General features: G+C 40.6%; 8 protein-coding genes and 1 long non-coding RNA gene across 13 annotated transcripts; 6 read left to right on the top strand and 3 right to left on the bottom strand.

The window, feature by feature from the left end:
- Window positions 1-12807: 12807 nt before the first annotated feature.
- tmem208 (transmembrane protein 208) lies at window positions 12808-15021 on the bottom strand. Its single transcript, XM_086025733.1, has 6 exons — window positions 14846-15021; window positions 14320-14415; window positions 14116-14175; window positions 13894-14030; window positions 13526-13610; window positions 12808-13397 (listed from the first exon to the last, which is right to left on the bottom strand). Exons 1-6 carry the CDS (start codon window positions 14849-14851, stop codon window positions 13260-13262), a joined length of 522 nt encoding a protein of 173 aa, XP_085881859.1. The 5' UTR covers window positions 14852-15021; the 3' UTR covers window positions 12808-13259.
- Window positions 15022-16448: 1427 nt separating this feature from the next.
- slc39a1 (solute carrier family 39 member 1) lies at window positions 16449-26669 on the top strand. The gene is made up of 4 exons (XM_086025610.1): window positions 16449-16724; window positions 18876-19006; window positions 20902-21210; window positions 25337-26669. Exons 1-4 carry the CDS (start codon window positions 16610-16612, stop codon window positions 25688-25690), a joined length of 909 nt encoding a protein of 302 aa, XP_085881736.1. The 5' UTR covers window positions 16449-16609; the 3' UTR covers window positions 25691-26669.
- Window positions 26670-30607: 3938 nt separating this feature from the next.
- Window positions 30608-37719, top strand: LOC147150397 (retinaldehyde-binding protein 1-like). Its single transcript, XM_086026916.1, has 8 exons — window positions 30608-30707; window positions 30861-30898; window positions 32332-32460; window positions 32532-32736; window positions 35617-35795; window positions 36537-36695; window positions 36789-36899; window positions 36982-37719. The coding sequence occupies exons 2-8, from the start codon at window positions 30890-30892 to the stop codon at window positions 37126-37128; spliced, it is 939 nt and encodes a 312-aa protein (XP_085883042.1). The 5' UTR covers window positions 30608-30707; window positions 30861-30889; the 3' UTR covers window positions 37129-37719.
- Window positions 37720-39885: 2166 nt separating this feature from the next.
- LOC147150398 (retinaldehyde-binding protein 1-like) lies at window positions 39886-42050 on the top strand. The gene is made up of 4 exons (XM_086025340.1): window positions 39886-40123; window positions 40869-41027; window positions 41121-41231; window positions 41314-42050. Exons 1-4 carry the CDS (start codon window positions 39923-39925, stop codon window positions 41458-41460), a joined length of 618 nt encoding a protein of 205 aa, XP_085881466.1. The 5' UTR covers window positions 39886-39922; the 3' UTR covers window positions 41461-42050.
- A 42-nt stretch (window positions 42051-42092) lies between these two features.
- On the bottom strand, window positions 42093-59005 carry LOC147150399 (monoacylglycerol lipase ABHD2-like). Its single transcript, XM_086025339.1, is given in 12 exon segments — window positions 42093-45003; window positions 50474-50558; window positions 50644-50713; window positions 51787-51888; window positions 52332-52424; window positions 52795-52912; window positions 52915-52977; window positions 53057-53224; window positions 54032-54207; window positions 56732-56947; window positions 57879-57957; window positions 58824-59005. Coding segments are annotated over 10 exon segments (1293 nt in total). The 5' UTR covers window positions 56941-56947; window positions 57879-57957; window positions 58824-59005; the 3' UTR covers window positions 42093-44794.
- Window positions 54860-57418, top strand: LOC147150400 (uncharacterized). The gene is made up of 3 exons (XR_015086093.1): window positions 54860-54906; window positions 56376-56475; window positions 56594-57418. It is a non-coding gene; the product is annotated as an uncharacterized LOC147150400 (long non-coding RNA).
- A 3332-nt stretch (window positions 59006-62337) lies between the features above and the next one.
- On the top strand, window positions 62338-73723 carry LOC147150401 (lactadherin-like). 2 transcript variants are annotated; one of them, XM_086025337.1, is made up of 10 exons: window positions 62338-62495; window positions 65119-65244; window positions 65324-65455; window positions 67933-68046; window positions 69693-69874; window positions 69966-70121; window positions 70217-70361; window positions 72022-72224; window positions 72296-72451; window positions 72907-73723. In XM_086025337.1, exons 1-10 carry the CDS (start codon window positions 62420-62422, stop codon window positions 73048-73050), a joined length of 1434 nt encoding a protein of 477 aa, XP_085881463.1. In that variant the 5' UTR covers window positions 62338-62419; the 3' UTR covers window positions 73051-73723. The 2 variants fall into 2 exon arrangements, with proteins under 2 accessions (XP_085881463.1, XP_085881464.1); XM_086025338.1 differs by having other exon boundaries at window positions 72040-72224.
- Window positions 73724-75540: 1817 nt separating this feature from the next.
- Window positions 75541-82106, top strand: LOC147150402 (nucleobindin-2-like). The gene is made up of 13 exons (XM_086025306.1): window positions 75541-75706; window positions 76012-76152; window positions 77791-77898; window positions 78276-78408; window positions 78490-78593; window positions 78895-79080; window positions 79203-79293; window positions 79395-79453; window positions 79521-79613; window positions 79786-79875; window positions 79963-80133; window positions 80560-80620; window positions 80702-82106. The coding sequence occupies exons 2-13, from the start codon at window positions 76012-76014 to the stop codon at window positions 80917-80919; spliced, it is 1455 nt and encodes a 484-aa protein (XP_085881432.1). The 5' UTR covers window positions 75541-75706; the 3' UTR covers window positions 80920-82106.
- A 106-nt stretch (window positions 82107-82212) lies between these two features.
- Window positions 82213-95254, bottom strand: LOC147150403 (caprin-1-like). 4 transcript variants are annotated; one of them, XM_086025303.1, is made up of 18 exons: window positions 95086-95254; window positions 94766-94996; window positions 93871-94005; window positions 93075-93137; window positions 92900-92986; window positions 88245-88486; window positions 88034-88116; window positions 87410-87580; window positions 87278-87327; window positions 87099-87182; window positions 86867-87019; window positions 86458-86566; window positions 84693-84754; window positions 83938-84069; window positions 83541-83694; window positions 83254-83445; window positions 82913-83022; window positions 82213-82779 (listed from the first exon to the last, which is right to left on the bottom strand). In XM_086025303.1, the coding sequence occupies exons 3-18, from the start codon at window positions 94003-94005 to the stop codon at window positions 82690-82692; spliced, it is 1917 nt and encodes a 638-aa protein (XP_085881429.1). In that variant the 5' UTR covers window positions 94766-94996; window positions 95086-95254; the 3' UTR covers window positions 82213-82689. The 4 variants fall into 4 exon arrangements, with proteins under 4 accessions (XP_085881429.1, XP_085881428.1, XP_085881431.1 ...); XM_086025302.1 differs by having other exon boundaries at window positions 87278-87330; window positions 95086-95249; XM_086025305.1 differs by lacking the exon at window positions 82913-83022 and having other exon boundaries at window positions 87278-87330; window positions 95086-95253.
- Between the last annotated feature and the right edge of the window lie 16712 nt (window positions 95255-111966).

The raw sequence follows: 111966 nt of genomic DNA on the forward strand, positions 1-111966 counted from the left end.
TCAGCACTAAAAAAAAAAAAAACACTCTTGTATATTAGAGCACAAGTGTACGATTGTACAGGGGCACCTATATTGGACTGATTGAAGTGTATGTATTTTTAAATGAATCATGAATATACTCCAAATTGTCGAAGTACCACCTAAAAAAAAACCCATAATGACCAACATTAAAGTGATGGTAGCAACTTGCAGCAGTAAAAAGTTGATATTTTGTTTAATTGGATAAAAAAAAAATTAAATGACTCTCCCTGCTCTAAAGGTGGAAAGATACAACAGCGCTCCCGTCTCTAGTGGTAGAATCCTGGTTATGCGCTCCCGGCCTTAATGGGTTAGTTAGATAAGTAACCGTAATTACTTACATAATTGTAATTAGTAACCTTAGTTAAATGTTAAAAAATAAACAGTATCAAAGTTAAGATACACATGTATTGTGAGGCACTTAAAAGTTGAATACAAGTTTACGATTAATCGCAATCAATTATGGAAAATTTTGTTTAATTACTTTTGAAAATGTAATCGCTTGACGCACTATGATGACGATCTGTCTGCCCGATCGATCTGATTAAAATCGCCAATATCACGTTACACTACCTGCGCCAGTAGTTCAACGTGGTTCAGACATAAAGTTTAGTCTACTTTCAGCCGCCAAATTGTCCGGTGCACTAGGCGTATGTCAAAGGAAGTGCCTTTGGTACAACACAATGACCAGGAATGGTGCAGAGAGATGAACCAAATTCCCAAACAAGCGCATCAAGGCTTGCATGAAAATCAGGAGACCCCCATTTTTACGCTATAGTGTATAGTGTCTACGAATACTGAGCCCTTAATGTTACTGTTCAGCAGCCTCGTCATATAGCAGTGGCATGTTGGGTAGTTTGTGCGTGTGTCCTGTCACCAGCAGACTCCAAATCGGCCTGAAGATGTGGGAGTCGTGTTGCAGTGACTGTTAGACCGTATCAATGAAGGAGCAAAGCAAGGGCAGTAGTGGACTTCACTTGGCACCTGTCCAAAATGTGTTTCCTTCTGTAACTCAATCATATGTAGGGTTAGGGAGTGGTAAGGAAGGAACTTCATATGTCAATACTTTGAGTCTAGTATCCAGAGGTATATGGACAGTAAGTTACAGTCGTTATGCACATTATGTATATGTCATGTACAATTTCCTTTATACACTTCCACAAAGAATTTGAAATAAAACGATCAAGGTGTGACGGTAGTGTGGACTTCCAAGTGTGTGAATTGTAAAGTGTAACTGATTTTACTTAAAGCTCAGACTCAGCCTACTTGCAAACAACATCTTAGGTAGTTGGATTTACTGTGTCTTGTGAGTTTGGAAACTTAGCAACAGAAAGAGCTGAAGTCTTCAATCTTTGAGTAGCACCTTTGGCAAGTGGAATAAAGTAAATGTTCTCTGTGTTACACTTTTCTGTTTTTCCCAGATCTTGTTCATTTGTGCTAGTTTTCACAGTATTTGATTACATCGGGCTGTAAATAAAGTGAAGCACCTGTCTGAAAACGTCTAGTGTGGTCATTGAGATGAGGAACAGCACCACTATTGTTAACTCAAATATCTTAAATGTAAAACAATGGTGTTATGAGGTGGGAAAATCGATGGACTGATGACATGTTAGTTTTTTACTAAATGAAAACAGATGAAAAAGATCCACAGTGCCATCATTATTTAAATGTTCCAAAAAAAAAAGTGCTGTTATTTTTCTAGTATGCTCCACCAATTTACTTCTTACAAAACTGCTGCTGCCATAAACAACGCACCTCCTCTGCATGTACTATGGCCGAGCTGCATGATTTGATTTGTGTCCACTTTTAGTGAACCGACCCTTTAACAGAATCTGTCATTCCAGTCGCCCAACGAAAACATTGTTGCGTGAGTGGTAGTGATAAGGTGTGTGTGTGTTTTGAGTGTGGGAAGAGATGGGTGGGGTGTATAGAGGCTAGCAGGAGTGTAGACAGTGTGTCCAGCACCAAACCGCCTCCCAAAATAAACGCCGTCCTTGCGTCTCCATGTCTGTCCGAGGGCAGACCTGCAGGCTCCCCAGCGCCCCGGCGGCAGCAGCGAGGAGTCTGGGGGCCACAGGAACAGCATGTCATCACCTTCATCACTCTCTAATGGCCCTCCTCAAGACCAGAGACATGACAGACTGTGTTGCCCCACCGAGGCGGCAGTTGACCCGCACACATACACATGCACACACAAATACTCCAAGTCACTTATAGGCTGGAATGGAAAGGCTCAGAGGCCCTCTTATGAAAACATGGAGGGGTGCTGGAGATAATGTCTTGCTACTCTGGACCCATGCCAGTCCGCTCTCTACAAAGGTTTGAAACAATGGGCAGGTAAAATAGTCAATTGCATGGGATACGATTTTTACCAATTTTAATATGTTGCATTAAACAATAAAATATCCACCTCGCAATGAATGGTTTCTCGAATTGACACACATTCACATAGTATTTTATGGATTTAGCATTACGCTTTGAAACACTTCCCGGTTTGGGTTTAGGTTTAGATGGTTAGGTAGGGTAAGATGGATAAATGGAGGAAAACACCAGTTAGGGGCTGTTTTTGCTGGGGGGAAAGCACTTTAACATGGCCAAAAGCTTAAAAAAAAAAAGTTGATTCGGCATGATAAATCTAAAATCTTCTTTAATGTTTAAAAGTCAGTCTTATTTTCCAAAATGAGTGAAAGTCAGCAATTCCTTCTCTTCTGACCTAAACAATCAGAAGTACAGACCTACATTTACAGCCTAATATTTCCATCCATCCATAATCTACACCGCTTATCCTCACAAGTGTCGCGGGCGTGCTGGAGCCTATCCCAGCTGTCTTCGGGCAGTAGGCGGGGGACACCCCGAATTGGTTGCCAGCCAATCGCAGAGACTAATATTTGTTCCATGACATTTAATGACTACAATTTTTCCCAAAAGTCTGTTGTCATTTTGTGGAATTTTTTTTCAAAATTTTTGGAGACCAGAGCACACGCACAATTATTTAGGCAGACCCCAGAAAGAATGTTTCTGAAATATCAAATTGAACCACCACAGATGATGGATGGATGGTATTTATTGAAGTCAAGAAGGAGGGTAAGGTAGTTGTTGAAGCGTTTGTGTTTTTTTTGTCGCCCCCTTGCGGCAGAACCATTTCAAACGTCAGATAGTCGCACTGCCAGAGAGAGCTTTTCATTTTAAAAGAATACTGTAGAGAGAGAGAAATGACTCCAAATAATACAAATATGCATATAATGCAATGCTCATTTCGTTTTCGAGGTATCCTGAGTTGATGTAATGTGAGTATAATTTTTAGTGCGGCCGATAGCACAAGTGCTAAAATAACAACAACAATGTACACACTATTGATTGATTTATTTTCACTTGAGAAGTCTTGCTGGTCAAGAAGTCGAAAGCTGTCAAGAGGCCTTGAATCCAAACTTTCCTTGTCAGCAGGACTCAGTTGAGCACGCACACGCCCATCCTCGTCCGCTGGACTTGTGGCACCAGACAGCATTTAATCTTGAGACTCACTCTGCACTCTCGCAGTTCAGAACTAATGCTCTGCCAACACTTTCAACCTTCACTCAGACACCCTTTCAATGAATTTCCATGCACAGTTTTTCAAAGGCGACATATTTATTTGTCTTCCTCCATCTTTGTGGACCTGACTCTCACGCTCACGGCAGGGGCAAGGCGAGACGCTGGCTGCAACAGTTTATTATTCCTTTCCTGGAAATTAAGTATGGATGGAAGACTTCCATTACCGTATTTGTTTAGTGCACGGTGGAAACTATACTGAAGATGTGAGACAACATGTGACGACGTGTCAAATAAAGATACTGATGGACTAAATATAGATTACTGCGCTGTTGAAAAAATAATATGTACAGAGTATACTTGGACATGTTGGGTTTTGTCTGGAATCGGAACACAAATAAACCGTTTTTTCGTTGTTGTTGTTGTTGTTTTTTGCCAAAGACCTCCAATTATGGTATAATTACATGGTGCAATGCCTAGTATAATTACTATGGTGCTTACAGTATATAGGCACTTCATGTACTGATGACTTGATGTTAATACATCATTCAAGGAAAAAAGGTGATTCCCTTTTTCTAAGAACATGATGTATTTTTTCTCCTTTTTTAACAGAATGGATATGAGAGGAAGCATTTTGCGTTTAGCATGAGGTTTTATGGTTTTTGTTTTTGTTTGTTTTTTGATACGGGCATTAGAATTTGCTACCAGTTTCTGGATTTCACCAACAACTCTTGTGAGATGGACATTGTATTATAATAGCCCTTCAAGTACTCCTAAAGTCTTTGGTTTGGTAAAGTATAACTGTTCCTTTAAACAACTCCAAAGAAAACAATTCAAAGGGTGGTAAGTCGAGACTCCTGGTTGGCCACTCAGATGGACCACGGCGTCTCATTCATCTCCGTGGAAGTGGGCATTTAGAAATTCATGAACAACAGTAATAAATAGTGGAAGGGAGGGACTCCATCTTGAATGCAAATCAAATCTAACAACTGGCCATAATTCATGTTGACCAGATAAATGTAGTGTACCTTTCTGCATTTATGGTATCACAGAGAATGAACATCTCTACCTGTCAATTACGCACCGATGTGGAACACACTCAAATCTGCAGATGTACATACAAAGATGCCAGATTTGAGACAGGAATTGGTATTTCAACCCTTGTGAACAGTGTTCGTGGCTGGCTGCTTCAAAATAATGAAAGAAGTTTGAATTTCAATCGCCTGTCAATCATTGTGATCCTCCTAAATACTGAACCAGCAGGTCCGGAGCGTAAAGGTCATCCTATTTGTATATGAGGTATGTTAACGTTCACAGTATTGTTATTTGTTGAGACTTCCACGTGGGAGAACAGTATCTAAGAAAACGAGGAAGGAAACAGGATGAAAACAAAGGAAGAGGAAGGGAACCATGGTGTGATGGAGCCGTTCCCTTTCACAGATCAGGCTGGAGTCATGTGGACAGTGGCGCCACTGCCACGAGTAATGGCTGTGGTCGCTCACCAGTGACCTTTTATTTATTTATTTGACTAAAAGACCAACAGCCAAGGGAATTGAAATCCTTTACAGTTGCGGCGGGGTGGGCAGTCGGGGGTTGTTGGGGGGGGGGGTGCTGATGGGTCCTACCCTAAAACAGTTGCTATGGCAACTTAACATCAGTACGTCAACATCACAAATGTGTTGAGCAGGTGCAAGTCCCACAAGTTGCCTCTTCATTAGTCAACTATAATACAATATTTTGTGTGTTAATCTGTCCTTGAATATATGGACAACCATTCCCTAAAGGCAATTAAAAAACGTAATATGCATTTGTCTGCAATGTAAGATGCACCGTTAGTCGCTTCTTCCGTCTTTCTGAAATCGTATTTTTTGCGCAGCGTTGATGTATTCTTTGATAAATGCTTATCTTACATGAAGTTGCCTACACACACAAATTCAGCCCGGGTTGTTCACAGCTTCCTTTTAAGGCGACGACGAGCAAGCTATGTGTGCTGCCAAAGCCGGACACTCTGAAGCTGGAGGAAGATTTTTACATCAGAAGCAAGATTATCCGATTAAACTGGGAAGTAAATTGTGGCTTGATATTTTTCTTTTTTTTTTTTTCCCCGAGTATTATTCCAATCATTCTGTGAAGAGTGTCTGAGTCAGTGTGCTCCAGTGTGAAAAAAACAAGGTTAACCTTAAAATGGAGTCGGGCTTGATGAACTTGAAGGAGCCAACACCCACACATTGCCAAACATACTCTCAGCTCTGATTCTGTTTACATAGAGGGGACGAAATGTGGAAGGGAACTCACTTTGCACAGCTTGTAATTGCTTGTGATTCTCTCCCCAGACTTCAAAGACAAGGCCCGCTGCAGTTCAAAGGTCAAAGGCTCCAGCGGTGCCCAAATGCCCCCCAATTTCCTGTTATGTCTGGTGTAACAGGTCTAAAGGGATCTCAAATGTGAAGGTCATGTTCTTTTAGGTTCAACAATACAAAAGGCTCAGTTTGTTCACGTCCAGCTTTATTCCACATTACACACCGAAGACCAATTGCAATAATAAACATATCGTTTGATTAACTGACCGTGTCAATCAAAATGAACCTTTGTGAGGGCAGAATATGCGATGCAGCTCTTGTATTGTTGTGGCTGATCATTTTATGTGTTTTGTTCATCTTGAATCAACTACAACATTTGAGGCCATTTTGAGAAGGTTGCATGTGAAGAATCTGAGAGGCGAGCTTTGTAAATGGAATGCACGTTCAACTCCCTTATTTCATCTTGTCAGGAGAAACCCTTTTTTACTGCCATCCATGGTGCATGAGACGCTCTCCCTTTGCTCTTCTCTCCAGCTTCAAGCAGACAGCCAAGGAGGACTCTCACATGTTGTAAATTATCCCAGAATCCGTCTCACTCAGTGTTGCTCTCCAACAGCACGAAATGGAAAGTGGGTGGAAGAGCATAAATTTGCGTGTACGTTTCATTGCAAGTATTACTTATGATATTGACCAAAGTAAGGCCTTCATTTTGGAAAATAAAGTAACTTTTAAAGCTCCGTGCACAATCAGGGTTGAAATATTAAATAAGGATCAATGTCATACACACACACACACACACACTCGCACGCACCAGGGCTGTAGTACTCGAGTCCGTACTCGACACTGTTGACTCGGACTCCTTGGCATTTGATTCGGACTTGTCTCACACTTGGCCATTGGACTCGCAAAATATTTGTATGAAGTCGACCGAGTCCAACTATGTTTTCATTCCTGGAATGAACGTCCTTTAAAATAAACTTTTATTAAGTTTTACAGATGATCAAAATAGCCATTTGATTGCTTAATCAACCTGATCGCAAGCGCCAAAACTAATAATGTCTTAAAAAAACCCTAACATGAAGCAACCTGCGGATTCTCTGAGAAGACAATTTCTGACATACACATTCGGCATCATGTCGAACTTTGTTCGACACTTGCAGAGGCACCACAAAAAGAGGTAAGCCGGGTACCCTTCCGGTCTCGACCCCATGCCCTTATTCATAAAAAATTAAGCATCAACATCTGCCTTGCCAACATCAATCCACAGCGTCTTCGCCACGTCCTCGGCCCTCCGCACTCAATCATATTTGAATCATTTAGTAATATATCAAACAGTACTGCACTCACTTCTAGCAAAGGTGGCGATGGATTTTTAGTAACCCACTAGATGCTGAAATTTTACTGTACCCCGAATTTACCACCGGGCTACACCCTCCCCCTTCTAAACGTTTTGATGTCCCCATCAAAATTGGTTTAGATTACCGAAACATTCTCAATGTTAAGGGAAGCGATTGTATTGGAACAAGTTAAGCACAATGTCAGGGGGTGACACCAAAGGGTCTGGCAGGAAATGAGTAAACAACGCACAAAATGAGGAGAGAAGACACTCAACACTATATTGTCATTTTACTTACGCAAGGAGAGCAAAGGGAACTACCGAAACAGTTCCTAGCAACCCTCTGATAAGCACCTCCGCCTCCTCGCTTTTATTTTCTTAGGAGTCCCTGATTACAAAGGTGTCCCAACTCTAAGGGAGAGGGGGGCGAAAGCAGTTGGGACATTCTGAGTTTGGTATGTCTACGTGCGTGCGTGTGTGTGTGTGTGAGTCATCACTATGCATGTCTGAAAGCAATAAGGCACCCAAAGCAAACTGGTTCTAGATCAGAACAAGGCTAAAGATGAACATCTATTCCTACAAGGCTAGATTAGAACGATGCTAACGTCTAGACTACAACGAGGCTAAGGCCAGTCATCAAACTTCTATTCTGCATAATTCAAATGTGGGACAGCGAGCATCATAACATACTAATTATTATACATTATTCGTACATATATTCTTTTTATATTTGTATATAGTGCTAAATTATACTGAAACCTGGTCCCTCTCACGGGCCACATGTGGGATTGGCCCTGACAACTGCATTCAGTGCTGCTTTCATTTTGGTTACTTTGTTTACAACCCTATAATAGAGACAATATAGGACCACAGGGCAGGATACAGACAAAGCAAAAGCAGGCATCCTGGAAAAGTTTCTGGGGAAGAATAACCTTCGCTAAAATTAGCTTATTCGAATGACTGTATGGAATGGATTAACTCAAGTGTAGTTTTTTGCTGGCATTTTTATTTTCATGCAGCAACTACTTTGTAACCAAGCGGAAGGACTGCAACAGTAGGTAGTAGTTTGTTGAGTTAAGCGGCTACATATGTAATTACAAGAGAGATCTGTAATTAAATTGCGGATGGATTCGAGTTTCACCAGTCCACTCCCTCCGTTTGCATTAAGAGTGCATTCTTGGACACACTTTGTTTACACTTAGAACACAATTGATACATTGAACGGGCTCTCAATTTAGAAATGTAGCACCTCCATTCAAATACCCAGACGTGCACGAGCAAGTGGGTACACAGACAGTGCCGCGCCTCGAGCTGTTGGGGGTTCGCTTTCCTTGCTCAACATCCACTCAGGGGCGGATGGAGTCACTTTGGTTCTGTCTTTGTCTTTCTTCTTAGGTTCAAAGCAGGTCTGGAACAGACTAAACTATTGCCATTACTCAAATGACTGCGTTGTGTTGTCTTTAATTAGTCAAAGGAAAAAAATGATCAAACAAAGTCAAATATATTTCTACATGTATACACTATACTGTATATACAATTGAGACATACATGATTCATACACTGGCCAGATTTTGATAGATACAAGAAAAGTAGTCAAACATATTGGGGGGAAAAGCTCGCTATGTTCTTGATATTTTGACCAAAAGTGTTGTAGTTCATGTGCAAAATGGTTCACATCTTCTCTCAATACACACACGTGGAAAAAATTGTTGGTACCCCTCTGTTAATGAAAGAAAGACCCACAGTGGTCACAGACATAACTTGAATCTATGCAATGTAAAAAAAAAAATGGAGTGGTTTGCTCATGAAGAGTGGGCCAAAATGCCCAGTGAGAAGTGCAGAAGTCCCAATGAAAGTCACAAAAACTGTTGAATTGCAGTAATTGCCCCAAAAGATTGCGCAACAAAGTGTTAAGCTAAGGGTAACATCATATTTGTCCAGGCCTGTTTCATGAGCTTCTTGTTGTTGTTGTTTTGTTTTTTAAAAAATCTGCTGAACCACAATTCAAAATAAATGCCTGATATTTATTAGTTAATGGATCAATTAGTGGAGCCCAGTGTTCAAAGTAAATATGGTGAAGCTGCTTTTAGTTGTTATGCTGCACACAAATGCAATATGCTGCCAACAGAAGTGAAGTCAGACTCGAGTGAAAATGCTTTTAAACAGAGCAGGGGCATTTTACAAAAAATTGAGCGTACGTTATTCGTCATCTGTCTGCAAATTAGTACCCGTCTATAGGCCGGTCCGCCTCTAATTTATAACGGCCATCCATTAAACTTTCACTTGCACCCCCCGGGGATTAGTATATTTAGGCCTTTAACTGTTGTGTTTGTAAATACTTGAAGGTATAATGTCTTTGCTTTTGTAAAGCGCATTGAGTTGCTTTGAGTATGAAACATGCTATATAAATAAAACTGCCTAGCCTTAATTTTCATCAAATATTATATAGTAGTCCGCTGATAGCGTAGTGGTACACACGCCTGAGTTGTGTGCGGGCAGCGTGGGATCGATTCCCGCTCAGTGACAGTGTCTATGTGTGCCCTGCGACTGGCTGGCGACCAGTTCGGGGTGTAGTCTGCCTTCGCCCATTAACGGCTGGGATAGGCTCCAGCAACTCCCCGCGACCCTATATAGGATAAGCGGTTTGGAAGATGACATGACATATTATATAGTACTTTTGTCCAATTAAAGTGACAGTGTGAAGAATGTTTTGATTATTCAATGTTCATTCATTTAAAAAATCACTATTAATTTCAATTATATGCAAAAAAAATATGTTCTACCACATCACCGTACATTTCATAAAAAATATATAATCGTAGGTCTAGTAATCGATAATTACATCGGTTGCGTCTCACCGTACAGGACGCTGACATGTTATCTTTCTGTTACAGGTACCCGAAGGAGACGATCACCCGATCTCCAATTTTCTGAATCAGTGACTATAGCATATGTAACAAATGCAATACACTTACTTCATCATCACTTGAGGGGATACTAGAAGTCATTTGTAATGACATTTAGCTTGCACCTCTGTTCACAAAATTGGTGGAAGGCTTGCGACATGTGGTCTCTCCATGGAACCGTAGTGCTTGTGCTTCAAAATGCACGCGAGATCTTTGCATTCATTACATTAGTTCACCACTAGATGGCCAAAAAATATACACACTGTCCTTTTAAAGTTATTTATGTGACCAATGTGGGGTTTTCTTTAATAAACAGTGGGGTGCAAACATTTTTTGTCCACATATGTAGAATTAAATGTTACACCAAGAACATATTTATTTGTCTTTTCACAGACCAGCCATTCAATCGCAGGAACTTATTTATATTTTTTTCCACTTTTTTCAAACGATAGTGTAAAAGAGGGTCTGAAAATGCCCGGCAGTGAATTAGTTCATGTACACTCAGCATGCTGTCTTGACAGAGAAAAAAACTAAAATTTTTGCAAATGTCTGAAAATAAAAACTGAAATATCATATAGCCATAAGTATTCAGACCCTTTACAGTGACCTTCATATTTAACTCACATGCTGGCCATTTCGTCTGATCCTCCTTGGGATGGTTCTGCTCCTTTATTGGAGTCCAGCTGTGTTTAATTAAACTGATTGGACTTGATTAGGAAAGGTACACACCTGTCTATATAAGACCTTACAGCTCACAGTGCATGTCAGAGAAAATGAGAATCATGAGATCGAAGGAACTGTCCAAGGTGATCAGAGGATTGTGGCAAGGCATAGATCTGGCCAAGGTTACAAAACAATTTCTGCAGCACTCAAGGTTCCAAAGAGCACAGTGGCCTCCATAATCCTCAAATGGAAGAAGTTTGGGACGCCCATAACTTTTCCTAGATCTGGCCGTCCAGCCAAACTGAGCAATCGTGGGAGAAGAGCCTTGGTGAGAGAGGTAAAGAAGAGACCAAATATCACTGTGGCTGAGCTCCAGTGATGCAACAGGGAGATGGGAGAAAATTCCACAAAGTCAACTATCACTGCAGCCCTCCACCAGTCTGGGTTTTATGGCAGAGTGACCCGAAAGAAGCCTCGCCCACATAGTTTGCCCCCTACCTGTCACCTGCAGAAGTTATCTGACGACTGCAATTGTCGGACTCATCACAGACGAAGACGACTGGGAGTATAGAGAACTTACTTAGGGTTTTTTGGACTGGTGCCAGCAGAACCGCCTCCAGATCAATGCTGGGAAATCCAAAGAGCTGGTGGTGGATTTCTGCAGGCGCCTGCACTCTCCACCTGCACCAGTGAATATCCGGGGAACAGATGTTGAGAGAGTCTCAACTTACAAGTACCTGGGTGTTCATCTGAACAATAAACTGGACTGGAGCGACAACACAGATGGGGTCAGAGCAGACTCTTCCTACTCAGGAGCCTGAGATCCTTTAGGGGCCTGGGGACACTCCTCAGGAACTTTTATGACTCGGTGGTTGCATCGGTCATTTTCCAGGGAGTGGTCTCCTGGGTAGGTGGCGTCTCGGCCCGGGACAAGAAGCGGCTGGACAAACTGGTCAAGAGAGCCGGCTCTGTCCTGAGCTGCTCCCTGGACTCGGTGGACTCAGTGGGGGACAGTAGGATGATGGCTAAGCTGTCATCAATGCTGGACAACCCGGACCACCCCCTCCAGGGCACTCTAACAGCACTCCACAGCTCCTTCAGCGATAGACTGTCACACCCTCGCTGTGCAAAGGTGAGATTCCACCGCTCCTTCTTGCCTGCTGCTGTCAGACTGTTTAACAAGAATATTGGCTAGTCTCTACAAATTGGTGGGCATTAGTGCAAAAGTCCGGCACCTGGTCTTATATTGTGCAATACTCAACATACCCCACTACTGTATTTTTATCCAAAGCTGTACTTTGTATTTCACTGCAGCACTGTTACTTATTTTTCCTCTGTACTATGTACATGCTATAGGAGCGTCTCCTCATACTGTATATGCAGATGTATGTAAGTGTGTGTATATACATGGTTATAAGTGTACATACATAGATACTGCGTATATTTACATACTTTTGTTTCCGTTATGCCGCCGTCTCTGTGTGACCTATATCTTTGCTGCTGTAGCACTGAAAATGTCCCCATTGTGGAATCAATGAAGACCTTCTTCTTCAACTAGTAGGCCTGCATAGACCATATTCTTGAAGAAAAAAATGTTTGGGTTGACCTCTCCTTTAAACTCAAAATATGGACAGTGTAAAAATAGCTATGAGCCTTGGTGTATGAATAGTTAGTACTTACTACTTACTTTGTAGTATAATTTAAAGTGATGAGTAAATGAGAAGCTGAAACAAAATAGAATACTATGGCTGTCAGTGATGGAATTTTTTTCTTTTATACTATGATCTATCGTTCCGGTAACTTGGATTGATGCTTGAACTTCACCAGCTAAGCGAGAGGCAGGTACACCCTGGACTGAAAACACGCACAGACAAACAACCACTCACAGCTATGAACAATATTTTGAGTCTTCTCAACTTGAAGGTTTTTGGAAAATAAGAGGAAGCCGGAGTGCCCTGAAAAAGGCCACACACATAGATGCAGGACAAAGACAAGACTTGAACCCTGACACATTGGAACTATGGGGCTGATGTGCCACTTAAAAAAAAAGCATGACTATTGTGACATTTTTATTTTCATTAAAAAGAAAAATCATCCCTGCAGCACAATATGATTTTGAACTCAAGTTTCATCTGTATGGGTAGCATGTTTGACTCATTCACTGCCATTGACAAATGTATTTGTCTTTTTACAGTCCAGACATTGAATCCCAGGATTTTTTTTTTCAAACGTAAAACAGGGTCTGAAAATGTCTGGCAGTGAATGAGTTAAGTGCAGCACATCATCAAAATGTGCAGGTGCCACCAGGCCACTGACACCTTTACATGAGGTCAAAGCAGGTGTCACTTAAGGAGTTAACTCGATTGCATGCAGGAAGAAAACAAACATGGAAATAACATGATGACAAGATCAGATTGGTGTTTAACATCAAAACGTCTTCCATGTAATAATTTAGGATTACAATAGATCCTGTGTATAAAAAAATACTGCTTTGCTTGCTCTGCAGCATCAGAATCTCTTCATCTGTCGACGATCTTGTCTTCTCTGCCTTTTCTCGTTCACTTCCTCCGGTGCTGATGGGCTCTCAGCGGAAAACCAGGGGCCCAGAATGTTCACCCAAAGTAGGTGAGCGGCACGAGCCGGCGCCTAGCAAACAGCACACCGTTATGTCCATTTAAAAGAAGGGATTTAATAAATGTGCATGGGTTGAGAGCAAAAATGAGAGTGAAAAAAAAATATTTATCTGAAGCAATTCTTAGTACATAGACTCTTACCAGCAGCCATAGATACCAAAAATATGAAGAGATGCAGCTGAGGACTTGGACGAACACTGTGAGCAGGATGACATCCTTCAGATGCCTGGTCAACAACAAAAAAACATTTTTGATTGTCAATGATAAACTAAAATAATATTTTTTATACTTGTGTGACAATTTAAAATGTAGTAAACATGAATCACCTTTGCTGTGTGCTGTCATGTCAACACAAGTGTTTTGTTTTTACATCTTCATCTTATTAACAGTGGATGACTTATTTTATTAATGTTATGTAGAATAGAATGTTAACATGTTACGTAAGACATTGCCCTGGCAGTTCACAAAAGTTTTATGATGAGACAGTTTAATGTGGTGTGATCACTTACTCTGCCATTCCCTGCTCCATGTTTAAGTCTATGCCTCCATCAAGGAGACTCCCGTCGTCAGCAATCACTGGTTTGGCCATTGTGGACATGGAGCGGTAACTCCCAACATACACAGCTAGCGCAAATCCTAGTAACAGCTGTATGAAGACGGAAACATAAACAAATTCACTTAAGAGAATAGTTTGTCCACAAATCCACCCAGCACTTGAATATGATACTCACCCATGTCCAAAAAGTAGATGAACTGTAGAAGATCAAAAGATTTACAGCAACATATATGGCCTGTGCAAGATTATTATTATTTACAGTTATAGATGGAAGTTACACAACAGACAAATAAAACGGCTTGAAAAAGCTCATCCTGGCATTTATTACTAATGGACATCTTCCCACTTAATGGCACACAAATACAAGATTCATGCTTACATTAGCTCCCAGAATGACTCTTGTATAGAACCTGAGAGTTGACTCGTTCTCCTCGAAAATCTGCTTCTTTCCCTTAGTACCAACTTTGCCTTTGGGCTGCAACAAGGGGGGGCGGGGGGGGGTGTCAATATAGGTTTCATTAATAACTTCATATAAGCATTTAATGTCATTAAATGAAATCACCAGTTTTAAGTGAAATCAATTTTGCACTTGACGTTTACTATGTTTAATTTAATTTATGTAGGGCTTTGCAGCAATTGTAGAGATATTGCAAACAACATCGTTCTCATTTTCTATAGAATATCAAGTTTAGGTACACTGTAATGTAACATTTTATTCCTTGACAAGAATTGTTTAAATTATATTACCTACAATTGTGAATATTATTTGTGGATTAAATTCCAAAGTAAATTAATAAAAAATGATTTGTGATATTTCACCCCATGCTCCAAATGTGCACAGCTAAATCTACAGTCAGACAGTTGAGTCGGTGAAAAAGAAAACATGCATGCGTGTGAAACCTCACCGCCATTAGCTCTCAGAGAAATACTTGTGGTCGTTTCTACTATGTCCTTTATAACACCTTGTCCTCGAACCCACCTTCGCTACGTTTATGTTACCGCATCGAAAACTTGGAGACAAAATCGCTTCGGTGTTAAGTCTTGTAACACATCAGCGTTCGATGCATCTGAGAGGAGCATTTCCGGCGCCTGAAATAGACGTCATTCCGGTCTGTGATACCTGAAATTTGGTGCTAGTGTGCTCTCTGGTGGCCGTTTTACAATTGTTGTATTTTACAGTAGCGCCAACGGGAACTTTTAAAAGTAACTTTAATTTTAATTTGACGCATTATACATTATTACAAACCTACGTGTGTTTTAAAAGTATTTCCACCACTTTACAAATTTGGTAAATTGACATACACAGGTGACGTATTAACCACGGAAACGTACGTCGAAATCACCGCCAAATTGAATGTGGCATTGTGGGTCTATCCGAGAAGATGCCTTGTGTATGTACTATAGCGGTCAAAGGCCCACATTCACCACGAAGAGTAAAAAATATACACGAATAACGATTAAATTACATTGCTTTAGAAATTTGGTTCTCTTGGCTGTGCTTCATATTTTTTTTTAGGGGGGGGGGGGTCCTACAATGACTTCGCAGGGAAAAGAAATCCAATAAATTGCACGAGTGAGACGCAGAGGCGGTAGCGAGTAGCTTCATCTCACTCCCTCACTTAACAGTGACAGCTCAAAGCCTTTTCTGTCTTTCTAATGTTCTCAGACACTTTTAATATGCACTCATATTTTATTACCATAGCAAGGCTGGTGTATTTAATATTTCTGTGTAACAGAGTTTAGTTTTGCCGATATTTAGATAGCATAAACCGCACATAAGAGACAAGATGTAATAATTTAAAGCAATCATACATATGGGTTCACCGTCATAATGGCCCTCCAAGGCAGGGGTGGGCAATTCCGATCCTTGAGGGCCGGTATACTGGATGTTTTATGTCTCCCTGTTCCAACACACTTGATTCAAATGACCAGGATCGTTACCCATCTTGTGCAGAGCTTGCTGATAAGCAGACCATTTAAATCAGGTGTGTTGGAGCAGGGAGACATATAAAACATCCATGATAACACCCCTCGAGGACCGGAATTTCCCACCCCTGATCCATGGGAACCATAACGACGATGTGACCCATGACAAAAATAAGTTTGACACCCCTGCTGTATATGCTAACTAACCAGTAACCACATGCAGGAGTAAACATTTCTAAACAACAGCTTAAAAGTTACTCATGCTGCATTTGGTACCTATCTATCTTTTCCAATGCTTTTAGTGTTTGTGTGCGTGCGTGCGTGCGTGCGTGCGTGCGTACGTGAGCGCGTGTCTGTGCGCGCGCGCGTGTGAGAGAGCGTTCGTACCGGTAAATGCGAGGCTTTAACTTTGTGCATGATGTTTGTAAAAATGTGCTTATAAAATATAAGCTTCGCTCTATTTACTTAAAGGTAGTCTTACCACATCCAAAATGGCGGATGAGTGGACGTATCTCAGCTCGGGGTCAAAGGGCTCAATGCGATATCAATGAACCGTGTACCTATCTGTATTTTGTGAGTGTTCTCTATCAGCTGTATTTTGACCTTTGGCGGCCACCGTAGAAGTAGCGAGTACCCACAGCCCGACTGTGTTTGTGTTGTTGAACAAGCCTTATGTAGGGTCACAATTAACTTCATACTAGGTCCGGTAGGCAGCGAGCCTCTGTCCGACACGTACAAACATTATGGAGTTTTTGCTTCAAGTAAAAATAGGCGCTCTCGTCGGTTTGCTGCTACTAACTCTTTTATTCGGTTTCATCCCCGCACGAGTCACATGGTTCAGAAACACAAACGGGACAGGTAAGTGCCTTCATATAGTTAGTCATTAAACGGCGTCTTAATCTTTTGCTTTTAAATAGAGAATTATACTTGACTGAATTAAAGGGAAACAAGCGCTTAATAACTGTTTTTGAAAGGCAGACTCTAATGAACTGGGCGGGATTGCATGAATGATTTTTGCTCAGTGAAGGGTCATGTGTTCACGTCAGATTAATCGTTAGTGATCAACTGTGAATTATTTAGCATACACGTGCTGTCATTTTGACGAGATTACGCCTAACACGATGATTAACAGCAAGGAATATACAACTATAAAACTCATTTTTACCTAATTGCAATATTGAATGTAATGCAATGATAGTGAATAAAAATTTACTGCGTATTTTCCCTAAGGCATACTAAAAGGTCCACACATATACATAATGCAACGCAAGGTGGTCACTGGTTATCATAGTGAATTTGTCCAAAAGTGGAACTAGAGCCACTTCCACACTTAAAGTCTAGAATCCAGATTTTTCAATCTAGACTTTTAGTGTCGAAGTGAAAATATTACTTCTCTATCAGCATTGGGAACTTTCTGTAAAGTCATCTAGTATCAGATCCCTGGACCTTTTCTTATTCTGATAAAGCACATATTTACCATCAGTTATTCTAGTGAGGAAGTCATTTTAAAATAGAACTGGGTATCGATTCAGAATTCCAAAATCGATTCGATTCATAAGGGCCCGATTGAATATGATTCATGATTCACTTCGATTTTAGATTCAGTTAAGGATTTCATGCGGTAACAATTTTACTTTCATATGGAAGACATTTTCAGGAGAACCAGTGCTGCAAAATAGTAGAAACATCTTGATCTAACTTGGTGGATCAGAAAAAAATAAATATTTACATTAAGAATTGAACATGTATGTATTGAATATGTCCTGATCAAAACAAGAATAATTTAATCATTTCCAACCACAGAACAGTCTGTGTAAAAAAAAAAAAAAAAAAAAAAAAAAACGGTGTCAAAAGCACTCATGACGTAAAATGATCTGGAACACTCATAGCGGTATTCCAAATCCAAAGCTAATGACACTTAAACTCATCTAGGTTCAAAGAGATGGGTACACTTAATTATCAATAGGACTTACAAGAGCAGTGTCGGAAGTTAAACAGTATTGCCTTCACAACACAATGTTGCAAACAACAAAATATATGCAAAGGAAACTTAAATAGAACTCTTCTATGAAGAGCTAAAAAACTGAAAAACCAGTGTTGTATAAATGTGTGTGTGCACTGCTCTGCCACTAACAAGGTAGTTTTTTTTTGTGTTCTTATCTGCGTCAATAAGAAGAATAAATTTGAAGTTTGGCAGTTTGAAGATGCCATGGCTGGCCACGCCACAGTCGTGTCCTGTCCGCTGTCTCTGTCCTGAGTTTTGGCTCGCCACTGAACCACTTAAGGTTCAGAATCCAAGATCAATTGTAATCCAAAGAAAAAAACAACCTACGCGGTGTAGAAAATATATAATAAATTCATCTATTATGTGCGTCATATATCCTCAAATCAAATTTCTACTATTACTCACAGTATCTTTCTATTACTTAATGTACAGTACAACCATCACAGGCAATATAATATATAAATCGTTACAAAATGATTTGGTAGACCTACACAAAATTGTAGTTTAGCATTTCACATTCTGTAGTTTAATAATTGAAATAAATCACTTTCAATGAACTGTCAACATTTTTAGATTTTATTTAAAACAAACGAATGAACTAACATCAATAATAGCACTTTAGTTTATCTACCTTCACAATTGCCATCCAACAAAATACCTAACAATTACGGTATGTGCTAACGTAGCGGTTAGCCACCCGCTATTATTGTTAGCGTCTAATTGCCAATTATACTGTAACAAGCAAGCGACTCATCAGATACTGATATGTGAGTTAATCACTGTTTTATATGATTTTGACGAGAGATTGCTTCGTTTGATCATGATGCTGAACAGACGTTTCTAATTGTCCTTGACCATGTCCACCACCTTGTGGCAGAATGCGGTATTACCTCTAAATAGCACACACAGGTCTTTGAAAAAAATACGATTCTGGGATCTATTTAAATGCGTGACCATGTGCAACTTCAGAATTGACATGTTTCTTTACATCTTTGCATTTACAGAGACTCATCGCACAGTTTTGAGTCTGATAAGCTGCTTTGCCGGTGGAGTCTTCCTGGCAGCATGTTTGCTGGATATCATCCCAGATTACCTGGCAGACATCAATGCTGTTTTGGAATCCAACATGATTGAGGTAAATCCATCTGGTGAGGCGAATCTTCTGTATTGTGATCAGTTAAAAAAATTATATATTTGAGGGAGATTGGACCGTATGCTGTAAAAATAATGTGGTTGCGCATAACATTATTCTCATAGCAGAATTATTTATTTCGTATTACCAATAAAATGCATAGAAGATGTTAAATTAGTCGAGTAATTAAATAGACCATGCATATGGTATGAGTGTGATACAAAATGGGTACATTTTAACAGCAGTAATTTGCACAGGTGAGAATTTTACAAAATGTTGCCGTTATTTGTCATTATTTGTTATTCGTCATCGTTCAGCGCTCTGGGTACCCGTCCGTCATTCGTCAGTCCATCATTTTTTCAAGCCAAACCAACCTGTAGTCGTCGATTTTTCAGTCTGTCGGCCAGGTAGCTTGTCAGATATTATTATAATAATAATTATTATTAGCAGCGTAGTCCGTCAGAAATCCGTTGGGCCGTCAATCGGTCCGTTTCACCTGCGCTTATTTGCCTATTGAGCTGGTGGCTGCCTACAACTTTTTTAACCCCTAAAATGACAAAAAGTTTTAATTTAAAGTTTAAAATGTCTTATCTTAACAGTTATAACAGAATACAGTTCCGCATTGTGGCCAAGGTAATAAAATCCAATCCAATGAGCACACTTTAACTACTGTTTATAAATACTACACTGCTTCGTGCTTCTTCTTCTTTTTCTGCTTCTTCTTCTACTATTCTTTCTTCTTCTTGGTTCACGGAGGGATTATGGCTGTTTGGTGCATACTGCCACCTACTGTACAGGAAGTCACAAAGCGTTTCCATAGATAGTCAATGGAAGCAACCAGGCTGGCGATGAAACACACGAGACAGTCTTTCATTTAGAGCTTTCAATTAAACAATCAAGATTTAACAGAAAACCACAACCATAAAGGTTTATATGTACATAAATACACATGCATAAACTATTAGACTCAAACAAATGTAGATTTGTCATTGTCATCGCAAGTGAAGTGACGTCTTCTGGGTCCGCCTCCTTAGCCAGTTACAGCCAGCCATCACACTACCCGCAAAGATCCTACTCTCACAATGCAGTCCTAGTAATTAATATATGAGTGGGGCGTGTTTCTGTCAGTCGTCAGTAGGGATAGACCGATTATAGGCCGGGCCGATTATCGGTGCCGATATTTGCCGTTTTGACGAATATTGGCATCGGCCTTTTTTTAAAAATCTGAAGGCCGATAATAAATCTATTTAAAACTGTGTTGAAATTAAAACAAAGACATGTGAAAGTTTAACATTTGTCAATGTGAAATTTTTGGAGAACTTCATTTACTGTAGAAAACTACATGGAGCTAGCTCCCTGAACCTTTTGTTCGAATTTTATAATAAAGATGTACATTGTCAAAAGATTATTGTAAGAATAATTTAAGAAATCAACATTATGCAAATTTGAAAAATGGTTCAATAAACATATGCTTAAAGATGTTTCAACAAAGTTAAGAGTTTTCTTTTTTTTTTTGTATTTTGATGCCAACATTTTCCTTTTTACTAAAACATAATTTTGGCTCCTAATATCGGTTATCGGCCTCCTTGACTACTAATAATCGTTATCGATATCGGCCCTGAAAAAGAACATATCGGTCCATATAGCGTCCGTCAATAATGGCCTGTAAAGTCCGTCGGGACTTGACCCGGTTAGTGATGATTACATCGACGGACGAAAACCCTCTTTCGTCCGTGCTTCGTCCGTCTTTTTTTTTTTTTTTTTTTTTTTTTTTTTTTTTGAGTTTCGCATCCATCGTCTAACGTCAGCAAAACGGGCGTCGATCAGTCTGACAGAATACCCACCTCTGGTAATTTATGATATACCTGTGATTAATCTCATTTGTTTGTGTCACATAGACCAGCTTCCCCCTTCCTGAGTTCATCATGGCTGCCGGCTTCTTCATGGTCCTCATATTGGAGAGGATCGTTCTGAACTGTCGTGAGATGAGTGGGACTGTGGATGAGAGGGCCCCACTTATACAGGACAACAGGAATGGCCACGCCCACGGCTCCACCGTGAGTCCAGATCTGGAGAGCAGCGGCCACCACGTCCATGTCGACTTTCAGGCCCACTCGCCTTTTCGCTCATTCATGCTCTTCCTCTCGTTGTCGCTCCACTCAGTTTTCGAGGGGCTCGCTATCGGCCTGCAGGACACTGATTCAAAGGTAAGAAAAAAGGAACGTCATTATCCGACACTGGATTATCTCGACGTTACAGATAATGCTGAATATCGAGCAATGCTTTCTCAATGTTCCACTTTTGCAGGATCTTGACTCACACTTATACTGTCCATTGTACTGTACAGTAGCGATAGACCGATATGCTTTTTTCACTGCCGATGCCGATTATTAGTAGTCAAGGAGGCAGATGACCGATATTTGGAGCCGATATTCATTTTTAGTGAAAAGGAAAATATTGGCATCAAAATCTAATGGAAAATAACTTTGTTGTAATATCTTTAAGCATGTTTATTGAACAATGTTTCAGGTTTGCATAATGGCAATTTAAAAAATATATATTATTATAAGATATTTTTGACAGTATACATCTCTGTTGTAAAATTCTAACAAAAAGTTCAGGGAGCACCCAGGATTGTCAGCATGTCTTAAAAAGGATAAAGTAAAACCGACACAATAGCTCCATGTAGTTTTCTACAGTAAATGAAAATTTCAAAATGACAGAAATGTTAAACTTTCACGTATTTGTTTTGATTTCCACAGTTTTAAATTGATTTATTTACATACAGCAGAGTTTTAAAAAAGGCAGATGCCGATATTTGTCAAAAAGCCAAATGTCGTGCTGATAATCGGCCCGGCCGATAATTGGTCTATCCCTACTGTACAGTTCATTAGGAGTGCCATTGCTGTATTACAATTTATAGTCGTACTCATAACAAAGACATTAATATAGTCACAGTAGGGATAGACCGATATGCTTTTTTCAGGACCGATACCGATTATTAGTAGTCAAGGCGGCCAATAACCCATATTTGAAGCCGATATTTATTTGTAGAAAAAAGGGGTAAAATGGTGTCAAATTTATAAAAAATAAAAACTCCAACACTTGACTTAGTTTAAATGCCTTTAAGCCCATGTTTATTAAGCAACTTTAGTGATTTACAAGATGTTAAAGCTTTTCTAGATCTTAAAAAAGACAACTTTGTTTTAAGTCTAACAAAAAAGTGAAGGGAGCTCCCAGGCTCAGCTGCATGTCTAACAAACATCTCCTTACAGTAAATAGTTTTCTAAAAATCTACCATAACTGAAATGTTTATCTTTCACACATCTTTGTTTTAAGTTCAAAAACATAAAAGTGCATCCTCAACGCAGCTTCTAGCCAGAAAAATTAAGCATGTTTCCAAGACCGGCAGTACTTTGCCGTCAATTTTTGCACCATGTACAGCACCTGGAGCGGTGGTTGTTTTAAAGTGCTCTTAGCTTTTCATGACGTGGCTTCCACTCAGACACACTGGCGCTCACTCACGTCTTACTTTTATCACCATTTCCCGATTATTGTCAGCAACTTCTCTCAGGAGCCGTGTCATTCACAAAGCAAATAAACTGTTGTGACATTGGGGGAGTGGTTAGCTTGAGCCGCAAGGCACCTTACTGTGGCGAGCAGAACTGCCGCTTGTGTTTATATGACATAGTAATTGCTCATAGTAATTGTACAAGTGAGTTATAGCAGACTGACATTTACTAAAATTTCGGCGAAGTCTATCGCATTACCTTCTCGCTCGCCGACTCCCGCCGTGTATGTGCCTGGCAGCTTTACGCTGATTGGCTGTTACGCACTGCCCAATCAGATGGTGCTTTGGGCGTGCCAATCTGCCCGTGCAGGGCCAGTAGTGCAGCAAACAGAGAGAGAGAAGCACGCTGCAGCAAGCACGAATAAAACAGTTTTTCATTTATCGGCCTTAAAATGAAAAAAAAAAAGGCAGATGCCGATAATCGCCAAATATCGGGCCCGACAATCGGCCCGGTCGATAATCGGTCCATCTCTAATTGACAGTATGCAAATTTGATACAGCTGCCGTGTCTCATAAATTGGGGCTAGTGAGTACATATACAGTTTACATTCAAAAGGGAAGTCAAGCTTCTGGTCGGAAGCTTTGACAAGAAAGGAATCTTGTGGTCATAAGACTTAAACCTTGCCATGTGATCATGGGACCCTCAGTGCAGCCTCAACATTCTTTGGGCGTCAGTGCTTTTTGCCGACAGGCTTCATTGAAGGTGTCATATGCTCATAAGCAGAAATACATGTTTAGGGGAGATGGCTTGTCTGTGTTCTTCACATTTTAAAACACTTCCAAGGTGTCATAATAACTGGTCTGTGACCTGCCCACGGATGATGCATTTTAGCACACTCCTTTGCTTGTCTTGCTGATATCAGCGCATTTTGAGGGGAAAGCCATGTTTCACGCAAATGGGCGACTGCATAACACTATACTCCTGGGTAGGGACTTTTTTTTTCATACCAATACCAGTACAAGTCCTCAACTCTTGATTAATCACTGATACTGATACAAAGTAAGCGATACTACGATTACTTTTGAAAAAAAAAAAAAACTATGACAAATCATTTTAAAGAACTACATTATGTTTATTTCTGACAAAATGGAGAACAGTCATTCTGTGATAGAGAATTAAAGTCCAAAATGTAACACTAACAACGGTCTGAGTTCAGGGTTCATTTTAATGAATAAACAAAAGTGGCAAATAAAGCAACTCCCTGACTTTTACTGCTTGTTCAAAATCAATTGAATGCAAAATAATACAGGTTCAACTATTAATTGTGAAGAATAACACGATGAAGAAAGTAGGGCTGGTCGATAGGGCTGAAAGTTGTATCAAACTATTTCATATCAGCTTGTATTGATAAATTCTGTTTTTTTTTTTTTTTTAAACCTATTCAAATAAATATATATTACATGGATTAAATCGGACACTTATCATTTATTTTCCCCGAGCCACGCAGACCCGCAACATAAGGATGAAAGAGCCCCCCAAATCCTGTATTTCTACCTCCTACCGAATCGCTTCACTGCAGAAATGCCCCGACACGCTGCGCCACATTTACTTCTGCAAACACGTCGTCGTGAGTGACGTCATCTCTTCTTCTGCGCAGGCGGGTCACTTTCGGGATGCACACACACATACACACCAAAGAGAGCGACGTCGCCATTTAGAAATTAATTTAATATGGGACGCTGACATAAAAAAAATAGTAGTCTTTTTTTGCTAAAGACGTGCTGCATAAAAACGAAAGTGACTTCCCAGCCCTGATTTGCAGAGGCGGCATTTTCGCAAAGGTTCAGGAGCAGAAGTCCCATTAACCAGGTCAAATAAAGTGTCAGGCAGTTATTCTGCAAACATTTATTTTCATTGTTCCGTGAAATAGTGCTCTTTTTTTTTTCCATTGTATTTTTAAATTAAGCAGAGCCCAGAATGTGTGGGGAAAAACAAAAAAAAGCAAGCACCCGTAAATACAATAGGCGCCTTTGCACATGTGGAAGCAGCACTACATACACTACACTGCAGGGGCGGAGCCAGAACGTGGCTAAGGGGGTGGGCCTGGAAAAATCAGGGTGGGCCCGAATATTTCTCTCACTGAGCACAATTCTCCTGTCCTGACACATCGTATATTCAAATAAAATGACAAATAAACTGAATGATATGAAATTCAGGTCTCGCTTCGACAATCACAATTATGCCATTCTTAATATTCAGTCAAATAAAAAACACAACGAAACACAATTTAAAAAATAATTTCATAATTTATTAAAAATTTAAAAGTATATATTTTTTCATGAATCTGACTGGGTGGGCAGTCTGTCAATCTGGGTGGGCCTGTGCCCACACCCACACCCACACCCAACCATGGCTCCGCCCCTGCTACACTGTGTGCACGTGGCACATAGACACATCACCAAACACAACCGCCGTGACAACAACGTCACTGCTGCTTATTAGAAGCGTAAACTATTTGGGGTCATTTGTTCATTTCGCGTCACCATGATGATGTCACTTCTAAAGATTAGATGCAAATGTATTAAACCTAAATGTTAAATACAAATGAACTGTTCTTGGGTAGTGATTCTTTTGTATACGACTCGAGGGATTGTGCGTACCATTTGTGGTATCACTGTTGGGTTTTTTTTTTAAGTAGGGTTTTCTTTTTTATCTTGATGACTATGATAATAAATATGGGCTTCTTTCGTTTTAAGTGACGGAGGGTGGGAAAAACACGATCAGTTGAAATCAATGAAAATCAAATATTTCACCCACCCAGGTGTTGGAAATCTGCATCGCCATACTGGTCCACAAGAGCATCATCGTGTTCAGCCTGTCAGTGAAGCTGGTCCAGAGCGCAATTCGTCCGGCGTGGGTGGCCGCTTACGTCGGCGCCTTCGCCGTCATGTCGCCTCTGGGCATCGCCATCGGCATCAGCGTGATTGAGGCCCAGCTGGCGGCCGGAGCGCTCATCCAGCCCGTCCTGGAGGGCCTGGCGGCGGGGACCTTCATCTACATCACCTTCCTCGAGATCCTCCCACATGAGCTCAACTCTCCCGGCAAGCAGCTGCTCAAGGTGCTCTTCATCCTGCTGGGCTTCGCCATCATGGCCTCGCTCACGTTTTTGGGCTGAGAGGACGAGACGTTGAAGCCGGCCTGGGTGCCCGTCAAGATTTTTGGCTTTGTGATTTGATTCATCGTCTCTTCCAAGTGTGCATATGACATTTTTCACCGCTGCAGGTCGCTGACTTTTCATATCCACCACTGGTGCATTTTAAGGGAACACATTAACAATGCTTGATGTTTTAGACCATTCAGTATGTGTTTTAAGATGTTTCAGGAGTGATTTTTAAATATACACTAAGTTATTTTAGTTAGTTAGCAGTTTTATGTGAACAGGGCCTGTTTAATCATCAAGTAAGTCAAGAGTAAACAGAGTGTATCCAAACTGTCGCGTATCACAGGCAAACATTTTGAACCTGACTGAAGAAATCACTGGAGACGGGTGTTTGTTTTATCCAATCATGTCAAATTATTATTAACTAGCGTGCGTTTGTTTCCGTTTGCTTCAAATGAGAAGTTTGTTCCTCTACAAGTGCCTCCGCGTTTGCATTCTTACTGTACGCCATTTTAGAGGAATTATTTTTCTTTCCCTTTTTTTGTCTTTGCTTCTCGTAGGCTATCACTGACCTCATGACATTTGATTTGCACAGATTTTTTTTTTATTACAGTGCCTTTAGCCCATTTGTGGTCTTAGTAGTATTTTGTTGCTCAGATTTATGTGAGCTTGCGTAAATGCACACACTCTTCCTGATGCCTTAAATATTGTAAGCCAAAAAACAAAACACGAGAGAAAACATGGGATTTTTTTTTTTTTTTGCACTTTTTTTTTCAATAAAGCATCAGTGAGCATCGAAGGAAGACTCATGTACGAAACTAAATTGAACACATTTATGTTCATATTGATTGAACTGTCATTTAATATCAATATATGATTTTTACCATTGTATGACAGGAAACAATGAGAACGTACAATCTGATCAATCGTTTATTGTAATTTGTAGAACAATTTTCTGCTTTGTAAGATCAAATAAATTGTGACAAAGATGGATTATTGTTTGGCTTTTGTGATAGGAAATGTTCTATTTGGCGTTCAACCAAAGAGCATTCTTTGTGTGTTAAGTTCAACTCATTTTGCAATTGAGGAGCTATAATTTTCCATCAACTGGCTGTTTGTTCCCTCACCCTGTGACTCGTGACCAAGAACTGTGCCTGTCTAAGATTGTGAAATACAACAAATACATCGTGCTGTAGCCTCCAGTAAGTTCCCTATCCAGCCTTAAAGTCCTATTGCCTATCATAACTGACGTGAAATGTTATACAGTACACTATGGTTTAAAGGGAAAAATCAACCCAAACATATTTTTTTCAGGAATATATTCCCAGCAGGCCCACTAGTTGAAACAGGGCATTCTGATTAATATTGTGTTTGTGGTATATGAGTTAAGCAGCAAAATCCACCCATTTTTAGCCATCTCTGGGGCGGCCATTTTGTCACTTCTGTCGACTGAAAATGACATCACAACTACTCAGGTAACGACCAATCACAGCTCAGCTTCAGAAAACAGGTCAGCCGTGATTAGTCGTTACCTGAGCCCGAGTAGTTGTGATGTCATTTTCAGTCGACAGAAGTGACAAAATGGCCGCCCCCGGCGATTGCTAAACACAAGTGGATTAACTCTTATTCCACAAATGCTTTATCTATCAGAATGCCTTGTTTCATCTAGTGGGCTTGCACAGAACATATTCTTGAAAAAAATATGTTTGGGTTGACTTCCGCTTTAAAGGCCGTTTATAGTAGCTGTTTATTTTTATAGTAATATCAATGGATAAATGTTTGTAACGATATTAGTCATTGTGTCTTCACTTTGACATCACTTGATATCCAATCAGAGAAAAATGTTGGTTACTATAATGTAATTGTGCATGTAAAATAAAAAAAAAACGTTTATCGTGAATGAAATCAATGTAACGACAAATGCGTGATCGTTGATGACCACAATGTACCGCCATTTTGTGGAGGTTCTAATTTACTACCATGCCTATGGATAAAAGCACAATTACAGTGTTATTTGGTTGGCAACGTTTATAAAATATAGTTACAAACATATGTCGAATATTAAATGTGTTTTTAATGCTGCATGTAAAAAAAGTCTAGTTTTACGGACACTGGCTGGTATGTTCTCTATCTGTCCATTCCAATCTTGTTATGTTGCCAGAGGCATGGTATTGAACCACACACTCTTAACGTATTGTTTCTTTTCGGTATGTGTGTGCGTGTGTGTAGGCGTGTGTGTGTTGTGTATACGTGTACTGGATACATATACACACAAACACACACATATATGTATATATATATATATTCTTGAATATATATATACACACACACGGGGAGATCATGTAAACTCCACACAGGAAGGCCGGAGCCGGAATCGAACACACGACTGGCCTGCCACCAGTCCAGACCTGACTTCCATTGCATATTTGTGGCCACATTATGAAGCGCAAAACAACAGGGATGCAGACTGTTGAGCAACTTAAGTTGTACATCAAGCAAGAATGGGAAAGAATCGCACCTTCAAAGCTTTAACAATTTGTGTCCACCAGTTCCCAAATGCTTAAGAAAAGGTGATGTAATACAGTGGTAAACTGTCCCAGCATTTTTGGAACGTTTTGCAGGCATCAAATTCAAAATCTGTGAATATTTGAAAAATAACTTGTATAACATGAAATAGGATTTTCAAGATTAAATAGCTTGTCTTTGCAGTGTATTCAATTGAATATAATAGTATGAAAAGCATTTGAAAATCATTGTATTCTGTTTTTTTTTTACATTCACGCAACATCCCAAATTTATTGGAACTGGGGTTTGTATACTCATCATGAAGACTTTGTAACAGCCCGCAAAAGGACATAACCTCAATACTCTTGCCTGATGTTCTAAAGGCAATGTTAACCCATTTTTCTTTTGCGGGGAAAAGGGGCTCATTCATTAGGATCTGCTGATGAGACGGTCTGTTGATGAACAATAGCACAGAGTACAGTAAGTCGGCCAGCACAGAGGCCTCAGTGTGTGTAGAGGAGCCAGTGAAGCATCAAGCTCCGGTGCGAGATGGTGGACTCTTCAAACACCTCATTAAGCTGCTCTCTCACATCTCAGGGCAGTCACGTTGTTTCCATGAAAGCAACACTCAACATGCCTGGAACACCACGGAACCATTTTGCCTCTAACTAATGTGTACGTACATGAAAGCATGTAAAAAAGCTTCCAAATGTTCGAAATTAGTGGACTGATGATCACTGATCTATTTCTATCACATTAAACGATTTTCTGCTGAAAGATGGACACAAGACAATTACGTAAGTTTATTGCAAGCATTTACATACAATGACCTATTTTTTATTTTTTTTTCACATGGAGTGCTCTCCGTTTTGAAATGAATTGTTGTGATCAATTTTGAAATAGTTAAATAGCCATAGTTGATCGGGCATGACTAATATGTGGTGGGCGGAAAAAAAAAAGTGGTCGCCTCCAAAGGAATGCACAGAGAGGAATGTGCAATATGAAGTCGAGTGTGGTCATTTCTCATATGTCACAGCCACACAAATATGAGCTCAAACTCCACCTTTCATGTCATGTGATGTGTCACACAACACTTTAATATGACCTAGGCCGAATGGATCAATTAGGATAAAAGACTTTGTAGAATGTACATCATGTTTTAAAGACGGAAATCAACACAAATATATTTTTTTCAAGAATATATTCCCAGCAGGCCCACAAATTGAAACACGGCATTCTGATTAATATTGGAATATGAATTAAGCAGCAAAATCCACCCATTTTTAGCCATCTCAAGGGGGCGGCCATTTTGTAATTTCTGCTGCCTGAAAATGTCATCACAACTACTCAGTGTGACCCTTCGGAACATGTTTTTTTTTTTTTTTGCCGTACTAGAATAATGTTTAATTGCACAACCACTACAGTAGGTGGCAGTGGCGATCAAATTTTAGTTTTATTTTTTCAGGCAAATTGATGCACTTCAAATCTGTTAGACTAAAAAAAAACAACAAAAAAAACAATAGCAATAAAGCTAGTCCTTCTTGTAAATTGATTGTTTTCTTAATATTAATAAGGAGTGCAGAGGTGTATTTCTAATGATCCATCCATTATCCATACCGCTTATCCTCACAAGGGTCGCGGGCGTGCTGGAGCCTATCCCAGCAGCCTTCGGGCAGTGGGCGGGGGACACCCTGAATTGGTTGCCAGCCAATCGCAGGGCACACAGAGAAAAAACAAACAACCACACTCACAATCACACCTAGGGGCAATTTAGAGAGTCCAATCAACTTACCTTGCATGTTTTTGGAATGTGGGAGGAAACTGGAGTACCCGGAGAAAACCCACGCAGGCACGCGGAGAACATGCATACTCCACACAGGGAGGCCGGGGCCGCGATCGAACCCATGACCTCTGAACTGTGAGGCGGACGTGCTAACCAGTCGACCACCCATCTATAATGATTTTATAGATAAATTATTTATAGTTGCGACAGAGGGTTGGAGTTGGGGGATGTGCCAAATGTTTTCTTCTTCTTAGGAGGGCATAACAGAGAAGCACTGCTTTAAACGTAGATTCGATATGGACCTTACAAGCCTCACCATAAGGCAGTAGAACCCTATGATTATTCCCCGCCAATCACTGCAGAAATGTATTGATTGGGGAAAAAAAAATCTACTTCAGTACTGTGCAATGAAAGTGCACTACACTGGTATAGCATTATTCAAAACTATTTATAATTATGTTGTATAAATGTATAGGACGGCGGCAATCATCTCATTGTTGTACTGTACAGTATATGATATGCTATAGTATATGTTAAAATGTTAATTTGATTGTTTTTCTGCCTCCCACAGAGTGACACTTGTCATCCAAGCTCCACCTTCATTTTGCATTATGCAAACGAGCCAATTGGCTGGTGCCAAGTGAGCGATGCCTCCTCCCCCTCTGGTCCACTTTCCTCCTGTGGTCATCCCTTCGTCCTCCACAGTGCCCTCATACTCACCACACCACACTCCACCTGCTGAAGGTAAGACTGGCGTTGCTCGTTAATGACTAGATCTTAGCGCACACCTGCGAGATGAAGAATAAATAATAAATCAAATAAATATTCTGATCTATTTCAATAGTATGTGAGACTTCAACAGAACATAGCTAAAACATCTGTCATCTTTCTCCACAGTGACGCTGCTGTGAGATACTGCGAGCAACATGGCCGCTGTAAGTGGGATAAAATACTGTGAGATGTTTAACTCGCTGTTATTGTGTCAGTAGATGCCAGCTCTGGGATGGACCCTTAAGCTGTTTTTAAGACATGGCTTTGCAGGTCCTTTTTCTATAATCATGTGAAGCAGCTTAACCATGCAGTCACTCAGTGTGTGCATCGCTTGGGGTCCCCGCCTGCTCACAAGCAAGTCTGACACTTAAAGAGGGAAGTCAAGCCAAACATATTTTATTCAAGAATAAGCTCTATGCAGGCCCACTAGTTGAAACACGGCATCCTGATTAATATTGTGTTTGTGGAATATGAGTTAAGCAGCAAAATCCACCCGTTTTCAGCCATCTCAGGGAGCTGCTATTTTGTCACTTCTGTCGACCGAAAATGACATCACAACTGCTCAGGGCTCAGGTAACGACCAACCACGGCTCAGCTTCAGAAAACAGGTCAGCCGTGATTGTTCGTTACCCGAGCCCCGAGCAACTGAAATGTCATTATCAGTTGACAGCAATTGGCAAAATGCCCGCCGCCTGAGTTGAATAAAAACGGGTGGATTTTTCCTCTTAATTCATATTCCACAAATGCAATATTACATAATCAAAATGCCTTGTTTAGACTTGTGGACTAGTAGAACATATCACTGGAAAGAATATTTTTTATTTGACTTCCACTTTAAGCTTATTGTCTGAAGCTGAAATCCATGCATTAATAATGTAAGATGTGTAGAAAGCCATTATGTGCAAGTCAGGGTCAATTCAGGTCAATTCTGGACCTTCACTTCGCAAGTCCAAACTACCGTGGCAAAAATCAAGCAAGTCAAGTCTCAATTCAATTTCAAGCAAATCGTGTCAAGTTATCATTTGGTTTAAGCAAGTTCATCAAATTGTGAAATCTTTCTCGGTATGTATTCACATATAAGACACTTTGCACTCAGAACTTTAGCTTCGCCAATGGTCCCAAACCAGTTTTCGTATTGTCTATTACTTTATCGTCTTCTCAATTAAATGCAGAACAGACGAGTTTTTTAATTCATGTTTGTCCAGTCATTGGCTCGCCAAAGTGGGAAGCTAATGTCATTTACATGTCGTTGGTTTCATAGTAGATTAAGTTGGACGTCACAGCAGCTGTGCGTCTTATTTGCAAACCTTTTTCTAGATTTTATCCAAAAGAAAATTCCTTGAATCTAAATTGAATAATCTTGGTTGTAATCCACTTAATCATGAGGTAGTCTCATAGCATACTGGCGGGGTTGCCAGGTTAACAAAAAAAAAATATATATAGCATTTCTTTCCAAAGCCAAAACAAACATCACATTATCTTTCAATTGCAGATTTTCAAATGTAAACTGGCAAGACTTTTCAAGTCACATAGTTCAAGTCTCATAAAGTATTGGAAGTCATCATTCATCAATAGAACTGTTCCGTCCGTCACGCAGACTGGATCCTTCCGTGTGGTGTCAGAGGACGAGCAGGCCATGAGATCCAAGCTGGAGCATTTGACAGTGAAGGACCACGGGCCCGTTTTTGGGCCGTGTCACAAAATGCCAGGCCACACCGTTCAAAAGGTAATCTTCTTACGGATGAGGACGTCTGACGTTGACCGCGTGAATGCCAACGTTGTGCTACCGCCGTGCAGGCTAAGGACGAGCTGAACGAGACTGAGGAGAGGCGAGCGTTGTCCCTCAAGCACCTGCGGGCCGCGATGAAGGAGAGGGCAGCCGAAGGAGATGACTTGGCCAATCTGGTGCTGGAGCGTTTCGGGGACAAGCCCGACGCTCTGCTCCTGCGCTTCCTCCGAGCCCGCAAGTTCGATGTTGTCAGGGCCCACGAGCTCATGAAGGGTAACCGTCTTCAGCCTTGTCACGTATTATCGTTTTAGCATTTGTTCACATTCCGATGATATTTACTGATAGCTTCAGTAATTGAGGGGGATGACTCTTTTGTGCTCCAGTTTAGCATGAATACTGTCCATCACAGAGAACGGGAGCCATGTGTTTGTTAATTGGAGGCTCTGACAAAGACCTTCTTTGTGTCCAACTGGGACACCGAGTTTATTTTACTTGTGAACTCAGCGTGCACCGCTGGGAACCTCACAGCAGAGCACCATCGGGATGTATCGGTCGGTGTGATGTTATGATATGTAATTGATTGGTTGATGTGAGCTATACGGTGGATATAATAAGTGGACACACACCTGTTAAAAATGATGAATAACTTTAGAACCTTTTGCCCTTTCTTGTACATTTTTATTGAAGAAATGGGCTGAAAACATTTTCGGGAAACAGTAAAACTAAAAATCCACAAATTTATGGCAAGCACTGACTGTGTGACGAATATCTTCTCGATAGCCAAGAAGCCCTCCCGCAAATGAAGTAAAAACGCAAGTACTTGATACCACCCCCTGAAAATATTTATAATTCCCTGGATTGTGTTTATATCTTAAAATATAAATATACCACCAACTATGATCCCAAGACAATTTAATAGCATTTCAAACACATCTTACAATATTACTCTTAACCCTTTATAGGGCACTCATTGAAATACTATGACATAAAAAAAAAACAAAAAGAAAAGAACTTTAGAGTGTTATTGGAGGCCATAACTAGAGTTAGAATAAATCTAAAAAATAATAATAATTAATAATTCATCATGTTAATAATTAATTTATTTATAATTCAGATCACAGCCATGTGATCGGTGAGGATCTCTTCTGAATGGTTGAGTGAGGACCACATTGTTCTTGACCTCACTGAGGTACAAGAGAGTGACCATTTGCAAAGGGTGCGGAAATGACCAAAAATAGTCACTTGCCCTAAAAGGGTTCAAATGAAATGTCTTACAGATTATTTAGTTTTTGAAAAAATTGCACCCAAAGTGTATAGCGTACATGCAGCAAAGACTCTCAGTAACAACCCAGACTAATTTAGCCTTATCACTTCAACAATCTTTCCTATTTTAGACAAGGCTTTGGTGCCAACTAGTGGCCTCTCAGAATGAGCACCAACAAATGCAAATAGCTGAATTTGTTCGTGGTGAACCCCAAATGTGTGTTCTGTTCTTTATATGTCTGGACTATGAGGACAGTGTGGAAAGACACACACCGTAGCAGTAACAATCTCGTATAGTAATGTAACCATAAAATTATTATTGTTAGTTCAGCAATCGCATTCTATTCATTGGGGGTAGAGCTAGAGGCCTGCAAAAGTGGACAGCAAAACCCCCAAACAAAACAAAACAAAGCCTTGCCTGTGTCGTCTGGTGCTTGATCATGAGAGTTTCAGCTGGTTTCTTCATACATGAGGAGCGTGGTACGAGGCCATATAGGTCATGAGAGGATATTTCATCATAGTTCAGTTTTATTTTGTTTGGACTTTTGCTTTTTAAATTCATTTAGTTTCAGAGCGGGTCTGTTAGGTTTTATATATTCAAAAATGCTTTGTTTTAGTTGACTTTTTATTCGTTTTAGTGTTAGTTTGAAGGGTTTTATTAGAGCTCAACCCGTCTCAACTCAACTCATCTTTATTTATATTCACAACCGGGAGTATTTGTCAAGATGAAAAAGAAGTTCACTAAGTATTGTGTAATAAAGTAAAGCACATCCAATTCCCAAATGACTGTTTGAGCTTCCTTCTTCTGTACAGCCGTATAGTCATACCAAAATTAATACATTTAAACCCCAAAATCGCAGTATTAAATTAATTAAGATGAACTTAAAGGACATATCTGCTACAATCATAGTTTGTTTTATAAATGAAAAATGTAGTTTGTGGTAGTTGGCGTTTCGCTGCCAGCCGTTTTAGAGCGTTTTGACATTGACCCACAAGATATTGTTGTAAATGATTATATATTGACCAAACTACCAAATGAACCAATAGACTCTCTCCTCTCATCAGGAAAATGATTCTGCCTTTTTCATTTTTTTTTTTTCGTAATCAGCAGTAGAGAAAAAGGTAGAGTGCCCAAAATGCAGCCATTTCTCCCAATGGACTCACAAAGTCTGCTGATGTCATGTCGAAAATCGGGCTTCGGTGCCATCTACTGGTGGCTGTGCATCAGTAAAGTTGTTTACAAATTTGACATTTTCAGTGAAGAAGCATCAGACGCTCCCCCACTCGTCCACGTTGAAGGAAAAAAACGTTAATGTGACTTTTTTAAATTGTATTTTTAGCTATTTCGTTAATTTTCATGAACTATAGTAACCTTGTTGTTCTAGACCTGCTCCATAAGAGTATGCTGAGTGAGATGTGTGTTGAGAATTGCCGTTACATGTGACAACTGGCTTGACTTTTCTCAAAAACAAAGTTTTGAGAAAACATTGTCTTCCAAAAAGCAGGAATTTCCCTTTTGAGCATGACAATAACCCAAAGCCCATCAACATAAAAGCAGATAACCTTTTCTGTCCCTCACATATGTATACAATGAAACAGAAAGGTAGACATAGTTCCATTTCTCGTACATTCAGTAAATGAGGAAGGAAAGCGTTTGTGTGCAAAATGAAATGTGAACTTTTTCAGAGGGCTTAGTTGAGGGTTGTGAGTGAAAAACAAATAAGCGCACGCTCATGCGCACGCGCAACCTTAATTGGGGTCTCGGTGTGAAAAGGGCATTGGGTGTACATGCTATGATGAAACAGTGGTGTCATTGTGTGTGATGCGCTCCCTCATACACACACAGCAATGGCAGTTTATGACCCACAATGTCGTGGCTGTCTTTTGTAGGTTACGTGCGCTTCAGGAAGGAGTACCCTGAGTTGTTTGAGAACCTGACGCCCGAGGCGGTCCGCAGCACCATCGAGGCAGGCTACCCCGTGGTTCTGCCCAGCAGGGACAAATACGGCCACGTCGTCCTGCTCTTCAACATCGAGAACTGGGACCTGGAGGAGATCACCTTTGATGAGGTTGGCAAAACATCTTTGAAGTATTAACTATATTAATTATATGATAACCAATTAAAGGGGAAATCAACCTGTTGGAATATTTTGTAGGTCTGGAGTCCATCAGCCCAATTAGCAATTTACATAACAACTCAACGTGTGTTCGTTTTATCTTTCAAGAAGGTATCCAATATAAAGACTCATACAAATCGATTGAATTTTCTCGTCAGTTTTCTTTACCATCTCTGAAGTTCAGGAATCATACAATAAGCAGATCTGGGTAGCTTTTCCATCCTCACGTCTGACCCGAGACGGGCGGGGGCAGAAAAGGGGCGCGGTCTAACATGCAGCCTTCACATTTATACTGTCTTCAAAATGTAAACATAATGTGGGTCTCCTTCCTGGCTGGCGCTGGCTATGGGGTCTCCAATCACGGCTGACCTGTTTTCTGAAGCTGGGCCATGATTGGTCGTTACCTGAGCCCTGAGCAGTTGTGATGTCATTTTCAGTCGACAGAAGTGACAAAATGGCTGCCCCCTAAAATGGCTAAACACTGGTGTATTTTGCTGCTTAACTCATTCCACAAACGCAGTATTAATCAGAATGCCGTGTTTCATTTAATGGGCCTGCTGGGAACATATTGTTGCAAAAAATATGTTTGGGTTGATTTCCACTTTAAGAAGATATAGCATTACACATTATACTGTAGTTGGGGTCTCCTTATGCTACGGCTCCACTGTGTGTGTGTGTGTGTGTGTGTGTTAGATTCTAAGGGCGTACTGTGTGATCCTGGAGAAGTTGCTTGAAAATGAAGAGACCCAGATCAACGGCTTTGTCCTGATCGAGAATTTCAAGGGCTTCACCATGCAGCACGCTTCCGGGATTAAGCCGGCTGAGCTCAAGAAGATGGTGGACATGCTGCAGGTCGGCCAGATAGCCGATGACACAAATAGCTGAACACACTCAACAAGCACATGAGCAGAGCATTTTTCAATAGTCGTTTTGCTGGCTGTACAGGATTCGTTCCCCGCCCGGTTCAAAGCGGTCCACGTCACCCACCAGCCATGGTACTTCACCACAACGTACAATATTGTCAAGCCTTTCATGAAGAGCAAGCTGCTGGAGAGGGTATGGAGAGAGGGGCGGAGCTTAAGCACTTGTCTTTCCGCATCACTTCGAGTCTGATTGCCATGAATCCCTTTCACCTCAGGTGTTCGTTCACGGGGACGAGCTGGACAACTACTTGAAAGAATTTGATGCCGACATCCTGCCTGCAGATTTTGATGGGAAAGCTTGTGTGGCCGACTGCCAGGCTATCGCCACCAGGCTCTTTGGCTCCGAGGACACGGCTCTCTGATCCAGGACTTCCTTCATCCCAGATGATGGCCAGATAGGCACTCTGATTTGAAGCTATAGCGCAAACTTCAGTTTTTTTTTTGTTTTTTGTTTTTAATCTGTAAGGCAGTGCTGAGCAGAAAAGTATTTAGATTTAGCATAAGGTGACTTAAGGTGATAATTGAAATGGATGTTTAGATATTGAAGAAAAAGTTGTTCGGGATGTGCAGCTGATCATTTCAAGTTATCGTTCAAATAGGGATGGTGCCTTTGGGGTCTGCCTTTACAATTTGCAGAATTCGTGCCTACAAAGCTGCCAGATACAGCAAACAAAGTGGTTATAATGCAAGATAACCTCAGAGTGACATGAGAAGGGTTATAAAGTGATTATAAGTAAACCTACATGGTATTAAACAATAGCTTCTGTCCCCATGACCTTGTTACTCTTCTGATAATTTGTAACAATTAATTGCCTGAAGCACTACAAATGCTCTTTGTAATTTGCAATGGATTTATAACTATATATTTTTTAATGTTTACCTGTCTGTAATATCATTTGTCAGGAAATTACAAACACATTCATGATGATATTAAAATCATAAAGTCCTGCACAGTTTCTGAAAGTTTTTTGGGGGAGGAAAAACAACAGGAAATATGTTTTTGTTGGACACATTTTATTTTAACCATAAATCCTTATATAATGATTCTTGAAAAAGAGAACAAGGAAATAAAAAATACCCAGTGTTGAAAATGATAAGCGAACGTGTGCACCTTTCTTGTCATCTTCACATCCCTTAATGGCATTTCATCATAAACAAGAAAACAACACCATTAAAGCTGCATTTTTACTGTGGCTTGTTGTTACTGTGGGCTCTCAACCACATGCTGAAAAATGTTGACTCCGACCTAATGAGTATCTAGGGATACTAGTTCCCCGCCCCAAAAAAATAACAACAACAAAAAAACATGAGCCCACCCAAAGTATTGAAAAGGATAGAAAAAACAGATTTTAGATGCACTGGGCATAGTAATAATTTTTCTTTTACAACATAGTACTGTACATAACGTTAAAGGTCACCCACCATGGTGTCATATTTACACTGATTTTCATGAATCTCTTCTGATTGCTTATTGCCTTCAGTCCCTTTATTTTTGCCACATCCCTGGGCTCTTAAATATTTCAAAATAAAAACATTTTCAAATATTTCTTAAACTACACACCGTAGCAGTAACAATCTCGTATAGTAATGTAACTATAAAATTATTATTGTTAGTTCAGCAATCGCATTCTATTCATTGGGGGTAGAGCTAGAGGCCTGCAAAAGTGGACAGCAAAACCCCCAAACAAAACAAAACAAAGCCTTGCCTGTGTCGTCTGGTGCTTGATCATGAGAGTTTCAGCTGGTTTCTTCATACATGAGGAGCGTGGTACGAGGCCATATAGGTCATGAGAGGATATTTCATCATAGTTCAGTTTTATTTTGTTTGGACTTTTGCTTTTTAAATTCATTTAGTTTCGGAGCGGGTCTGTTAGGTTTTATATATTCAAAAATGCTTTGTTTTAGTTGAGTTTTTATTCGTTTTAGTGTTAGTTTGAAGGGTTTTATTAGAGCTCAACCCGTCTCAACTCAACTCATCTTTATTTATATTCACAACCGGGAGTATTTGTCAAGATGAAAAAGAAGTTCACTAAGTATTGTGTAATAAAGTAAAGCACATCCAATTCCCAAATGACTGTTTGAGCTTCCTTCTTCTGTACAGCCGTATAGTCATACCAAAATTAATACATTTAAACCCCAAAATCGCAGTATTAAATTAATTAAGATGAACTTAAAGGACATATCTGCTACAATCATAGTTTGTTTTATAAATGAAAAATGTAGTTTGTGGTAGTTGGCGTTTCGCTGCCAGCCGTTTTAGAGCGTTTTGACATTGACCCACAAGATATTGTTGTAAATGATTATATATTGACCAAACTACCAAATGAACCAATAGACTCTCTCCTCTCATCAGGAAAATGATTCTGCCTTTTTCATTTTTTTTTTTTCGTAATCAGCAGTAGAGAAAAAGGTAGAGTGCCCAAAATGCAGCCATTTCTCCCAATGGACTCACAAAGTCTGCTGATGTCATGTCGAAAATCGGGCTTCGGTGCCATCTACTGGTGGCTGTGCATCAGTAAAGTTGTTTACAAATTTGACATTTTCAGTGAAGAAGCATCAGACGCTCCCCCACTCGTCCACGTTGAAGGAAAAAAACGTTAATGTGACTTTTTTAAATTGTATTTTTAGCTATTTCGTTAATTTTCATGAACTATAGTAACCTTGTTGTTCTAGACCTGCTCCATAAGAGTATGCTGAGTGAGATGTGTGTTGAGAATTGCCGTTACATGTGACAACTGGCTTGACTTTTCTCAAAAACAAAGTTTTGAGAAAACATTGTCTTCCAAAAAGCAGGAATTTCCCTTTTGAGCATGACAATAACCCAAAGCCCATCAACATAAAAGCAGATAACCTTTTCTGTCCCTCACATATGTATACGATGAAACAGAAAGGTGGACATAGTTCCATTTCTCGTACATTCAGTAAATGAGGAAGGAAAGCGTTTGTGTGCAAAATGAAATGTGAACTTTTTCAGAGGGCTTAGTTGAGGGTTGTGAGTGAAAAACAAATAAGCGCACGCTCATGCGCACGCGCAACCTTAATTGGGGTCTCGGTGTGAAAAGGGCATTGGGTGTACATGCTATGATGAAACAGTGGTGTCATTGTGTGTGATGCGCTCCCTCACACACACACAGCAATGGCAGTTTATGACCCACAATGTCGTGGCTGTCTTTTGTAGGTTACGTGCGCTTCAGGAAGGAGTACCCTGAGTTGTTTGAGAACCTGACGCCCGAGGCGGTCCGCAGCACCATCGAGGCAGGCTACCCCGTGGTTCTGCCCAGCAGGGACAAATACGGCCACGTCGTCCTGCTCTTCAACATCGAGAACTGGGACCTGGAGGAGATCACCTTTGATGAGGTTGGCAAAACATCTTTGAAGTATTAACTATATTAATTATATGATAACCAATTAAAGGGGAAATCAACCTGTTGGAATATTTTGTAGGTCTGGAGTCCATCAGCCCAATTAGCAATTTACATAACAACTCAACGTGTGTTCGTTTTATCTTTCAAGAAGGTATCCAATATAAAGACTCATACAAATCGATTGAATTTTCTCGTCAGTTTTCTTTACCATCTCTGAAGTTCAGGAATCATACAATAAGCAGATCTGGGTAGCTTTTCCATCCTCACGTCTGACCCGAGACGGGCGGGGGCAGAAAAGGGGCGCGGTCTAACATGCAGCCTTCACATTTATACTGTCTTCAAAATGTAAACATAATGTGGGTCTCCTTCCTGGCTGGCGCTGGCTATGGGGTCTCCAATCACGGCTGACCTGTTTTCTGAAGCTGGGCCATGATTGGTCGTTACCTGAGCCCTGAGCAGTTGTGATGTCATTTTCAGTCGACAGAAGTGACAAAATGGCTGCCCCCTAAAATGGCTAAACACTGGTGTATTTTGCTGCTTAACTCATTCCACAAACGCAGTATTAATCAGAATGCCGTGTTTCATTTAATGGGCCTGCTGGGAACATATTGTTGCAAAAAATATGTTTGGGTTGATTTCCACTTTAAGAAGATATAGCATTACACATTATACTGTAGTTGGGGTCTCCTTATGCTACGGCTCCACTGTGTGTGTGTGTGTGTGTGTGTGTGTGTTAGATTCTAAGAGCGTACTGTGTGATCCTGGAGAAGTTGCTTGAAAATGAAGAGACCCAGATCAACGGCTTTGTCCTGATCGAGAATTTCAAGGGCTTCACCATGCAGCACGCTTCCGGGATTAAGCCGGCTGAGCTCAAGAAGATGGTGGACATGCTGCAGGTCGGCCAGATAGCCGATGACACAAATAGCTGAACACACTCAACAAGCACATGAGCAGAGCATTTTTCAATAGTCGTTTTGCTGGCTGTACAGGATTCGTTCCCCGCCCGGTTCAAAGCGGTCCACGTCACCCACCAGCCATGGTACTTCACCACAACGTACAATATTGTCAAGCCTTTCATGAAGAGCAAGCTGCTGGAGAGGGTATGGAGAGAGGGGCGGAGCTTAAGCACTTGTCTTTCCGCATCACTTCGAGTCTGATTGCCATGAATCCCTTTCACCTCAGGTGTTCGTTCACGGGGACGAGCTGGACAACTACTTGAAAGAATTTGATGCCGACATCCTGCCTGCAGATTTTGATGGGAAAGCTTGTGTGGCCGACTGCCAGGCTATCGCCACCAGGCTCTTTGGCTCCGAGGACACGGCTCTCTGATCCAGGACTTCCTTCATCCCAGATGATGGCCAGATAGGCACTCTGATTTGAAGCTATAGCGCAAACTTCAGTTTTTTTTTGTTTTTTGTTTTTAATCTGTAAGGCAGTGCTGAGCAGAAAAGTATTTAGATTTAGCAGAAGGTGACTTAAGGTGATAATTGAAATGGATGTTTAGATATTGAAGAAAAAGTTGTTCGGGATGTGCAGCTGATCATTTCAAGTTATCGTTCAAATAGGGATGGTGCCTTTGGGGTCTGCCTTTACAATTTGCAGAATTCGTGCCTACAAAGCTGCCAGATACAGCAAACAAAGTGGTTATAATGCAAGATAACCTCAGAGTGACATGAGAAGGGTTATAAAGTGATTATAAGTAAACCTACATGGTATTAAACAATAGCTTCTGTCCCCATGACCTTGTTACTCTTCTGATAATTTGTAACAATTAATTGCCTGAAGCACTACAAATGCTCTTTGTAATTTGCAATGGATTTATAACTATATATTTTTTAATGTTTACCTGTCTGTAATATCATTTGTCAGGAAATTACAAACACATTCATGATGATATTAAAATCATAAAGTCCTGCACAGTTTCTGAAAGTTTTTTGGGGGAGGAAAAACAACAGGAAATATGTTTTTGTTGGACACATTTTATTTTAACCATAAATCCTTATATAATGATTCTTGAAAAAGAGAACAAGGAAATAAAAAATACCCAGTGTTGAAAATGATAAGCGAACGTGTGCACCTTTCTTGTCATCTTCACATCCCTTAATGGCATTTCATCATAAACAAGAAAACAACACCATTAAAGCTGCATTTTTACTGTGGCTTGTTGTTACTGTGGGCTCTCAACCACATGCTGAAAAATGTTGACTCCGACCTAATGAGTATCTAGGGATACTAGTTCCCCGCCCCAAAAAAATAACAACAACAAAAAAACATGAGCCCACCCAAAGTATTGAAAAGGATAGAAAAAACAGATTTTAGATGCACTGGGCATAGTAATAATTTTTCTTTTACAACATAGTACTGTACATAACGTTAAAGGTCACCCACCATGGTGTCATATTTACACTGATTTTCATGAATCTCTTCTGATTGCTTATTGCCTTCAGTCCCTTTATTTTTGCCACATCCCTGGGCTCTTAAATATTTCAAAATAAAAACATTTTCAAATATTTCTTAAACTCTTTCTCATTTGATAAAGTCGATCATTTTGGTTGTTGACAGATGATGTGATGATATGGCAAGGTACGCATGTCTCACTTACCAACACACAAAGACGTACAGGTATTTGGAAAACAAGAATTATTCGCACACAAAAAAAAAGTCTGTAAAGTTGGATGAGGCAAAAAAAAACAAAAAACAAAACAACAACAAATAACCCTCATTCATGAAGGTTGAATTGGGAACAAATCAACCAAGGCGCCACGCTGGATGAGACTATTGGCGTTTCTGACAGTAGGTGGTAGCAGTGATTTTTGTATTAAGGCTATGCTGGCAAGAATTAATACATCGGTTATTGGCCATGGTTAGATTGAATGTAGTGCGGTTTTTAATCTTACCACCAAATTCGGCAAATAAGATAGCGCCACTTGGTATCATATTGAACCGTGTGGTCAAACGTGAATGAAATGGAACTGGAAAGAGGAGAAAGAGGAATTTGGGAGTGGTTTCATTATTGCCTGCTTGACTGAGAAATGGAATCTGGGGTAAAGAGCAACTAGTAGTTTGTTGGTGAAGAAGCTGGACACTATCAGCGTCCCTAAATTAATAAACGAAGTATTTGGAGGACATATTATTCCTCACTTCTATGACAAGCAATTGTGTATGTTGTGCCTTCTATCGTGTACTCTTTTTTTTTTTTTTACAAAATGACTTGTGTGACATCTAAATCAAGTTTCATATGAGATAGGCGCTGGCTCTTTCAACATACACAGTTGTTCCTGCTTTTTTTTTTGCACTGCATTTTAAAGAAAAACTCATCTGTCTTGTCACAATGTTTGTATTAAAGGTTGCCTTAGAGTAAAATTCCTGAACTTTGCAATTAGATCACTAATAATTGTAGTTCTAAGTTGCATTTGAGCACTTTACTGCATTTTGTTTGTTCAAGTAACTGCACTCCAGCGCTGGACACCCAAAACTTTGACACTCAGTCACAAGAAGAAAAAAAAACAGGGAGAAAAATACCCAACATACAGTATCTGCCACTCATACATGCACTGTTCACTGGCTGATAACATCACATTACAATGACCAGCACGGTTCAAAACAGTCCACAAAAACAAACATTTGGTTTATCATTTAGTAACTTGGCCCTTCAACTAGTCATACCTCACAGCTGAGATCGTTTTAACCAAGCCAATGCCGAACCGTCCCTTCAAGGGAACAGGGAACGAGGGCTCGGCTACGGCCTCCGAACACCGGCAGTAGGTTAGCGTCTCGACTGATGCTGCAGCCGGTCAAAGGTGAACGCGAGAGAAATAGGTCGCGATGACACCAACAAGAGAAAACACGAGGGACATCCCAATTACCTCACACATGATCATACACCCAACGGTGTCCTCTCACTAGCAGAGAGCAAAAAAAAAAAAAAAACCATGATGGGATGGGTCGAGCTATAAAGTGCAAGGAATCAGACTAATATAATGTGAGCGGGGGAATGTGCATGGATCCCATTTGGGGTTGATCCCAAATATGCTTTCTTCTTCTTCAAGTGCCATGCATACAGTAGTGGCAGGGGAAAGGGGGGGGCGGGGAGGCGGTGGCGGATGATCTGCCGCGAACACACAAATCCTACCAAGACGTTACATTTTTTTTAAATAGCTAATTTTCTATGACGTGGATCGGGCCTAGCAATCACGATGTTACACACGGAACCCAGCCTTTACCTCTCCACACACACACACACACAGTCCCTATAGTTAAGAATGAGCAAAAGGACGCTGCGTGGAGGCAGACAGCATAATGAGGCTATAATGGTGGCGACAAGCAGTGATCAGTAATGGGCACCAAGCTCAGCTCTAATCTACTCTGATGGCCTCAATTTTATGGTCCGCATCTTCTCATATTTGGTCAATGCTTTCATTATCAAAGGTCACCATTGAGAACACGTCAAAAAACAATGCGTTCCTGCTCTGAACTTCACAGAAGCAGATGGTTGTTCCTGTGACTGTGCCGAAGGCATGGGAAGGTGTGGCGGGGGCAGCACCGAAGAAGAAGGCAGAAGGAGAGAGGGGGCACTTCCACGTGTCTCCTCAATGCCGGGACAGTGGAGTCTTGTGTGGTTTACGGTCAGGGAGTGAGAAAAAAAAGACAAGAGGGGAAGGTTTTAGGCTTCTTCCTTTGTGCAGGAACTCTCACTCAGGTGGTCACTTTGGCACGGCGGTTTCTGCTTCTGCCACTGGCATATGGCGTTGGCGTAGCCCACAATCACTTTGTCCATCCAGGTGAGGGGTTTGGGGAAGAGCACGGCGCCCTTGAAGAAGCCGAGGTGGCCGCCGTGTAGCGTCAAGGCAAAGATGACGTTGGGCTTCTTCTCTACGGAGTGACAAAGCGGAGAGCCATTAGACCTTTGGACTGTGAACATGAGAACTGAGAGTTGCCTGCAATATGATCCTGACAGTAGGTTTGTACAGATAAAAAAGCATGACTCGCTGGTTCAATATCATATAATAATTTAGCTGATTTCAAAGACACACACTAGTCACACTTGTCCTGGTTGTCAAATTAGCCAGACAACAACAGTTACGTTGCCATGGCGGCGGCGTAATTATAAGTTGTAAACCAGTCAGAACACGGCATTCTGCATCATTGACTTATGCTAATACAGTAGTAAAATCAATATTAATATCAATATTACAGTCAATATTTGCATTTTAAAAAAACACAAAGGCCACAAATACCGTAATCCCTCGTTTACCACGGTTATTTTGGGGACCAGCACTCCCCGCGATATGTGAAAAATCGTCAAGGTTGTTTTTTCTACTGTGTTGTTAGCATGATTGCTAATGCTAGCGAAGATATGCTTTGCCCAAAGGCGGTTCTTGAGGCTGGCTGTGCTTCGATGGAACGACGGTTCATCACAGCAATATGTACACACAACTTTGGTTTTATGACATTAGGCAGCTTTTTAAAAAGGAATTTGCCATGAAGCAGAGCTGGGCCATTCTCCTCACTCACTCGCTGGCAGCATTTTGCCCTGCATTCCAGCTTGGGGACATAAACATCCACATAGGAGAAGTGCGGGATCAAGTTGTGGTCAAACTCAGCTTTGGGGTTAAGTAGCCTAAACATTTTTATAAGCACATCAATATTTGCAGATTAATCACAGCCGTGAATGCACTACAGTATTGTTAACGGACCTCAAATAAAAGAATGTATCATTCCTGTTCATATCATATTGGATGGATATCGGTATTGTACAGTACTCTAGCCGTATCGTACAGTACTCTAGCCGTATCGTAATGGAAGTAAAAAAGTTGTATCGTAACACCCCGGAAGTTATTATTAACAATTTATGATATTCATTTATGTGAAGACACTAATCAAACTAATGATTTCTCCCTCACGCTACTTGTGTGGAGGTTGGGGCCCGGCAGGCACCACATTGGTGCCCCCCTTGACGTACTGTATTCTTCTTACGCTGCTGTGCAAACTAGTTGATGATGTGCCATTTGGAACTCTGTTCGAGTCCCCCGATGGGCATCAGACTCCCAACTGGCACTACTGTATTTCCCCGGTGCTAGAAAGCTGCCCACTACTATTCATCCATTTTCTACACCACTACTTACACTGTGGCTCACTAATCGAGTGTGCTTTCCGTCGGCAAAACTGCGACAGGTTAAAAGCAGTGAAAAACATTCATGTACCGTATGCATGTCCACGACCCGTAATGAAACACAAGTATCCTGAGATGAAAATGAAGGAAAATATGGAGTCCCTCCCCCACCCCTTTGCAGCTATTAGCAACATTCATTGTTCTAGGAAGACATTTTTCCAATACGGTGGAGTATGTTTGTGGGATTTATTGATTGATTGATTGATTTAGTATTTGGGATGTGAGGACAAGAGGTTGAGGCTGTCGGATTTCATTTGCACAAAATGTCCATCTTTAAGCCGTCGTGCCTTTGTGGGCCTTGCTTGGTGTGTTTTGGCCTGACTGTTTGATGAACTGCTTTTGTGGACTGACAGGTTTTAAAGGCTGCTCCACCTTCACTCACTCGTTTGCACGGTTGCTGCATTACAGTCTAAAGCAGCATACAACTTTGACTTCTGCTTTTTTTTTTTTTTTTTTGGTGTTGCTTTGTGAAAACGATGGCAATTTGTGTCATAAATGTCAACGTCTATAATTCACTGTACTAGATTTTATTTGATGTGTGTGTGTTTGTGTATGAGTGAGAGAGAGCGAGTGTTTGCAGGTGCATGTGTGTGTTGGGGGGGGGCTTCAAGAGAGGAGCAGGGGTACAGTACATGGCTAGGGTCGAATGTCTAAATGAGTATGACTTTGAAATAGTAAACATGGTAAATGTGAAAATGATAATTCTAATCGTATAAAATGTGGCAGCACTGACCATTACACAATCACCAGTCGATGAAATGTGGCTAGCTACATGAGTTCCCCTCAGTGTTATTCAAAAAAGGAGAACACCGCGTTGTGGGGACGTGATTGTGGATTCAACTGGGCAGTGTCAGCAGATCTGACTTTATAAAAAGAAAAAAGTGCAAAACTAGGGCAACCTCTGCGAAGCCGATAAATCATTCATCTTTATCCGATGGCGCCGTGAACTTGCTTGCAGCTGTGCCCAAGCGGGGCGGCGTGGACGGCTATAAAGGATTGGCCTGGATCTTTTTATTTCGTCCCTCTTATCTGGGTTAGTGGGAGACATTGATTTAGTTCAGTAGTGATTAAGATCCCACAGGGTTCTCAAATGCGTGCACCATTCATGAAAGCCGCCTTGAGTGCTTGTCCACATCCTACAACGCTGTTTCGCCAAGCAGAGTGATGGCAATGAAGGCCATCTTAAATTAGCACTAAAATCATAAAAATAGGAATAGCGCTAGTATGGGTGTACTTTGTGTTAACGTTTGGAGCACAAGAATAGCAGCATGTGCAGTGCGTGCCCGTCGTGCCCTTTCCTGGTATGTCTGCGCGACTGCATTGTATTTTAAAACCAACAGCTAGTCGAGGTGTTTTTTAAAAGACACATGACTGAAAGTCAGTAACAGAACATGCATGCACGCATGCAAAGTCTCACCCATGGGGGACTTTTCCTTTCCCAAATAGCCTCTGAGTTTGTATGTGGGGGAGTATGAAAAAGGAGTGTCACAGGCTGGATTACACTCATTGGGTCAGTTGACACAATCTGGATTATTTGCTGTCAAATGGCACAATTATTATGAATTACAGCAGCGCAAAGAAAACAACACCCAATCGGATCCAATAGCCTTAGATCAAACGTTGCATATTTGTGTTATTTATGCATGCATTTTTCTATTGTGTTGTCGCTGCCTAGTGTTGACAGTTGTGGAGTTATTTTCGTGCAATTTAGCCATGCGGGTTGTGTTCTGTGACCACAAACACAGCCAGAGTATAGGCATTTAATTGGAATTGGCAGTGCCAATCCAGCTATGAATCAAAGCGGGATTTTTGCTCACTCTTCCTTGCAGAACACAGCCAATTGAGAGAAACCCTGTGGGCGTCTGGCATGAACTGCCCGCTTTAGGTCCCGCCACAGTGTTTCTATGGGATTTAAATCAGGACCTTTACTGAGGCAATCCAGAACACGAATCTTTTTCTTTTTCAGCCATTACATGGTCGCATTGCTGGAATACTTTGGATTATCATCTTGCACGATCCATCCCTGCCTAGCTTTAACTTCACAACAGATGGCATCATGTTGTGATCCCGGATATTAGAATATTCCTCAGAATTCATGATTTCCTGGACTACGTGGAGTTGTCCAGGTTCTGAGGGTGAAAAGCAAGCCCGGATCTTCACATTCCCACCACCATGCTTGACTGTAGGGACAAGGTGCTTTTGCCGGTATGCAGTGTTGACTTTTCGCCAAACATGACGGTTTTGGTTGTGTCAAACCAGTTCAATTTTGGACTCATCTATCCACAGAATGGTCCTCCAAAAAGCTTCAGGTTTGTCCAGCTACTCTCTGGCAAAGTTGCGACAGGCAGTTTTCTTCTTTTTTTTGTGAGCAGGGGCTTCTTCTGAGCAACCATTCCATGAAATCCTTGTCGATTGAATTTTCTTCTTATTGTTGAAGCATGCACGTGCATAGTTTTGGTCTATTTTTGAAGAAAACACTTTGGATTTTTCTCCTCACCTGTCAGAATCTTTTTAAGTGCTACTGGCACTGAATTATGGAAGTTTGAATACATAAAAGAAGGCGGATTTTATGTACGCCTATTTTTTTTTTCTTTTCCAAAAATCTGCCTGGAAAATTTTGTATTAGGTGATGGACTAAAATAACACAACAGGATTACAGCTCAAAGTCTCCTCCAATTCCATTTCAAATTTGACAATAATACGACATAAAATGAGCATTTTAACACAAGTTTTACTAAGGGGATGTCCAGGCGAACCAAAAGTGTGCCATTTGAATCCCATTACAATCATACTTCAACCACGTTCACATACGTAGGTGAAAAGGCTGCTATTGTGGAATGCTTCAACAATCATGAGTTCTAATGAAAAGTAAGACTTGGCGCTATCATATCCTACATCCAGATTAAAAAAAAAAAAAACGCAAAAAAAAAAATCAAAAAAGGTGACGCGATATGACACGCGCTCTGGCGCGCGGCTTGACCTCGCTGCTAGCGGCTTTGAAAGTGTGTGTTACGCACGATGTTTGTTTTTGTTCAAAAGGTTCCCATGTTTTTTTTTTTAAGAATTTCATTGGCCCTTGAATGCGTCAATCACCATCTTAGCAAGTTTGGTTGTGACTGCAAACATAACTGATGAATCATCCATATGCAGGGGTGGTACTATTTACGCATGGAATCTCTGACATGGGAAACAGTTTATTGGATCAAGTAAGCAATCAATCAAACTAAGGTCCAGCCTACGTTTGAAAACTCGTGTTGCTAAATCCGAAGGTAACTCAATCTACGATGGAAAATATGTACATATGCAATATGTATATGTATGTGATAGCAACCTGTAACGGTTGCAGCAGCTAATAACGTGGCTTTATGGATGTCAGGCTTGTTGTGGACTAACTATATTACTGGAATACTTTTACTGGACCCTCGTCGACGTAATATGATCATTGATGATTGATTATGACATTTAGTCGGACATTTGAGGATGAAATGGTGAGTTGCATATTTTTTGTGTGTTAGCGATTGTTTTGACTAAAATGTTCGCTTTTTCTTTTCAATTTACTTTTTTTGGGGGGATGCTTCAGTTGCCAAACATGCTTCGACTTCAATAAGCCCGTTAACATAGTTGCATTGCATCTGTAAGGCACGTTGGATTAGACAGAAAGAGTTGGCAAAATTAATTAGAAAGCAGCCATTGCCACTGCTTAACACCCCACTGCCAAATCTGTGAAGGGTGTGCAACTGAACAAAATACTCGACCAGTGAGACACTCCTACAAAGCAGTCTATTTACCTTGAGCAGCCACAATGACTTTGACATTTGGCCATCTAGAAGGGAAGATTCTTCTTACCGGTCTCAACTATTTCTGACAATTAGTCAATCACTACTTAGTCAAGTTGTCTAGCTTGTTTAACATTCTTCCTGATAGCTCCTCGAGATGTGTCTGCAGTTTAGCAAGAAGCATCTGCAAACTGCCTTTATTGAAGCGATATGACCATATAAACGCACTTTTGGGATTTTGTCTGCAAGCAACACCAGCCTAGTCTTTGCACTATTCTTCTATTGGGGTTTGTGGTTCAAAACACGCACGGATGAAACCAATCCAAAAATAATTTGTGGAATCATAGTTTAACATGTGTCACTGAGGCGGTTGTCAAGACAAACTGTTGCTTACCTGCTAATGTGCGGGGGATTTTGAGCAGAGAATCATGAACCAGAGGATCATCCGCGGCGTTCACAAGCAGCAGCGGTACATTTACCTACAAAATAATTACAGTTCAGCCGACAAACAGCACAGAAACAATGCAAATTGGCGTTATATAAAGTTATATATAGTTGTCTTACATTGTGAATATAATGTACACAGCTTTCTTTCTCATAATACTCTTTGAGAGAGTTGTGGCCATGGAATTTCCTGTTGAAAGACAGTCGATTCATTTTAAGGCATTTCCCGTATAATCATTTTTACAAGAACATCTCATGTTCGCAATCAGACTGCAAGACATAAACTGGGCAAGGAAACAAAAAAAAGTGACAAGTGGCAGGTAAAACAAGATCATTTCAATTGCATCACATGAAATGAGCTGTGCGATATAATAAAACATAACGTAGTGCGATACAAAAATGTCTACAATACGACATGACCGTCTATTATTTATATTGTTATACTGATATGTAGACTATTCAGTTAGCTCTTTTACTAATGTAGTACCTGAGAGGGTAACACAACATCAGTCGCCTTTCTTTTACATCATCTTTGTCTCTCATTCTCCAGGCATTACAAATCAATTTAAAATCAATCCAGCTGTTAGTCTAACGTAACAATTAGACTAAGTGTGATCCGACTGGTTATGCCTGGAGAGTGGTTGACTTTCAATGCCAAATCAATATTTTACAAACAATGAACAATGAAGGGTTCCAGGACCTGTGATTACTTGTTTACGGCACTGCTGGAGGAGCACGGATGTAAACAGCCTTGTACAGTGTTGTATTGCATTGTATTACACTACGTTACAACGTACACAGCAACAGTATACATTCCATGAAAAGTGAGTACTACTAGATATTTTGAATAGTGTTTTTTCCACTGGATAATTGTGATTTATTGGATTTAATTCATCTTTTATCCATTTAATTGTTGTTCAACATAAAATGTATTTTATATAAAATATAAAATTGTGTCCATATGGCACAATGCAACATTTTTTTTGTATTATGATTTCATATAATGATGTATGACAATAATGATATCAATATCAAATATACCATTTGTATCATTTCATTCTCCCACCCAATGAAAATTGATAAGAGAATCGATAAGGAATCGAATCGATAAGGACTATCGATAATTAGAATTGGTAAATTCTCATCAATTGCCATCCCTACCCGTGACGCATACATTCATTTTTCTTTTAATTACAACACCATGCTACTTTTCTTTCTGAAATGTGTGTGATTTGAAGATCAGAACCGGCAACCTTCATGTACCTCATGATGGTGTCATCGATCTGCATGAGGGACGTTGCCGTGTATAGCCGACCAAGATCTCCAGCTATCACTTTAACAGAGTTTCCCAGAAATAGACTGTGCCTGGAGCATGCAAAAAGGAGAGGGTACACATGAATACAGAGCAGTTACCTTTTTGTAACTTTCTGAACAATAAACATCTATTCATAATAAAACGTTCTCTGGCAATGCGATGAAAAATAGATTCATCTTAACCCATTCACTGCCATTGATGAACGTATTTGTCTTTTCACAGTCCAGCCATTCAGTCCCAGGAATTGATTTATATTTTCATCAACTTTTTTCAAACGCTAGGGGAAAAGAGGGTCTGAAAATGTCTGGCAGTGAATGAGTTAAGTAGTGCATTTAAAATCCTATGAACCTAAAAGAACATGCAGGACACATAAAAGAAAAGTTCAACATCATAAACTAGTTATTCCTGATGGATTACTATTAGTGATAAATTAATTTTCCTATCCAAATCAAACCAACATGAAAGCCACTAAGCTCCGGTCCACAAGTGTTACCTGTGTGAGAGGATTATTTTCTTCATGTTGTCAGCCATGAGGAAATTATAGAAACGTCTGAACTGATCCCACTGTAGGAATGTTTCCTGGGCCCTGAGAGACAGACAGACAGGAAGTTAGTTTAGTGCTCACAGTGCTACTCAGCATTCCTAACAACGCAATGTCATGTAATCCATTGGACAAAGAGTCACGCCGATGAACTGAGTCAGACATGAACAAACAGCTCACAGGCCGAGACGTTGACACCCAAACCTAAGGATGTAATCCAATTGATTTGTGAACAGAGGAAATAATCTCATCTTTTTTAAGGATACCACGAAATGGTCGCAACAGCCACGGATCGAACCCCCAACCTCTGGGTTGGGAAACGACTACTCTACCGCTGAGCTATGCCGCCCCCAATAAGAAGCAAATGCGACAAGTCATTCAATGATTGAGAAGAAGTGATGAGACATCCACCCACCTGAGAGCACTGTAACCTTGACAGATGCTGACACAGCACAGCACTCGCTCCTGGTTGGACATGTTCTCACCCAGAAACTTGCAGACAATGTTTCCACCCAGACTGAAGCCCACCACATCAACTGGGTCTGAAGATACGCCCGCTTAATGTACCCAACCATGGCGGCAAACTCCCACGTGCACCCTGTGTGGAGCAATTTAGTGAGTGACCGATTAATATAGAATGCATTTCTCTAGTTGTAGATAAACATTTGATGACTAACCGTAAGTAAACATGCGCGGCGACGTGAGCTCGATGTTGGGTAGCGCTCCGAGGTGGTTCAGCACAGCACAGCGGTAGCCGTCCTTCTGGGCGTAATCCACAAAGGTCCTGATATAATGCTTCTCACTGTGGTTACCGATACCGGGGCATATCACCATGGTGATGTCATCTGCTCAAACAGGCATACATAGTTCACCAGTCAGAGATTATTATGGATTATGTTGTTGCTTTATATCAGATCAAAGCAAATCAAATTGCGGGTCCAAAAGGATTACACTGTTAAGATAAGATAAAGCAAAAAAGTGAACCTAGTTCTGTGAAAACCAAACAAACAGATTTTTATGTAAAATGAATTCTGATCATCTCAAAATGTCAACGTTTTAGTTGTTTGATGGAATACTTTTGCTTTCAATTAGAGGATTGCAAATTTCAACATGAACATGATTCTAAAAGATAGTCTACAGATTTCCAACTGGATTTAGACCTGGGCTCTAATAGGCTTCTCCATAACTTTAATTTTCTCATGGTAAGATATTATTTATTCTGAATAGATGCAAGTTTGGGGGCACTTTTAAAGTGAGAGGTGCAAATTCTCATCAAATTAGGCTTTTTATCAGACAGCGAAGGATTATGGGAGTGTCAGTCTTGTCCTGTAACGTTTAGGACTGGATAAATTGGGAATGGGGGAAAAAAAATGTGTCAGGTCTCTCACATGTATCGGTAAATGGAATTTCCCCAAAGATTAAAAAAAAAAAAGAGTTTCATGGAGAAATTGTGTTGTGGTCTGACTAAACCAATATTTTAAGTTTTGGGCATTATCCCTCAAATAATTCAAGTATGAGTTTACATTTTAAAACAGGGAGAAAAAAAACAAGTGCTCCCTTTCTATATCGAAACCTACACAGGTAGTAATAAAATATCTCAGGATGCTGCTTTTTTATATACTTTTCATCCTCATGTCAATGAGTTGCATCACCTCCTGTTCGATGGTCCCCCACTGGTTCAAAGAGGTCAAAGGTCGCAGTGGCCCCGTCAGGCATGGGCAAGTACTTCCTGATGCCACTAGGATGCGGTGCGCTCACCCGACCGAGTTTCCCATACAAGGCCGTCTGGAGGTGACCACTCTTGCCCCACAGTAATGGCGGAATGTACCTGTGGGGGCAAACGTTTCATCAACAACTTCCTCTCAAAACAGAAATCACGTGTTTCACCGTTTGAGATAAGAGCATGAGGCTGAGTTTGGATAATAAGTAACAGTACATAAAGGACACTGATTTGGTTTGAGTACATCATTTGCATACAAGCCCATACAGTAGCCTTTTTGGTGTTGCCCTTGAAAGATTACACAATGGCGAGTGAAGTGTCATCAATGCTGAGCAGTGTTGTTCCAGCTTGCGGTGCAAGTTCCTCAAAGGGCGTGCTTGCATTCCAGCGACACTTTTGATGAACCAAAGTCTTTCGTTATGAAATATGCTGCTGAGACCGCGGCATATCACTCAATACCACAAAAAGGTCGATTTACTATCATATTACCACACAGGTTTACACAAACATTGTTGGCCAGTTCGGGTTTTAGGTGGAAACACAAGCGCAAAACAATACAACTGACACATTAGCCACGTTTTCTTAGATTACAATGAAGGAAGGCCATGAAACACTTGTGACACAATGATTACATGTTCCGCATGGCTTCAAGCGGACACCATTCTGTGTACACAGTTCAAAGTGACGTCACATGTTACGCAAGGCCTTTAAACTTGTCCCTGTGTTTTCTCATCTCTGGCTTCAACATTTACTGCACCTTGAAAACACAGTTACATAAGCGTGAGCACAGGGAGCGACTTCAATTCGGTAATGTGATCACTACTCTGACTTTTGTTGTAAGCAGACTGTAAGTGGAGCTTCACAGCACGTTTCTGGAAGAGGCGCAGCAGCTTTAATCCAATAGAAGAGCTGGCTCATTTCATTGCTGTAATGTGGATGAGAAGATGCACACTAGCTTCGCACTTGACATTATTCGGTGATCGTGCAACATTCCAAATTGTGTGCACATTTCCAAACAGTCGTCGTGTTGTTGACCCTGATATGCTATGCGGAATATGATGCATTAGAAGAATGTTACATTTGCCTTACACGACACATTCTAGGCTGCTTCCATTGTTAAAGGCTACACGTAGTGCTTTCCAGCAGATATACCGCCGTTATATGACCTTGATTCAAATTCAATGCAAATGTAAAGGTTCAACATTTAACTACAAGACTCACTTTTGCTGGGTATTGAAACGCAGCTTGGTTGTCAAAAATCATGTGTACTTACCTTAACCAAAACTAAGCTCAAAAATATATTTTTTAGACAATATGACTCAAATATACAAAGTGCTGGTCAAATAAGTTATTAACAAATTAAGGATGGGAGTGCATAACCGTCTTTCTACCCTTAAAGCCTGGAGAGCATATATATCATTTTCTTTTTTTTTTAATCCCATTTTTGTTCTCTTAACCAATGAAATGCATCAGAATCTACACATGACGGTGTCGTGAGCCCGCAGAGGATGTTCTGGAATTCTTTCGAGTCATAATGGCGGACGCCATCGATCGCGGGAGCTTTGAAATGAGTAACGGCAGTGATATAGACGATGCGCTTGTGGACTTAGAACCAGTAGAACTAGTCGAACGTGATATATGGTTAAGATATATGTTTGTAGACAATGACAATATCGACGTTTTTGTAACAGAATAGATGATGGTGATTACAACTCGATTTTTAAAAATCAAAAATAGTGCGTCTCTTACACTGACACTTTATTTTTACATCTTCAATTGAAACAGTAAAGATTAATAAACTCGGGCCTGTGTGCAAGCCACATGTCAAAGGTCTCAAAATCTTTTGGAATTATGCTTCTGTCTGCTACAGGGTCTGATATATTAATTATTTTGTAGGTGTTGAATTTCTGGGAAAACTTCAGGTTTTCAAGGGTAATTCCAAAGACGACCTTAGGTTTTGGGGAGCTGTTGAGCCAGGCGCTTTAGGCTGTAATGAGACTTATACTTGAAGGTAAAGTTGATATTGTTGGGTTTGATACTGATGACATTTTATATCGACATAAACTTTTATGTATTCAAAGTATTGTTTGTGGGTTTGTTTTATAGTATTGAATATAATCTGCCAGCCCTTCAGCGCATCCAGCTGTGTAATTGAACTATTGCAGAAAATCACAGGGTGCCATTCGGGGTAACAAATATGACTCCTTAAAAAACGGGTTAAGTGAAGCTGACTCACAAACTCACACAATAAATGAACTCTGACGAACATTCAACAGGGTGAAAGGTGAAGGGCTCCATATGAACTGGGTGCATAAGCAAACCTGCTAAAGATCTACGTTTTCCTCTGGAACAATAGAGGAGGGTGTTGGCTATCAGGTAAGAAATGCTTTTCACAAATATAGGCCATGAACAAAACCTTTAGGAGTACACACCTATTTCAACGTCCTTTGCCGCCACTTCGCATTTGTAAATTATGTGTAATTCTACTATACAGCTTGGTTTGTGGCACACAAAGGAGCCCTGACGACAGATGGGATCATCACCAGACCTAGTGCTACATTCGCCGCAGTCCCAAATAGCTGGCCAGCATCTACATTTCCATGGCAACACCATGAAATGATAGAAAACTCACTCTTTGGTCAGCTGAGAACAGGACTTGAGCAGGAAGTGGTTGAGGGGTGTGTCTTGATAGGTGAGGTCTGGGGGCGCGGTGGGGCTCTTGAGGTTCAGGCAGCGTACAATGATGTAGAGGACCGTCGCCACTGCCGCCAGCTTCATGCCATCAAACATCGCTGGCAGCTCCGGAGAGATGGTGTGCACATCTGATTCATGTGTGTTCATGGTTGCTCTAGAATAGTCATGGGGAAAAAAGTTTATAGTCAAACAACATTAAAAGGCATAGTCATTAAGCAATTTGGTAGATCAAGGGAAATTTCTGAGCTAATGATTAGGAAAATACAGAAGATTCTGATCAATTATCACTTGGACTTTGACATTACTGCAAAAACAGGAACTGCACAGTGCACAGAAAAAAACACACTTATCATAATCAAGGGGAAGTACAGTGCATGAGATCACACAGCATTGTGCCACCACTTTCTTTCATGACCCTTTTTACAACACAAACAGTACCATAGATGGGAGGGAAGATACAGGCTTTAGGAATGACGCTAATTAAAGACCCATTCTATTTACGTTTGTGTTTTTGACACATTGTTGTGAAAATGTTTTTCAAAATTGTTTGTTGCCGTAACTTATGTATATTCTTACCCAACAGTTAACTTTGTCATGTACATTCAGAAGAATGGTTCTTAAGCCCGTACCCGACTGCGGGGCGAACGTTTGCAAGTGTTCGCGAAGTTAGAAAATGTTGCGTTCTCGTCAGTTTCATCAAGGTTCCTTCAAGGTCACACGTCTGGAGAACGTTTGGAGAACGTCTGGAGAACGTTTGGCAAACGTTCGCCCCTCAGCGGTATATGAGCTTAAGGTGCAAGTGTGTGTAAACACGCAGCAAATGATTTTTCGTCAGCGTTCATTAAAGGTTACAAAGGATTGCAAAGATGTTCCTAAACCTTGAAACCTATCAGATTAGAAACTTTGACGAAAAACCCACATTCAATATGTGCTGTTGTGGGTATTGTTACCACTTGTGTCTAATGTGTGAGATATGACCTCTAAGGTAAAATATACTGAACACAAAGTGTTGTGCAATACAAAGACACTGAATAATAAAAACACTTTTATAGTTTTTTGTGTACTTAAAAAAAAAGATTACTTACTTATTTCGTGGTGGCTGCAATAAACTATTTTCCAAACTGAGAAAATGCGATGGGTGGAGTCACAGTGATGTGGTCAGACCTAAAGAGCAAAGTAACAAGGCACATTAAAAATAAACATACTTAGTAAGAGAAAAGACAGAACACACCAAGTTGGGTTGTAACCAACAAACAATTAAATAGATAATCACTTAGTTTTGCAAAACGTTAGGTCTGAAACTCATAGCCTAATTGTGATACTTTCTTTTTTCACCTTTAGTGACATCCGAAGCAAATTATGATTCGCAAATACTACAGCTGTATTCACTGACGAACAACATGTGAACACAAGTGGTAGCGTCTGTCTGAATCTCCACCCACGTTTAATAAGATCGTCCAAAATCTGCATGCTAGCATCGAAACACGTAAACAAAGACATTGACAGCGGTGTCTACACATTTGCCACAAGAAAACATTTCATTTTGGACGACACCTGGTCAGTGAAAGAACGTTGAGATTCGACAAGGGAGTCTGCTAATGTTGCCTCTGCTAGCGTTCTTTGTCACGACTTGCTGGCACAGAGGCGCTCACTAACACACGGACACACACTGAGCTTTACAGCTAGTGCTCACATTACTGCATGATGGAAAAGCTAAACGGAAACACAATCCAAGTTAATGTATGTCTGGTGGTCGTATAAAATATCGACAACCCACCATTTGCATTTCGCTGTCTCCACTGTGCTCGAAAATGAGGAGCAATCGTTTTTTGTTTTTTTAAGATTCAGGAAACGCTAATCGACCCGGTTTTTGTTTGGGGTAGAGTAAATCCCTACATTTAATTTCATTGAATCTAGTATAGTCATATTTCACACTATCTTCAGGCTCGTACGTAAAATTATCTTATATAGAGCAAAGGAAGAACTAGCCCAGAAGTCGCAGCAGAGCATCTTAGCATAGCGTTACGTACCACAGTCGAGGGAAAGAATCTGCCGCTGATGGCCTCCAAAGGTCCAAACCTTATTAATACCAGCGAGAGTTAAGTCATAACTGTCTGCTGTGGAACGCTGTCACATTGTAAGCGGAGAACATGCAAAACACACCAGTTACTTTACTGTAAGCAGCCGCCACACTGACAGCTCGATTCCGCTTCCGAGGAGAGTCTGCAATTTGCATACGGGCGCTGTCATTGGTTGAGAATTCAGTGACGTCACAATACACTGACTCATATCCTGACATCTTTATCCTGGTGCAGACTGCAGACTCCAGCAGTCTTTCAGTAGCACTTTATTTGAATTTTATTCAAACGAATTTACATATGCATTCATGCAACTTCTCATTAGAAATAGCAGGACTGTACTTTACTTGATTGGCCTCAAATTAAAGCAAGGACCGCCTGTCCACTACTTAAACTAACAACAACTGAATGCTGTCCTACTCCCTGCTCAAACCTTTCTGAGGTGAAAAAGTATTTCTAGTCTTTCTGTGACAACCCTATGTATTTTTGCCAAGATTGACAAATATTGTGAAAGGTCAAAGGATGTTGAAGTAGACTACAGTAGGCTATACTGTACATATGCATCTCCCAAAGAGGTTACATAATTTGCCCCTGGTGCCAAGATTCTGGACTTTGTCTTTCCTCTAATCAATGAATGTCATCATGATTATAAACTAAGATATTCTTAATGTCAATCATAAATAATCTGATTATATGTGTTTTTGCATTTAGAGTAGATATGCAGACCTGACGAAGTAGTGCTTGAATGCCTTAACATGCTACGTAACTTAAGAACTTGGACTCCCTCTACACACCCACACCATTCCACATTCTACATATCGTCGCTGTCATGTGAAAAACACTCATCTCCATTTTTTAAATTTTGTTATTTTTACATGAATCGTGTTTCCGCGTTACAGACATCACATTAAAGTGAAAATTAAAAAAGTTTCCAAAATTGGAGATAAGTGTTTTTCACAGGACAGAGACGATATGCTGAATGTTTATTAGTGTTTTGGGAAGAATTATTGGGGTTTAATTGCTATAATTTTTTCTCCATTTCTTTGGGCATCAATTATATGCAAATTTTGGCTATTTGTGGGCCGGGTTGGTCCCAGCCAGAGCTGGGCATCGCCTAACCGCCACCAAGTTCCCGTCTGCATATTTAATCGACCCACGTGGTCACAGTCAGTCCTAGTCAGCCAAACTGCGTTGAGAACGGGCTTAACCTGTACCACGTCAGACGCAGGTGCCGCACCCCTGACGCGTGGCCGAGTAAGAAAAATATAAAACCTAAAACAGTGTTGTGTACATTGCGGTCCCACAGATGCAATGACATGTGCCCCATATTGTTTTTATTTCACCGATCACCACTCTGTGCGTTTGTGTGTGTCAGTAGTTTTTGTTTGATATTTTTTCTTTGTTTGGCGGCGTGTCTGCTCATGCGGCACCTGCGTGTGACGTGAAGATTACTTTCTCGATGCCGATTGGCTGTCGCAAACAAGAGATGGCCTGAAACCACGCGGGTCGTTTAAATATGCAGACGGGAGCTCAGTGCCGGTTAGGCGATGCCCAGCTCTGGTCCCAATCCCTCGCAAATAGCGGGGGCGACTGTAGGGTAAATAAACAAGTTGTTTTAGTAGATTGGATAGATTGGTCCATCTTCTAATCGGATTGGTGATCGGTTATCAGTTTTTTTTTATTCATTGGTCATTGGGACATTGTGATTTTGTAAGAATGTTTTGGAAATGATCAGAACTGGGCATTCTGTCAAAACCCCGTTTTGTGGAGGACAAAGGTCGAGAACTCTTTTAAAAAGATGGACTAAGCAAGGACGGAGGTAGGTTTTCGCCCGTCCCTCTACTCGTCCCTAACATTGTCCCACGTCCAAGCTGACATGTTGTGTTGGGTTATTTAAAAAAGCAAGACTGCCTTGCTAACCATGCACAACACAAAGTGCTCTTTTTCATGTGCGTTCCCTCCCTGCAGTATTGTTCTCTCAGGCATAGTCTGCCCTCTAGTGGACGCCCATTTCACGGACCCGGAAGTAGAAGACGTTCATTCTCCTCCTAAAATAACATTGCTTTATTTTGCAATAATTATTTTTATTGTGAAATAATGCAATAAAAAGTGAAAATATGCAACAAAACCCAATCGTATTGTGTTATTACGCAATCTTAAATATTCTTGTGATGTTCCCTGGCTTGCTCTGCGTCAACATCATTATCATCGTCATCATCACATCCAACGGTGATTGCTGGCAGCTAAAAAGCTGTCTTAGTTAGACAGTTGTAAACAATTCAATCCACTCACGATACTATCAGCCGGTAAGTGGATGCGCATAGGAAATTATGCAGCTAAAGAACTTGAAATAATGTAATGCACTGACGCTTTTTTCCATTTTTTTGGGGTTGGGGGGGGGGCGACCAACAGAATGTAAGGACGGAGGCACTTTAAAAGGATGAGGACGGATGATCATTGTTATGAATGAGGACGGAGGGACGAGGACAGAAGGGTACCCATGTCGCGGACAGAGGACAGTGGACGGCAAATAAAGGGTCGGGCCCAGCTCTGGAAAATGATGATTTGAAATTTGTAAACACTTGCACATTATTTATCAATAAATACATGTCAAAGTTTTGCATATTGATATTTATCTGTTTCCTACATTGTAAAATCATTAATTATTGTGAGAAATGATTAACATGCTCATTGTCTTCACATAGATTAATATCAATAATTATTAATGATAATATAATTAAAGGTAGTTTGAGCAAATGTTTTATTTCAGAACTATATAGCAAACTGGTAGCCCTTCACATAAACGAGGACCCAAGAAGCAGCTGTCAGTTTCAGAAAGGTTGGTGAGCCCTGGCCTAGTCTACATTATTTTGACTGTGAATACGAGGGTGAATGGTTGCCATGGTGTACTCTGTACACCACCACATAGGATCCATCTCCTTGCTGTTGACCAGTTTTATCATTTATTGGTATTGTATATAGAATAGATCATGAATGGCCTCATGGACACGGCTTTTTGTATGTTTTTCATGATAAGGTCCAAATGTTGAGATGACGTTGTTTCAAAGATTGTCCACCTGAGGGCGACAGAGTTTGCCAAACTATTTCTTATTCCTCCAACAAACATTTTTGTTGTTTTGTTATACTGTATACACAGTACTGTACATGTTCCCTAAGTAATTCGGTTCCAGACGGCAGGGAACGGATAATATAGAATTTGAATTATGAAGACCAATTGGTGTTACCAATACCATATCAACTTCTGTCAGCGAAGTTCTAATTTCACGTTTTGTGGGACAGAGTGTCTAACATATAATATATTTTAAAAAGTACCTTTGATGATTAAGGTTCACTTTTTAATGATACCTTAAACCCAGAAGCAAAGGTCTCCGCCCCTCAATGACGTCACGCTCTTTGGGTTTTACCGCTTCGTCTTCCTCTCTCTCTCTACCCAGAATTCCTACTTTTCACGGTGTACTTGAATGTAGCCACAACCAGAATTTCTGCTCCATTCCGAATCACTTTGGCTTAATAAAGAGTAAACAAATATGACATCTTCCAGAAATGCAAGAGAAGTAAACTTGGCAGCGATTACACTTCTTCTTTGCCTGTCGTCGGTGATAGGTAAGTTTATTTGTCTCGCTAGATGGATACATGTGAATACATGCTTTGTTGACGACTGTAAATTCAAATTGTTGCAGTGATTATATGTCTGTTATCCACGAAATAGGGAATCTGAACCATGCAACACAATTTTATACATACGCATGTCTATTTCCATTCCTTCTCAGAAATAACGAAACAAGTTTATTGGCCTTTTGTTTTATGGCAGTGTCCTTTGAGTCAATGGTGACAGTCAGATTTTGAAAGTATAAAATTTGAATGATGTCAGGATGGGGTTGGTCCTATGTGCACAATTCTCTAACGATATTCCTATTCCAGTTATTTATGAGCTTCACCTGTTCTCAGGAAATGCGTAATTGTTTTTTAAGGGCAATATAACTTGTAATTCCAGAGTGACTGTAGTTAACAAACTGTTATTAGGCTACTTGTGAGACTGTCATTGCAACTTTCTTAAAACGCTAGTGATACCATATTATATTGTAAGAAGTCTGTTTGGAGAACAACTGTCGCAGGCAAGTTTTTTTCTCTGATTATATTACATTAAGACATAATTATGAGACTTCTTTTAAACTTTCCTCGGAAACATACTGCAGGAATGTGTGATCATGTTTGTTTATTCACTTTCATTTGTATCAGTGGACATCCTTACGGGTTAAACAGTAGGCCTATGAGGTGGTACAGATGGAGAGAAAAATAGCGCCATATGTGCTTGTGTCTGGAGCCAACATGAAGCAGCTGGTTGTTCACCTAACCTAAGATCAACCTGGAAATGCCCTGCCGACTTCCTGCACCTGCACACACATCGTCTGCCTAAAATAGTAACCAAACATGTCTGGGCTGTTCAGAGTGCCATTGGCTGCTGAGCGTCCACTGTCATGACGTTATGACGTGTATACATCCAGCACCTGTTGCACTCAAAGATCACCTGTCAGTCTGCATGGTAGGTCATTGGCAGCAAGCATCTTGAGCGTTTTCCCAGTGCACTGTCATGTTGTATAACTCATTCCCGGCAGACCAAGAGCTGCATGCTTCTCTTCCACCTGGCTAATCCTACAATCTCTTAATCCCAGCCACACACAGACACGTTTTGTTGTCAGCGCTGTTGGACTAAACTGCTTGCAGTTGTAAAGTCTCCAATACTCTAAGCTTTTTTTGTGGGAAAAATAATCTGATACACTGTTGTAATATTCTTGAACTAGTCTTGAACTAATTCAACAAGGTATAGGAAATGGGAAAGGGTATTGTCACTTGTGTGGTGCTGTATGGTACTGTGGGGTATCACAGTCATAGTTTGAAAGGGGCCTGGGTCAGAACATGTGTCCCATCTGGGCCCCTCTTTTGCTGACTGCACGTGCCAGGCCCGAGCTATTTGAACTTGAGCTGTGAGCTATAAAAAAAAAAAGCATCTACTTTTGAAATCATGCAGAGGGTAGTTTGCAAAACCAGGGAAACTGTTGGTTTACTAAACAGTGTGCCCAAGAAGGCCCAGACAGAAGCTACACAATGACTGTACTAAAACATTTTCAATCCCTCCATGTGATGGTGTGGATTGACCGTACAAATTGATGTCAAACTCGTTCACCTACTATTCAACACATTGATGTCAAAGCTGCCAAATGCTGCTGAGGGGACGAATAACAACCCTGAATAGCATCAGAAGAGTAAACAAACACCCAGATTATGACTCATAAATCTGTGCTCTGCCACTCCCACTGGGCTTTTCTGCTTGGTTTGCTGGAGCCGTCCAAGAAATATGACTCAGTTTTTTAGCCCTCTATATTTCCTTCCAAAACAAAACTTCCAACATATTGCACATTTTCTGTCTTCTCTGTTACATGCTTTTGAATGTTGTAACCCTATACATATATTATTCATCAAATTAAGAGCTAAAAATAAGAAGTGATCATTTGTTGTGTTTTTTCCCAAAATGTATTGTGTATTTCATTTCTCTGTTGATGTCCTACATTTTTTCTGAAACAAATTGCAGAAAATGTTCAGATTAGCTATGTTGTAAACTTGTAAACAGCGAGAGCCCACAGACACAACAACACTCATAAAATATATAGATCCAAAGTAACCCGAATTGTGTGAAATAGCTAACCCAGTGTTGGGTTCAAAAGGGACTGAGACAATGCTGGATTTTTTTTTTTTCATACCCAACGCATTGGGTTGAGGATTTGACCTTGCTTGTTGGGTCAACATTTTGATCCAACAAGGATTAAAAACTAATTTAAAAATAAAAAAATACTACTTTTTTTTTTTTTTTTTAATCAATATTAAAGAAAAGAAAAGAAAAGCAAATTTGCCACTGTCTGTGTTTGCCACACCTTGATATGTTTGGCACGGTTTTTGCACAAGATACCCTTACCAATCTGCTGGGTCAAAATCAACCCAATTTGGGCTAAAGATAACCCAATCTGATCAAAATCCACAGCTACTCAGTGAGTGGGTTAGGAAAACAATCCAGCATCTTTTAGCGAGAAGGTCAAAATAAACAGCCACTGAAGCAAAGTCCAATCTAGTGACAATTGCACAACGGATGGCCCTTCAAATGAGGGTAAAATTGATCGACATGTAATTATTATTCATTTCAGCACTGTTTTTCCTCTCTATCATTTCCTAGGCGACTACTGCGAAGTGAATAATTGCCATAATGGAGCAACGTGCGTGACAGGGGTAGGAGAGGAACCCTTCATCTGCATCTGTGCAGATGGATTTGCTGGAGACACGTGCAACCTTACAGAGACAGGTAGGGCCAAACAAGGCAAACTTTTGAGTACAGGTGGTAGCAACACTTGTATTGACATGACCCACCTTGTTTCACTCAGGACCTTGCAGTCCCAACCCCTGTAAGAATGATGCGTCTTGCCAGGTAATCGCTCCCACCAGAAGGGGAGATGTTTTCAACGAGTACATCTGCAACTGCAGGGCAGGCTTTGAGGGTGCTCATTGCCAGACCAGTAAGTTGCTCCAAAATTTTCATCATCAAAACCCTGCACAATGCCTCTGATGTTCACTAAGCAAGGTAGTGACCTGTCTGAAAAAATGTGGCACTACTGTTTCACAAACATAGTAAATATACTGTATATGATTGAGGTCAACGCTGCCGTGGCATCCCAGTAGATGGGATGTGTACTAGGCCCTGCAGTGGTCTCATGAAAGAGCCTCTTTCACAGAGTGGTTAGTCTGTTTGGCTAATTAGTAAGAAAAACCCTCTCCAAGTCTCTTAGCATGCAGATGCCACCCACACAGGTTCTCACAAACTTGAGTTTGATCAAAAGAGCTCACATATTTTATTGAATGCCCTTAAATACTCTTAATGTAATGATCAAGGTAACCTGCAGCCTCCCTGCGACTGGCTGGCGACCAGTTCAGGGTGTAGTCTGCCTTCGCCCATTGACGGCTGGGATAGGCTCCAGCAACTCCCCGCGACCCTGTATAGGATAAGCGGTTTGGAAGATGATGATGACCTGCAGCCTTTGTAGAGGTTGTTAAAATGAATGAAATGCCCACATTTTTCCCCTCAATTATTTGTGATTCATTTCATGTAAATCCCATGCGTTTGAAAATGTGAAAGGTGAAAAGGTCGTAATGTAGAGTTAAAGAAACTTTACGCTCACTCCTTGATGATATTACTAAAGTGGCACTTATATTCTATGAAGAAACTCATCGTCTCCTACAGTCCACAGGCTGACCACCAATTGTAGCGTTTGCGGAGTCTACTCCCTGCCTCGGTTCTATTTCTGTGTCAGACGTCATCGACAGAAATGGTCCCGTGGTTTGGGGTGGAACCAATTCATATAGTTACAGTTAGAGAGGTTTAGTGATAATACCTTAATCTAATAAGGTGGTCATTTATGACAAAAATGCACTTAAAAAAGAAAAAGCTCTTTTGAGTTAATGTTGAACGTATAATGTGTGAAAATTATATATTTTTTTTTTACAAAATAGAATGTTTAGTTTAGTCCACATACTGCCGTGCGACATTAGGATAAAATCAGTCAGACTATTTGGCATCCTTTCTGAGTAGGATCAAGTGTTTCTCAGCTGTTTTATTTGTGTCGTCACAGCCATACTGGCATTTGTTTCTAAGTTTTGACCAATCCTCTTAGCGGAGCAAGAATTGCACGGATCCATGTGGCATTACGTCAACCTGTCGTCTGCTTGAGCAGAGTCTTTTAGGCCATGTGATGATTAAAGGTAGCACAACGCATTGTTTATTGGAGAGGAATTGTTTCATTGACACTTAAAGTGAGCAACAAAATCAAGTTAGTTACCTTCAATTAATTGGGTACGGTACTTGTTTATTATATCACTACTGAATAACGATTAACAACATGAACCCAAAGCTAAAGATGTGTTTCTCAATAATGCATTTGTACAAATAGTACAGTAATAGGTAGTAGGCTGGTTGGCATCAACTCAAAAAAAAGGGTGAGACTTTTCTTGGGGGGGAAAAAGCAGTTTGATGAGGCAATTATGGATTTGGAAATCACAGATTAATGTGGGAAATGCTTAGGTAATAAGTAATGAATCGATATAGAATACGCAAAAATGCTATTCCCTCATATTTGGTTACTTAGGATTTCAGTTATTTCTGTTTAGAATGCATTTAAGTTGTCTGGTTTTGTGAAAATCCAGAGACAGGCATTAATAAAATAATTGGCCTCATGCCTTGTTTTGTTCTTGCATAAATTCAAGTCAACGTCAACAAAAAAAAGTAAGTTACTATGATACCCTGGTTGCTGACATTTTAAAATATTCTTGTTTGAAAATGGCATATTTGTCATTGTCAATTACTGAAGTGAATTTGGAATGAAAGTACTAGACATCCTCAATGAAAGTTAGTCAGTAAAATGTATCCCACTTCATATCAATGTAATCTTGAATAAAACAGTCAATATTATTATTCATATTCAGACTCAGACTTTGTGATATATTTAGAAGGTATACTTGGCATTAAAATTTTTGATGCAAGTATCTTATTTTTTGATTCAATAATCTGTAATGCGCTTGCTCATTCAGGCATAGTAGGAGGGACAAAAAGAGAATTTCAGGACAATGAAGGATATAGATTTGGTAGACACAGACAAGTCATGAACATTTTTTTTTAATTCACCTAGATTAAACAACCGACATTCCCCTAAAACATCTTAGCTGCCTGTTTCCAAAGAATTGGCCATGTGAGGTTTAGAATTTGGCCTTTGTGTGCCACCCTGTGGCAGTTTGACTCCACAACACAGACCTTGTTTAAAGGGACGAAAGTGCTTTGTTTTCCACGGGTACTGAAAAAAATATTAAGAGGACGAAACAGAATCCATACGTGGCCATACAGTTAGAGACAATGAGTATATCATTGTCAAAGCCACGTCTTTTTTACTCTGGGCTATGGTGATTTTAAATGTGCACAAAATAATAACGTTGTCTTTACTTCCAGATGTGAATGACTGTGCCAACCGACCATGTAAAAACGGAGGCTTGTGCAAAGATCTCGATGGCGATTACTCCTGCCAGTGCCCGTCACCATATGTTGGGAAACAGTGCCATCTACGTACGTACCACTCAGTAAAACATTGACACATTCATTCTCCATTTCTTTCTTTCACTCTTCAAGCGTTAGATATGTATATTTGTTGTACTGTATATTAAGGCTGGGACGATACACTTTTGTCCCAATCCGATGCGGATCCAGATACTTGGGTTACGATCCGATACGTATTGCGATACTTAAATATTCTAAAAAGTATGTATTAAAAAAAACTGTGGCATGTGTTTCCAAAGTTTTAACTTAAATGCCATTTAACATTTATTCAAGTGTCACGTTTGAAAAGTGCATAAACTGTTCCAGTAACTGTTCCTAATACATAGGAGTGCAATAAATAAAACACAAAGCTCAACTTTAAGGACTTCAAATGTTCCAAAAGTATGTTATAGAATGTGCAGAACATAACATGACATAATTATATCGAACGTATCGATACTTCATCAATGTATCAGTACTTGGTATTGGCATAAAAACTATCACGATACATCGCGATGTATTCTTTCCCAGTCCTAATTTAAATCATATAGTATTTCAAGTAAACAGAGTCTGTTGGGAAGTCCAACCTCAGATTCAGGGAAGACATTTTGCAATGTCCCTCAGGGAGTCTGTGGGTGGTGCTCCGGGAGTGTAGTGTGCCAATTTTCAGCACATCCAAATCTGAGGCCGTGGTCCTCTGTCGAAAAATAGTGGAGTGCCCTCTCTTTGTCCAGGATGAGATCAAGCCCCAAGTGAAGGACTCAGATTATCTTGAGGTCTTGTTTACGAGTAGGCAAAAAAAAAAAAAAAGGAGTTGGAGATGGACGGGCAGATCGGTGCGGCGTCTGCGGTGATGCAGACTCTGCATTGATCTGTCGTGAGGAAGAAGGAGCTGACCCAAAAGACCAATCTCTCGATTTAACAGTCGCCTCCCAGCTGAGGTGTTCCAGGCACGTCCCACTGGGAGAAAGCCCCGGGGAAGACCCAAGATACTCTGCAGAGACTATAGGCTGACGTGGGAGATCCCGAGGTTGGGAACGCCTCGGGATCTCCCAGGTCAGCCGATCTTCCTGGAAGAGCTGAACTAAGTGGCTGGGGAGAAATAAGTCTGGCCTTTCCTGCTTAATGCCTAATTCTTAATTATCTGTGACCCAAACCTAGATAAGCAAAACAAGATGGATGGATGGGTGGATGGCATTCTTCAACTTTGTATTATATTCAACGTTGATTCCTCTGATTATTATACTTCTCTGGTGCTTTGCCAGATTCATCAGATGCATTTTTTTTTTCAAATTTGTGTTTTATATTCAATACAGAGTAGTGATTCAGCTACAAAGTAAATGTGTTTACATTAGCTTCTCCGCTTGCGCAGTAGTTCTCTTTTGGTTGGTTTTCTGTCTAAGGACATTCAACCAATCTAGTGGCTGTGACTTTTCATTGCCCTTGGACAGTTACGATTAAGACATAAAATTATACCTGTGACTAATTTAATGTGCATCGCGATTTAATTTGTAAAGTACCATTATGAAATGCCGTTGAAATACAGTTTTATTAAAAGCGCATCAAACTCTTGGAGAGAGTGCAGTTCTACAGTTTTCATAATATGCAGCCAATGTGAGTTATTGGTGCGCTGCTATTTTTTTAAATGTAAAAATATGTACATTTTTGTGTCTCAGGCTGTATTTCTCTACTGGGAATGGAGGGAGGAGCAATTGCAGAGTCCCAGATTTCAGCTTCTTCTGTGCACTATGGTATTCTGGGTCTTCAGCGTTGGGGCCCGGAGTTGGCTCGGCTCAATAATCAAGGTATCGTCAATGCCTGGACATCAGCTGCCCATGACAAGAATCCTTGGATTGAGGTGAGCGAAGTCATTGTTCACCCTCAGTGATACAGTAGCGAGTTGAAAAATGCTTCAACAATGACAACCCATCACCACTTCTTGACACCAGATCAACATGCAGAAGAAGATGCGCCTTACAGGAATAATAACTCAAGGCGCCAGTCGCATGGGGTCGGCAGAATACATAAAGGCCTTCAAGGTGTCCAGCAGCTTTGATGGAAAGACTTATATCACATACAGAATGGATGGACAGCGGAGAGACAAGGTTAGGCCTTATCGTGCATGTTTAAAAGCCCTACACACAAGAACTTAGCGCTACACGTACAGTCCATACATATTATTATGACACTTTGCATTCAGGTTTTGGTGGGCAACACAGATAACGACAGCACAAAGACCAATCTTTTTGACCCACCCATCGTGGCCCAGTACATCCGCATAATTCCTGTGGTTTGCCGAAAGGCATGCACGCTGCGCATGGAGTTGGTGGGATGCGAACTCAATGGTAATTACACCAAAAACATCCAGTTGCAACTTACGGTTTGTCCGTATTTTGTTACCTGTTGTTCAGATGAAAGTTGAAAATGTTCCAGCGACGACGCAACGACTAGTACGATGGTTTAAAGTTGGATGATGGATGCAAGTGAGTCTGTAAATACCATGGCTTGTGATTGGCTTCCGCAATATCCGGAGTACACCAGCCAAGCAATCGCGATCACGTTTGTTGACGCCATTACATCTTCCCCCGCATACAAATGTAGCCTTGCAGCTCTGTGGCTGCAGCTGGCTAGGCTAGCATGGCGTCTAGACAGCAGACGCTTCTCTAAAAGTCTCCAATTGTCAATTCCATGGTGATTAAAAAAGCAACAATGGTGATAAGTATCATTAACATGAAAAGAAGACAAGCAGTACCTAAGCGGAGAGGAAATACCAAGGCTAACACATGCTAAACCGGCTGATGCTACAGTGTTGCAAGAGTAACCAATACTAGCAAATAAATACGTTGTCTCATGAAACTATTCAAAGAAAGAACATATGCAAAAAAATATTAAGAAAATATTAATGTTGTTCAGAGTCTTTCCAGTGGCGTGTGTTTGTTGTTTTGGCTGAGACGCAAATGTTCCTATGAAAATCAAATTGTTCCCATTAACAATATCTAGAATGGTTCTGACAGGTTGTGTCATCTCTGCATTATACTATTATGCATTACACTCGGAAATATCATTTTTGTTGAGTTTGGTCTGACAGCTGTTTTTAACTAATTGTTGGGTGCAGAATCCAAAACTGATCTCACATTAAGTTTTTGAGCTAACGCTAACAGAAGCCCGTTTAAAATGATAGCCGGACCGGCCTATGATTACTATTTGCCAGACTAAATGGCAGATAAACGGACGGCGGAAGAGTACCGTGGCTGTATGCGGAAGGCGATAAACAAATTTTCAAAGCAAATTTTTAGTAAAATGCCCAGCTCTGGGTATGCCCATGGTTACCAGGTTATGAGAAAAGACAACACTAATCGGCTTAATGCCTACTATGATAGCTTTCTGTTTGCAGATATTAGTAATACTGACCTATTGAGAGCTGCACACACCTCTCATCGCACTGTCCCAATTGTGACTGCACAAACAAGTTGCCATGTAGCTGTAGATAAATCCAATCGTAATCAGATCTTCTTACTAAAGATAATTCAGAGAATCTTGTTAATCTGGAGGGTAGACTGTGGAGAAAAAAACTCATGCTGGAATTTAAAAAAAACAACAGCAAATTTGGAATCACAACGCCAATTTTAGTTTTAATCAGCAGTCAAAGCCTGCTCATTCCAAAAAAAAATTCAAATTGTTCCCCAGTGTTGCACCATTTACTTGAAAAATATTCATACATAAATTCAGGCAGACATAATTTTTGCTTTTTAAAAATATGACTCCATGTGAAAATGTCAGCAAAAATGTTTGCATACTACATGGCATTTTGTTGCATGCACGCCACAATTCCTTCTGCCTTATTCCTCACTCTGGCATTGGTTTGAATTGGAAATTATTTTTCTTACTGATTTTTTGGGTGGAGGACATTGATCAATTTCTTCTTGGGGATTATTTATTCTTCTTTTCTGCTTTTCTTCTCTTGCTTTTTCCATTCCTCCCTTCTGTCTGCTTCTTTATTCACAGTTTATTCCAACACAACAGGATGCTCAGAGCCGATGGGAATGAAGTCTCGGCTGATCTCAGATGGCCAACTTTCAGCCTCCAGTTCCTTTCGCACATGGGGCATTGATTCCTTCACTTGGCTTCCTCAGTTTGCCCGCCTGGATAAGCAGGGGAAGACTAATGCATGGTCTCCTTCCCAAAACAACCGATCAGAGTGGATCCAGGTGACGTTTAATTATTACATTGTCATGATACAAACTTTCAAAAGCATGAATTGCAAATGTTTCTTGCTTAGGTGGATCTCGAGAAGACAAAGCGCCTGACGGGTATCATCACTCAGGGTGCCAAGGACTTTGGGGTGGTGCAATTTGTGTCTGTGTTCAAAGTGGCTTACAGCAATGATGAAGAGTCTTGGAGTATGGTTGAAGACATTAACACACGCAGCGATAAGGTCAGTAATATACACTCAAACAGTCAACTATTTAACGTTTATGCAACTGATCGTCCTGAATTTTCTCGTTAAAGGGACACTTGGGTGAGCTTAACACTTATATAATAGGTTTGCATGTAAAAATGACATCAGTACTAAAGTGCCCCAGTCAAGATTTAGGAGGAACTAATGGATCTCGCCCAACTCCTGATTAAATAAGTACTAACTGATGGAACTGTATTACTAGGTGCTTTTGTCCATATGACCCACATTGCCCATATATATTTTATTGTCACTGTTAAGTATTGGGCGGTTGTTTCAACTATTTGACCATGATTGACTATAGCAGAAAGTTACAGTACATTATAACATTGTTCTCTCTTATGATAGTATAGAATGAATGAATTGAAAAGAGAATATTGTTTGTGTTCCATTCCTGTCACTAATAATTCATACATGTAATACCTTACTCGCAGCTTTTCCAAGGCAACATTGACAACAACAGTCATATGAAGAATGTATTTGAGCCACCGTTCTATGCCCGATTTGTCCGAGTGCTTCCCTGGGAGTGGCACGAGCGCATCACTCTACGCATGGAGTTGCTGGGCTGCGATGACTAGAGAGCCAACTTCCTTTTGCAGATCTACCACATCGACATTTCACTTCGTCATCTTCTCCTCTGACAGAGTTTACATCGTACTGTGTGACTCTCTGAATGAAGATCATGTTGGCAGAATAGCTGGGACTTAAGCATTCTTTGTGTGTGTGTGTGTGTGTTTTTTTTCTTAAAATGATTTGACATTGCACATTTCTACTGTGTATCCATGCTCTAAGTTGTATCGTGTTCTTACAATTAATCCACTGTCTTTGCTTGACATGTACAAGCCTCCATGCTCTAAGTTGTATCGTGTTCTTACAATTAATCCACTGTCTTTGCTTGACATGTACAAGCCTCCATGCTAAATACTGCTGCTGTTGGGTTCAAACATTTTTCTGTCCTAGTAATGGTCTTTAACAAGCAAAGCATCCCTCTCAAGGCCAACTTTTATTTTACAAGTGGAACACCAAGTAGCATGATGAAGCATGGTTAGTGCAATATGGATTTTGGTACGCTGTGAGTCCTGTAGAAATAGTACTTTTTTTGTTTACATATTCAGATGTATTTTTATTCATGTTTAAAAAATGTGATTTTGATGTAACTGTTGTACAGCACTTAACATGTGTAGAAAGATAAAGATGAAACAATTTTTAAAATGTATTAATGAAGGTCATTAATTAAAGATGAATACATAATCTTGTTTCTTGTATGCATTATAGGGTTTAATGTTGCATTACATACAGAAACGTAATTTACAGTTAGTTTGTTTTCCCACAGTTTCCCCACTGGTCAGTGGATCTTGGTGGGTTTTTTTCATGCATGCGCAGACTTGTCAAGGAAGTCTTGTGCAGAAGAAGTCATCTGTGACCGGAGATGCATAAGAGCCAATCTAAAGGAACGACTCATGATAAAGGGGTCTCATCACTGTCACTGGCCAACTCAGGGACACTTGGGCGTACAAACGCCGGTATGATAGAGAGATTGATATTAAATGGACAGAGAGGCATACAATTTAGCCTGGTGATATTCAAAATCATTACAAAATCATGCAGAAGCTACAAGACGTGTTTAGTTCCCCTTTTGGATGCTGGTATCTGTTATTTGGCCTTATATTTACAACAATAATTGCACCCTATAAGCCTTTCTTGTAAGGTCTTGGTATGTTTGACCACTGACAAGACCTTTAGTCTCTGAAATGAATATGCTGGACACACAGGACACTGCTCACCACAAAATACAGTTGGTTTCCCTATAATACAAGCACTATAGTATTTCCATGAAGCAAATGCCTGGTGGTTTGCTGGTGGGAGGTGAACTAAACATAACTACATTAGGGTTCTAGCTGTTAGCCTTTAATTTTTTTTTAATTAGCCTCAGTGACCTGGAATCGAATCATGTTTATACCATATATTTTTCTCATTGGGGGGGGGAAACAACGCAGGGAAAATATTGGTTTGACAAAAACATGCAAATCAAGATCAGTCGAATAATGTTGAATCGCTGAGTATCTGTGCATGGAAGAGTGGAAGTGTGCTGCTGTTACTCAGCGGTTACACGCACTCACACACAAACTCCCAAGCAAAAGACAGTTTGGGCTGGGACTTACCGCTTCAGCAGAGCAGTGACAGTCACCTGGCTAAACTTGTGGGTTGTGTGATTCTATTGGTATATTGTTCTCGAAAGGAAAACTCTTGTGTGTGTAGGTTGTCAGAAAACTGTCACTGGGTGCAAAGCAACATTTTTCTTGCAGTTTGAAGTTAGGACATTTCAGCTAGCAAGGTTTGTCTCCTGCCCTGGGGGTTAGACTGCATATACCGGTAGCCTACCATGACTCGCCTCCAGGTGCTGGTGCTCTGGTGTCTTCAGTTGGTGCTTAGAAGTGGATTCTGGCTGCACCCAAAATACTTTGGGGCATCTCAACGTAAAACTTGATTGTAATGTTCTTAAATGCGGTGACAAACATAGCCATGGTGGGCAAGAAACAATGGGTTGATTTGATCAAAATGGACTATGTGATCAACTAATCAACAATAACTGCTGATTTATAATGAAAATGTTACAATTATATACAGTTACTGTACAAACACTATACTGTCAATATAATACTAATGATTAAAATCTTGTAGTTTGCTACAGTAGTTTTGTAGGGGTTTGTACTTTTTTAAAATTATTTTTTTTTAATTTCAATGAGTGCCCTGTAAAGGGTTGGTTCATGGTTAATGTTCATTTAAAGTTTACTTGCATCTCTGATGAAAAAAAATCTATAAAAAATTGTTGACCGGTGACCATGGATTATTTGTTATGCTCCCCAAAAAGAAGTGATACAACTAAAACATGAAATATATATATATATATATATATATATATATAGAGAGAGAGAGACTGTTCTAACCTTAACCAATCCGCAGTGTCAATTGATGATCAGTTTGACTGCTGTTTGCACATGCGCAGTGTCGATTGACGATGAACTGTTTCGTCATCCCGCCACGTACTATTCGATGCAACCAAACTTCTCATTGCTTAGACAGACGTGTAAACTGACCAATGAAAAAGAAAGGCTACGACTCGGCCCTCCCATTAGCCGACTGAAACAGGCTACTTGCCGACAGAGGTCCTGCTCGAGAGGAGGCAGAAGAGAATTATTCAAGAAATTATTATTTTTTTACAGCCACATTAACGTGAGTATACAATAAAGTCACATTGAATCTCTTTTGTGATGGATGTTACATTATCGCGTTAACAAAATCCGATCAGAATTAGGTTATTTTTGTTGCTTGGGGGTTCAACAACTAGAAGTGTCAGTGCCAATTCCAGTGCCAGTGCTAAGGCTAACGTCAACAGTTCCCTTTGGAACCCAGTTAGACGAGGTTTGATGACGTGACTGAAACATCACAGGCGACATTATCGTTCCGGGCCATGTGACATTAACGGTCCTAAAAGTTTGATATTAGTTGATGTTGAAACTATTCTTATATCTTAAAAGATGTGGTGGAGTCGTGTCCTGCTAATCAGCTGGGTTCTGGTGCTGATCCAGCTGCTCACTTTGGAGGCAGTTCCCATCAGTAAGGACAGGACCAAAATTAAAGAGCCAGAGGTCAGAATTGAAGATGCTCCTGCTAGTGTGGTAAGTTTTTCCCAACCCTTTTATCATTCAGATTTGAATCATTTTGTCTCGACACACCAGTAAAACGGATTTACAAATATAAACTTTAATTTATAATTGAAATGTAGACCAGGGGTGTCAAACATATTTCAATTGTGGGTTACATGTTATTTAGGGTTTCCCTAAGAGAGCTGTTATGCTACTGAAAATCAAGAGAATATTGACGTGTATTGTTATGTCCGTGGAATTAAGGAAAGGCATAAATAAAAGCCTTACTTAATAAACTGCTTAGTGCTTTATAGAAGGACTTAAAAGACAATCTACATCTTTGAATCGTTTCAACAAGTCCTGTAAACAAATCATGTAGAATATGTTTCTCAAAAAGAAACGATCCTAGACATGCGGGATATAATGTGCAAAGAGGCCATATATCAGCATATGCAGCAACACACATTTCCTGACCGTTATTTGGCTCAAAAAATGAGTCAACTAGGGCTACAATCACACTGCAGGGCGTGATGACCAATTTGAGATTTTTTGCTGAATCTGATCTTTTTATGTTACTCATTCACAGTCCAAAAACGAATGTGACTTTCGAATGTGAAATCAAATGTGTCGGTTATGTGATCCGTATGCGCACAAAGCACATGCACCCAAAAAAAAGACGTCACATGGCACAGTGTTTATGGAAGTAAATTTCGTCCCATGTGTAGGGGCTTGTTTTATCATCTCATATCGCCAGAGTAGCCAGGTGGGATGAAGTACAAATATTTTGGGGATATGAGGCGATGCTCCTCGATCATAGTGACGTCTACCAAAGATGACATCAGATGACCAACACCACAAATGTCAATTTTAATTAAATGAATGTCAAATTTAAAGACAACAACTGTTTCTCAGAAGAACTTTGCAGATTCAGGGATGATGTCGGTAGTCTCCTGAGCGGTCTTTCCACCCGCCCGCCTCGAGGAAATGTTGGGCTTTTGTTGACGTATAGGTCAGATGTGTGCGGGTGAGCGTACCCCACCTGCAAACTTTAACCACTCTAACTTATTAAGACACTCAAACTTATTAAAATGCTCTTCATGTGTTACTTGGCACCTGTTTTCAATCTCAGAACAGGTTTTCAGTTCTGCCAACAAAAGACTTCATGCTTATTATTTCTCACCTGACTTGAAGTGTACTGTAAAAGTACTTAGTAAATTCTACTGGTCCGTCATTTGTCAGCGGCCTGGGTACCCGTCCGTCACTCGTCACTCGTCAATTTTTGCGACGAACCGAACTGTAATCGTCACTCCGCCAGTTAATTCGGACGTGGTTAGTGATGATTACATTTATCCGTCCATCATTTAAAAAAAAAAAGTCCCATCCCATCATTCGTCAATTGTCAGCAAACTGGGCATCCGTCAATGACGGACTGACGGACCAAGTCGCCAGTCTGACGGAATGCCCACCTCTGAAAACTGACATAAAGGACAAAAGATGATTAAACATTGTATATTTACACACCACACTGATGTATTCGGCCAAATTTTTGTGTCCAGTTGTTTAGGTTCCTAATGACTATGTATTGTTTAATACCGCTGTATATGATTTCAGTCACGTGGCATGATTTTTTTTTTTTTTTTTTTGAACATTTGATTGTTTCTTCTGCTAAAGGACACTGGGCTCCACTATGACCGCTACCTCAGAGAAGTCATCGATTTTCTCGAAAAAGATGAACATTTCAGAGAAAAACTCCATAATACAGACATGGAAGATATCAAGGTAAAAGCTTTGCTTTACGACTCGGAGTATGTATGTGATGTAGGATGAGGAAAACTGATCAGTCACTCGCTTCTCCTCCTTCAACAAACAGAATTTCATGTGCAAACTCAAAAGTAGTGAGTTACAGTATGTCACTCCGATGCTACGGCGTCTTAATCTTCAACGCTGAAAGCTGCATTTCAAGCCTCTTTCAGACACTTTTATGGATTTTTACCATTCCCGTATGAAGGGAATAGCAGAAGCAGCATTTAGATGGTGCCCAAAATGAAACCCTTTCCATCCAAATGGAATGTATTGAAATAATTAGAATCATTGGTATGTTTGTGTTTGCTACATTTTTGTTCCAACAACTAATGTTGAATAATGTATACCTCCAGCAAGGTAAACTTGCCAAAGAGCTGGACTTTGTCAGCCACCACGTCAGAACCAAACTGGACGAGTTGAAGAGGCAGGAGGTAAATCGACTCAGGACCCTCATCAAGGCTCGGCATGACCTTGAAGGTGGAAATGGTAAGTTAAGTGTGTGTGTGGGGGGGGGGGGACATTTATGTAACCTAAAATGCTGTAACAGTACATGTGTCACCTCATTAGATATTGCAGTGGACCACCAGGCGCTGCTGCAACAGTTTGAATACTTGAATCATATGAACCCACACACCTTTGAAGTGGATGACCTGGATCGCCTGATAAAATCGGTAATACGGATGGCCAGCAGAAATATTTGCACGCTCGCTCCTTGATTTGGAAGACTTTGCTTTGCGAAGGATTTGTAGTCATACTGTTCAGACAACTATGAGGAAGATCTGGAGAGAGCAGTGCCTGTCAACAGCCAACAACGTAGGCATCGGTAGTTAGAGGTTGACTAAAGTAGCTCACCTGGGATCGATGACAATTGTTTCAGACATGCTTTCCTCCTTGCTAAAGGAAAATGATTTCCAGGCTGTCATATTATTGCTGACCTAATTGGGCAAATTAGCATCTTGTTTGTGCGTCAAGGCCACTAACGATCTGGAGAACTTCGACAAAGAGAGACACGAGGAGTTCAAGCGCTACGAAATGATGAAGGAGCACGACAGGCAGGAGCACCTGAAGACGCTGGATGAAGACGAGCGAAAGCGAGAGGAGGAGCACTACGAGGAGCTGAGGAAAAAACACGCCGACCACCCCAAAGTCAACCACCCGGTAAGTCTGCACTCACACTCACTTGTTATGCTTGGTTCGAGGGATAAAGGGATATTATTTTGAGAAATGTAGCATCATGTCGACTACATTGAAAATGTTGAAATGAGGCGTTACTCTTGCAGGGTAGCCAGAATCAACTCAAGGAAGTGTGGGAAGATACTGATGGCTTAGACCCGGAGGATTTTGATCCCAAAACGTTCTTCAATTTGCACGGTAAGGCATTCTTTCAGTGTGCCACGTTCTCTGCTTCCAAGAACAAGACACACCCACGCACACTTCAGGCAATCGCGTCTTTGTCTTTCTGCCTGATGCAGACACCAATGGAGATGGCTTCTTTGATGAACAGGAACTGGAGTCGCTGTTCACCAAGGAGGTGAGAAGTCATGTCAGGTTGATGTTTTGGCAAAATAGTGGCTGACTGTTGCTCGCTGACATTTCAGCTGGAAAAACTCTACGATCCCACCAATGAGGAGGATGATATGGTGGAAATGGAGGAGGAGAGATTACGCATGAGGGAGCACGTCATGAACGAGGTATAGCACAACTGTTGAAATCTGAACTTCACCAGCAACAATGTAATCTTTTAATTCGCCTTCCACCGCTATGCGGTGCCGTTGTTTGTAACCTGTCGTCACGCATTAAAAAGTTCATCGTACACTATTAGTTATTTCGTGCGCCCCGTTTATTGACCCGGAACGCTTGCAGGTGGATTCGAACAAAGACAGGCTGGTCTCTTTAGATGAGTTTCTGACTGCTACAAATAAAAAAGAATTCTTGGAGCCGGATAGCTGGGAGGTAAGACACAAAAGACGACAAACATTGTCATCGTGTCAACAAATTCAAGGACTATAAAATGGAACTGGGCTCATGTGTTGCTTGTAGACTTTGGAGCAGAACCAGGCTTACACGGATGAGGAGATGAGGGAGTTTGAGGAGCACCTCATTCGCCAAGAGCAGGAGCTCCACCAGAAATCGGCTGACCTTCAGAAACAGAGAGATGAGCTGCAGAGGCAACAGGAGCAGCTCAATGCGCAGCAAGTTGAGTTGCAACAGGTGAGGACACCGGCGTTTGAATATATACACACACACACACGCGCGCGCGGAAAAAATTGTTGGTAGCCCTCTGCTAATGGAAGGAAAAACTCCACGGTCGACAACGCTGATTGTGGTTCATTTCAAAAAGTGGAACTCATCAAGTCACGGCACACGGACTAATGATTTTATTTGTTTCAATTTTGATGTTTATGGATTACAGCTAATAAAAAGTCCAAATTCACCATCTTAACAAATTTGAATGTTAACATTAGTAACCATGGAAATGATTTTTTAATTCATATAAAAATTTGTTAGAATTGGTCTTCTGAAAAGTGTTTTTCAGTTTAAGTAGTCTCCAGTATGTAATATATAAATTTCACCTTTTGAATCAAATGACTGAAATAAAATAACTTTTCACACGCGGATTGCATTTGTTCTTTCCAGGCTGTCGATCACATGGAACGACTCAAGGCTGACAAACTAGAGAACCCTCCTGAGGTCCACGGTAGGTTCGGGTTCATTTTCTCTTCATGGTTTTAGCGCATAGGCCGTTGTCTGACAATTCTGATTGGCGTCTTGGGCGCAGTCGAAGGAAACGCCATCCCAGAGAGCCACGCGGTCGACAATCAACAGCAATACCACCAGGAGGCCCTGGTCCAAGAGCACCAACCTGCAGATCAGGTTCCTCAGGATGTGTCTCAGGACCAGAGTCAACACCAGAATCAGCAGGTGGGCGAGCAGGCGCACCAGGATCTGCCTCCAGGTCACCAAGAAAGCCCGCAAATTGAGAACCACCTGCCATAAGGTCTTCAACAGCTGGACTTTTGCAATTTCGTCTAATCTAAGTGTGTCTAGCCTTTTCCACCATGATGACTGGTCGGTGCTTTGGGACACACTCAGGATGGACAAGCACACCAGATGAACAATACCGGTTTTGGGTGCCCGATTTAAGAAATACAAAATGGAATTTCAGGAGCAATTTGTCAACATACGGTAATGACAGCAAAAGGGACATTTGAGGAGTAACAATACATTAACTTTCTAGGCCTGTGGAAAAAGTCACTTTAAATGGAACACCAGAGTACTTTTATGTAAATTTTTGATTTATTTTTCTTTTAAGACTAGACCTCTCATTAATACTTTGACTGAAATGCATCTTTTATTTTGTATCCTATCAATGATGACCTAAATTGCCATAAAGAACACAAGTGTTTTGTGGCATCTTCGTCTATGCATTAAGCTAATGCAAGCAATCATTCTCTGTTAAAGTGATAAATTAGAGCACTGATCTGCCAATACTGAAAAAGGTGATCATGATTTTTGGAATTTGAATTAGGCTCAGGACTTCTTTTAGCAAACTGGAACACCCCAGTCATTTGATTGGTGTTAAACGTCAGAGTTGGAGGTCGTTTACATTTTAGTGGACATTTTATTCGATCATATTTAATTGAACTCCTTCAGTACTAGACTTTTTCAGACCTTCTGTGAAAAGACAAATATGGCATTGGGATAGAATGAGTTTTAAAAGACAGCTATTGGTAAAAACACATTTTTTAAAAATTGAACTGCAAAATATTAGCATTTGGTGTTTTTGTTGCATTTAATCTTTTTGACTACTGAATTTAAAAAAAGGGCAAAAAGAGGCCATACAAGTGCAGTCTCGTCTTAATGCAGGAACACTATGTATTCAGCGCACATCTGTGATATGATGTATCTGAAGGATTGAAATCTTTGGTCAGTTGTAGTGTCCGTTGACATGCCATGCAGTGTTGTGGTTTCAATTCATCTTTTCTTTTCATCTGCAAAACAGCATGTTGTATTTTTTTTTCCCCCGGCTATTATTTCTCTGTGCCAAGAGGTTTTCTTTGTGAAAATACTGCATAATGGTTTGCACAATACGTACAAGTGGTTCTGTTATTGCTTGCTGCTGGATTTGTCAGTGTATGTTGCTACTGTATGCCTCAGTTCAAGACATTAAATGATTACATCCATTCAGTTGGCGCAAGTGATCTTACTTGTAACTAGCCAACTGAGGTTCTCATATTTACAGAACTGCACAGCCATACTATTGTCTTCCTTCAGAGTAACACAAGAAAATGCCTTGTCATAGAGCACAGCTTTATTGAACAGCCTTGACTGATACCATATAAAGAGGTGATGGTGATAGATTAAAAAATAATTTGTCATGTCTACAAGATGAAAAGGGAACCAACAAGCACATGCCAGCGGAAAAATCTCCTGTGAATCTTTTTTGACAGTGGCAGGGTATTTTTTGCATTCATTTTGTACAAAAAATAAATTAATGAAATCTTTCAAGTTTACAGGAATACTGTATGTAGTTGTTTATATCGCACATAACTTGCTGATAATCCTACACGCAGTTGGGAAACTCCTCATTTTATGTTAAAACATTTCGAGAAAACGGGCAGACAAAGGCAGACTGAATCAGATAAACAGGCCGGGAATTAAACAACAAAAAAGATTGTTAATGAGAAATGAAACATTACAAAAGTGAGTTTGAGTGAGCACATTCCAAAAATCCTGAATGTTCAATGTTGAGCAACGAGCCGGTCATTAGGATCGCATTGCCTGAGCGTTACCCCGAGACAATCCTCGAGGACCCTGGGCAGCTCCCCGTTTGTTGTAACCTTGTTGGTAGCCCTCCTGCAACACACACCAGGAACACACACACCTTTTCACATATCAAGTTCAGTAAATGCTCCCCCCCCCCCCCCCCCCCACATTGAAAAGAATTTGACATTTTTTGGGGGGCATTTAGAAATGATCAAATAATCACCCTCTGGTAGTTGTTACTCGAGTAGTCCCGTGTCCCAGTGTTAAATTGGCTTTGACCATAACCACCGCTGGGAGGGTTAGAAAAGGGAGGACGGTAAACTTCATATGCCCCTGATGACAAAAAGAAGAACAATTGTCCTACCCTTGTGTGTGTTTGTTCGTTTTAGGTTCAGCATCAATCTCATATGATATCTTAAAACACGGGTGGGTCCACCTCATTGTATATCACACATCACTAATTCGCGGCACGGCTCGGTTTCTATCCCCCCTCGCCCTCCCCCAAGGGAATCTATAACTACAATGTGGCCCAATGATAGATGAGTTCCAATTAGAAGAACGTACCTCTAAATCCATTCGAGGAGCCTCGGTAGCCATTCACGGCACCTCTGCTGTTCCTTGCTCCGCCCCGGGACATGGTGGCCCTGCTGTTGTACAAGGCCTGGCCCGGCTGTCCGAAACCTGCGCTGGGCGACGAGTCTTCATGCACCACTGTTGAAGGCATGACCTGGGCTTGGGGCTGGAACCCGGCAACGACTGGAGGGCCACGCATGACTTAATACATTTCAATTACACACGGCATTTGCAGTATTGGGGGGAAAAAAAAAAGTCAATCGCCATTGCTCGCTCACCAGATTGCAATGTCTCCTGTGGTATGTCAGGCTGGTCCGCAGCAGGCTCTGATCGACCACTAAAACTCTGCCCATAGCCCCCAGGAAACTGGGACGGCTTTCGAGTGTCTGCTTGACCGCCCGCTGGTGGCGCAGGTCCGCTCATACTAAATGCCTAAAAAAAGAGAATCAACATTTCTAAATGACAGACCAAATAAAAAGAATATAACCCACTCAAAGTGCCCATAGATGATCAAAAATTGAAGGAGTGAGAATGGAGAGAGAGCAACATATCACTACTCAGAAGAAAGGAAATGAAATGACAGGTAGCACTGAGAAAAAAAAAAAGAGAAGACATGCACACGTTGGCTGTACTTCATTCGGGTGAAGTGGTTCAGGATTGGACACGAAGCATTACCGCTTGCACTGACTGGAAGGGCGCAGCATTGACATTGATGCCCCCAGTGTGGCTCGGTTTGGAGGCAGGTGGGAAGGCAGAAGACAGGGAACAAGAGGCAGACGACTGCTCAGGTGACAGAGACATTGCAGACTGGAGGGTTCGGAAAGGGGGCGCAGGAGGTGCGAAAAAAAAAAAAAAACAGGATTGTGGAGAGGTGAATGGAAAAGAAACTCGAGTTAGGCGCCCTTGAAGCGACAATATGTAGTCATTTGAGTAATTGACATTCCTTTCATTAACATTGCAAAAAAGTATGAACATCTATTTTCAAGGCAAAACCGAGTCTCTAGCAGGGGTCACCAACATGGTGCTCCAGTGCATTAAGTAGCCCCCAACGACCACATGAGTAGCCCACTGGCCTGTTCTAAAAATAACTAACCAGTTGATGGCACATTGTGATTTCCTAAGAATGTTGTCGAAAGTGTATGTTGCTACTTTGCGCTTTATGTGCAGCAAAATATGAATTGTTTTACACGAGACTGTACGAGTACGTACAGGTGCTGTCCATCGTGTACTTAGCTGTAAGCCAATCCAACTCACTATAGAGGGCGCTATATAGAGGAAAGGGAGTGATTGCGAAGACACGCAAAGAGTCATTGGTTTGACTTCTTCAATTCTATCCGCGTTGATCATCATATTAATGACTACGAAGTGTTAGCTATGGAAAGGGCCACTGTTATTATTGTTATTGTTGTTATTCTCTTTCTGCTACTTACTTGTGAGGGCTCCTTTGGTCCTGTCACCACACTCATCAGAGGAAGTCTGGACTCCGAGTGAGCTATGCAAGGGGAGAATATTTCAGTCTCAGTTTGCGATTCGGTTTGGAGAGGATCGAGCATTTTATTTTCCAGCTTGAAACTTTACATGGGAACTTTATCCGATGAATATTTGAAAGATGCAGAAAGTTGCACTCATCCCTGGGAATCTATTACATTTGACTGAATATTTACATTTTACACACACTGTACCATATACGTTTGGCTTTGCCGTAAGACAAGCAATACATTATAGATTGCAGGAAGCGTGTTGGGCACAGTGGTTAGCCTTCCTAATATTCAAGCTCCAATGTGGGTTATACTACAGCATAGGGGTGGGCGATATGGGCTAAAAAAAAAAACTTGATAACGATAATTTGATGATAGTCAACAAATATTATTTTAAATCTGCACTTGCTTCACAGAACAATTATAGATAGATAGCGTTTGTGAACAATAACTCTTGTTTGTATTTTAAACTGCTTCATACAGCTTCTGCAAAACATAACGTCTACGGCAATATTTAACAATGAAGAACTAAAAATTATGACTAGACTTACATTGATTTTTGGGAATATTCATGTCATTTAAATGTCTCCTATTATTCCATAATGATGAGACATATATAATGACATATTGAGCTGCAGTAAGTACTGATGCACCACTGCCAACGAGAAATCAGAATGAGAAAAAGGTGTTTACTACAACAATCAGAATGGGGAAAAAAAACAACCTTATTTGATATGTGATTTGTGTGACGGTGTATTAGTTTCACTAAAAAAAAAAAAAAAAAAAGACGTCACGACAATACCCATTTTCATACATTGGTCATCGTATTCGGAATAAAGTTGAAGAACAAAACTGCAATTTACCGAAAAGTGCATTTTCCCACTCATTCATCGCTGTGATATGTAGACTTGTGACTTGTTTGGGTGTATCCTGGCATCACACTAATAAGCCGTCGTAGTTTGTGCAACAACATGCCTCGGGAATACAGGCTAGTTATGAATGACGCGGACTACAAGCGTGTCAACTGAATGTTAACCGAACATCCAGGCTGTCACGTTTGACTTGCTCGCTAAAGTATCGCGTGCGTGCGTTTGTTGGCTCAACTCGGCGACTGTTTTCTGAGTGTGTGTGTTTACTAAGCTTTTCTTTAGCGTGCTTGGGCGGTCGCCAAGTTTTCCTCGTAATCCATATGGCCCGTTGCTCTTCTCGGTGACCGTTTTGGCACATCTAACAATGTTATTCCCACCGACGCCAGTCTTGTCAACTCCAAACCATTTACAGACTACGGACGACGTGGACTCGCGCCTTGCTTTGAATCCCCGCTGGACACTCCTCCATATTTCAAACATAGCTTGGCTGCAGTGCGAACAGAGTCACGTGACCGGGTCCTGCCCACTGATTCGGCGAATGACTATCACTTCCTCCTCCTCTGCCGTCCATGCACACTGATTTGCCGAATGAGGATTTCAGAATTTTCTCATATTTTGCAGCCATCGACTGACTCGTTTTGCTTTTCGAGGCAGTATTGGTGCTCGATAATGTAAAATTGCACTTCGTGAAAGCAAGATTGACGATGATATCGATGACGATATATATCGCCCAACACCTACTACAGCATACCATTGTAGTGGGCAAAAAGTCATACAAACTTAATTATCTGTCACTGTATGACCACTCTAACGAAGAAGCCAGTGAGGGTATAAGGCAGCGTACTCACATGAGGCACAGGCTAACTGTTGGAGGTCCACAGTCTGTACAGGCTTCATAGGTTGGGCTGACACAATGGCCGGGTCGAGGGCCTGGCCATCAAAATCCAACACGGAGTCCTTGTGGGACCAAACAGTGGTAAATCATGGTGTAAACATACAGGCAAGGAGATGTGATGTCAAGATGTGGATGCACTGGGCTTTCGCGGGGGATCATGGTTTTTTTTTGCTGCTGAGACGTAGAGGTATGACATTATTTATGAGAGACTAACACAGACCACAATGGCGTTTTAGCCTTCTTGGGTTTCCATATATTGCTTTACCGGAGCAACCGCTATTTCAATTCTTTGCTGGATTGCTGCAAATCGTAGAGTACTCCGACATTACGCTCGCACCAACCCAAACCGTGGTTCCTGTCACCTGCATGAAGTTATATGTCCCTTGCATCTGGGCCATGAGGTCTTGCAGCGCCTGCTTTCTGATCACCGGGTCAGTCGACGGAGATGGACTGACGGCGACGCTCGGTTCTGGTGGCAGCTGGGCACGGGGTTGGTGCTGGAGGGAATTCACCATCTTGGGGTGTACAAAAGAATACATGTTAGCAAAACTATTTGGACAGAGGGTGCGCACATTGTGGACAAACGCAGCATACCTGCATGTCCATTGACCACTCCTCCACGTGTTCCGCGTCCGTACTGCTGTAAGTGCTCTCCGGGACAAACTGTCTATTTACAAACTGCAACAAACAACAGACAATAGAAGTTGGCCGCAAAAGAGACGTCATTTCAGTGCTATTTTTCTGAAGCAGTACAATGGGTACGGCGATCTCACCTCTGTGGTTTCCAATTGCACCGGCTGCGGAGGATTTTCAGTAACTGCTGCTTCTTAAACAGAAATTTAAAAAGCTTTGAGCTTCCTGCTGCACATTTTATACAAGCATCTTCTTATTGTGTTGAAACCTACCAGGTTCATATGTTTGCTCCGCCACGTTAGAATCAGCCACCACTGTTGGCTTTTCCTGCTTTTCCTCTTCCACCTCCTCTTCCTCCTCGCATGTTCCATTTCGACCACTTTGTGCTCTGTCAAAGTAGCCGCTCTGGAGCAACTTGTCCATGATGTCCTTCAGAGATTTGTCTGGAACAAGATCATCATCAAGTGAGATCATTCAAGGGCGAGCGGAATTCAGTCACATCATATCACCATAACAAGCATCAAAATGAGAGGGAAAGTGTCATTTAAATTGCAGAGTGCAGTTCAGCGTCGTGTCGAGCTGCAGACTTAAGAGACAAGGTCGTGCACAAACTTTATTAGATACATCAGCAAAATAAGATTCAATATATATAAGTCCGGTGTCCAAAAAAATATCTGCGTCACTAAGCTTTTGACTAGTGAAGTGTCAACTGACGCAAAAAAGGAAAAAGGGTGGAGGAAACAGAACATTAACATTGATAGAAATCCAGTTTAACGTGGTTTTCTGCTATTCTAATTTCTGGTTAAAACAGATGTCAGTAAACAATGAAGTAAGAGAACCCGTTTCATATTCTTGACACATCTCAAAACGGTTGCAGGAGCATTGGAAATGCTTACATGACGTTCCTGCCACGGCCTTGTCCCTGCCCTCCAGCAGTTCCCACAAGTGCAGTGAGGCCTCTTCATATTGTTCACTCAACCTGGAAGTTAATGAGGAAACACGCTACACCATTCATTCGGCGTATTGTAGCGTGCCGTTACATTTTCCCAACACATGAATACGTCTTATGTTTCATGAGGCACGGATAAACGAGCAGGACCAACACACCTGACGTCGCAGTTGCGATCGGGTCCCACGAGTTTGTAGAACTCGTCGAGGGATGCGAGATCAGCATCCGTGAGCAGGGAGGAGCCCGAAGCGTCGGGCCGCGCCAGATCTTGTCTGACGTTGTCGTCCCCCAACTGGTCCAATAAAAACTGCAGCTCCAAAACCGTCTTCAGTCGCCGTTGCTCCATTTCCTCTCGCTGCAGCTGTTGGCGCCGTGCCGTTTTCTTCAAGGTCTTCTGAATCTAAACACACACCGTGGCTCTTTTATATTAAATCATGAAAAAAAAAAAACACAGCACCAACCATGTGGAAACATGGTGTAGACACGTTTTAGGCCACAGTCGACAACGGGATGGACGCGAGACAACGCAGGGTGAAGGGATGGCAAACGTGACAGGCCGTGATTGCCCGGAAATATTTTTAAAGTGTCAAAAATATTCGCTATGGCAGTAAGATGACAAAGGGCCATAGCAAAACAGGGTAAATGTAACCAAATCTGACAGTACGTAATATGGAATATCAAAAACTTGGTGGTAGAGGAAGGAGAAGCCTATGTGTTCTCCAGCATCTCATAATCGCCACCAACAAGTTACAACTCTTCTAAAGCAAAGGCATGTGTTTAACTACAAAGCCCGGACTGGCCCGTCAGCTCAAGATGTCAGAGTATTGTTTTGCTTGCTTCCTGTCATACCTCTTGTTCCCTGGCCTTCTGTGTTCAAGTACTGTGATTTTATGTTTGTTTTTTTCCTTTGCTCGGTGTACAAGAAGTGCTTCAGTTCTTTGACCTTCGGTACTTTTTTCTTTTTCGTTTTGTGTAGAGAGCATTTTGTTTCGCTCCGTTGGTTCCTTTGTTTCATTTGTGGCTCCATCCACCACTTTTTGTTGGTGTAGTATCACAGGTTTTTGTCCTCGTGACAACACTTTGTCATTGTTGTTTTTTTAACATCACACTTGATTTGTGCCACTTTGATGGAATAAAGCTTGTGCAACTGCTCCCAAACACTTATGTCTATGTGGTGGTCCATTCTCTGGCCGTTGGCCAGACCTTGACAGTTCATTTTGTGGAAAGCCTCGACAAAATATGAGCTCAAAGAAGGATCCCATCAGAACATGACAGGCCCAAATGGAACGTAGTGGCAACCATGACAGACGGTGGGCCGAACCGTAGTGTGCCTCTGGGAAACAGCAGCTTTGTCCCCCAAGGCAAGTCACAGGTACTGTGATGGACCATAAAAAAACTGAGCAAGATTTGAATTTTGAGGGAAAAAATTGTCAATATCCCACAGTATACTTCGTTTTGAGCTCACATAGCTCCTGGGAACACAGTGTAAACATAGCTTAAATATACTGTACACTGCGTGGATATTCCCGACCAGAAGTTGTTTTTACAATCCCGACCAGAGGTTGGTTTTACAACTGGCCACTTTGTAGTTATGGTTGCCCTCATGGGGATGTAATGTATAAATCAATAGAGGTGTATTCATACACAAAAATCACAATTTGGTTCATATTTTGAATTTTAAGTTAGTGTTCAATAGAGTACAGTACGGGAATAAAATGCTGAATACACTGCTTTTGTTTCATGTAAAAAATAAGTGTTTAAACATTTTCTTTCTGGGAGTGTGCCAAATGCAAACAAAAGCAACAGCAACAGTTGGAACAGTGTGAATTTATTATACTATAAAAACACTCATACAGGAAGTCCTCAATTTACGAACGAGTTCCGTTCCTACACTGGCGATGTAACCTGAATTTCCGCGTATTTCGGAGTTCATCGTTAAAGTCGAAATTTATGTCAAAATGTAAAATTTAAAAGGCCTCAAGCGGACCACCGGAACACCACTCAAAACTAGAGATAGACCGATTATCGGCTGGGCCGATTATCGGGTCCGGTATTTGGCATTGTGGCGCTTGTCGGCATCGGCCTTTTTTTTTTTTTCCATTTCAAGGCCGATAAATTAAAAGATGTTTATTGCAGCTTGCTGCGGCATGGTTCTCTCTCTCTCTCTCTCTCTCTGTGCTGCTCAGCTGGCCCTACCTCCAAAGCAGATTGGCCCGCCCACAGCACCATCTGATTGGTTATTGTGCAGTGTGTAACAGCCAATCAGCGGAAAGCTGCCTGTGTCTCTCTCGCTAGAGCAGCACAGCACACCGAGCACAGCACTCGCTACGTGAGCAGCACGGCACAGGGGAAATTCAAGCTATTACACAGACTTTGAGGAAATGTTGTTAAATGTCAGTCTACGACAACTGTCAACCACTTCTAACATTACTATGAGCCCTTCTGTGTCTTATAAACACAAGGGGCAGTTCTGCTTGCCACGGTAAGATTTCTAATTGACTTGAAGCAAAGTGCGTGTAACGCACGTTATGAAAAGCTAAACTGGACTCAACTTTATTCATAGAGCATTTTGAAACAACCACCGCTCCATACAAAGTAGTGCTGTACATTGACGGCAAAGTACTGTAAGTGAAAGTCCGGTCACATGCATTTAGAGCAAAAAGTGTCACTTTTTTTGCTTCCACAGAAAGTCAGTATGGTGGAGACGGCAGCTGAATGTGCGACACACGAGAATGACAGAACACCCACAAAAAGCAATGGAGAGAAGACACAGCCGTGTTGATGAGATTATTTTTCTGGCTAGTAGCTGCGTTGAGGATGCACTTTTCTGTTTTTGAACTTTAAAACAAAGATGTGTGAAAGATAAACATTTCAGTTATAGTGGATTTTTAGAAAACGATTTACTGTAGTAAACGTTAAGGAGATGTTTGTTTTCATTGAACTATAAGACATGCATCTGAGCCTGGGAGCTCCCGACACTTTTTGTTAGACTTGTAAAACAAAGTTGTCAATTTTCTAAGGTTTAAAATGTTGTAAATCACAAAGGTTTTTTAATATACAGGTGCTTAAAGGCCTTTAAACTAAGTCAAGTGCTGGAGTTTTTATTTTTCTAAATTTTGACACCATTTTAACCCTTTTTTTCCACAAATGAATATCGGCTTTCGGCATCCTAGATCACTAATAATCGGCTTCGGCCCTGAAAAAAGCAGATCGGTCTATCTCCATTCAAAACACCCACGGTGATATATATATAGTCAGGTATATATTCTTTGTATACATTCCACATACAAACGAAAATACATTAAAATAAAAAGCATAAGATGCTGTACTTAGCATTATTGGTGAGAAGTGGATGGAGAAAGAGGATTGGAGGGCGAAAAAGGCAAAAATACTGCCGGCGCGCACGATAAAGACACTCTGCGCATGCTCATCCGCAAGAAATGCTGGTCTTTGTAGTACAGGAAGTGCTTGTATGTGGAAGTGCGTTGTTCCCATTGCAAATACACAAGCAGAGGCAAACATGGTCAGAGACGCAGCACAAAAGCGCACTTTTGGAGCAAGGAGGAAAGCGGCTGCTTCATTCATGTGGTGAGTGACAAAATATAATATTAATAAGCGTTTTATTGACAGTTGAAAGTAACAAGCGGAAATGACATCCATTTGAGTCATGACGCCATGTGTTGCCATACACAGTGGGTTCTACAAACCCAACTCTATCTGCTCAATCATGTAAACGGGATATTCAGAACGTTTCAGATATCTGAATTTTGACTTTAACCCGAATATTGACTGCATGTAAACAAAGTCACTATGGTGATGGGACAAAATGGAGGAGGAGGCACGGGCGTCGTGAAGTCGAAACGTCGTAGGTCGCGTACGCCGTAATTCGAGGACTTCCTGAAACAATGGCAATCATTGCCATTTGTACTACACTACTTTTGCTTGCACTGCACTGATATTCACGGTGGCGTGATGCCATTTCAAATGCACTAACTAGGTTGACATTCTGCTCATGTCGCCGACCATGACATCTGTTCGCCAGAAGATGAGCTGCACTGTGTTTGTTTACAGACTAGGCGTGTGGCGAGAGCACGAGGCCGTTACACCTCTTGTCCCAGACCTAATATGTTCTGCGTTGCAACACTAAATATCACCCCATCATATTTACATCATTGCACAAACAATTGATTTTTATCATTATTATGGTAAGTTTTCAACAGAATTCTCTGGAAATTTTGACTTTGGCTGGCCACATAACAAAAGAAAAAGGTGTGGAGGGTCAGATCCAGCCTGCAAGCTTCAAGTTTGACATCTATGATCTAATTTCTCTATTAAAACTGCTGTTTTGATCAACGAGCATTGTTTCCACCAAGCACTAGTTTAGTTTTTGCATTTTATGCCGCATTTCTATTGTCAAAAATTAATGAATAAGTTAATTGCTCCACCAAGTGATGCCCATTTTTGGGGCGGAGGGGTGGGGGGTGACAAATTTTAAAAAATGGCCAGACTAAGCATGGCTTTAATGATTAATATAATTTTATCTATAAGATAGATAATAGGTTGTCTTCTATCAATGATGCGTGTTTAATGTCACATTTATTCTCTTTCTTCCACTAATGCGCTGGTATGATATCAAACAGATCATGACACTGCTTTCACCATCCAACCTACACACTTTGTAAAAGAAATTCAAACCAGATCCTGCTTTACTCACAAAAGATGGTGAGCCGAACTGACGTGGACATTACCTACTGAAAACTTAGAAAGTTAATGCGCAACAAATTTGGAACAAAAGCAATTTATTTGGACTCACCTCTTGGCCAAGCGTTAGGAAGTTCTTCTGCAGCTCTCGAGCAAACTCAATGTTGGTGATGATCTCCTGGTACTTTGACAAGGCCTCCTTCAGGCACATAATGGAAAAGTGAATTGGACTTCGGTGTATGAAACAGGCGGTATATAAAGTATAAAACCAGACACCATGTACATACCAGCTGATCCTGATTCAGGCTTTCACCTTTGTTCTTCTTTGCTTGATAGTCATCCAATTTCGACTGAAAGAAGGGGGTGGTGTTAAAACATTAGTGTAGATGAGCTAAAACTTAAAATGAGAGATAATCTGAGAAAAATGAACACATCCTTAACACAGACTGATGAATCAAAGAGACACTTTTATTCCAAAAATGGGTTCAAATATGAAAATAGATGCAGTGAGAAAGATTTACAATTGAAATGTCCACCCACAAAGCTTACGAAGTAGCTAACAAAAACATTTCCAGCACACATACACTTGAGATAATCATCTAGTAGCGGAAAGGCAATATAGAAGTTGTGTTGGATTCAAAGTTAATCACAAGGAGGCCTTTAAATCTGTTTTCCACTGTGAAAATAAGAAAAAACGGCATGCTAAGAAACCAAAGGCATTTTCCCTAAATAGTCTTTAGTGATCTTATTTAACTACCGGGAAGATATTACAACAGCTCTCAATATAATCCTGTGCAGTGCCACACCACTGACAGTGTTAATCAAAACTGAGAAATACAGCGTGACCAAAAAAAAAACAGGCCAACTTCAAATAGACATTTCTTATTGTTTTTACGAAATCAAATGCAACTTGAGTTATAAGTAGTTTATTGTGTTTAGAACATCACATTAAAATATTATATTCATTGGCCTTTTCTTGTTCAGAAATCCATTCCAAATTTCCAAATCTTCTTTCGGGGCCCGTTTTTTTTGTGGTCTGTACTCTGTGCTGTGTTGTGGATATGATGATGGTGCTGTTGATACCTTTTTTTTCTCCATGTTGCGAACTTTCTTGTCGAGCACACCAAGAACCTGTTTCATGGCCTCAGACTTACTCCCGTTTCCAACCTCTGGAATGGCAGACTGGACAGCATTGTTGCCAACCATCGCTGAAGGCATCTAAATTGAGTTGAGAGGGAATGCGTGGGTTACTGGTGAATTTGTTCAAACTATTTAATAGATTTTGCAGGGAAACAAGTCAGTGTACGCTAGCAGTTTCTAATGTCCAACTATCACTGTTAGAACGTGAGAAACCCTTCCATTGTTTGGGAGTGGAACATTACTGACTTTTAGGGTACACCTCTACACTTGTCGTGCGCTTCAAAAATAGGATGCTCAGGACAGGAAAAGACACTAGATGCAACAACTGGGCAATATCTTTTTTTTTTATATATATATACTGTAAAACTGAAAATACTGTTGTGAGTCGACAGCGGTTACTTTTAAGAGGCTCAAAATGTTACGTAACGATAGCTAATTGAACAAGACGAACACTTTGACCTTACTCTTAGCATTCGTGACTTGCTGCAGTCTACGGGTGAAACGAAACCAACCTCATTCACGTTCAACTCAATATTGTGTTATTTAATTAGAGATCAACGTTGCTCTCGGTCTCCATGTCCCATTGTTAGCCTGCAAGCTAACCGCTCATTGATGCTATGCGTCTATTTACCCTGTTTCTCCGCTGTCATTTGCGACTACATCGAAAATGACATTTTTGATGTTTCCAAACGGGTTTTCAGGGACTATAAATTTGATTAAACAAACAGAATACGTGAATGCTGCAACAGCTCGTCGTGTGTAGTCGTCTCGGCTGAACATGACAAAAGAGGATTTTGTACTTACTGCCGTTCCAGTGATAGTTGTACAAATTTCATACCTTTATACTCTTTGTCTTCAAAGAGATTTACGTCGACTGGATTAACAACAATTGTAGGTGTGAACTCGGAGGCTTTCTCTTTCTGTGTGGTGTTTGCCCCAGAAAAGATGCTCGGGGTGACACACAACCGGGTGAGGGAGGAACTGCTGCTCTATATGGCTGCTGTTTGGCTGCTCCTGATGCTCAGAGAGGCAAAGCTACAAGGACCCCACAAGGTGCCCAAGACGTTGCCTGAATGAAAGCAGGGCATATCGTACCTACGTTTTACTACGATTCAACTCGAATACATTTTCAAATTGAGATACAGAGCCGACCCAAACCTCCAAAGGCCTGGTGTAAGCAAAACTGGATTTTGAGGCACTGTCTTTCTGCCGGGGTGGCACGGTGGTCGACTGGTTAGCACGTCAGAGGTCGTGGATTCGATCCCGGCTCCGGCCTCCCTGTGTGGAGTATGCATGTTCTCCCCGTGCTTGCGTGGGTTTTCTCCGGGTACTTCAGTTTCCTCCCACATTCCAAAAACATGCTTGGTAGGTTAATTGGACACTCTAAATTGCCCCTAGGTGTGATTGTGAGTGCGGATGTTTGTTTGTCTCTGTGTGCCCTGCGATTGGCTGGCAAGAAGCCCGAAGACTGCTGGGATAGGCTCCAGCATTCCCCGCGACCCTTGTGAGGACAAGCGGTATAGATAATGGTTGGATGGATGTCTTTCTGCCAATACACACATACTAGTATAATAGCAGTATTACACTACAAGGGAACTGGGGTAGATGTACACAATATTCCGAAAAGTACTGATTGGGATACTGAATATAATTTCAATTTACTAAAAGTAACATAAATAAACCGGGTAATACTATAGATTTACTGTATTGTAGATATAAGTATTTTATTTTTTAAGTGTATTTGTTTATTTATTTATTTATCTTGTAAATAAACCTGATGCAAAAACAAAACAAACAAATACAACAAATAAAATCACTTAAATATATTGACCCTATACAGAGAATACAAAATACTTTCATAAAATGTCAAGGAAATATCAAAATAATGATTAAACCGAGGTATCTGACGCAAGTGTCACAAAAAAAGAACTGTGAAGTTTATATAAGTACACTTTTTTTTTAACGAAAACTAATTGAAAACTAAATCTTACATTTACAAACGTAACGAAAACTAACTTTAATTATAGTGGAAATGGCCTTAGTTTTCATCTTTGTCAATTATACATGAGCTTTGGGGTACATCTGTCGCTACAGAAGAAGGAAAGTCAGTTGTTTAGTCATAATGACCAAATATTTAGTGACCTTTTTTTTATTTTGCCCTCAACAAATACTATATGTAAAATAAATAAATAAAACTAATACGAAAACTAATAAAAACGCAACTAAAACAAAGCATTTTCAAAGAATGTGATAACAGAATTTGAACAATTAGGCCTACACAGAAGATATGTAAACAAAATCATATCAAAAGATGATTTACAGTATCTGATAAGTGTCGTATCCAATTATAAATTTGTCATTAAAAAAGGCAAGGATAAGAAAAAGTTAATTGGTATTTTGAATGACAATTCTGCTACAGCTACAGTTCTTACACTTACATTTTGTCTCAGGCCAACTATCATTTACCCAACAAATGTATGATTCTGTATTTATGCATTGTTTCACATTTTGTGGACAGAAATTTTCCTCCAATTCCTATATACCTTTTGGGATATTTTTGTGTGGTGATGTGCCATGATAACTATAATGTGCCTTGATTCAATAACGGGCGCAGTACTGTATACTTTTAATGAAATTGAAATGCCATAGTTGATGTAATTGCAAAAAGCTAACAGAGGAGGGCATTAAAGTCAAATATATTGGAATCGGCTGAAGGATAAGCATCACAACGTCTTTTGCGTCAAAAAAGGATAGCAGAGTTTTTATCACGTCCGTTATGGTACCACAAATAATTATCTTGTAGCAGATGAGCCCCCCATGAGTTCCACTGGTTGTTAAAACGTCGACTTTATTTTAGTAATTTTGAAATCAAACGCATTAAATCATAAGAAAGAATAGCCAGTTTTGACAGTGCATTGATGGATTCTATTCATTCTCGGTGACAAATAGCACTTTAAAATGCCCAAATAACGTCACTTGCAAGTTTCAATACTAACACACAGAATCAATTGATCAATCTGATGTGATTATCATACTCATAACATGTTTGTGCAATAAGTCTCTCATTGCTATCATCACTTTAACAGTTCAATAATCCTGCAATTGTGTTTTAAATATAATGTGAATGAGGATAACTACACAGTAATTTCCCTTTTTTTTTATATTTAAAATCCAAAACAGACTATATTTAAATGATCATAAGTTAACTTTGATGCACAAATGTTTTCCTCTTTATCAAAAATTGAAATTGGAATTGAAAGTATAGCACATCACTGAAGGTGACAATGTATGTCCTAAACTTTTTGTTGTTGTCATTTCATCTTTCCACTTCCATTGTTTTTCAAGATTCTAATTGTAAAATTAGTTGTGCTATGACACATATTATGATTCATAATACTATTTATTGATAACTTTAAAAAACATACAGAGAAGACAAGATGTCGGACTTCAGGTATTTAGTATTTCGATTACTGTACATATCATCAAATAGAGTTTCCAATTTTTTCAATAGAGCAAAGAGTTGAGAGTGTTTGTACAAGGTCTGTAGCTGCTCACTGTGATGTAGGTTTTTTGGGGGGGGAATAATGGCCATACATCCCTGACTTCTTTGAGACTGCACCGCATTGGAATGGATTAAATATGTGCTGCTGATTTATTGGCAAAAACCCACAAGAGCACCACAAACACTTGAACCTCAGACCATTTGTTGTGTGGCGCAGTCAAGCTGAAGAATCCATCTGCAACCCCTTTGGTGCCCCCTCCTTTTCCCACTCTCCCTTTCACACTCTGTAGCTTTACATTCTGTTATCCACCAGCTTTTCCTTATAGTCGTCAGAGTCCCAAGTCAAACACGCAAATGAAACCAAGTTTCCCAATTTGGTCCTATGTCTGGGCATTTTTAGTTGGAAACATTGATCATTCATGGAACACGTGTGTGACAGACAGACTGCAAGCATCTCCATTTGAAATACTATTGTTGTCCTAATTGCAGTTTTATTCAGTGTCGTGCAAAGACTGAGGTTTATTTATGGAAGGTGATCTAAGGCCTTTTTGTAAACTATGATAATTGCCATCTCATTCCCGTAATACTAAATAGAGAATGCGCAATTTTTCACAGCAGTGCATTTCCACACATTCTGACAATCCCCCCGATGGCACGTTCAAAGACTCTGATTTATTATGTGTTATACCACAAAGTGGCTGGAAAACTGCACCACATTCATTACCACATTCACTGAGGGTATGGACATAGTGAAAGTGGTTGTGCGATGATGCCTGATGTTTGGTAAGACCTGGCTTGTGCATACAATATTTTGTCTTTACACTAAACACTAAGATGATCAAGATGGTCCTGAAGGTATTGACAAGCGATACAAATCCAACCATGTGCGCTGGCATGCGTTCTCTTGTTAGTTGGCCTCTCAGTCACTCCAAGAAAGCTTTGCACTATCATTTTCGGCTTGCACTTTTCCATCATTATTGCAGTCTATATTTCTTGTTTGCAGTAACTGACATTTGTTTTTTATTTCATTTCTTTTTTTTTTTGCTGAGCTTTTTAAAATTCTGTCATTTGACATGTAATTGGGTTGCAAATTTACATTTACACACACCACACATAATTGTGGCCAGAAAGGAAACTGACATTTGCCAACAGCCAGTCACAGAATAAAGGCTGAGTTAGATATGAATGAACCAGTTCAGAACAGTACCTCCATCCATCCATCCATCCATCCATCCATTTTGGACTTTATACCGCTAATCCTCATTCGAGTCAAAGGTGAGCTGAAGCCTATCCCAGCGGACTTTGTGCGAGAGGCGGGTTCCACCCTGGACCGAAACAACAATTCACACTTATCTTCCCCGAAAAACAGTTTAGAGTCTTCAAGTAACCGAACAAACATGTTTTTAACAAAAACCCATCCAAGCATGGGGAGAACATTTAGGGCCCTATTTTGTTAGACTGGCGCACATGTGCTTGGCGTAAAAACGGGCATGACTTCATTTTCATGCCGGCACAAGTCTAGTCTAGCGAGTTTGGGGCCATGTTGTGCCACTCTGGGTGTTCCGCCACACTGATTGCCTCATTCCCGACTCACCTGACAATTTGGTAACAGAAAGTAGTCCGCGTTTGGCGGAAAAAGGGGCGCAATCGTCATTTTCATTCCGGGGCAATGGTCTAGTTCAGCATGTGTGTGAATCAGATAGAGACGCTACGACTCGCTGGGCGTTCCTGCAAATTTAGTTGCAAAAAGTAGACTAGATTTTAGACTTGCAAAAAGCAGGTCGAAGTTGTGTCACAGGTGCTGTATTAATTCATCGCTGCGCGGATATGTATGGTGAATGTCATGGTATTTCATTCATGAATTAGACACCAGCATGGGACAAGCCCCTCCGAATCATTATAGATATCAATTCATTGAATGAATTATAATCATTATCATCTTAAATATATATATTTTTGAATTGGGGGCCCGGATTAAACCCACAGCCGAAGAAACTGTGAGGCAAATTTTCTACGCTGTACAGTACTCTTACACAAGATACACTTGAACAAATTTTGTTTTCTTTTTTAATATGAGTTTTTTTTAACGTTTCTGCTGACAGCTTCAAGGAAATTCTCATCTGTCATCCGGTGGCTCAGGAGTGGTCAGCAGTGTGCCCCCACTATTTGTGGGGAATAGGTATGGATCAATGTTGCAAAAAGCGAAAATCTTTGAGTAATTGTGACCCAGCTAAAACGGTTTTTAATTAGTAAATAGATACCAGAAGATGGCGCAAAGCATTTTTTTCCTAATAGACAAGGCTAGCACAAAAACAGCAAATAGCTCAATCATGGAGTTTCTCAACCCCCCCCCCCCCCCCCCCCCCCCCCCCAAAAAAAAAACATCTGAATAAGTTTGTTATGTGTCATCTTCCAGAACACGAAATGCAGACTACACCCCGAACTGGTCGCCAGCCAGTCGCAGAGCACACACAGACACCGTCACTAAGTGGGAACCGATCCCATGCTGCTCACACACAACTCAGGCATGTGTACCACTATACTATCAGCACCTCTCCCAAAAATGTGCTAACAGGCAAATGGTGAAATATAGGGGTTCACCATAATTGGCGTGGAGTTATGCTTACATCACTCCAGTGTGTCAGTGGAGAGATCAATGAAGAATTCTTCAATTTCACCGACATGTCCTCCAGTGAGGAAACAAAGTTTGCATTTAGATGTTATGCTGTCGAGATCGGTTTTGGTGTCAAGGCCACTTTTTAAAGCGCAGGTCAACCCAAGCATATTTTTTTCAAGAATATGTTCCCAGCAGGCCCACTAGTTGAAACACAGCATTCTGATTAATTTTGCGTTTGTGGAATATAAGTTAAGTAGCAAAATGCACTTGTTTTTAGCCATCTCCGGGGGTGGCCATTTTGTCTTCTGTCGACTGAAAATGACATCACAACTGCTTACAACGACCAATCACAGCTGACCTGTTCTCTGAATCTGAGCCGTGATTGGTCGTTGTGAGCAGTTGTGAAGTCATTTTCAGTCGACAGAAGACAAAATGGCCGCCCCCAGAGATGGCTAAAAACGAGTGGATTAACACTTATTCCACAAACGCAATATTCATCAGAATGCCCTGTTTCAACTAGTGGGCGTTGACTTCCGCTTTAAGTGTTTCGGTCTCATCTCGAATCGAAGGCACTTTGACCCGGTCTTGTCTCAGTCTCGGATAGGGTGGACTCTGCATTTTTGATCAAGACCAGTTGAAACCAGGCCAGTGCTACCGTGATCAGTGAGAAACGCACAATGTCAAGCTTAATTTTTTATTCACTTGACTTACATTTATCATAGCTTGTCAGGACAATTCAGTTTTAATAATATGGTTGCATCATTTGTAGAAGTGAAACAACTTTGCTTAGATTTGGGATTCGTTTCATTGTACTATTTCAAAAACAACAGCACAGAATTTGGTTTTGATGTAAACATAATGAAAAAAATTATACTGGTTATTTTGTTCGTTTTTTTTGTGGGATTTTTGATATACATGGTCTTGGTCTTGTCTCGTTCTCGACCTCCAAACGTCTTGGTCTTGTCTCGGTCTCGATACTCTCTAGTCTCGATAATGTCATGTTCTTGGTTCGTGTGGTCTTGACTACAACTGATTCTCTGTGGTTATGGTCGCCGAGGTGGTTAAAAAGCTGGTTGGACGAGGTCTTATTGGAGTTCGTACAGGTTCTAACTTCTGGATGTTGTGGGGCTGTCTTTTTCCATACGCCTCTCTAACATTGAGCTAGGAGACACTACCTCTGGATTACACAGTAAATTTCGTAGAATACATTTTACTCTAATCGAGGAAAATTATGCTCTGAAAAAGACTATATTTGCTCTCAGTCTAAAGAGAGTAACATTTACACTTGGAAGAGAGTAAGATATTCATGGCAAATATTACTCAACATATTGGATTCATTTTTATCCAAATGACATTATGCGCTAATGAAAGTAGGGGGCGGGGCCTCATGTTCTCTGAGCGAAGAGGTTTTGATCCTTTCTGAAGATGTACTCTCGCTCTAGTGGCCGGAGGAAGGCAATTTCTAGGCTTTGAGAGGGTCCAATTTAGTGACCTCATTGTTGTGCCTCTGTTGTCGTGGTGGCTGTGACAAGGAGTGATGTATGGAATACTTTGCAGTTTAGTGTGAAGCGATTGGGATGAGAATCAGCGCCTCCAAATCCGAGACCATGGTCCTCATTCCTCAGTTGGAAAATGATAAGAGTGCCCTGTCTGGGTCAGGGGTGTGAGATCCTCCTATAACTGAAACAGTTTTTGGGGTCTTGTTCACTAGCGAGAGAAAAATGGACGTCTTCAATATCTGCAGTCATGCAAACTTGGCATCACTCTTGTGATGTGGCAGGAATCAAACACTGGAAGTATTCGATTGAGTAATATAATGATTGTGATTTATTTGGTATAATGATTGTGAGAGCCGTGTGCAATCAGATGCAGGAATCGCACTTCTGAGAAGGCTTCATGTTTTGCAAAAATGACTTCAAACCTTAAAGGGAAAGCCAACCCCCCAAAATATGGCTCAGCTTCAGAAAACAGGTGAGCCGTATTTGGTCGTTACCTGATCCCTGAGCAACTGTGATGTCATTTTCAGTCGACAGAAAGTGGCAAAATGGTCTCCCCCTGCGATTTTTCTGCTGAACTCATATTCCGCGAACACAATATTCATCAGAATGCTGTGTTTAGACTATTGCGGGTGCATAGAACATATTATTGTAAAGAACATTTTGGGGTTGGCTTCCCCTTTAAATGGAATAATCTACTGTATAATAAGACGTTGTGAATAAACAAATTATTTATTTTGTGACTATTTCATAATCTCTGAATCTCTGTATGATTAAAAAACAAAACAAAACAAAACAAACAAACAAAGACCACTAGCCCCTTTATAAGGTACACCTTTTCAGGCAAAAGGGATTTAACTATTCAAGATCGGTATCAAAAAAGTTAGCATATTTTTCATCTACTGTAGCTATCTAAATTCAACAAAATATTCATAGTCAGTTCTCAGTATAATTCAGTGCAGTTCGGCAAAACTGCACAGCCTAACTACTGTAATAAACATACTTGTGAACCTAATTTTGCTATTGAAATCGTTGATTCTTTTATCTCGCACAGACTTTTTAGGTTGTCTTTTACCTGACATGTTTCGGTGGCAGTCTTCAGAGTGTCACATGATGGTGTGTGACTCGTCTTTCTCAGCTGATGTTCAATGACAACCTAAAAAATCTGAGCTAAAAGAACCAACGATTTCAATTATAAATAAGCAATACAATGAACTATTTTTCTACACTGTACCTGTATATATATATATATATATATATATATATATATATATATATATATATATATATATATATATGTATATATATTAAAATCCAGCATCGATGATTTGACTCCCCACCTCTTTCCCCCAAAAATACATGTTAAGGTTAAACAAAGACTCTAAATTGCTGATCGTTGTGATTGTGAATGATAGTTTGTCTATTCTGGTTTTAGACATCACTCTGAGCTCCGATCCAAGTAATTTTGGATGAGTGTTGTTTTGCCACGCTTTGAAAAACCCAAAATAAAAGGGGACATGAGGATCACGTTTCATCCAAACAAGTCCAATGAGAAACATATCTGGACGTATCCTTCCTGTAAAGGAACTGTGAGTGGCCACAAAAATGTTTCATCCTTCAAAATATCTTCTGGTATCGCATGATTTTGTTGTAAAAACTGGCAGCAGAACAGCTTTCAAAGTGTGCTCAGGTAGAATGGATGCTGCACTAACATGCGACCCAACATTGTCTTCTAACAACTTTACAGTGAATTTCACGTTCAGCACGTTAGTTCAGACTGAAACGAACATGTGCAGACATGGACAGTGACAAATTCAAGACGGTTTTAAATGAGTGTGCACTGACATATGCATGATTGTAGCCTTCATGCCAAATCCGGACACACAAGCAGTTGACATCTGGTTAACATCCTTGGAGAAATTCTCTGTCAGGACTACGCTGTATCCCCGAATTCCCTAACTTCTGCTAAGATGGTTTCAAAGAAACAGCGAGTGCCTGGACCCCGTCACCATTTGCCAAATACCTCAATTATACAGACAACCTTAATTAAATCAGCTTTGATTGCCATTTCCAATGACCGGAATAACATGGAGCTGTGTGTATGTCTTCCCCGCCCTTGTCTCTCTGTCTTATTGCTGTCGAATTGCTATGTACATTTTGTTGTGCTGCAGGTTTGTCATGTCTGGATGTGGTGAGTGACTGAGGGAGTCTGCAGATTATCTGGGGTCGGGCTCTAGATTGAGCCTGAAGAGCTTTTTAGCAAATGCTGGTTCCTGACATCATGTATGTATCGGGCCAGTAGGTGCAAACTCCACCCGAAACTATACACACATACATACACGCAAAGAGGAGTACCAGAGGCACACAGTTTTAACCAGTATGACTAGAGCTGTGTTTTAACATCCAGAGGTCCACAACATGCAGGTCTCGATGTGTGTGTGTGTGCGCATGTGTGTGTGCTGTTTACTCTTTTAGTGTCTTTGCACGTGTGTTTATGTGCAATCCACTGCATTACTTAAAGCGGAAGTCAAGCCAAACATTTTTTTTTTCAAGAATACGTTCTCAGCAGGCCCGCTAGTTGAAACAGGGCATTCTGATTAATTTTGCGTTTGTGGAATATAAATCAAGTAGCAAAATGCACTCGTTTTTAGCCATCTCTGGGGGCGGCCATTTTGTCTTCTGTCGACTGAAAATGACATCACAACTGCTCACAACGACCAATCGCATCTGACCTGTTTTCTGAATCGGAGCCGTGATTGGTCTTTGTGAACAGTTGTGATGTCATTTTCAGTCGACAAAAGACAAAATGGCCGTTCCAGAGATTCCTAAAAACGAGTGGATTAACTCTCATTCCACAAACACAATATTTAAAAGAATGTCTGTTTTCAACTAGTGGGTTCGCATAGAACATATTCTTGAAAAAAAAATGTTTGCGTTGACTTCTCCTTTAAGGCCCATTTTTTAATGCAGTCTCAGTATTTTTGCAGTATAGCAGTTTTATAATAAAAATAGGTAAGTAGGGGGAGATGATTGTTTCAAAGTTGAACATAATTGAGGTTTCTATGCCAAAAAAAACCCCACGTGTGTAAATGAAGCAGAAAAATAAACGTATCACATAAAAACTAGATCATTTATATTTGTCAATCATTTCAAACAGCTGCATTCCTACAACACTGTGTATTAATTGAACTTCAAGAAGAGGATTTGTAGATAAAAAGACAAAGTGCGTGCTTAACATTTGAGGCATTTCAGTAAATGATGTAGTAAAAGCTGCAGATCAAGTAGCACTGAGGTCGTATGACCGCGTATTCATTATGAAGTAACATTATGTTATTTGCATAATTCAAGAATGCAATGATGAAAGTGCACCTTTTCCCTGGTTACATTCTTCAAAATTGCCCACAAAAAACGACTTCCAACACAGGGTGGCATGCTGACTCTAAATTAAGCTAAATGAAGACGATAAATCAGGGCGCACCAACCTTTTTGAAAGTGTGAGCTATTTCTTGGGTACTGAATAATGCAATTTGATATGCACTTCTGAATTGACAGCTGTGATCAAAGTAAAGTGGAATTGACTATCCCAGTGATAACACATACGTTAACAATTATCTTCCAAAACACAACAGCATTTGCACATTTCCAAAATCATTGCGAACGATTTAAATCAATTTACATCAACTTCCCAACATTCACAACAACACCTTTGACGTGTATGTCGCTGTTTTGTTTTCCTTTTCAGCAAGTAGTAGTAAAAACAAAACAAAACAAAAAAACACCGGTGAGCTATTTTTAAAACAGGCCCGTGGGCTACTCGTGTGCACCATGTTGGTGACCCCTGCTTTCAATTGTCCCTTAGGTGTGAATGTGTGTGAATGTTTGTCCATAGCAATCAATCAGGAATTATGTATACAGTGCTTTTCATGCGTAGAAATACAACTCAAAGTGCTTCACGTGACTTAACGTCACCCGCCCACCCACTTGTCCACAGAGACGCAAAAACAAACACACGCAAACATACACGAGGTAAAAGACAATGTCACATGATCAAACTCAGAAAACAAGTGAGCCACGATTGGTCGTTACCTGGTCACCTGCTGCGATGTCATTTTTTAGTCGACAGCAAGTGGGAGAATAAAAACATTTTTCTGCCATCTTACAGTCAACAGTAAAAAAAAAAAAAAACAACAACACGACTATCGCAATGAGTTACATGCAAAGCCAATGGTGGTTAAATAGCTCCAGGTTCCATTATATTCTTAAAATACTATTTCAAAATTGTTGTTGTTTTTAGTTTTTTTTAGTTTATGAATCCTTAATAATAAACCCCTTGGTTGAAGAAGGCTTTTATATCTTAACTTTTGGACGTCAGATGGTATACTGGAGGTATATACTGTATGCATCCCCATGTACCCTCAGGATCGAAATTGAGCCGCCCCTCTTCTTTTCGAGTTTTTGTTAACTCCTGTCAGTGAAGAGACCATAAACGCTTCCACTCTTCACACAAAGACACCCAGAAGTGCATCCACATCCCCAATTTGGCTTAACAATGTGGAATCATGGAAAATCTCTTTAAAATGACCCCAAAAAGTTTCCAAAGAGAAATGTCAACTAATCAAGCAGAACTTCACATAATGCAGCTAATGTTAGCGTGCGTAAGCATATTTGGCCAAAGCGAAATATCATTTATAATTAAAGTCGACATAAGTGTGTTTCAGTACACTCCAGGATGAAAAGCCCACAGGACTGAATCATTAGAATGACCTTGGAAATGCAATCAAGAGCTCCGTGTCCTCCAGCAGCTCAACTTGCCTTTGTTCCACGAGACCATCTTAAGCTTTTGTCTTTGCAGCTAGTTGGACAAGCCAAACAAAGAAAAGCAAAAGTTGGAGCAGTGATTATAAAAATCAACAAATCCTCAACAAGACATGAGCACATGAGCCTCCAGACCTCCTGGCCCCAGATTAGCTTCTTTGGAAAGGGTGAGTCAAAAAGCTTTGAGGAACTAAAAGTGAACGTTAGATATGAAATATGTAGACCAGAGGAGTTTGATCTGACATCTTAAGGATCGGCCTCTTTCAAGTAACTTGATCATATCTGACATGGCAATATCACTTTTGTTTTCTTTTAATTACAGGGCCACTCTGTGCGCACTCACGCCAAACAAGGTTTGTCTGTAAAGTCAACAGATCCGCGCTTTGAGAGCAGCTAAATGAAAGAGGGCGTTAGTACAAATAATTCCTAATCGTTGACAGAAGTAGATAGTCGCGATGTTTGGCGTAAAGGTGACATGACATCTTCAGAAACACTGAAACAAAGATGAGAAACAGGTGAGTGTTGGAGTATAGCACATTCGGGATGCGTATGGCCGTCAGTGAGGCCAACGTGAGATAAAAAGCAACTCATACCACAAATTACAATTGTGTCAATGAAACTGTGGCAAAGGAAACAATGCATTTTAGATGACCAAATAAACTATTTGATTCTCTTGCCCGAGATTGTTTTATTGAATTAAGAACATGTAAAGACAAGTCAGACATCACTGAGTGCATTAAAGCGGAAGCCAACCCAAACATATTTTTTTAAAGAATATGTTCCTAGCAGGCCCACTAGTTGAAACAGGGCATTCTAATTAATTTTGCGTTTGTGCAATATGTTAAGCAGCACAATGCACTTGTTTTTAGCCATCTCCGGGGGCGGCCATTTTGTCTTCTGTCGACTGAAAATGACATCACAACTGCTCACAACAACCAATCACGGCTGGCCTGTTTTCTGAATCCGAGTCGTAATTGGTCGTTGTGAGCAGTTGTGATGTCATTTTCAGTCGACAGAAGACAAAATGGCCGCCCCCGGAGATGGCTAAAAACGAGTGGATTAACACTTAATCCACAAACGCAATATTTATCAGAACGCCCTGTTTCAACTAGTGGGCTTGCATAGGACATATTCTTGAAAAAAAAATGTTTTCGTTGACTTCCACTTTAAAGAACAGCTGGTTCTCACATTCAAATAAAAAGTAGAAATAAATAAATGTATTAGATTACTTAACCCAGAAGTGAAAATGGGTTTACGATTATGTCTTTATTACCTAATTTCCCGCACTAATGCTTCACATGGGATGATAATAGTCAGTTATGAAGTCATTTTTTTTTTTTCTTGGTGCAAAACCTAAAAAAACTCCATCAGGCTGCTTCTGTAATGCTGCCCATTTTCAAAATGTGAGCCATGTTTCCTTGTCTCTTTTCATTTGAAGCGGCCGGGTGACGGACGCATAAGTGCCATCGCTCGGCACACCCGTACATGCCTCGGCCTAATTGCCCTTCCCTTCCCCCACATTGCGTGCATCAGCTCAGATCAGACAATGTGTGCAGCGCAGACACACGGAGACTTTACGCATATGTGTGAACCACTTTCAAATCTGTTTAAAGTTTCGCTGTGAACTGCTTAAAGATGTGTGTAACTGTACAGATGGCGTTGAGGCTGAATGGAGGGGGCACTCGCATATCAAAAGAGAGTCATGATGATCATAGCAGCGTATTAGCAACCAAGCAAATGGGCGCTTGAAGTTTTCAAGGTAACATTACAGTTGTTAAATTGTGGTGACAGGCTTTCAAGGATTGTTTGGAATGATATTCCCTCCAGGCCCTTAAACCCTCCAAAGCGAGACGAATATCGACCGAGGTGTTCGTTGGAAGGGAACAATTTATTTGACAAATCTAAAAGCAAACGTTCCACCAGTGTTTTAAGAGAAATCAATACAGTTTTAAAGGCAAACCGGGCAATTACATGCAATTGATATGCTCAGGGGCCCACTTGCCAAAATGAAAATCGTACAGGAGTCCTTGAATTGGTTTCCAATCCAAATAGTGTGTGCGAAAAAGAGCACGGCCCTCTCGTTTTGAAAATAATGAGGAGATCTGCAAATTGTCTAATATGAAAAACAAATCTTACAGGCTTACCTTCGGAGGGAATCAAAGAGCCATTTTGAACGTAATTTTGGTCATTTGCAGTAGACTGTGGCAATTTCCAGCCATTTTGGCCTGCTTTTGTCAAAGAGCCAGACACTCACTCCATGCAGCCATTTTCTGTCTGGGCTTAGCTTGAAATGTAACTGCAATCAACCACAACAAGATTTCGGAGGCCTAGCGTTCATCCTTTGGAAATCCCACCAAACGTGAGTAGCTTTAGGAATTCCGGAGCACCATGCCAACTGTGAAGTCTCCTCTTCTCTCACAAGCGCAGCACGGAGGGCAATTTTCCTCCATTTGAACTTTGCAAAGCTGCCTCACCTGGAACCAATCAGTAACACAATCGAAGGGTCCTGACTTGAAAGCCCATTCCTTCTCTTTGATAGTCTCTTCTTCATGGTAGCCTGCACGGAGCTGGAAAAAAGGCCTTTTGTAATCTGCACATATGAGAGAACCAGGGATTGGGACAAGTCTTCACCCATCAACGTGAATTATGCAAATAATAGGGAAACAAAGATCAGATACGCAGTTTTTCTTTGGCTTTCCTTTTCTGGGATGAGCATGGAAACTGTGCGGGTGTTTGGAAATTGTAACTGCTGGTGCCACCGTTGCCACGCACGACTTTCCGATGAGTGCTCATTACGCTTATGTTTTCTCTTGATGTCACAACATCTGAGGTCATCTGAAACAATTGCCTCAATTTGGTTACTCTGTCATTATAGTATCCTTTAAGCAACAGGTGGAAGTGCCTTTTCAAAGACACTCAAAGAAACCCCCCCTCGTGCTCATGTTTACGCTACCCAATGGGCCAAAATTGGCCAGGAAAGCCTTTCACATTCAACAGTAGGGCTGTGCGATTAATCGAAATTCAATTACAATTACGATTATTACACTCCGCAATTACAAAATTGGCATAATGGTAAAAAACGATTATTAATATGCGTTTAGACCCAACACATTGTTTGTTTACAAAAGATTTATACATTATTTTATTTTAATAAATGATTTTATAAATTTTGTTTGGTCCAAAAGGAACTTACATAGTTATTGTGTTTCAAAAAAAATTGCCTTTATACCAAAAAAAGAAATAATTGTTTGAATAATCGTGATTTCAATTATTAACAAAATAATCGTGATGAATAATTCTCTCCTAATCGAATAGCCCTATTCAACGGTTGATTTATCCTTTGATAAAACGCTAAATAACACCTTCCTGTCTTGACTTTATAAGCTACAACCTTAAGCGCTGTCTAAACTCACACAGGCCAGTTTGGTCCAATGTAGTCAAGTACAACATTTTTCTGTGTTGGACTTTGTATAGTATTATCAAGTTGCATCTCTCCATTTTCTATAGTGTTTGTCCTTATTAGGGTCACGTCATGTGTGAACTGGAGCATATCCCAGGAGACTTTGACCCCGAAATAGGGCTGGATGGCAGGCCAATCAAAGGGCGCACATTGACAAATAAGAACCATTCACACCTCTGGACAATTTAGGGCAGGAATCACCAATATGGTGTACCATAATGTAGCCCGTGGGCCTGTAATAAAAATAGCTTACCAGTGATGGACATGGTGATTTCCTAGGTATGTTATAGAAGTGATCATTTGAGAATGTAAACACATCACTGGTCGCCATCCTATCAAAGGGCAGATTCAGAAACAAACAGAACCGTGAGGACCATTAAAACTCCAACAAAACCATTTCAGAATTTGCAAAGGGGACACAAATAAAGTAAATCATGTACACCGTGCAATCATCGGATGCCCTTCAATTGGAGTACCAAACTTGGTGGCACAGAATACTTGATAAGGAGTTGCTGTCCATGGGCCAATCTGAAAGAATGTACTATAACAAACTGGTAAACACAGCTAGCTGAAAATAAATCTCATTATACAATAAGCAAAAGAAAAAAAAAAGAGAGCAAGAGCATCAGGACCCAGTTTGTTGTCACATGCATTCTCAAAAGGGGAAAAAAAGTGTGTTTTTGTGTGTGCAGTTCTTAGACTAGATTATTCCCTTGTCCCTGTGCATGTGATGTCATTTGATTAATTAGCAGCAATTGGATTAGCAGTCAATGAGCGGAGCCTGAATGTTTCGCGTGAAATGAAAAGGGCATTTGTTCTCGGAGCTGCGCCACTGCAGTCTAAGACTCACAGCAAACTGGATCTGCTCATCGCTGCCGTAGACTTGCGGCACTGGTTGTCAGTCAATTGCAGAAATAATTACCGGTGGGTATAAGTCTCCTATTTCTCAAGTCTTATGACTTCCTGGCATGAATTCATATACTAAGAATATGTTTTGGTTCACTCACCATGAGTGCTGCAAATTATTTGGTTTTCTGTCAAGTAAAGTAATTAAATTAATATTACAGAGAACCACAGCCCATTTTGGCAGGTCTGAAAGCAAAGCCCAATCATTTAATCATTTGATGCTTCCCACTGTTTGCACGCTGACATAGATATTCAAATGTGAAACACTTTTGGGCCGTATCGTTTGGGTCGTTTGGGCCTTAGTGACAGAATGGCACCATTGTAAGTGTTGCATCTGGAGACCTGCTCATTTTTGGGGGGCGGGGGGTGGTTGAGGTTGAGGATCTGTCAAGTCTGTCCCTAGGGAGCACTCAATGAGCTGGCAAATTTATACAGCCTCCCATCAGTTTTTTAGCTATTTGCCAAGTTCTTATTAAATCTGTTTGCGGAACAGACTGCTAGGGCTGCTCGATTATGAGAAAATTATTAATCGTGATTATTTTGTCAATACCGGTAATTGAAATCCCGATTATTCAAACAATTATTTATTTTTTGGTAATAAGACAATTTTTTGAAACACTATAATTATGTAAGTTTGTCATTGTACCAAACAAAATGTACACAATTATTGATTATAAAATAAAAAATTGGCAAAAATGTATAAATTGAAAAAACAATGTGTTAGATCTAAATGCATATTAATAACTGTTTTTTTACAATTATGCCAATTTTGTAATTGTGGAGTGTAATAATCGTAATTGTAATTGAATTTTGATTAATTGCACGGCCCTACACTCTGATATGAAAAACCATTCAATCTCTGTCTTTAGTGTTGCCCCTGGAGGTAATCTGGTCAATGTGATGAAGGTTCTTTTCTCATCCTGAAGATGAAACTTCTTCACGACTTGCATGACCCTGGACTTAGTAAACAATACGTACAGCTCTAATTGAAATCACTTGGTCATCTAAATCTGGATGAACGAGCCCTCTGTTGCTGTTTAGGTGGTTCAGAGAACATGACACAAAAAACACACACGCGCGCCTGCACACACGCGCATGCACGCACAGTCGCACTCCTACACGCACCCCCGCACACACCCACACACCCCACACATTATTTTTTTATTACAGCTCTTATTTTGGATTTCATATAATAAAGTAATGTAAATGCCCAGCCTTAAGGGGGGCACCTGAAATCCCTGTG

This window comes from Filicampus tigris, chromosome 3, assembly GCF_054856515.1.
Source record: "Filicampus tigris isolate MCC_2025a chromosome 3, RoL_Ftig_1.0, whole genome shotgun sequence".
NCBI classification, from domain to species: Eukaryota; Metazoa; Chordata; class Actinopteri; order Syngnathiformes; family Syngnathidae; genus Filicampus; species Filicampus tigris.

Excerpts from the sequence above, each read along its gene's own strand:
- tmem208 (XM_086025733.1), bottom strand. Across the intron at positions 14,176-14,319 it reads GAGTCATTCTGGGAGCTAAT|GCCATATATGTTGCTGTAAA; the intron begins GTAAGCATGAAT and ends AATCTTGCACAG. Across the intron at positions 13,611-13,893 it reads ATGGAGCAGGGAATGGCAGA|GCATCTGAAGGATGTCATCC; the intron begins GTAAGTGATCAC and ends GTTGTTGACCAG.
- slc39a1 (XM_086025610.1), top strand. The coding sequence starts at position 16,610 with ATGGAGTTTTTGCTTCAAGTAAAAATAGGCGCTCTCGTCGGTTTGCTG. Across the intron at positions 16,725-18,875 it reads CAGAAACACAAACGGGACAG|AGACTCATCGCACAGTTTTG; the intron begins GTAAGTGCCTTC and ends TTGCATTTACAG. Across the intron at positions 21,211-25,336 it reads TGCAGGACACTGATTCAAAG|GTGTTGGAAATCTGCATCGC; the intron begins GTAAGAAAAAAG and ends TCACCCACCCAG.
- LOC147150397 (XM_086026916.1), top strand. Across the intron at positions 35,796-36,536 it reads AGGAGATCACCTTTGATGAG|ATTCTAAGGGCGTACTGTGT; the intron begins GTTGGCAAAACA and ends TGTGTGTGTTAG. Across the intron at positions 36,696-36,788 it reads AGATGGTGGACATGCTGCAG|GATTCGTTCCCCGCCCGGTT; the intron begins GTCGGCCAGATA and ends CTGGCTGTACAG.
- LOC147150398 (XM_086025340.1), top strand. The coding sequence starts at position 39,923 with ATGTCGTGGCTGTCTTTTGTAGGTTACGTGCGCTTCAGGAAGGAGTAC. Across the intron at positions 41,028-41,120 it reads AGATGGTGGACATGCTGCAG|GATTCGTTCCCCGCCCGGTT; the intron begins GTCGGCCAGATA and ends CTGGCTGTACAG. Across the intron at positions 41,232-41,313 it reads AGAGCAAGCTGCTGGAGAGG|GTGTTCGTTCACGGGGACGA; the intron begins GTATGGAGAGAG and ends CTTTCACCTCAG.
- LOC147150401 (XM_086025337.1), top strand. The coding sequence starts at position 62,420 with ATGACATCTTCCAGAAATGCAAGAGAAGTAAACTTGGCAGCGATTACA. Across the intron at positions 65,245-65,323 it reads GTGCAACCTTACAGAGACAG|GACCTTGCAGTCCCAACCCC; the intron begins GTAGGGCCAAAC and ends TGTTTCACTCAG. Across the intron at positions 72,452-72,906 it reads TTAACACACGCAGCGATAAG|CTTTTCCAAGGCAACATTGA; the intron begins GTCAGTAATATA and ends CCTTACTCGCAG.
- LOC147150402 (XM_086025306.1), top strand. The coding sequence starts at position 76,012 with ATGTGGTGGAGTCGTGTCCTGCTAATCAGCTGGGTTCTGGTGCTGATC. Across the intron at positions 76,153-77,790 it reads AAGATGCTCCTGCTAGTGTG|GACACTGGGCTCCACTATGA; the intron begins GTAAGTTTTTCC and ends CTTCTGCTAAAG. Across the intron at positions 79,081-79,202 it reads ACCCCAAAGTCAACCACCCG|GGTAGCCAGAATCAACTCAA; the intron begins GTAAGTCTGCAC and ends TTACTCTTGCAG.
- LOC147150403 (XM_086025302.1), bottom strand. The coding sequence starts at position 94,005 with ATGCCTTCAGCGATGGTTGGCAACAATGCTGTCCAGTCTGCCATTCCA. Across the intron at positions 87,183-87,277 it reads TGCAATTGGAAACCACAGAG|TTTGTAAATAGACAGTTTGT; the intron begins GTGAGATCGCCG and ends TGTTTGTTGCAG. Across the intron at positions 86,567-86,866 it reads GGACATATAACTTCATGCAG|GACTCCGTGTTGGATTTTGA; the intron begins GTGACAGGAACC and ends TGGTCCCACAAG.